Here is a 121896-nt window from a genome sequence, read left to right as displayed (position 1 = left end):
TTCTGTGCATCTGCATTATGTATTCTGTTTGTTTCTTATATTGCTCATCTAGGGATTCTATCTTTTTGTTTAGTTCCTCAATTTTTTATCTGTGTTTTCTTTAGATATATTCAGAATCTCTTTCATTTCTTTTATCATTTCTTCTTTTATCTGGGAGATTATTTCGAGTTTGAATTTCTTTAAAGTTTCCTGGAGTTGCTTGTCAATTTCAGTAGCTATTGTGTCCAATATTTGAGGTGTATGGCATATATTTTCTTCTATATACATTGCTCCTAGGGTTTCTTGAGATGGGCTGGAGGTTTGAGGTTGTAATTTGGTCTTTCATTTTGTCATTTTCCTATATTTCTGTGTTTCAAGTGTTATTTGAAAGCTTCCTCAGGATCTGTGGGAAATCCCCTTCTATATTTGCAGCTACTTGAGACTCTGGCCCCACGCTACCCCAAGCCACTGGGCCTGCAGAACCAGTGGCCCTCCTCTGCCTGCTCAGAATTCCGCAGTTCCAGACAAGCTGGGCCTCAGGTTCACTGTGAGCCCACCTGCCCTTTGGAAGCTCCACAGCTCTCCAATCACAGCCGGGATGTGGATGCAGATGTAGACGCCTCAAACCCACCACTCCACTCACTGCACCTCGAAGCCTGGAGGCACCCAAACAGTCTGGGCTCTGGGCAGAGTGCGCTGTGTACTCACCACAGGCTGCAGGGCCTCCGGAACCCACGATGCTCCACTGCCCACCAAAACATCCACAGTCCTCCAGACACACAGGGAGGCCGATGCAGGCGCCCCAGAGCCGCCCAGCCCGTCCTCTGCACACCGATGGCTAGGTGCGGGAGGCCCAAACAGGCTGGGCTCCGGGGATAGTGTGGGCCTGCCCACCTGTTGGAAGCTCAGCAGTTCTCCAAGTGCAGCCGGGATGGGGAGGTGGATGTAGAGGCCTCAAACCCACTTCTCCACTTTACTGCACCCAGAAGCCTGGAGGGTCTGGAACAGTCTGGGATTTGGGCAGAGTGCGCTGAGCACTCACCACAGGCTGAGGTGCCTCAGGAACCTGCGATCCCTCCCTGCTTGCTGAGATATCCACAGTCCTCCAGACACAGGGGGAGGCTGATGCAGGCACCCCAGATCCGCCCAGCCCCTCCTCTGCACACCCTCCTTTTAACATTTATCAGAAAATAACAGTATTGTAGTCATTTCAGAGATTAATGGATCTCCCCTTCCAATTAATAAGTGAATTGTCGAGACTGTATTCCAATTTTGCTATTGAGGTGTCTGTCTTGTGAATGTTCACAAGCCAAGGAGAGTGCTGACCAAGGGAAGATGAAGGTACATAGTCGATGAGACACAACAAGAAAGTGAAGCCAAAATTCATGAAACAAGACATGTTACTCACAGGACCCAGAGAGTTCAGGAGTGATGATGGGAAGCGGACAAAAAGTTTGGAAGCAGCATCTACTAACTCATAGTAGATGGGGAGCAAGAGAAAGGGCAATGTGGAATTTTTCTGGCGGGACTTGGCCAAGCTACACGCTGCTGTGCTTAGGAGAGTGCTGCGGGAAACAGTGGCTCAGTCAAAGAGAGCTTGTGAAGTGGGAAACTTACATAACTCCAGTGCTAATTAGTAAGTCTGATCATGGCAGTTGTGGGTGTGTAGGCTGGAGGGCAGTGGGGTGAGGAGCAAAGGGATCATACTCCGAACAACTCCATGTGAAGGGAAGGCTTAATGAGGCCAAACAGGACAGGATAAGTGAGTTTCGAGTAAGTTATGGCAGGCCTAAAATTAACATTGTGGTAGCCACAAATTTATGAACAAGGACATCAAAAGACCATGAAAGTTCATCGTGAACATGATGAGGCTCTCTGGCAAGATTATAGCAAGCTTTCAAGCAAGTCCAAGTTGACTTAAGAGAACAAGCTTAAGTGATAGCTTTGGGTTTCTTGTGGTTAAGGAGTGGGACGAGGATAAAGTTCCACGAGCTCTTGCTTGCATCATTTGAACTTACACCAACACCGAAAGAAAAAAACTTACAGATCTTCTTCTAAGATGTGAGATTTAAAAGCTCCTGGGAAGCAAACATCAAAAACACAATCAGTTACTTTATCATCATGATATCCTGACATCTGAAGACTTAAAATTTGCCAACAATCATTTGATGGAATTTACAGTAAGTCAGTCACTATGGAACTCCATGTGACCTGAGTCCCCAGTCTGGTAGAGATGAAACTGTAGTGAAAATCTTGTTTCAAAGCCCAGTTTTATATTGTGAGAGGTTGAATAAATACTTTGTTCACTTATAAAAATGTCTGTAACTGAAGGGAGGCCTTGTATCATGCCTTTGGATTATATATGAGCATTCACATGTGTTATTGATTTATAATTGTGAATACCTATGAGACAGGAAATTTCCCAAATTTCCCAAAATTCTTTGTCCTGAAGGGACCAACATTGGATTAAGTTTTGAGGCTACCATTGGTCAGACCAACTGAGTGTATCATTGGGAATTGTACAGACTCCATTAAAATATTCACATGGAGCTAACTGTTGCCCCAAGCGTCTGCTATCTAAGATGTCTGCCTCAAGATGAGCCAATTGTTCTAATCCTCAAGTTGTATCCTTTCCAGAGATGTCCAGGTTGAGGGAATGAGAATCAGCAACTCTTCAGTGACTTTCAAGTGTGTGATAGAGGCATTATCATCTGTAGAACGTGTAAAGTCCCTTTGCTCTTCCTTTAGTTCATCCAGGTGACAAATGCAGTAGCCAAAGTGTCCAGGATAAAGGTGCCCTTCTCCAGTACAATGATATCTGGTAAGATACCAAGGGCAAGGGAGGGCACCCATCTCATTCATGTGCCATATGTTAACCAAGGTTTAACTCTCACTTTTAGGTCTTCCTCTAGTAATCCATAGAGAACATACAAAGCTTGCTAAGGTGTAATAGACAGCTGGGTATGGAAGTTCACAGGCTTACAGTTTGTAATAATCTCTTTCTCCAAAGAGGTTAGTATGTGTCCAATAGTTTTCACCCTAATGGCAGATAGTGTTAAGCCTAGCAGAACAGTGTCTTGCATCAGAAGCCATTATTAAAGTAAGTCACACAGCTTTCTATGTTGCCTGCCACTGAAGGCTGGTAAGGGTTGGGGACCACTTGTGGTCATCATGCCAATCCAGAAGCATGAGAGGAGGTGAATAAGGCTCTGGTTCTGAAAGAATGTCTGGTGGACACTGATAAGAGTGCCTTTATACTGCATCTTACAGATTCTAGAATTTTTTGGAGGGGGACTCCTTCGAAAGTGTTCATTTCAAAGTGACAGCATAAATTGGCTTAACCAAAACATATGAAGAATAATAAGTTGCCACTAACCTTTCTCCAACAGTATCAAGGATTTGGACTTATTTTCACATTGAGGTGTTAGGTGAATCTGACTTTTTTCTGATAATATCAGGGATGCAGTGGGAATACAGACTGGTACAACCACTATGCAAATCAATGTGGAGATTCCTTAAAACTAGGACTGCCGATTCCATGTGAACCAGCTCTTTCCCTTCATCCCAAAAGAATTAAAAACATCACAACACAGAAATATATGTGCACCTATGTTTATAGCCGCACAGCTTATAATGGAAACAACCTAAATGCCCATCGACTGAGGCATGGACAAAAAAGATATGGTATTTTTTATACAGTTGAGTACTACTCAGCCATAAAGAATGATAAACTGGATACTTTTATAGGTAAAAGAATGCAACATTAGAATCTACTCATTAGTGAAATATAAGACACACATGTAAATATCATACTGTTTCATTAGTGTGACAAGTTGAAAGAAAAAACATATATATGTGTATGTGTATGTATATGTATATAAAATAGTTAATATAGCTATACAATTGATTTCTCTGAGTTCACTGAAGAGAAAGATTTGTGCTGGTTTTGGTTGGACAATTGAATGCAGATGTCTTGTGCTCTGGGTCAATGATTTAGGATGACAATGGGCTAAGTATGTATCATCATTGTCCCCTGATTGACATGCTTTGAAATTTTTGTTGTTTTTTTCTTCTTCATCTATCGAGTTCTGACCTAGATCCCCAATCTCCCAAACAAGTATACAACGAAGGCTTAAACAAATGAGACAAGTGGTATGATTTTAGTACTCTAGGAGGATCAAAACCCTTTAGCTGAGTTCGAGACTCTGGGAGCTAAGACAAAGACTTCTCTGGATTTCCCTTTTTATTAGGTCTAAAGAAAGAGCGAGGGAACTGAAGAAAGTGTGCAAAATGAGCAGGGCCTTGGGAGACCCTTCAAAGACTTCTCCAAGTAGTAAATTATGCTAGTTTAGGACGTCTTAGCTCCATGAAGACATTTATAGTAGGAGTGAGAGTGCAGGTGTCAAATGCCTGCAGCTGAGTCTCTTATCTGCTTAATCATTGGCTGAGTCACTCTGAGGGGTGAGGAAACTCTGCTATAAACTGGGTCATTTTGGTAAGATCTGGTGTTTGAGCCAGGTGTCCTCAGCAGTTGCCTTGTCTTCCCTTTTGAGGTATCGCTGGCATTATAGGCTACTACGGGCCTTAGCCAGGACCAGTGATTCGTAGAGGTTCACTTACTAGGAATCAGCTCCCATCACCAGGCAAGGGGCCAGGGCCGAGGACAGACTCACAGATAAACATAAAAAGCCCGTTACATCATTTTAAGTCCTGCTCAGAGCTGCTTCATAGTGGTCTCCAACATTTTTCTTCTTTTCTTTCTTTTTATCCTTGAATAAAATGGATTTGAAAAAAAATCAAGGATGCAATAGCCTTCAGCCAACAGAAAAATGCCCAAATATTACTAAGGCTGTGAGGCTTGTTCTTGCTGTGGGGAAGTGCCCGTACCCTATCACATGTGCCTCAGAATTCTTCCTTATAATTCTTTGGGGAAAAAATAGGAGTAAGCTTGAAGAAAATTAAAGGTTTTAAAAATTTAGGCAATAAATGACTTATAAACCTTCTTTTCAAAATTTCAAACTCATTCTGATATAAAGTTAAACAATTTTCAGTGGCTTGGTTGTGCTTTTCAAAAGTCATATTGAAATTTATTTGCTAAAAATGATAAAAGAAGCTGATATCTAAAAGAAATCATTGGATCTTAAGATCGTAAGTCAAGCTGTTATTGTTTATTTTTTCTTTTTTTTCCTCTAAATTTTTTACCCACATTTTTCCTTTTTTACTAACCCTTTTTTACTTTATCTCCAAACATTTTTTTATCCCCCATCCTCAATTTTATATCTGCTCTTTTCTTTCCCCTTTTCAATATTGTATTTCTCCCTCTTCTGCCTCTCTCATTGGTTAATAATCACTGGCGGTTAATAATCACTGGCTGAGTCACTCTGAGAGGTGAGGAAACTCTGATATAAACTGGGTCAGGTTGGTTAGAAGACACAGCTCTACAGCTGAGCCAGCCAGAAGGAAAGATGGAACAAGATAAAGTTTCCACGGAAAAACCAAGCAAAGTAAGTCATGGTTTACTCTTGAAATGCTGTCTCATGTATGCTATCACTAGTTCACGTACTTTACTACCTGATGCCATGTTGTAGATAGTACAAGTGTGTGTGTGCGCCCTGCTTTCCTGGTAAATTGTAAGTAGCTGATGTTTAAGAAACAAGATCAAGGGTGTCAGCTGCATGAAGTGAGGGAGGGTGGAGGACGTTTCAGCACTGAGTGCTCTGCTGAGCAAACATCACCTTTCCCAGGGGAGAGGTGCAGGCTCAGAATTTGGCAGTGGAAGATGCAGATACTGGGCTGTTGGGATTCTGGACTCTACGCATAGCTTCCCTAACCACTGGGTTCTCTGTGGTAGTTTTTCCTAGACAGTGACTTATTTTGATTGTCCCGAGCCAGGAAAGTTTTCTCCTACTTCTCTTTCACTGCCAGGTTCAACATGATAATAGCTGCTGGCTGTGCATCTCAGCAGCTACACTGGTGGATCCAGGGAGGGATCTTTGCGTCACCATTTGGTACAATGAACAGCAAGGTGTATGCATATGTATCAAAGTGTGAACAGAATTAGCCCAATTCAGTACAATAGTGTAGGAAAATTCACTCTTGTGACTTTGGGAGGAGGGTGAAAGTGAGTCATCAGGTTACTTGGCTACTGATGATGACTTGGATGATGTTAGCCAAAGAAGTTAGCAAGATATGACAGATGGAGAAGTGCAGAATGAAGACCTTAATACAGATGAGGATGAAAACAGTAATGTAAATAAATATTCAGTCAAAATGGTCATGTGTACCTGAATGATCCAACATTAGAAGTAGTTCTGAGAATGTTACTAGATTCTTGCCAGGGGTGAAACCTATTGGATAGAAAGCCAATATCATAATTCACTGTTGGAAATTGTTTGTAATGAATGATATACTACAAGATGTTACACTAATATGAGCCAGACGTGATGGTACACGTCTGTAACCCCAGAACTCAGGAGGCTGAGGCAGGAAGATCCTGTAAGTTCAAGGTCAGCCTGTGCTACACAGTGAGTTCAAGGATAGCCTGGGCTCCATAGTGAGGCCCTGTCCTCAAACAAACAAACAAAGAAACAAAAAGACTCACAGTGAATCTTTGCAAATGAAGCCAGAAATGATCACATTTTACAAGATGAAAGGCAGAGTAGGTGCTGATGAGTTCTGTGGCAATTATGAAGTTATTCAAGGCATGAAGTATTGGCCAGTGGTTATGCTTTACTCAATCCTAAACATGTCAGGCATAATTAGTTTCATAGTTTACAAAGAAAATGACAAGCACAAAATACTATGGAGAAATTTTATTAAATGATTGAGGCTGGGATTGATACAAGAGGAAGAACAGTATGTATCTGCTCAGAGAACTCTGCAAAAAAATTCTAGAGTAGACCAGAGAACAAACAGGTGGACCATCACAAGACCCTGCTAAGAAAAAGGTAGACCAGCAAGATGCTAAGTAGTCAAACCAAAGAAGACAGGAAAGCCAAACACATATGTGATCAGGGTAAGTGATTCTTGTGTGTAAACACACTGTTCTCATGTGAGAAAACTGCATTAGGTGGCCTAATTGAAGTAAAGAGTATTTTTGTAGTAGAGTTTTATTCAGTTCACACAGGAATGTATTTATGCTATTATTGTTTAGATCCAGTTGATATTGAAAATGTGACGCTTATTCTAAACATCACTCATTACAGATTAAAAATTTAATACATTATTGATATTTTCCTGTTAAGTATACATTGCTTAAAAATCATAAAATTAACATTGATAATTCATCAGTAGAAATACTTATAAAGAACAGACATGGTAGTTGTACATCCACCATAATGTGCCTTTCAAAAAATTTCCTGTGATGCCCTGGGGGTTGAGGCTCTTATCTTTGTAAGAAACAAGTGACACAAGATTTTTAATTTATGGGCTTCTCTTTTAAATAAGTAAAGCACCTTAAATTCAATAGATAATATGATTTAAATGTGAAATTCAGGGAGTTATCTAAGAACTGAGAAACTGTGATCTTGTCCTTTTCAGATGGAATTTGAAACATAAAAAGGATTTATAGGGGCAAAATTAATATTAACAGCTTGAATGTTTTGCAAGATTCATGTAGCAAATGGCCGACTCAGAACAATTTAAGAAATGTATTGGACTTTTCCTCTGGATTTAAATTTTCTAATTATTTCTCACTATCTGTGGCGCTCAATTTATAGATCTAAACCACATTGGATGCTTTTTATACTCAAATAGCATCCCATTTCTTTTGTATATGTCTTCTGCATTTCAAAGAATATCAGCAAATTCAGTAGGCAGTGATCTAGTCCAGCATCACTAACACTCCAGTTTTAGATACTAATTTTCAATGAAATTAAAGATTTCATTTATTTTACAGATGGGTGTTGGGAAGGGGTTAAAGAAGGCTAGTAAATAAGTTGCTTTCAATTTTATAGTTAGTGCTATCATTATTACTTCAGCTTCTTAGATAGATTGTAGAGATAAGAATATGTATTTGAGGAAGCCTATAAAGTGCAAAGCTACGCTAATTATAAATTCTTAATAATCATTAGTACTACTAGTTTTCATTAGGAGACATCCATATATTCTTCTGCCTTATATAAATCTCTTAAAAATTTGGCTTCACTTCCAATGGAATGTGAATATCTCTCTATGTGTGCATGCATGTATTTTAAATGACTTAATCACTCAATATGTATGAAACAAATTGTGTACTTGCAAATAAATCTTATGAGTGCATGAGATGGGTAAAAAAAGAAATCAGATCAAAGTGTAAAAAAAGAAGTAATATTATTTAAACAAATAACTTAGTCAGTCCTTCTGTAAACTACTATACAAGCTTGTACAAAAATTGAATCATTCTTCAAATATAAGCACTTATTAATGTAGAAGAATCAGCACATAAATATCAAAGTGTGAGTTGTATAGATTTAAAAATAAAAATGTGATGAATGAATAAAGGTTGCAAGATACAGAAATTAAGTATGAATGTAGGATAAAATGTTCCTCATATTTTATTAGGATGAAATTTGCAAAAGAAGTAAAATTAATACAACTGCTTGTCTTATTTACAAAATAACTGTCACCATGTCTTATATTATTTGCATAACTCATCTTCTGTTTTAAATAAATGAGTTATGTTAGAAATTACAGTACTGAAACTACATTCATAAAACTGAACCAAGCTCCATAAATCAGCTGGTCAATAAAAAAAATCATTGTGACATTTAGAGTACAGACAAATCCTTTAAGCACACCAATTGGATAAAAGTTCTTCAAACAAAAAATATGTCTCCCATTGCAACTGTTTACATTATTCATATATATAATATTCATAGAAATGCCACCCATAATAACATTTTATCTTATTCATATATGTATCATACATGTCATAATTTTCAGTAAATATAATAGATTATCTGTGCTTCAGAATGGTGAAAGTGGAACCAGTCAGTAAAGCAGATGTGAATTTAACTAGGTCTCATCTGATTTTAATCTGATTTTAATTTTATTTTAATAAAAGCTCACTTCATCATTTGATTTTTAAATATATCTAGGTTATCACATGCCGGGCAGCCATTGCCTGGACAGCAAATGCCCCACTGTCCATTGAGGAAGTTGAAGTTGATCCACCAAAGCCTGGAGAAGTTCGAATTAAGGTAAATATAAGTGAGACTTTTAGTAGGCATCTCTGCACACATGTGTGTCTAGAATGATTTTATGATTTTAGGATGAATGGCATTTGATAATTAGAATTCCTATTATTTACACCAGGTTTATAATGCCATACATAAGGTTTGATCATTGTATTTTATAAAATGTCACAAATAGAACATGTAGAAACAATGAAATGTTAATAAATATTTTAAATACACTGTGGTTTTCAAAAATTTGAAAATCAACACAGGCTATTGTTGACCCATGACCCTCTTTTTTCAATAGTTAAAATGTTATTTAGATGTGTGGTTAGGTAGCCGTTCTGGTGTGATTTTTTAGTGGCCAATGTAATGGAACAGGGAGGTGACCAGGCCATGTGGCCACCACCTTCATGAACTGATTAAATTGTTATCGTAGGAGTACATTAGTGACCCTGGGACTGGGATCCTAAAGAGATTTAAATTTAGCATCTGCTCTTCTGTGTGCATAAATGCTACCACAGGGCAGGGAAGTCCCTGCCAGACGCCAGATGTCCTGTTCCTGAACTTCCGTAGTTTATACATTACCCAGTCTGCAGTATTTTGTTTTGGAAGAAGAAGCTGCACTGAGAGAATAACCCAGCAGACTGCTCTCAGTGGGAACAGCAGGAAGACTGAGCTCCCAACCCGCCCAACTCCCGGGAGTCTCTGCTGCAGACACAGCAGATCTACCCCATAATAACAGGTCTCACTAGTAGGGAAGACGCTCTCACCATGCAGGGCAGGATGAGAAGAGCTCTGTCTTCACCAGCGGCTACAGGAGAATACCACTGACTAGGTGGTTTAAAACAAATTCATTTTCACAATTCAGGAGGGTGGAAGAGTTGCCAGCATTGCTAGGCTTTGGTAAACGCTTTCTTCCTGGCTCACAGATGACAGGCTAACTGGCCATTTGAACTGAAAACCACTTACAAGTTGGAAGAAAGAAAAAAAATTGCACTATGGCAGAGTCTTCAAGGAAAAACTCTGAACTACTGAAAAACTTCATGAAAAACTCATGAACTACTGTGCTAGGATCAGGACGTGCAAGTTACCATGAAAAGCCTCGTGTTTCAGTCTCTCTGCGTGGCGGGTAGACGGTAATGCAGGGGAAGAAGCATCGGAGTGCTCTCTCCCAGGAGCTCCTTCCACTTGAGTGCGTGTATTGAAATAGACCCCAGGGTTTGGGCGGTCTGCTTTCCCACATCCACTGATCACATAACTTTTAGGCAAGGAGCCAGAAAACAAGTCCCTGATGTTTATGAGGTCTAAGGAAAATTATAAAGACAAAGACGTATTTACTAAGTGCTTGGATTCTTTTTCTCAAACAGCTGTATGACAGGAACACAATTGATAGAACCTCAAATGAAAAACCCAAGGTTTAAAAGAGTATATTCTGCCTCTAGATTTTGCAGCATTGTATTTTTCTGAAACATGCAATAATTTTGTAACAAAGTATTTTATATCCAGTCATTCTTTTTACTTTTTAGATTGTGTCCTCTGGGCTCTGTGGTACTGATAAACACATCTTGGAAGGGAAAGACAAAGTGCCATTCCCTGCAATTTTGGGCCACGAGGGAGCTGGCATTGTAGAGAGTATTGGAGAAGGCGTAACCACTGTCCAGCCAGGTAAGGAGATGAGGAAGACACAGTGCTGGGTGCTCTTGCTAATCCACTCTCTCATTTTCTCCAAAGGTGTAATAGAGTTAGAAGAAACCATTCAATTTTGACATAAACATTAAAATTCACTTGCATACCAGGTTTAGTGCAAAATATAGGCAGCCTAAGGTTCAGAATTTTCCAAATTTGTGTTTGGCTTGAAAGGACTCAAAGAAAAAGAAGAATTTTTCTATAAAGATTGCAAGTCTACTTATCAAAAAGTTGAACTAAGAATTGAATATATATATGCAATTATACTGTTAAAATATGTATGAGAGATTTTTTTTCTGCACACACACATGCATCTGCACACAGATACTCGGAAGGATCTTTTAAAGTGATTGGAGCAGATGTCATTTATAACAATTTTCTCCAGAATTTGTGTTCACCATGTTTATACTTGAAATAATTTATGACGTATTACTCTAACAGATGTATTATATATATTTTATGCCCACGTTAAGCATCAGGAAAGAGAAGCTTGGAAAAAATTATTTTTTTCAGTTGATTTAGCCACTGAGTGGCAGAGCGGGAATTAAGGAGCTGCCATGTCTAAATTCCTGTCCAGTAATCAACAATTTCAAAATGAGTTTTAATTTTAGTGTTAACACTAGAATATTAATTCACTATTTCCACAAATATTAAGTATATACTAAGTATAAACTGCCTCTCTCCTAGGATAATTATGCCTTAGGATGCTGATTAGGATGCTAATTATGCCTTATATCACAGACATTGATTAACACTCTTGACTTAACTTACTTTATCTTTGAATTTGTTTTACTTCCAAAGTAAATCTCAAAATTCTCATATCTTTCATTCATTTGTATTACAATTGATTTGTTTTCATTTCAAAGGGAAGTATTAATTAACTTCAAAACTAATGACAATTTTCATTAAAACACATTCATAATATCTACTGCAATTTCCTATGAGTAAACGTGTTTTTAACCTTGTTCTGTGACTCCATCCAAGCTGTTCACTGCTTTTTTGTTCTCTCTCCTCAGGAGATAAAGTCTTACTATTTCCTCTTCCTGAATGTGGAGAATGTAGATACTGCTTGCACCCCAAGGGGAACATGTGTGTTAAGGAGAAGTGAGTTCTGATTTGTTGGCTTCTCACCCGTGCACTTTTCAGTGTACCAGGCACTGACTTTGAGCTAAAAGTCTTCTTTGTCACTCTGTGTGTCTGTGCAACAGTGTCCTCTCACCAACTGGATTAATGCTGGATGGAACCAGCAGGTTTACGTGCAGGGGAAGGAAGATTTACCATCTTTATGGCACAAGCACATTCAGCGAATACACTGTAGTCCATGAAATCGCAGTGGGGAAAATCGATGCTGCTGCCCCTTTGGATAAGGTCTGCATCATGAGCTGTGCAGTGCCTACAGGCTTTGGAGCCGTGTTTAACACTGCCAGGGTGAGCATATACTTTGGAATTTTGCTCCGTTACTCTAACTACACAGTGTCAAGTCCAGAGCCATGCAACCAGAGAGCTCTTTCCTACACTGTCAAAGCCAAATTTAGAATTTATTCTCTGAACTTTCAGGTCACCCCAGGTTCCACCTGTGTGATTTTTGGACTCGGAGGAATCGGCTCAGCAGTTGTCATGGGCTGCAAAGCCTCTGGTGCCTCCAGGATCATTGGGGTTGACATCGTTGAAGACAAGTTTCCCCGGGCGAGAGCACTCGGAGTCACTGACTGTCTCAACCCACGGAACCTCAAGGGACCTGTCCAGGAGGTGGTGGTGGAAATGACAGGTGGCGGCGCTGACTTTGCCTTTGAAGCTGTTGGACTCACTGATACCATGGTGTGTGACCTTGGGTATGAATACTCACACATCAGCTTTGTAAAGACATGAAGTTAATTTAATCTTGTTTTCTGTTTTGTTTCATTTGGGGAAGTTGAGGGGTTTTCTTTTATGCTGGGAATTAAACTCAGGATCTGGCACATGTAAGCACACATTTTACCACTGAGTTACACCTGTTTTTGATAAAATGACTGTCATTCATTTTAGTCTGAGCACATCTTATGTGTCTCACGGTGTGCTAATGCATTTTCATATTTTATTCCACTTAATATGTGTAGTGCTAGTTAAGTTATAATAGTATCTGTATCTTAAGTATTAAAAATCATAATCACATTGAATTTAAGCAGTTCATTCAGGATCTCACTGCAAGCGTACTGCATACTTTTCAATTCTATGGTGTTTCTACCATATTGTTATCCTGACAATATGTTTTAGAACTGTGGCTATGATGGTGTCAGGCTGAGAAGCTAATGTTTTGCTTGTGGAATTAGGTTGCAGCTTTTGAATCATGCCACGTGAGCTACGGGGTGTGTGTGATTATTGGAGTAGCGCCCTCCGACTCAAAACTCTCCTTTGACCCCCTGATGCTCCTACCGGGGAGGACTCTGAAGGGGGGCACCTTGGGAGGTAGGTCCTGCTGCTCTCTTTTTCTTTTCTCAGAATCTCAGACACCCTGGCTGCTCCTTGGTAAGAAATGATGAGGAGGGAAGGCAGGAAAAATAATACTCAGTGAAAGGAAATAAATATCTATCAAAAACAGAAAAGCATGTACTTACCTCCCAACATAGATATTCATTGCCCATAGCAGCAAAAGAACTTATGAGTTTAATGTTCTTGATAAGCTGTCAGGGAGTCACATTTTATGATGCTTATTGCACTCTGATTTTCCCTAATTCATGAAGAGCCATGGTGTGTCTCTGGATGACTCCCTGGTACAAAAGAAGACTAGAAAAAAGTCTCACGGTATTGATCCGTAAGTCTTCTAAAGGGAATTTTAAAAATGATAGATCGACACTGTATTTAAGGATGGGAACAGAAAGTTCAGCCCATTCTTTAACTAGAGAATGGTAAAGCTCAGCGAGCCTTGACATCCTCCATGCAGCTGCAACTTGTCAGAGAGACACAACTCACCCAGAAAGTACATTTTGTGTGCTGGTTTATCCACAACAGTCTCATCTTACCTATCATTCTAATTTGCTCTGTAAGAATAAGATGGACAACGCTATACTGAATGTCACGCGTGTCTATGTGTTTGGGGCTTGGTTATCATGGTGGAGCCGTGAGGCCTTTGGAGAGAAGCTTGGCTTTCTGGGGCCATGCTTCAGCAGGGACTGTGTTGGGACCCAGGTCTGGTTTTCCACTGACTTTGCCTTCTGGGCCATAATATAAGCGGTTTTCTCCCCCAAATGCTTCCACAGCAATATGTTGCCTTTAGAAGCCCTAATCACCACAGTCTCAGATTGGAACCTCCAAATACACTAGTCAAAATAAACCTTTTGCTGGGCATGGTGGTGCATGCCTGTAATCCTAGCACTTGGGAGGCTGAGGCAGGAGGATCGTGGGGAGTCTGAGATCAACCTGGGCTACAAAGTGAGCTCAAGGCCAACCTGAACTGCATATTGAGACTGTATCTCAAAAAAATTAAAAATTAAAAAAGAAACAAAAAACACTTTTTCTATTTATTAAGCAACATAAAATATTTGCAGTTAGGACTCTGATAAAGAGGACCACTTGTCATTTTAAAGACCTCCAACTTTTCTTTTATGCCCAATCTTAATTAGCATTTTGTTTATGGCCCTAAACAAAACATTAAATATCTGTAAAGAACTTTGTTGGGGATATAAAGATTTAGGCTCAACTTTACCACTTTCTAAGGTGTGCATTGGTGCCTTAAAATATAAATAGAGTTCACTTTAACCAAGGCTAAAAGAGGACAAATAGATATACAACTGTTTTTAAAGAACATTTGCCTACAGGTCCCAAGAGCAGGGGGCATTTTTACCCATGCAAGTCCATACAGTGGTGCACCCAGGTCCATGAGGAGGCATAAAGAAGTGGAAATTAGGAGACAGAGCTTTATTATGGCATTTATAGGAAAGGAACAGTTGACAATGGCTTGAGTGGTTTTCGAGGGTGACCCCTGGCTATCTGTTAAGTGGCTTTGAGCTGATTTAGGGGTAAGGATAGTGTCTCCACTGCCTGATAACAGGGGCACGGGGGAAAGTGGCAATATGGTTTTGATCTTGGTTGGTTTGTGAATCAAAAGTGTGTCCCTAGACAAGTTCTCTGATGTCTCCAAGAATTTGTTAACCTTGGGAGATAGTGTCTCTCTGGTCCCCAGGAACCTGTAATGCAAAAGTGTTATAAAATATAGAAATTAGAAAACATGATTAATATAATCAGAGAAAAATATTTGTATTCTCTAAATTTAAGTCTTCTCAAAGTTATTAAAACAGGAAAGATAACTCATATGTGCCCTAATCCTGGTGATTAAATAGTAGGTAGGACCCAAGACCTAGGCATGGTGCCTCACTGCACTGCTTTTCGAGGTACATCTGCAGAGCAGATTTATCTCTGGGATTGAAATGTGAGGCTTTAGTGGAGGGAGGCCGATGTGCATGGAGGCTTTAGTGGAGGGAGACAGGTAACTCAGGCCCATCAGCTGGAAGGTAAGCTGTCACAGGGTGTGGCAGGGCCTGCAGGGAAGAGGAGATATGGGGCGATGCACTGTGACCAGAACAGCATGGGTCTGCTCCACAGTCCACAGGGCTCCCCTGGCTAGGGCTTTTCTAGGACATCTGGGCCACCCTACTAACTGAGCAGTTACTGGATTGTCCTACGGAGTAAATAACCTCGTGTTTTATGCTTAGGAAAAGGATCCAAAGTAAGCAACTATCTGCTAACAATGCTTTTATCAACCTTTTACATTAATAGTTCATTGGATTTTTGGTAGTTTTGGTCAGTTTTGGTAGTTTTTATGTCATTATCTTTTCTTTTCCTTCTGCAGAGTATAAAACAAGATCCCGTATTCCTAAACTGGTAACAGATTATATGCAAAGAAAATTTAACACAGACTCACTTATAACCCATCAGTTTCCTTTTGAAAAAATTAACAAGGCATTTGAACTGTTCCGCAGTGAACACTGGTAAGTACTGTGTGTGAGTCATGCATATGTATGTGTGTGAGATGCACCAGCATGAGGTATCTCATATGTTCCACTTTGTCCAAAATTGTTTGAAAAATTTACTATTTGATATTTCAGACATTTCTATTCAGAAAACAGTCACTAAACTATCTATCAAGATCTTGTGCTAGACCCACAGAGAAAATGGAACTAAGTTTTCAGGCAGTTGGTGATCTGGAGGGCAAGACACCGTATATAGTACATAAACAACTGAGGTATAGAGCTGAATATTATTCCTGGTCAGAGCATCCACGACTCAAGGATTAGGGCACAAAGACTTAGTTTCTTACTAAACAAAATGAGGCAAGTACTCAGAAAGTCACCACTGGGATGAGTCTGGGGACTTGTAGACCCGTAACATGAAGATTCTGGGTATAGATACTGGGACTAGTTATAAGAACCAGGTGCAGCATGCAGGAGTCTGGGAGGCTAGGAGACACCCCACTGCCCTGGCTTGGTGCCCTCACTTCAGGAGGAATGCAGCAGGTGATGGGAGACCGACTCAAAACCAGAGATCACTCTGCCTGAAATCAGGAACTCAAAAAAAAAATAAATAAATAAAATAAAAGAAAGAAAGAAAGTAAAGTGAATCAGAGGTTTAATTATAATATTGCAAAAGCTGGGACTGCCGAAGAGCAAGTGAGCCAAATTGATCTTCTCAGCCTGGTGTCTTTGACTTGTTCATACTTATGATGGTAAGCTGATTCCTAAAACTAAATGCTTTGATGATTGGCATAATCTAGGCCAATCAGGGGGTTGGCTTTTGTTTCTGGGGAGAGCTAGAGTTTGTAGGCTCTAGGGGCACATAGCACATGTATGCACAGGTCCCACAGAGGGCAACCTCGCTAAGTGCATCATGCAGTGTAAGGACTGGTCATCTTTTCCCTGTCAGTCACCCCGGTCATGCCCGGTACTGCCTACTGCCCTCTTCTATCCCCACAGGAGAAAGACTGAAATGTGTACATACTAAAAAGCAAACAGTACAGTTGGCAAGGGATACATTATGTTTGTGTAGTCAATGTAAAGGTCTTGGCTGCAAAAATATTTTTCATGTAAATAAGTAAAAGTGCAAGAACTTCTGCTTCCAAAGAGAACTAAATTCTCTATCTTGCCTTTCTTAAGCCCAACTATACGATATTGCTCTGAAATCCTACCTTAAAATGATGGATATAAATAGTGATAGCTTAGGTTGAAATTTATAATGTCTATTGAGCAGACTGACTGAAATTAAGTCAGCAGTAAAGGATCTGAAAAGCACAAATGTTGGTTTATTTGGTGCTGAAGCCGTTGCTGGCTGTCATACCGACTCTACTGTTACATATATGGAGATCAGAGAAAATGAGAGCAGTACAGGGCCTATGACAAGGTGACCAAGTAGGCTGATAGAATTTTGAATCTGATTCCCCTTTAAAGAAATCTTAAGCTAAAGATTCTACTGCCATATCCAGTTGCTAATCACATAATTACATTCTATCGGTCTCTGCTAGTAAGAAAGTATCTATCACTAGCTGTAGAAAAACAACAGACTATTCTTAACTTGCCAACAGTCAATTAGAAGGACATCTTCATAGGAAAAGATAAGCATGTCAAAAATTTGGAAAAACTGGGGGATATGAGACTAAGTAAATATTACTTACATACACAATAATGTCTGAGAAAAACTGAAATTCAAGAGACATAGATTTTCATGCATACGCAATTTAGCATTCACAAAGATATCTAAAAACTAAAGTTACCACAACTGTGGGAATAAATGAAAAGATGCATGTACTTTTTTGAGAAATTGGGATAGTCATTGTTGACGTGGAGAACATGATTTTATTAATAAGGTGGCCACTTCGACAGAGTAAACACATAAGAACATACAAGCTGCTACTTCTGCCCTTCACATGAACTGTGACTAACACTGCGGTCACCGGTGAGCCCTTGCCACTGATTTTAAGCAGTTATCCTCACCACTCTGAAACCTAATCCAGAGCTTCCCCTTAGAGCAAGGCAGTTTACCAGCTCGCTCAGCTCAAGCCTCTCGCGGTTTACATTGCCAACGTGAGTTCCCAGACAACCTTCTCCTCTTTAATTTGTTAGAATTGCTTTGAGTATGAGGTACTGCTGAGAAACATTAGACTTAATTAACATTCTTTTAAACACTGGCAGTGTCTGTGTGGTAACAGGGCAAACCAGTACTCGGACCTCCATGAACTTTTCTGAGGAAAGAAAACACAGACCAGGCCTCTGAAGCCATATAGAAACTCCTGGGCTACAAAAGCATGAATAGGCCAGAGTCCCACAAAAGGAAAGCACTCATAGAACCCTCTGTGCTTATGACCTGGAGAACATAGGTTTTTATAGGTTCTGAATAGATACAAGCTCTGGGGTTACATGGTATCATTTTCATTTATGGAAAAGCTTGAGCCCCATGGCCTTGAGTTCCTGGTGCTGGGCTGGGGCTCCTGCTTCCCCTCCTCCCATCCCACCCTCCCCAGCCCTCCCACCCATTAGAGACAAGGAGTGAGCTGAGCCCAGCTCCCAGTGGCTGACCTGAGGCTACTCACCACTGGTCATATTCAGTTTCTGTGACAATGGCTGCCAATGCCCAGAAGAATAAACCCTTGATGGATGGGTTTCCAAGAAATCAAGACGACCTGCAAGGTTGGAACAAGGCCATGGATGGAAAGCAGATATATCTTTTGTTGTTTTTTGAGTGTAATACTGAGATCTGTATTGAACTGTATCGAGAGGGGAAAGTAGTGGTAGAGGTGATGACAACAGAGAAAGCTTGCGAAAGAGGATTCAGACTTAGCTTCAGGCGACGAAGCCAGTCATGGACTCATCTGAAGAAATGGGGAAAGTCAAGTAACAGATGCATCCAGTTCTGCTAAAGCGTTTGATGAAGTTATGAAGATGTTTGATAAGAAGGCCAACTCTGAACCTGAAAGCATCCTCAAAATCATGCTTGAATAACGCTTTGATAGCTGCTATCCAACCTCTTTTTAAGTCAGTTTTAATGTTTCAAAAGTACTTCTCAATTAATGGCTAGAAAATACTCAGTATGACATTAAATTTTTTATTTTATTTTTTTGGTCACAGGAATAGACAGTGAATTCAGATAGATGGTGAATTCATCTTAGTTATTATGGTGTGCATAAAACAAAGGTATCAATTAGTTCTTTATTTTTATTTAAAAGACTATCCCTTTTATAGTTAGTGCTTCTGTGAGCAAAGTTTTTTAGATACACATTATATCCCTGTAGAAGTTACAACGTGACAGGTGGGCCTGGTGCCTTCACAGGTAATCCCAGTACTTGGGAGGTCAAGGCAGGAGGGTTGCTGCAAGTTCAAGGCCAATTCTGGCTACATAGTGAGTTCAAGTCCAGCCTAACCTGTATAGTGAGATTGTTTAAAAAAAAAAAAACAAAAATGTAATTAAAATATGTGAGGATTAGGCATTCCAACTACCTTTTCTTACAGGTTTCAAATTGTAACTTGTTCGGTGAATTTTAAAGGAACTTTCGTGTAGTCAGTTCTTACGTAATGTGTTTGGTAGACAAACTCCGAAAATGAGGGACTGCTAGTAGTGTTTTAATATTTTCATTAAATAACTGACTATTTCCTATAGAAAGATAAAACGTAGGGCACTGCAGCTTGTGCACAGTTGTATGACAGATCGTAGTCTTTGCTTGCAAGATTTGGGTTGGGGTCATGAGGGATTCAGAGCCTGACCAAACCGTCAGCTTTGTTATGATGTAATTAGAGGGGGGTACGGGTCACAGCTGATGACTCGGTTCCTTTTGCTCTGTTACTCAGTGTTATTCATGATTAAACTGATCAACGCACTTCGTAGAAGTGGAACCCTGAAAGGAATGTGTTAGATTTATGCTGAAATGATTCAGTTCTCGCGTTGGTAACAATTCAGGTTATTGTTTTGTTTCCTAGGGTTGGGGTAAAATTACAAAAGGCAATCTAGTGGTTACAATTCCAATTTGTATTTTGCTTTCTGGAATAAGTTTTTCATAGTTATTTGTTTAAGAAGATTTGAAAATCTTTGTATTTTCATCAAAAATAATAAATGCATTTTATAATATTCAAAAAAGAAAAGAAACTTGAGACCTGAAGAAGCATAAGCTGCTTTCCAAGATCACACAGCTGCCAGCTGAGCAGATGCTCCCAGATGCTCACTGCTCCGTCCTGTGTGTGCATCTTTCATGATATTTTCACATTCCATCATTTTACCTCTGGCGCTCAGTCTCATGAAGCCTCTTTTAGTCCTTCCCATCCTGCCCTTGGGAGGAAGGAGGCATCTATGACCCTGAACCTTCACACCCAACATCCCTCATGCTGAGCCAGCCCAGCCATGCCCACCCAGGCAGACTCCATGGCTCTTTACTCCTACACACCCTCCAGCACCCGGCATAGTGAGCTCTTCAAGCGCCTTGTACGCATGCCACCCATACTTTCCCCATGCTAACATGTAAGACGCTATATTGTAATCACCTGATTAGTTATTTGAAAGGCAAATTCTTTTTTTTTATTTAAAGAGAAAAAAGAAAGGACATTAAAAAAACAAAGCAGCAAAAGGGTACAAATAATACAGTATTTCAAGAAAGAATATACAGTAAGAAATCACCAGTTAATAGGTTACATATTATCTTCCTAGAAACAGTTATCCAAATTACAAAATTAAAGCATATAGAGTGCACATTCATACAGTGAAACTGGAGGCAGTTCCATTCAATGATCCAGCAAAAGCTCAGTAATATGGTTTTCCATCCTACACACTCGAACGTACCTGCAGTTATATCCCTTAGTCCACCTTGAAAGGTGAATTCTTGAATGTCACATTTTAAATTATAAATCTAGCAGCAAGTACAATGCCTCAAACATGGAAGCTGCTCAATAAAAAAATTTTGTTTAAATAAATCAGTAAATAAGAACATTAATTAATGAACAAAATTCCCTAATGCAAATGCTTTAGAACAGTGGGTTTAGAATACTGTTCATATCTCAGAAGCTTTCTAGTTTTCAGTGTATGTTATTCTTCCTGGTAGAGAGCAGTCTGAAAGCTGTTAACAGTAAGGGCATAGTGCCATGGGACATGGGGAATGAAAGGAGTTCAGTTTGAGATGGAAAACAGTGATTGCTTTTATGCAGCACTTAGAAACCAGAGAGGGAGGACCTGTAGGAAGCTCCTTCTCTCACTAGACTAAAAAGCAGGCAGCTGGAGTGATCAGAAGTCAGAGGGAAATGAACCTATGACTGTCCAAGACAGGTAACAGGTCATGGATCCTCCTGCCTTAGTTTCTTTGCTAATCATAATTGCCAGGGACCCACTGGATCTGATCCCAGAGACATTTTCTGATGTCTGTGGGGTGAGGAAGGGTTGACGGATAAGAAGTAAACATGGGTGGACAAGTCTGTCCCTTAAAGCACATGTTCTGTAATTATTTTGTATGATGTGTATTTGACAGGAAAGTTGGTGGCTTCAATACTTGTGTTTTTTGTTTTTCAGCATCCGATGTGTCCTCTTATTTTGAGAGTCAGATAATGAAGATTGAAAACTGACTATCTCCAAGAGTGATCTTTGTTCTTCTTTATCATCTGGGTAACTTAGTTACAATACATAAAGGCCAGGATTAGAAAGAGAGGACTCCTAGAATTTTGAGAAATGAAGCTATTAAATAAAATTAACTATTTTGAACACATACATACATTTTGACCTAAATTTTGAAGAGAAGCAACAAGATTTGGTTGAAGAGCCAATAATGACCTTGCATCTACACCAAAGATCTCTCTCTCTCTCTCTTTTTTTTTTTGGTGGTGGTGGTGATAGTAATACTGGGGACTGAATTCAAGTGTTTTCTCAATGAGCTACCTTCCTGGCTTTTGAAATTTTTCATTTCAAGGCAGGTTCTTAGCTGCCAGACCAGGCTCAAACTTAGAATCCTGTTTCTTCAGCCTCCTGAGTGCTGGGATTACAGGGCTACACCTCCATGTTTGTCACAATCTCACTTTAGATTTTTAAAATTTATTTTTGAAAGGTCTCAATTCAGCTTATATTTTTAAAAAACATCGTATGGAATGCTTCTCCACCCTGTGTATGTGAGTTGAGTCATTTCAGAAATAACTTCCTCGACAGGCTCCCTTCTTAAGTACAAGCAAAACATGAAAAGGCCTGGGCTAACCTTTCTTGGTTGGAATGGAAGAAGAGCAAATGCTGACTCACTCACGCATTTTGCAAACAATATCACATCTTTTCTGTTTCCACTTAACATACTGATCCATCTTCTGTAGGCCTGCAGCCTTAGAGTGGACCTGAGTCAATTCCTTTCTGTGTTCCACTTTTGTAGTTTATAAGTAGTTTAATGCCACATTGATTATTGATGGCATTTGTCACACACTGGCTGGTATCTTGGTGTGCTGATTCTCCAGATATGAACATGGATGATGCAAGAGCAACTAGTCGGGATTGAGGGAATCGTTGCTTGGATCCTTAGCCAAATGCAGAAGACAAGAATAATAAAAAGATAAGTCTTTGGCTCTACTTCGGCCTGAAAACTACATTAAGTGCTTATGATACATGAGCTACATTACAACTATAAACATTCTCAGTGTATACACCAAAAGTTCTCTTAAATGCATTTTTGTGCTCCTATAAATGTCTGCTTTCTAGTCAAAGAACTAGAAGGAAAGAAGCTTACAAGACAGAAATCTCTTAGGTGGTACCTGTTCTCTTCTCATCAAAAGAAACAGAAAAAAAAGCTGTAATTCCACTCGTTCCCATGTTAGTGAACTCGAGTGGAGGATTTAAACATCTGCATTATCAGGTTATAAAAAAAGCATTCACTCTCACCCCTCCATAATGCTACTGGATAGGTCAAGCCGTGAACTTGGAATTTCATCCTCACCAGGTGATACTGAGTATTTCCCCATATCACTAATGGAGACTCTGAAATCCCATGCTGACCCAGAATTAGCAAGATGCCACCTCCCCCACAGCGCTAGATGACCTCAGAGCAGACTTGCAGGACCGTCAGGACTTTGACTGAAACCTAGCAATGGTGGCACCACTCCAACTCAAAACCTGAGTCCCATCCTCATGTCAGCAGAGTCCCTGTGACAAGCAGGCAAAGTTGGGAACCTGAAAGTCGGCCAACTTGACAGGAATGGAGCAGCTCCTCCTTTCCCTGCCACAACTGGGCGGGTTTACAGAGAGACTAGGACACAGGAGATTTCTTGGGGTCAGAACAAATTGTAAGCCCTGACCTCAACTCTGTCATTCAAAGGAGTCCAAATTGAATTAGAACAGTCTGTGGAACAAGTCTGCTCCACAGCAGTATTTAAGACATTGGAGCAATCAGTTAGCAATCAAGGGAGCCCCTTACTGCATGTAGGATAAGAGTTATCCAGACTCACCCATAACCACTGCCCTTCCTTCCTGGGTTCCTTCTAAAGTCTGCATCTTCTGTGGGGAAATAGGGCCTCCACATGGTGGGGCTGAAAGAAGGGAGGAATGGCTATGGATTAAAAATAAACTGAAAATGCCAGCCACTGCCAAAGAGGCAGGACAGCTAGAATATTTCTGATTTGAATGCAAAATGATTCAGCCACTTTTAAAAGCAGTTAGGTGGTTTCTTATAAAACTAAATTTGCACTTGTTATAGAACAGAAATGCTTCCTGGTAGTTTTTAACTAAGAGAAATAAATACAGACAGGTACATGAGTGTTTGTAGCAGTTTTATTACACATAAAAACAAGAAGAAACCCTCACTAGCTGGCAAATAGGTGAGCAAATTCAGATACATTCATATAAAGGAATATTACTGAATAATAAAAAGAAAAAAAACTATTGATGTGTGCAACAAATTACGACTCAGTTGCACTGTGTTAAGGAAAAAAAAATCAGACTTAAAACTACAGTTATGTGATTCCAGTTACGTCATACAGCAGTAGCTCAGCTTGCAAGCTTAACTTAATCTGTTTCCATGATTCTGCTCACAACAAATTGGGTTAGAATAGAATCAAATTTCACCTTAAAGTCAACACTGAACCTAACCTTTCAGTTTTTGACCAATTTGGTTTGTGACCAGAATTGCGGAAAGAATTAATTAAGTTCTTGAACTGAGGCATCACTGTGTTAGAAAAAACTGTAAAATTATAAAGACGAATCAGATATGTTGTTACAGCTAAGGGTAAAAGGTCAGGATGAAATAAGAACTAATTGAAACATTTAAGGTATTTGTTGTGATGATGTTTAAGGGCTGCATAAATCTGTCAAAATGCACAATATCGTAGACCTAAAGAGTGACCTATATCCAAATTAAATGGTTCCTCAATAAGCAAATAAAAATCTTAAGATCTGACTCATTAGTCAAAGTATAAGCATTAAATGAAAGTTCTCATGAAATGTTATTCTCATAACCAAAATGGACATCTCTTTATGACCATTGGCTACAATATTTTCCAATGTATTTGAGGATAAGTGACATTAAAGCAGCAAAGGCAGCATTAAATTCATATTGGAGACCTTGAAGAACACACAGATGCCCCACAAAATAAAAATAAAGTGTCATTCGGAAACCAAGATTAAGAAACACCCACAGTATAATGAAAAAGGAAAGCTATGAAAATATGACGAAGGCAAGAAAGACACAGAACACTGACAAGATGGAATTGACCTTAGGAATGTAGCACTGCTCTGTTAGGGAAAAAGGAGAACAAGAGACAAAGACACAAGCGCAACAGGTCAGGTTTATTTCAAAACAACCCTGAGAGGGCTAGTCGTGCACTTGGACCAGACGGTTCCTCTCACACACGTTGCAAGGTCTGAACCGGGGTCATGAGGAGGAGAGCTCAGGGAAAGGGGGTGTCCTGCCAAGGACAAGGCTTGAGAGCAGACAGGAGGCAGTGGCTGCCCAAGGATGATGCCTGGGAAAGCACAGGGCACAGTGGTTGCTGTCAGTAGCAGGGCTGAGTCACTGGATGCATCTGTGCTGAGGGCGTGGCTTACAGTGGTCTCTGTCTGCCTCGGCTGGCAGCAATAGGGCTCCTTCAGTTCCCGGGGAAGAGAAAAAGACCAGTCAAAACATGAAGAATTAATCTGCACATACAGATTAAGAAAAAAATTGTATGTATGGGGAGCCCAGCCAAGAGTCCCAATTGTCTATCTTAAGAGTGTGTTGAGAAGAATAACAGACAAGGATAGTATTGCATCAATTGCTGGGAAGTCAATGTCTCTGGATCGGCCCTCTCCACTCCCAAAGCAGGCACTATTTATCAGGTGTATAGGTGATAGGTGGGGCTACCAAAGGATTACAATTTGGCAGACTCAAGAGGGTGTAAATGGTCATATGCTAAGAAGGATCTTGTCTTGGAGTATAATCCTTGGATGACTCAGGAGGGCATAGGTGACTGTACACTCTGAAGAGTCAATGGGAAATCTCAAATAGGAGGTTTTGATAACCCCAAGTCTCCAGTTTATCATCTCTGAGGGCCGCATGCAAAATTAGCCATTGTGAGTTAGTGGTCCCCAGGATATGTACAGCCCAAAGCTTACCATTCTCCAGGAAAATTCCGGGTACTAATTTTCTAAAGCACATTGTGTAGCTTGGAGTAATTATTCTTTCAAGGATAAAAGGGGGAAACCCTGAAAGTTTCCATTTGACTTTTAAAATATATTGAATTTAGTTCAGGTTCCTTGTAGCTATAGGATCATGATAAGGCAAATATCATCCTCAAACTATAATATCCACATGCTTACAAATTCAATAAAGTAATGTATCTCAACATCCCTCATTTTGAACTTGCTTAACATCCTGCTTCAAAACACCATAATATCCAGCACATGGTATAGTAGCTATTAATATCTTTTCTGACAATCCATCCTCTCTCATGGATACCCTGCCTCTTCCAAAGAGGAGGAACAGAGGGATAGAAACCAGTGGGACCAAAGCAAGCCAGAAACCCATCCAGGACAATGTGAAATCCTGTGTCTTCTTTCTGAGCACTGATGGCAAGTCGTGCTAGCAGATGGCTCTTTCCTACCACTTTGCCAGTGGGTGTAGCTCTTATGGTTTCTCCCCGCTCTTACTGAGACTTGTGACCTTAATTTATTTTGATTATGTTGCTTTCATAGGCATGAAGTGGAATCTCACTGTGATTTATTTTACATTTCCTTAGTGGCTGAGCCACTAAGCATGTGATCCTGTTTGCAAGGGAGGGGCAGAGGGAGGCTTCCTGTTCCAGCACGGTGGCATTTCTCTCTGTTGTCTGTTGTCAGTACCAGTGTCTACTGAGATGATGCCCACTGGGCAATGGCCATTGAGATGAGAGATGAAATGTCCTCTCCAGTCACTGGACTTCCTTGTTCCTTAAGTCTGCACCAGTGGCGTTTGCTCAGAGCACTCTGTGCTTGTGTCCATGCCACGTGCACATCAGCACTCCTTGTCCTGAGCAGCTGCTGCATTTCAGTGAAGTTCACCTTTAACAGTGTGTCTGCTCTGAGTTCCGCTTTCATGAGCCGAGGTCTGCTGCATTCTGCTCTACTTTGTGTATGATGTTTTAGATTCTTTGTTTTCATTCCATCTCAATATGTGTTAAAATGTTTCTAAAAATTTACCATCCTTTTGTCTTGTTTCTAGTATGGAGGATCATTCACAGTATTAGTATTTTCTTATAGCACTAAAAATGCAAGACTTGGCTAATGTGTTTGAGTATAAAAGCATCATTAGTGTTTTCGAATGATAACCACAGGCGAGTGACAAGTTATAATCAGGCAATGAAAAGAAGGGTAGGAAATTTAGTTCGGATGGTGTTGTTATTATCTAGATCATGACATAGCTGACATAGGTTTGCAGGAAAATTAAAGCAAAACAGGACAGAACCACTGCATAACAGAAAGGATCGGATTCTGAGTCTTTGTGGCAGGTGAGAGCTTAAAAGGATATGAAAATGCTCTCAGTGATTTTCACCCATAAGTCTAGAAGGATGGCAGTATCATAAGAAATAGATGTTAATACTCCAATCTGACAGTAATTAATAGAAAAATATTAAGCATTATTGAAAATTCAAGGCTGTCTTCCTACAGGTGAAGGAAGTCAGGATACAGGTGCTCACCTTTGCCCTCAGTGGCTCCCTGACTGACGGGGCTTATGAAGGGTGAGCATGTGAGAAGCCTAGTTAAGAGAAGCTTAATTAAATCATCTCAGCAATTCCCCATGCTAGGGTGTGGAAGACCCGCCCTCGGGTGGCTCCACACCGGGGTGGTGTAAAGGGGAAATGGGGAAGAATGGATCAGCTTCTGTTTCTCTGGAGGAGCTCCAGTCTTTGCCTTGGGCACCAGCTCCTGGCTTCCAGCACTGATTCTTCAGCTTCTGGCATGGATTCTTCCCTCCTGATACAGACACATGTTGGACACCGCCCTGAGCTCCAGACCTTGGACTGAATCCTTCGGGCTTCAGTGTGCACATGTCCTCTGCATGACTCCTCATCTGACTCTGGTGGCCACTGTAAAGCCAACCTGATAAATTCTTACACATTTGCACATCTTGTTATATCTGTTTCTCTAGTGAAATACTGGCTAATCCAGGGCTCAGTAGTGTTAGACTGCTTCTCTGGTGCTTTTCTTCATAACTATGGATGGTGGCTACAGTTCTGGACACCATGCAAGGGTTTAAGGTAAAGAGAATGCTGCTTGCTTCCTGTGTCTTTAGATCAGGTAAACAGAAACTTTCCCAGAGGCACCCTGCCCCTGCCCCTGCACCTGAAATAGACATCTGCATGTCGCCATGGCAAAAGGAAACGCTGAGAGTGTTTAACTTCATCCACTGCTACAGCAAAAGGATAAAAGGAGAAAGAGAAGTTGGACATCAGCACAAACAGTGTCTGAGTCAGGTCCTGAGCTTTCCCTGCAGAGCAGGCTTAGAGACAAGCTAGTCAACAAGGGAAGCAAAGTCTTCACCAGTCTAACTGGAAGGGCAGCAGGCTTTGTGGAGTTTGGGCTTGCAGCCCATCCTAGCTGCTCCCAAGTGAGTGCCTGATTTTCTTACCTACGCAACAGGTTCACACAGCAATCATCTCTGGACCTTCCTCCTTTCACTGATAACACGAATTCCAGTGCTGACAACTGGTACAAGGGCAGGGGCCAGGGAGGGGACCCTACTCTCACAAAACCAAGCATCCCTAGGGCTTGCAGGGAGACAAGTGACATTCACAAAATGCCCAGAGTCTTTGAGTAAGGACAGCTGCTGACTCTTCAGCACAAAGAAGGAAGGTGAGGATGCCCAGGTTGACACACTTGATACCTCCCTGTCGTGTCCCACCTGCAGATAGAGATGAGAAACAGCTGTTCCTGCTCACAGGGGGAAGGAGGAAGAGGAAACAGGCAGAGAGAGAGAGAGAGAGAGAGAGAGAGAGAGAGAGAGAGAGAGAGAGAGAGAGACAGAGAGAGAGACAGAGAGAGAGACAGAGAGAGAGACAGAGAGAGAGACAGAGATGGGGAGAGAAAGAGAGAGACAGACAGAGAGAGAGAGAAACAGAGAAACAGAAATAGAGAGAGACAGAGACAGAGAGAGAGCAGAGACAGAGAGAGACAGAGATAGATGGGGAGAGAGAGAGAGACAGAGAGAGAGAGAGAGAGAGAGAGAGACAGACAGACAGACAGACAGACACAGACAGACAGAGAGAGTATGTGTATACACACATGTGCAGTCCTGGGGACTGAACCCAGAACATGCACTTTGAGCAGTTCCCCACCTTTTTTAAGTTTTTGCTTTGATCAGGGTCTTTCGAAGCTCCCCAGGTATAAATGGGACTTGCAGTCCTACTCCTCAGTCTCTGAGAGAGCTAGAATTACAGACTTGAGCTTGGGATGGGGCAGGATTCTTGACCCCATCACACTCTGCTGCCTGCTAAAGTGTCCCAAGAGGTGCCAGGTAGATGTTCTCTCTTACAGTTGACTGCAGACTCCAGAGAACCAGACTTTAAGTTAGGGAGTAGGATAGACCTCGCTAACATCCCAAGAACAGATGACTCCCTGCTGAGCCGGCAAAGCCACCTAGAAAGGGGCCCATCCAGCTCCACACAGTGAAGAGCTGGTGTCCAGACCACAGTGCTCAGCGTTACAGTGCAGATCTTCCAGGGCCTTCTGCATGCCAAGTGACAGAAAGACCCCTGTTCCTCTGAAACAGCCTCAGCTGTGGCCCACGAGGGCCTGGGTGCAGGCCACGATGGCCATAGAAGACACCCACAGAAGAGGCTAGGGGGGCCACATCCATCCATCTGTCCTTCTCCTCCTAATCCTCTTTTTCTTACCCCAGTCCTGGTTATCAACTTTGGTCTCCAGCCAGTGGTAAGAGGGGCTGAACTTCAGGCTGGGGCGTTTGTGGTGCTCTGGGGTGGTGGCCATGCCAATTCATGAGCAGCCACCTGGGCACACAGCCCAGCAGGACCAGCCACACTCACCGGGTCATGGTGTGAATACCTGTGAGCGGTGGCACATGTGGAGCAGAGAGGCTGAGATGACAGTGGAGAGAGGGATGAAGACATAGTGAAGAACGAGTGGTGTGACCATTGAGTGTCCAGGATTGTTCTGTTGAGGAGCAGCAGAAAGACAGCGAGGGACAGCAGCACTGAGGTGTCCAGTGTGACCCTGCTGCAGCCGGACAGCAGGCAGAAGATGCGCTTGGTGAGGAGGGAGCTGAGCAGGCACTGGGTGCTGAGGTCGATGACACTGGTGATGAAGCAGAGGTGAGGTGGGGGTAGGTCTCACACATCAGGGGAACCTCTTGCTGCTTTCCAGTGGGTAGTGCTGATGGTGGCCACTGGGCCCCCTCCCAGCAGTCCTTCAGGTCCACTGGGCCCATTTGGGCCTTATAGTAGGTCCAGGAGCACAACTTCATCTGCAGCTCTTTTGGCTGAAGGAAAGAAGGTGACAGCTTGAGACGGATGGAGGCACCCAGCACATGGGGCCTCTGGAGAAGAGGCGGCCTTGGTTGTGTTGGTCACCCTCCACTCCCCATCTACACAGGGGAGAGGAGTCAGGCTGGGGGTGCTGTAAGCCCAGCAGCCCAGAGACAGCCCAGATACACTGGCCAGGGTGTATTTATGCATGGGTGTGAAGCTTTCCCAGCACACAGCATGCACCTGAATGTCTATTCAAATATCATTACTTCCATTGCACAAGTAGGAATTTTAAAGAATAGTGAGCAGTATGTAGAACTTAAAAAACAGTCACTAATAACATCTAAATGTTGTATTCATTATATATGAAGTGTGATTGAAAAATGCGGCTTTTAAATATAAAAATACATAGAAAAAGACACATTGTCATTAATCTCCCTCAAAATCCTCCCCCTCACTTTGAACACACTTATTCCATTGTCGTTAGTGGTGCTGTTGTGACTGCTTCTATGTCCTGATTCCAAACATTTTCCCAACCAACAAGCAGACCAGGGAAACAAAGGCTGCCAGGAAGAACCTGAAACACCATCTCCTAACTGAGCAGGCACCCATGCTAGACGGTGAGAGGAGCAGTTGCAATCTGAGAAGTGAGAGCAGCGCAGATATCATTGGGTCAGCAAGATCATTCACCCTCAGGTAGGCACTAAGCCTCCTCCTGCTTCAGAAACAGGCCCCTTGGCTCTGCTGTGGTTTCTCGCCAAGCGAATGCAACAGTGGGCCAGCCAGTCATGATATGCTGCACCTATCAGGGCACAGATTATTACTCCAAGCCATATGCTGGAACCAGAGGGACACTCCTCAGTATCAAAGTTCTAATATACTTATTAAGTCGGATGAACACTGGGTCACTTATCAGAAGGAAAGTGTGTGCTATCAGCTAAATGGGAGAATTAGACAAGGAGATGCATCCTTCATCACTGAGAATGTAAGCTAGGTGACAGTGGCCACTACTGTTGAAGGTTTGAAGTTCTGAGATTATTCAGTCTTAACAAAAAATCCATTTACCTCAATGTTACGCCAGTCAGGGCCACAAGAGTTCCAACCTCACCCTGTGTCTCTACTTCTGCTCTGCCAATGCCAGCACACACACAGAGCCACAAAACATACAATGGTCAAGAATGATAGGATTTAAAAAATCAAACTATCCACCTAGGGATACCATTTTGGGAATGTTTTATGATTTCCTCTTACTTTACTATTGCAACTCCAAATGGGACATTTCAGATATTGCCTTCATTTAAAATGTGAGTGTGCAGATTTTATTATCTTATGAGGAAGCAGGAGTGAGTCTTTTTTTTTTTTGTGAGTCCACTGCTGGCATTGTCGGTGTGTATGTTCTCTCCCTGGGATTCTCTTTAGACGCCCCCTGCCTTTGGTGAGCTTCTAGTTGCTATGGTCAGATGGCTCCACTTCAGTCACGCATATGAGGCAACTATGAGTGACGACAAAACACATCAAGTTAGTTTGTCCCCTGCATAGCTGCCACCCTGAGAGGCCATTGGCTGGTTCTAACGACAGTGCCATCCTTCACTACGCCAGCCCTTGAGCCTGCACTGTATACTCCAGTTGGCAAGTCTGTCTCACTAGCTCAGCATCAGGTGCTGATACACAGTAGGTGTTCCTTAAGTGCTGCTGTATAGGAGTGGAAGAGATAAAGGAACAAGCTAAGGAGGTGAGGAGGACACAGGGGTCCCCCTTACCCCACCCAGGGCACCCCGGGGTCCCCCAAGACTCCTGCTGCTTCCTGCCTGTTCCAGAGGACAATGTTGGGGATCCAGGTCATCTCAGGAGGCACCCACAAGGAGGTGATGTTGCTAGAATCTGGCAGGTTCCAGCACAGCTTGTAGTCATTTTCCTCCTATGGTGGAGAGAGTCTCACTATTGCACTGCCAGGGTGTATGCTGGGATCAACATGAGCACCCCAAAGGGACTGTCCATCTAGTACCTTTGAGCCATCAGATGACAGTTCAACTCCCCTGTTGGGCAAAGACCCTGACAGTACCTGACCAGGTGAAGAGCTCAGACAGATCCTGCCTTCTAGCTCCTTCTACAGCCTTCCACAGGCTCCTGCCAAAGACATACATGTGAGCAAAGCCATCTTAGACTCTCCAGAAGAGACTTTCCAGCCAGATGCCAAGGACCATAGTTATCACCATGCCAAGAAGCCACAGAACCCTGAGACATGAGAAGATGGTCATTGCTTTAAACCACTGAGCTTAGGGTCTTTGTCAGGCAGCACAGACATGGAACGCTCACTGTTCTCTGAAGCTTAGACCCAGGCACACCTGGATACCCACTTTTATGGCCAGCTGTATTCTCCCTTTCACCCACATCAGCTGCTAAGTGGGCAGAATGGACCTCTCATGGGGCTTCAGTGACATGAGCCACCTTCACATAGCGAGAGTTGTGAAATGCCCACTTCCAGGAAGGGGTCCATTGGCTCTTGTAGGTAACCTCAGTGCACTGTCAGGTAGTGGCCTTACAGCTTGGCTACACAGGAGCACAGCCCTTGGGAGCTGTCTGCTTCCAGATGGCTCTGGAAGCCTTAAGCGGCCACTGTGTGTGAACTGTGAATTCTGCATCTGGCTTCTGTTTGGCTTTTGGTTAGGGGACATTGCTAGAGGGGCTGCAGTCAGTGGGTTCCTGTCCCCTCCTTCAGGACGGCCTTCACCATCTATAGCCATACATTGGTGGTCATCATCTGGTTCTTCTCATCCTGACTGATGTTGTACAGAGAGAAAGAACAATTAGAGTGACACGCCAGCAGGAAGACAGGGATGGTAAGGGAGGCCATCTCTCCTGACACGACCTCCTGCTCTTGGGTTCCTCAAGGCCACATATCACCCTCCACCCCTGACTCCACAACTGCCCAACAGTATCCTTGGAACTCCTGAGCTGGGAGAGAAGAGGCACGAGAACAGGAAGAGGACTGAGGGTCCATGCTGAGATTCAGGTGGGCTGGAGGGGTAGGGCCAGAAGAACCCTGAGGAAGGAGCTGGTGGGCCAGGGCTCATCTCTGAGGAGTGCAGCATGGTAGGACCAGTGTGCCATTTCGACCAGCTGGTTGATGGAGAGTCCAAAGCATTTGATCACCATGTCCAAGGTGTGAGGTACTGCTGTGCCCAGCAATTGTGCTGCCCAAAAAAGGTATTTGAAGGGGTGACCTTTGGCCTAGGTGCAGAGGTCTCCCTATGCCACGGATGTAGGATGAAGAGAAAAGAGGAGGGGTTCCTAGGAGGTCAAGGAAGTGGCCATGTGACTTTCTACCCAACTCCCAACAGAGCAAACATGTCCACATTCCTGGGCCTCCATGTGGTCATCTGACAAACAGGGATGTCCATCCAGCTCTGCCCCAATCCTGTGGGGGATGTGATATAATACAGCTATCAGAACACAGCATGACTGGGAATGGTCAAGGATAGCAGTGCAGGAAAAGAGGGGTCCTGGTTGCCCTTTGCATCAGAAGCAGGGCAGGTCCAGGCAAAGTGTAGACTGATTCCCAGTGTTTGCGGCAGGACCTCGGCACTGGCACAGCAGGGTTGCCAGACACAGGAAGCCTGAGATGCTCATGGCTCTGGCCTCAGCACCTCATCTTTGTGATGGGGACAGCTACGCTACAAACGGCAGTCAGCAGAATACAGATATGACCCTTAAGAGCATACAGAACTCATGCACTCAACAGCTTATGGACATATGAACACACGCAGCTGTCTATACTGTGGAATATGCAGCTATTCACACAATGGGACATGCGTTAGCCACCAGAGGAATGCAGGACCAACACCCGTTGCTACATAGATGCACCCCAAAGATGCTATTGTAGAAGAGGCCAGTCACAACACATCCCCTTATTGTACGGCTCTGTTTTAGTAAGGTGTTGAGAACAGGCAAATGGATAGGGGCAGAAGCAAATTGGGGCAAGGTAAGACAAAAATGGACAATGACTGCTTCATGATTGCTGGGTCTTCTTTCGGGGTAATGAAAAAGCTCTGGAACTACATAGCATGAAAAGCATGGAGTGTATCATTCATTTGCAGAAAACCCCCTGTGTTGGTTGCTTTTCTCATTGCTGAGACAAAATACCTGACATCCAAAATTAAGGAAGGAAAGGTTTGGCTCATAGTTTGTGGAGGTTGCAATGCGCAATCAGCTCATTCCAAGGCCAGATGGCCTGCTAAGGGGCAACAAAAATAGCAAGAGCAAAAAGGAGGGAGCAAGCCTCTTTTCTTCCCTTATACTGTAAACAGGCTGCCCACCCACACCCTCTCTGTGCCCTTGTCTTGCACAGGCTTAGGATATTTACAAAGTGAGGACCCTGGCCCCCTGCTGAGTCACTTAGTTAAGATTTTAACTTCTCAAAGTGAGATGATGTGTACCCATTACACCTCCCCTGCATTGTGCAGAGCCTCCTCCTCCCGGCTGTTCACAGAGCCTTCTTCCTCCATGTTGTCTACAGAGCCCTCTTACCCGCTGCCCTGTGTAGATCTCTCCATTTCCCTGGTGCATAGAGAGCCCTCTCTCTCCCTGGTATGTGAAGAACTTACTTTGTCCTGACACTGCAGGTTCTGCTGTTTTCCTGTTCCCTTTCCTGTGCAGATCCTTTTCTTCCTGACTGTTTAAGGCCTTAATTAATACTAAAGTTCCAGGGTAAAAGGAAGGTTCCCCAGTTGTACTGAATCTGTGATTTGTCTCAAGGCTGACAGGACTTGCTGGAGCTAGGCCAGGATTTTCATGTAAAACTCTTCCTGTCTTGTCCTGGAACCTGGGAGTGTTGTGGGCCCATATAAAGACCCAAGTGTAAGTTCTAGAACGGAAGGCACAGGAGTAACCAGGTGGCTCTTAGACCTGTCTGCAGGTGTGGCTGTAAACTATCAGCAGGAGGAGGCAATAATTATAGCCCCTTAGATCTTTGGTTATTTATTTATTTTTTGCTGGGTGTTCAGGACCAAGTTAAAGTGAGACCTGTATTGGTATGTATATATTTTTTGCTGGCTGTGTAAAATCAAGTTCATGTGAGACCAGCACAAGCCTAAACCTTCTACCAAATACTCAAGGCTCTCCATGATTTTGTAGGGCCTCTTAGCTCCTCTGTCAGTGTCAGCATCCACAGCAGGTCACAGTCTTGCTAGATCAGGTGGCTTCTTGTAGAAGCTGAGGAGGGTTTTTTTATTTTTTTTGACCGTCTTTTTAAGAATAATGTGTAGTGATTGATTGCTGTCATATGGGGTCTAACAATCTCCTTGAGCAAGAGGTTGTGCGACTCACTAGAATTGTAGGGTCTTGTAGAAAAGGCCCCCACTTATCCTGAATCCTTGTTGACCCTGAATGTCACATATGACATATTTGGTGTCTTCTCAGCTCTTAGTTTTACTCTGGTCTCCAAACTACAGTTGATGAACACCTAGGAGGATTAGTGCCACCAGCACTGTAATGGGTGTGGTAGGTTTAATTTTATGATCTTGTCCAGGCATCAAAATCTTTGAAACAGAAAACAATTATAAAGTTGTACAGAGGAAACAGGTGATTGGCAGCATCATGAGATTTTGGCGCAGCAATAATAATGACATCATCATATTAAATGTGAATTTTGCCAGTCATAGTCCCGCCCTGTGTGCAGGCTCTCCCTCCTGGCACAGTGCTCTCCTTTCCTGAATGTGTACATCCATTACTCACAGGTGAACAGAGCCCTCTCCCTCCTGCCATATGCGCACCCCTTTCCCTTCTTGAAACTTGCAGAGCCCTATTCCTTCCTCTGTTGTGCAGATGTCTCCTCTCCCCTGCCATCTGTACACCCCCTGACTGCTTGCTGTCTACAGAACCCTCTTCCTCCTTACCTCCTCCCTGCAGAGCATCCTCTTCGAAATGTGCAAAGTTCTCTTGCCCCAGCTATCCACATAGCTCTCTGCATTCTTGCTGTGAGGAGGGCTCTCTTCCTCCCTGCGTGGGTGGAGGACTCGCCCTCACTGCCGTGTGCACAGCCCACATTTCCTCTCCTCTGTACACGGTCTTCTTCCTTTGTACTGTATTCAGAAGCCCGGTATTCACTTCCCTGTGCACAGACCTCGCTCCCTGGGCTGTCCAGAGCCATCTTTCTCCATGCCCTGTAGAGACTTCTCCACCTCTTTTTGTGGAGAACTGTCCAACTCCCTGCCCCATGCAGAGCCCACAGCCTCCCCGGCCTGTGCAGAGGTCTCTTCCTCTCTGCAGCTGGCATACCCTCTTCCTTTTTCTAGTATGCAGAGCCCTCTTCCTCTGTGCCACATAATGAATCACTCACAAACCCAGAAACCCACTCCCATGACTACATGAGACTGTATGGGGACTTCAAGATGCAAACTAAAACAAGTGCCCTTTTCTTCAAGAGTTGCACAGCGCCCTCTTCCTCCCATAAGTGTACAGAGGAGTCTACAAAGGTAGGGTCTGCCTTATTCAGAGCCCTGTTTCTTACTGCTTTGTACAGAGCCTCTTTTCCCCACTGCTGTATACAGAGCCTTGCTCCTCTCTGCCCTGTAGATCCCTTATCCTCCCTTCTGTAAACGTCGCCCTCTGATTCCTTCCTGTGTGGAGAGCCCTCTCCTCCCTGCCCTCTGTAAGAGCTCTCCCTCCTGTCCATCTGCAGGTGCCCGCTAATGCCCTAACCTGTGCAGAGAAACCTTTTCTCCCTGACAAATTCCCTCCTTTTCTACTCTCTACTATGCAGAGCTCTCTTCCTCTCACCATGGGCAGAGCCTTCTCCCTCTAGTTTGTGGAGAGCCCTATCCGTTGCTGCTCTGTGCACACAGCCCTCCCTGCTGTGTGCAGAATGTCTCATTCCCTCCGATGTGTTGGCCACTCTACCTCCTGCCCTGACTGCCGCCTCTTTCTCCACCCTGTCCCTGTGCAGAGTGTACAGAGCCTTTTCCCTCCTTGCGTTTTGCAGATCTCTCTTCCTCCTTTCCTTTGCAGAGGTCTCTCTATCCTTCCTGTTGCTAAGATGCCCTCCTCCCTGACCTGTGTCAGCCCTCTTTCTCCCTGCTCTGTTCCTAACCCTCTCCCTACCTGCTCTGTGGATTAACCTCTCCCTACCTTTTCAGACCCTCTTCTTCCCCCATGTGGACAGAGGACACTTCCTTTCTGTTATGTACGGTGTCCTCACCCTCCCTATCCTGCGCAGAGCCCTCTTCCTCCTTGCTGTGTGCAGGTCCCTCTCTTTCCCTGCCCTTTGAAAGACTTCTTGCTCCCTGACCAGTGCAGAGCCCTCTTCATCCCTGCCTTTCACAAGTCCTCTTCCCTATGATGTGTACCGAGCCCTGTCCTTCCTTGCCAGATGAAGAGCCTTCTCCCGTTTCCCTGCGCAGTGCCCTCCACCTTCCTGCTCTCTGCAGAGCCCACTTTCTCCCTGGCCTTATGGAGCACTCTTTCTCCACGAAGTGCACACAGCGCTAACCCTCTCCTCTTCTGTGCTCAGACCCCACTTCCTCAATGCCCTGTGCAGAGGCCTGTTCCCCTCTACTATGTGCAGGGGTCTTCATCTTTCTGTCCTGTGCAGAGCCCTCCCTTTGCTGCCCTCTGAGGTTACTCTTCTTCCCTTCTATATATAGAGAATTCTTCTCCCTGCTGCATGCAGAGCCCTATCCTTATGCCTCTGTGCAGTCCTCCTGCTCCCTGCACAGTGCCCTCTTTCACACTGCCATGTTCAAACCCTGCTTCCTCCTGCTGTGTACTCAGCCATCTCCTTCTTTAAGCTGTGCAGAGCGTGTTCTCCCTGCCGTGTATGTAGATTTCCTCCTTCCTGCTGTATGCGGACCCCTTTATCCCTGCAATGTCCAGTGCCCTCTACATTCTTGCCTTTTACAGAGCGTTCTTCATCTCTGCTTTCTACAGAACCCTCTTCCGTGCAGCCCAGTTCAGAAAACTCTGCCTTACTGCCTTGTGCAGAGCCCTCTGCCCCCTGCTAGCTACACCAATGTCTCCTTCCCTGCTGCTTGCAGAAGAACCCACGCCTCTCTTCAACGTGCATTGCAATGTACATCCCCACTTTAGTCAATTATCTCTATATACTATACAAAAATTTTACTTAACTTGTTGACCTTGAATGGGATGTACGTCTCATAAGCTTTTGATGAAGGCAAAAAGTCTGAATCTGAAACAAAATTCTGTGACCATTAAGAATCCCTGTTTTATGTTTCTGAAGACCTGCACATCTGAAAGCCTGAATACACCATAAGGTTAACAAGATTTGTCATAATCATATAGCATTTTAAAATCTAATACCTTATTGTATTATTTCTTTTGATGATGACTAATGTGAACATATTATAACAATATTTTTAATATTTTAAAGTGCAAGGTCATGAGCTTGATCCATGTTACCAAAAAAAATTCTCTTCAAATTCTTGTTACTTGAATTTTTTTAGGTAACATAAATCAATTTCATGCAAAAATGTAAACAATTGGCAACCTTCAGCATTAATGGCCAAATCATTGAGTATTTTCATGACAGGATAGTGCCCTGTTCATCACAAAATGTCTGCCTTGTGAAACAGAAGATCCAGCTAACCCAATGGCCCATAATGAATCGCTCCTCTGGTTACACAGGGAAGTGAATGGGCTGGTCACATTGTGACATCCCATGTGGGGAGTGTGTGTATGGGTGTGTGTGTTGGGGTGAAAATGAAGAAGATCCAGAGCCAGACAATTCCTTGGAAGAGGACAACGGCCTCAAAGATAGCAAACACAGGGAAACGTTGAGTTTCAGTGGAGCATAGACCTGGAGGAGAAGTCAGAGCACCCACAGATGATGATGAGTCACTGACACAGAGCCACCAAGTCCTCAGGTTTAAAATAGGGTGCACTGAGAGCATGTACCTTACAGTCAATGTGGTTATTAGTGTGGTTATTAGGAAATTAGGAAAGCCTCTGAGAATAGTACTGGCAGGCCGTCACGATGAACTGTCGTAGTCACCACAGCCAGTATTAGCATCACTATCGCATCTGAGCCACTGAGACACTTACACTGTACCATCCTAGGTAGTGTTCATTCTCAACAACATAAAAAAATTTTGTTTTGTTTTTCAGTATTTGATGCTAGGGATTGAACCCAGAGCCTCGTGTATCGTAAGCATGCTTTTTACCTCTGAACTAGTTTGCAATGTTTTTATGCCTGGAGAGACCAGTGAGAATATTGCATCACAACCCAGTGGGGATTGTACTGTCAACCTCTGAATTAATGAATATCATTAAAAAGGAAATACAAGCTCTTTAGAAAGGTCTCTCCAAACTTCACAGCTGCACGAGTGTTAAAGTCACCTGCTCAAGGCACTGGGAAGAGCACGGGGCCCACGGAGTACCCTGATGAAGGCCAGGAGTTGTTAGTGTTCTGACGGTAATATCAGTGCAAGTTTACTTCAGGGACTTCCAGGCCTGAGATCTGTCCTGCCTGTGCATTGGCTTTTCAGCTTTTGGTTTCACAAGAGATTAATGCTCTGTTTAAGGTCCTATTTATGTGAAAAATCTACTGACAACATAGAACTGAAAGCCCCCAGCCCCCAATTTTATAGATGAAGTTACGGGGTTTTGGGACAATGAGACCCCCAAAAAGCCAGTGAGAGGGAGAGGGCACAGCAGGGTGACTGTAGAGCCCGACTCATCTTTGATATCTCTAGGCTGCTTTGGCAGAGTCACATCTCAGGCCTGACATTCCTGAAAGCTACTTCACAATGAGATCGTGATTATGGTTCTTTCCACTAAATGCCCTACTACATACAGTCTCAGATAAATACAACCAAAAGTTTTGCCAGAATTGACTTTTAAACCCAGATTTTCCCCCACTTGAAACCTGATTTATTAATTTACATCCTTGTACTCACCATAATTTCTCTCTGTTTTTCTAGATTCTCCAAACAATTTGAAAATTCGTGCGAGGAGGCGTCTGGAAGGAGAAAGGAGTCAGGGTTTGAAGGCAGAGGCTGAGGAAGGAGAAGCCAGCCTTACGCACCTCACCGTCAGTCTCTGCATCTCCCATGAACGTGATCTTGAAGTCTCTGAACCAGTGAGCAAACTTCTGCTGGGCTGCGGAGACACCTGCAAAGAAAGTATGATCATTAGCTGTGTTCTCAATGTGAGGCCAAGGGTTCGAGGAAATTTACTCCCTCAAAATGGGTAAGGGTGCTGTGCTCCCCCTGCACCTGGTCAGTGAGTGGCACAAGCCAGTTCCCATCAGCCTCAAGCTGGTGTGCCCTCTGAGTGGCCCCTGACTTCTGTTCTACACCCTGGCACAGAGCAGGTGATGGAGAAACACACACACACACACACACACACACACACACACACACACACACCATCTTCATTCCTTTATGGGATTATTTCACGTCATTTCCCCAAAGCACTTTCTTCTTCCCTGCTCACACAGGTCAGAACTTGCTCAGCTCCAAAGTTCGGGCTATGGCTCGAAACACACACCTGATAGTACCTCATGGGGCTGATGAGATCAGGCTGCCTGCCAGAGTTTCAAACATCAGGCCTTCCAGAAGCTCAAGGTCAGCCAACCAGCTACTGTGTACTACCTGCTAAATAGCTACCCCAGCCAGCCAGCAAAACCCAGAAAATTCAAAAATGACATTCACAGGAAACAGCCGCAGGGATGTGCACCAACGCCAATGACATGGTATAAAGAATTCTTCAAAAGCACTACAGAGGTCATCCTTTCTGTTCACTAGAGATTAAGAGAACTGTGGAAAATCTAAAATAAATTAACAGCTAGGGATATAGTTCGGCGGTGCAGCATATGGGTTCAATCTCCAGCATTAAATAAAAAGAAGAAAAAGAAATGAAAAACAACCCTTGTACTCATTGAAGTTTAGTCTCTAGCCCAGTGTGACACAGTTACTGAGCTGGCAGTGTAGCTCAGTGGTAGCACCCTTACACAAGGCTCTGGATTTGATCTTAGCATCATAGAAACAAGTAAATAATATGGGTGAACTTTTATTTTAAGATGACATACCACCCAAGGTTTGGTGTGTGTGCATAATCTCACTGAGTATTTTCAAGAGATACATGCAGTGGAATTCACTCATTTTCTAAGAAGAGCTACAGATTAGAGATATCAGTTAATTAGCACAATCACTGCTGCACAGGTGACAACTGCAAAGACTTGCTGTCACCCTAGCACCATCTATCCAGGCCTGGGCCTGAGCAGGGTGCTCTGCAGCCAGTGGTCTACACTGCTCTCCACGAAGCTACTCACAGACCTGTATTCTCCACAGTGAAGCCTAACAGCATCCTGTTGTTTGAAAATAAAATTTCATCTCCAACAAGTTGAAATATTGGGGGAAATGAGATCAACAGCTGCTGATCAAAGTCTTTACTTCCTATCAATAAAAATGGGTAAGAAAGTAAGCAATGTACAAATTAAACATTGTTTCTATAGGACTGTAAGACAGCAGGGGTAGATTTCTCTACTATATGACAGCGAATGGAATGAAAATGAGAAATATTTATTTTCGTATTAGAAAATGCTACTTAATTTTTAACCTAAGCATTAGGTATAAAACCTATCCCAAAGCCTCCAAAGACCAACTGTTTCTCTCCATTCTCCAAATTTTCTAATAATGCCCCCGAGCACTTTCAGCTGCCATCACATTTTGTTGTTGTGAATAGACTTTTTTGCATTCACAGTCAAACTGAGCCAAAGCTCCAGAGATTTCCCATGTACCCTTCACCCACAAAAATGACCTCCCACACTGTCAACATTCTCAGCCTGTGTCATGGTGTTTAAACTTCATTTCCCTCCAATCTAATTCATGTTTCTTTTACATTGTCAAGGTTATTGTTACTTTATAACAAAAGACCCACTGGGAGGCCTAAGTAGGAGAGGCAAAACTGTACAGCAGTTGGATGACGACAGTTGTAATTTCTTATCCTTGAAGAATGGAAGAAAAGCACAAATTACTGTGTGAAACGTGACATATCCCAAGCATGGTGTAAGCCCTCTCCTCTCCTGGCACACGCATCTCTGCAGTGCGACTCTGTAGCTCCCCCTATGGATGGCTCAGCTATTTTCCCACCTCTTGGACTGCTCTTATGTTTGATGGAATACTGGAAAAGCAACACTGTGCAATTCAGAGTCTTCACCCCTCAAACTCTTCACTCCCCTGTTCAGCTCTTAAAACACTCTGCAAACCACGTGAAGACGTCCAGGCCTGGGTCTGAAGAGCAGTAAAAACTTGCAGACCCAGGAACCCTTGCTGCCCCAGCAGCTGCCCACAGGAGCTCCGCTTCTCTGGGCTTGCAGGTAGTTGTGTGTTGGCAGGAGGTGTGAGATGCCTCAGTCAAGTCCAAGCTGACATTCAGAGTGGCTGCTGTTTCGAGCTGCCAGTTTGGGAGTGATCACTTATAAATAAATGGAAACCGAGCACTCAGGCCTTAATGCAGTCTGACTGTGTTGGAATTGTAAAGAGGAATGACTGAAGGTCAGCACACAGTCGCAAGGCATGAAGAGCTGTGCTGATGTGTCACTTGCATAAGGTAGAATGCCAGGACAAAGAACATGGAGAAACTTGGATGGATGTACTTTGTAAAGGAAGTGAAGGAAACTAACAGCCCGAAGCCACAAGAAAAATGCTCAGTTATTAGTGATCATAAAAGTGAACCTTAAAACCTCAAGATGCCTCAAAAATTATTAATTCTGGGAACTCCATGTGTTGGTGTAATTGTTTGTGTAGGAACAAATCTGCTAACACTAACAAAGATAGAAAGATTGGCATTAATTACTTGTTAAGTAATCTGACATTTTCTGGAAAACCTGATGATATTCTAAACCCCAGAATGTTGGCAAAACTTCCAAGACACAGCTCTCCGCATGGCTGTCTGTGAGTGTATCTTAGAAATCCCACGGAAGGGATCACAGTACTAACCAAATCATGGAGAAGACAAGTATCGGCCAATAGTGTGAATGGGTAAACTATAGTAACCACAGTTATACACGTGAAGTTAAGAAACACAAACTTGCACATCAACACAGAGGGTGCTCACAATCTTATTTGGACTGCATATTTGTATATCAATACCTCTACATTTTGTGATTGTACAGTTAATATTTGGGGGATGCTAGGGATCAAAACAAAGGCCTTGTGCAGGCTACATACATGCTTTATCACTGAGCTACACCCCTAGGCTCCAAAATAACATTTTACAAACCACAGCTGGCGTGGTGGGGGCATACCTGTAATCCCTGCCTCACTGCTTGTGCAAGCCCACGCTCACACATACACTGCCAGCCCTGCCAGCTCCACTCATCAAGAAGCAAGCCAAGGCTCTGCTCTGAAACCAGGAAGGTGGAACAGCAAAGGTCCTGGCAAACACCAGGGCTCTCTACTCCCCCAGCACGACTTGGACAGCTCCGAGGCCACCAAGATGCTTCTGATAGCACTGCCTTCAAAAGACCAAGCTGCCTCCTTGCTCTCTGGACAACCAGCAGAAGGGAGGGGCATCCCTGCCTCAGATCCTCTGCCTCAGTCCTGGCCCCTCACTGACATCTTCCTACCTGGTCCCAGAGCTGTCCTTTGTTTAGTGAGGGAGCAGAAGGAGCCTTCTTCTCCCTGCTCACCGTCTCCCCAGCTTTGGACCAGACGCTCTGACTCATGTCCTCACCTGAGGCATTTACAGGGGAGCAAATGCCCCAGGATGCACGTCTGGGATCCCTCAGTTCTCGCCCATGACCAGCATGCACTACAGCTGTTCTGACTTTTCATGAGAGCAAGAATAAAATAGGAAATTCAAGTCAGCAGAACTGACCCTGCTCACAAAGTGCATTAAGGAAGCTTGCTGTGACTAGTCCTCCTTGGCTTCCCTTTTGATCTTCTGCCAACCCAACACCCACAGCCATTGGTAGCAGCACTTTCTCTCTAGGGATCAGGTCTTTGTATTCCAAGGCCAGAATGCCATAGACCTAAAAGGTTTGCTAAGTGAATGGAAGAAATGGTCCTGTTCGAGAAGCAGGAGCTTTTAGGAGCCCATAACTGTCCCCTTCATCCATGCGCAGGGACCAGGGCAAAAAGTGCCAGAGGAGAGCTTTCTGGCTCCAAGCCCTGTTTCCAGTTTGCAGATGGAAAAACTGAGACCTAACATAAAACAAGGGAGCAATGGACTCAGTTCCCACAGAGACAGAGGACAGAGAAGGTGCCTCTCTGTTCAAGTTTCCTAACTCAGCCAGACCCTCCTCTGGCTTCAGAGCACTATGGTGGTGGTGGTAGGGTACTCATGTTCACAGCCTCCATCAGAGCAGCTGCAGCGAGAGAGTCGGGGATCCTAATGGCCTCTGAGGAAGCAGACTGATCGCAGTCTAAACACTAAGACCTGAGGTCTCAGCGGCCAGACTGTGGACAGGTTGAAGGACAGCCTGTGGCGGGGCTGCTTTGATGAGCTGCTCCTTCACCCGTCGGTGGAGAGTCTCCCACCTACCCCAGGCTCACACTGCTGATGATGACAACAGCAACAACATGAACTACAAATTAGGAACATTTCCACAGGAATCATGAAACACCAGACCCCGTCCTGGGTGTTTTCAATGGTTAACTCCCTCAAACCTCAACACTCCTGTCCTGGGCTGCTGATACTATTTCCTCTTTACAAGAAAATAAGACTTGTTCAAGGCTGCACACTGCCAGCCAGAGATGCAAAGAGGAGTCATCCAACATCCAAGCCATGTTCCTTGCCCCTCCACTCTGCTGCCTTGCTGGTGGAACTGTCTCTGCTCTGGCCGCAGGTCCAGAGGCTTCACTGCCTCTCAGCAGGGACAGTGGCACTATTACTTGTTGGCTCCATCTTGCAGAATAAAACTCAACTGCAAGATTTTATGGGTAAGTGGGTTGGGGTAGAGGCATCAAAGAGGGAGACACAGGCTGCCTGGTGGAACACGGAGGGATTACCCTGAGGGAGCTGCCCATACAAAGGCCACATGCTTCCCAGCCACCCAGAAGACGACCTGGGAGGGCAGGGGACTTGCCCCGGAGAGCTGAGCTGAGCTGAGGCCAGGCTGGGCCTGGCATACAGTTCTCCTGCTCCTTGGCAACAGGTTCTTCCTAAGCAAGGGCTGTCCTTTGTTTTTGGTAGCAGGGTGTTTGGTCAACAGTTTCCTGTATTGTAACACAGACAAAACCTTGATCCCTCAAGCAAAGGTTCAGAAACTTAGAGCCTCACCAAAGCACTTGACTTAGAAAGCTAGATAAAAAAGCAATAAAACGAATCCAGGGAAGGGAAGGAAAGAGGAAGGACTTGATAAAGAAAAAGCAAAAAATAAGGACTTGGGGAACAGAAAAGCAGACAGAATAAATACAGTCAAGAATTATTTGAAAAGACCAATAAACATAGATCAAGACTTTTAAAAAGCCCCAAGTGAGAAGATAAAACCAGAAATACAGATGAGGCAATATAAAAAAGAGAACATACACTCCACACTAATAAATGGGGAAATCTCAACAACAGGTGCAGTTATCTGGAAACTATGTTATCAAAATTAACTCAAGAACAAGTAATAAAATAAATAAGCTCAGAGCTGGGCGTGGTGGCACATGCCTGGAATTCCAGCACTCCGGGGTGCTGAGACAGGAGGATTGCCACAGGTTGGAAGACAGCCTGGGCTACAAAGCAAGTTCACGGTCAGCCTGGACTGCGTGATGAGACCCTGTCTCAAAACATAAAAATAACAGCCCCATAACCTTGGAAGAAAGTGAAAAAAATGCCTTTTAAATAATAAGTGTCTCATCCATTTAGCTTCTTGGCGAAGTTTTTTTTATTGTTTTTGTTTGGGGCAAATCTTTTAAATCTTTTAAAGGACATATACTCCTGTTATTAAACTTTCCTAGGATATATAAGTCCAGGAAACTCTTCCTAAGCCATTTCACCAAATTAGCATAATCCTGACAGAAAAACTTTCTATGATGCTGCAAACTCCAATGCACAGTCTTGTAAAAATTAAATAAAAATGGATCAAAGACTTAAATGTAAAACCTAAGACTATAAAATTCTTAGAAGGAAAATAAGGCCTAAATAATCATGATTTTGGATTAGGCATTGTTTTCTTAGGTATGACAACAAAGAAAAAGGAATCGAACTCATCAAAAACCTTTTGTGCTTCAAAGGGCGCCATTAGAAAAGTAAAATGATGGCCCACAAAACAGGAGAAAATATTTACAAATCGTGCATCTGATAAAGCACTTGTACCTAGAATATATAAGGTTCTCCTATAGCTTATAATAAGAAGGCTAACAAACCAACTTAAAATGAGCAAAGGACTGGAATAGGTATTTGTCTAAAGAAGAATAAATGAAATGGTCAGCGAGCAAATGAAAAGATATTCAGTGTCATCAGTCAATAGGGAAATACAAGTCAAAACCACAATAAAGCATCACTTCACACTCACTACAATGGTTATAATAAAGAAGCTAGATTAGAAAAATCTTTGCAAAGATGAGAAAAACGGGACCCTAACACATTGCCGGTAGGAATACAAAATGGTGCAGCCACTCTGGAAAGGTCCAGTAGCTCTCAAAAGGATGAAATGTAGAGTTATTATAGGACCCAGCATTTTTATTCCTATATGTATCCCAAGAGAATGAGACCAAATGTCCACACAAAACCTGATACTCCAATGCTCATAGCAGCTTTGTTTATAACAGCCAAGAAGTGGACACTACTGAAATACCCATCATCTTATTAGTGGATAAAGAAAACAGAATATTTGCCAATATCAAGGAATAAAATATTAGTGCATGCTACAACATGGATAAACTTGAAATGATTATGCTGAGTGAAAAAAACGAGTCACACATAGCAACATATGTGTGAATCTATTCATGTAAAACATCCAGAATAGGCAAGTCTTCAGACATAAAGTAGATTCGTGGTCACCAGGGAATAGGGTACGGGACAGAAGGAAAAGGGGCTGCTAATGGGTGTGGCACCCTTTGAGCTGTGTTACGAAGTATCCCAAAGTGACTGGCAGTAGCTGTACAAATTTGTGATTGTATTAAAAACCACTGAATTGTATGTACACTTGAAAAGGATGAATTTTATGGCACATGAACTATATTCCAATAATTCTACTATTTGAAAAATTGCCATCTAGTATCACCATCATCTTGAAAAAGAATTAGTAATCTGACACCAAAAATACTGGAATGATATAATGTTAAATATGTTTTTAAGCTGCATAGATTTATTTTTATGGGAAAAAGTATGCAATAAAAAAAGCAGTTGACACATAACAAACAAAACCGTTCAGCTGATAAAAATAACACACAAGCAAGTCAAATGACAAATGGTGAACAACAAATTGGGAGGAATTATTTGAAGCATATATCATAGATAAAGGATCATTATTCCCATGTATCATGAACTTACAAAAATTGAAAAGACCAAAAATAATGACGCAGAAAAATGGGCAAAGTACATGAATATAAACCCTTACTCTTTCCATATATAGACTCCACCAAAAAAGCCAACACACTGCAGGAAAAGGAAAATAGCATGGTTTTTCAACAGATGGAACGACCCTCACCTGGGGAACCCTGGAGGATGTTGAACATCACAGAACGAAGCTGAAAAAGCGTGTGCGTCAGGTCTTCTTGCCTGTCTCATCTTCTTTACATCAAGAATTCAGAGAGATTCCTTCAGTGATGCCGCTCCCTACTTGATGTTCTTGGGGGCCCCTCGGCGCCTGGGATCTGAGCTCGGGCGGAGGCAGCCTCTGTGGCCTGGCCTCCCTCAGCTCCAGCTGCTCATCTCACCTCTGCGTGCACTTCTTCACTCACTTTCATTCCCACCCATTTCGGCACTTCCTGTTACCTCTTACAAGATGTTTTCCTGGTCACACAACCTCAGGAAGACGTAGGTGGCTCCTCACACTCCTGTGACACAGGCCATCTGCCTTTCTCACTGTACTTCTACACTTTCAAAATGTTTACTGAATACTTTTGCTGGTCCAGGACTCTTGCTAAGAAACTGTGTGCAGAAGTTCATTTAATTCTCATAGCAGCTCTGTGAGCAGAGAGTTTTTCTCATTTCAGGGAGGACACTGAGGGCCAGAAAATCCAAGTGACCTTCCCAGAGTCAGTCACTAAACCATCTGAGGGGTCAAGGACTAGAGCTTAGAACAACTTGGTAGACATCCTAAACTCTTGATGGCAGTGCTCAGTTACTTCATCCTAAAGAGTTTCCTCTGCATCCTCAAGTCTCTCTCTGCCATTCTCTCCATGATGGAAGAAGGATCTGAAAAGTACCAGACGTTAAATCACATGGTAAACTAAAAAGCGTAGTGCACAGACAGACTTAGGATTTGTTCCATCATGCAATTTCTTTGCTCACCTTAGAACCAGAGGATTCTACCTGTGCTGTCTTTTACAGAGAGGCTGAGGAAAGGCTCCCTTTTTCTCTGGGGTGTCCCTAGGATATGTAAATCCACCACATAGCCAATCTCCCTCTCAAAATACAATTGTGACAGTCAGGCAAAGAGAGGGCAAAAAAACCCCATAAAGGCTCATCAAAGCTGCTGGAAGTCTCCAGCTCCTGACCACCAGTTAGTGATGACAGGATTTATAACCCTATTAAATGGTGTGACATGCAGCCTTGATACATCAGTTCCCCCTTCTTCCCAAATCACAGACAATAAAAGCTTTGGCAGTGAAAGTTATACATCATCATAAAAACCTGAGACATCCCAGTCATCAATTTCACTCACATCCTTAATACACTGGAGAGAGTGCAGGAGTGGAGCACCTCAAAAAGCAGGGAGGGAAAACCACAAAGAGAGTTTGAACAGGAATAGTTACAAAGGTCAAAGAAGGGATTCATCTGGGAGGGTGCCATTGGGAGAGCCTGCCTCCACTGGAGGTGTGGAGACTGCAGACAAGCTGGGCCCTTGGTGGAGCCACTCTGGGCAGCCCAGAGGCCTGGTCCTGGGGTAGGAGTAGTCAAAATAGGCTGGGGGAAAAAATTCTCCTTGGGGCGGGGAATTAGCTCAGCGGCATAAGTGCCTGCCTTGCAAGCAGGCAGTCGTGAGTTCAATCCCTCGTACCGATTTAAAAAAAAAAAAAAAAAAAAGGCTGGGGAACCAGAAGAGGAAATGGGTATCAGGCACCCTGGGGCCCTAGGTTCAGAACTAGGGGAGCCTCTTACTCTATCAGCTACACTAACATAAAAGAGAATTTAAAGTAATGCCACCCTATGTGTCTTTTCACAACCCACTCCCATATGAACAGAGGGATATCCACACTGGTTATGGTCCTACCAGGGTAACACATTTTAGCAACTCTCCAGGGTTGACATTATTGCTTAGGATAGCCCAATACTTCTGGTCCATCTAGCTGGAAGAGTCACTGCACAGAACCCTAAGTGCACCCTCAGCTGCCCCTATCCCTCCCTTAGGCCCTCTGTAGCCCTCCCCCATATCCAACCACCTTGATCATACATGGAAGATGGGAATCTGGGAGAGGAGGAGACAAACTCAAAAGCCCCAGTCCATGAGGTTAGCTGTCAGTCAAGCAGAATCTCAGAATGAGGGCAGACAGCTTGCAGAGCCTGAGCATGCCACTTCATTATCCTGCCTTTCCCATGGTCTTCCTGGGTGCCCAACCCAGGTTTCCCACCCATCGCTACCTGGACTAGTGTTTGGCATCCTTGTCTCAGGTAGATAAGGGCAATAAGGGGCAGGGAGCAGTAAGCCTACTGCACATAGGTGTGAGGAGCTGAGGGCTTCACTTTCACTGGCTCATTTCTGAAGGGCACTGGACAGAGGCATGACTCATGCACCAGGCTTGGCCCTCCCTGCCCAAACGAGGGAAGGAGGAAAAACCCCACTGTAGACAAGCAACAACAATTCTTTTCCTCTAGCTTTTTTCCCCTGGAAATAAAACAGAAGAAAGCTTGCTTGGGTCCAGGTGGGAAGTTGCTTGCCATATTGGGTTCCCCCACCAGGCAACAAGAAGCCCGGGGGAACTGCATAGTCAAGAATGCTGGGGTGTCTGGGACATCTCCAGATGGCCTGGCCCAGCTAGGACATGGCCTACATTTCCCAAGACATAAAGGTTTTCTGCCTGCTGCTGTGTGCCCATGAAAGCATGAGCCTTCCCTGAGAGGTTCAGTTGGAGGAGCTTGGCCAGGTTGCTCACCATCTGTCAGAGTGGTAGGCTGACTTTACAGGGTGCTGGATTTTGAAAGGTGAATGGGCACAGAGCCCTGCAGCCAGATACCACCCAAGATAAAGGCAAGCCAGATGAGATGCAGCTGCACATGGCTTTGACCCACCCATCGGCTTTGTTTGTGCTCTGTTCCCCAGATCAGAGTCTTCCCCAGTTTAGAACCCTTGTCAGACTTCTTGTCTGTCTCTGTCACACCAGGCTTGGTAATAGCAATGTGGTTTCATAGTCAAATGTGTGGCCTCTGAAGTCTGATGGCCTGCAATTGAAGTTGGCTTCATCACTTACAAGCTGTGAAACCGACAGCAAGTTTCTGTGTTGCTCTGTACCTCAGTAGTCAGACCAATAAAATGCAGACCATAGACTTATTCCTGCCTATCGTTGTTACACAGGTAGACAAGGTAACATAAAGTGCTTGGAACAATGCCGGGTGCCAAGCAAGTGGGCTGCTAGAGCTAGTTATCACTTCTGCGAGTGACTTTTGGCTTAACTGAAACTAGCTGAGGCCTGCCTCTGGCTGTTCAGGATTAAGACCAGGTCCAATCCTTCATCCACTAACCCCTGAGGTGGGCAGATGACACCATCCTGGGCCTGGGACAAGAGAAGCATGTAAAAGGGATCAAGGAGTCTGGAAAGGCAAACAATTATCTGGATCTGCTCATCCAGACAGGCAGCAAGCGCCCAAGGATTCAGACTGGAAGTGGCCTCACCAAACATTTATAGACCATCTCAGGTTGGGAGTAGAACTGCTATGGTCCCTTAGGTAATAAAAATAAAAGCTAATCGAGACAGATTAGAGAGAGGTTTCCATCCTGGGCTGTGGACATTGGGGAAAAAAGAAAAAGCAATAGACAGTGGAAGCTAATACATTTGAGGAGAAATGATAATTATGATGATATCTTGAAATCAAATGTGCCTTTTTGCTCCATGAAGATATGCATGCAGATGTGAATCATGTCAACAGCCTTGACAGTGATCTAGAAGGGTGGAGTATGGAGTGATTAACAATAACGAATCATAATAGCTCATCTATCCAGCCCGTCAGCCAGCACGTCCTAAGTTCCTACTATAGTCTAAGCTTTATACTAAGCTGGGCTGGAGGACACGGGAACAATTCAGAGTCTCCTAAGTGTAAGCCCAGAGTTAGGACATAAAGAATCATAAATTAAGACACGATGGGATAACAGGCATATTGGTAGGCTGATCCAGGGCCCACGTCTGACTGGAGTAACTTCGGAGAGCTTCCTAGAAGAGGCAGCGTCTGGGGACTACTCCCAGTAGTCATGGAGACTGCCAGGTCTGCCAGTCCTTAAGTCCCTTAGCACATATCGGGAGAGCCTTTTACTGGCAATGCCTTGCACCAGCTCATGTTTGCATTCTTCCTGAGTAGACAGGTCCTGAGCACTAGGCACAGTCAAGATGAGCTCACAGGGAAGAGCTCAGCTCCTTATAACTCATGCAGCACTTTAATATCCCTCCTCTCACATGTGCACCCTGCAGTCCTGCAAGGAGAGGATGAGCTGGGATTCTTAATTCCCAGTGGACAGATGTGCAAACTGAGGCTCGGAGAGGGCCAGGGTGTTCCCCAAGATCCCAGGAGTTATGGTACAACTGGAAGGAAGGTCTGGGATCTCAACTCCAGTTCAGCCCAAACACTCTCACAGCACTTTTTTTTTTTTTGTCTTTTCCTTTTTATCGGTACCGGGGATCCAACTCAAGACTGCTTGCTTATGCCGCTGAGCTAAATCCTCAGCCCCTTCAGTCACCTTGATTTGGGGACTTCCAGTGTGCAGGACTGTAAGATAATTAATTTGTGTTTTTTACCCTCTGAGACTGTGGTAAATTGTTACAGCAGTAACTAACACCTGTGCTAGGTGTTCTAGCAGTGTAGCAGTGTAGCAGCTAGAACATGGAGCCGAAAATCTCTCTGTGCTGGCCAACCTCACCCTGCAGCTCTTTCTCCATCCCTCACTGGCAGGGCCCCAAAGCCTGACGGCCTCAGAGTCCTCTCCCAGGTCTAGAGTTTCAAAGCAACGTTTAAATAGCCAAAGAGGACACTCTACACTTTGGAGTGTCTACTCATTTCACCCACATAACAAGTTTCAGGCCCCGTTTTATAGACGAGGAAGCTGAGGCTCATGCAGAGTTGAGAAGCACCGTCATCAATTTCCAAATGGTAGAGCTGGTCTGGCCCAGAGTATAGACCAGAGACTAAGCAGCTCCATCAGCTTCTGTGGACCCCGGACAGCAGCCTCACTTCTCACTGCAGAAGAACTTGTGAGAGCTGTGCTTGGATTCCGCAGAGATGCAGAGCCCACTCCGAACAGCAGCAGGACAATACTGAGGTTAGGAGAAAATCAACTCGTAACTTCCCCCTGAGGGAACTCAAGCAGATGAACTGTAAGGTGGACAAAAACAGTATGAGTGTTTCAAAGAGTGAAGGACTAAATGGCCCAAAGCAGTAGCAAATGCTCAATGGACATCGCTGATCCTTGTTACCTCCAGGCGCAGCCTGTTAAGCTTTCAGACAGCTCAGACTGTGAAGTTCTCCTTTGTGTCCCACGAAAGCTGCTCTCCGTGGCTTCCCCTGTGCACTGCCAACAGCCTCACCCGCTCCCCACAGGCCTGGGCACTGGGAGGCCTCCCTGGGATGACAAGGTTTTCTTTCCCTTCCCTGGCCTGTCCTCCTCTGTGAGCAACCTGTGGATCACACACCAAGAAGAATTCACCCTGTAGTCCTGAAGTTTTATGGGCTGACTGAGCCCAGCACATTGTTAGAGAAAGGTCCATGATGATTTATCTACATCATGATATAGGACAGAAATTCTCCTCTTACTTGGCAGCTAAAGGTGTCCATGAAACATGAAGTAAAAACTCTTTTTAAATTGAACAACAATATGCAGGGTACAAAACTCTTCACAGGAAACAAGCTACATGTGTTTAGCCTGGTGTATGTTCATAGTTTTAAAGGCCGTGAGAGGCCACATGCCTTCCAAGGATTAGAGAGGGGCATGGTCACATGTCACTGTGTGTACTTTGGCGTCACTAGAATTTATTACATAATGAGCATGCATTACTTTTTTCATTAAAAAGTAACTTTTTTATTTAAAGAGAAAAAAGAAAGGAAATAAAAAAGCAGTAACAGGGCACAAATAATACAGAATTTCAAGAAAAAAAATATACAGTAAGAAATCACTAGTTAATAGGTTACACACCACCATCTTAGAAACAGTTGTCCAAATTATAAAATTAAAGCATATAAAGTGGACATGCATACAGTGAGATTGCAGACAGTTCTGTTCAATGATCCAACAAAAGCTCAGTAATATGGTTTTCCATCCTACACACTCAAACATAAATGCAGTTATATCCCTTAGACCACCTTCCTTTCCTCTCAAAAAGTAACTATTTTTAAGAACTGGCGAGAGACTAAACCAAACTTCAGAGCAGACAAGTCAAGAGGACAGTTTCCCGAGAACTTCAACACAATCTCCTGCACAAAGCCTTTGCACCTCACATTTGAAAAAGTCATGGTGCCTGCCTGGACCCTCTCTCAAAAACAACTGGATCTTCCAGGGAATTAATGGTTTTCCTTTGTGCCTTAGTTTTGCCTTGTACATGTGTTCATGTTTGCCTCCCTAGGCAGACGGAATTTTCTGAAGGCAGGAACTCTGCACCCCTCAGGACCCAGCAGAACTAACGTGATGGAGGCGTTTAGTTTTCATGGAAGCTGAGTGAAGAGTGAGTCACTAACCAATGGCAGCGGCTCTGCCAATTGCCCAGGTACTGTCCTTTGGCATCTTTTCTCCTCCAGACAGTGACCCAGCGTTGGAAATGTCTGACCAGGAGACAAGCTAGCAAAATCACTATTTTAGGAAGATGGATGATAGCAGGATGAGTTGGCAAGCTGGGCACCCAAAGTTCTTCTCGAAGGCTATTTGGAATGGTCAGTCTCCAAACTCCCCACAAGGGTGAAAATCTATGCGTACATTACCACAAGGGCCTCCAACTTTGTTTACTTTTATCCTACAAAATACAAGGTCAGAAACAAGAAGAGTACCTTGTGCTAAAATTATTTTTTTTAAAATTGACATTGTACTTTACGCAAATATTAATTCATTTATTCAACAAACAGTTCTTGGGAACACTGTGCTAAATTGAAAACAAATCAGTTTTCTTTGATGTACATTTTAATTGTGAAAATGCTTGAATTTCATCTTGGCTTTAAAATGATCAGAACTCTGATGTTTCTGAGGCTTTGGGTATCCTTCCAACACTAAGATCCCAGAATCCAGTTTTCTAAGGATCTAAGAATCTATCACTGTGGGTCTACTGAAAAACCAAAAACAAATATTTTAGACACCAAATGAATTCACCCTGCATCATTCTGGGATGAAAACAATTCTGCACCTCAGGAACAGTTCCAATCTTAGCGGATCATGTCTCCTTGTGAGTGGCTCTGCCTGGGTGGTGGCATCACTAGTGCAGCAAAAGGCCTGTGACATTTAACCTGGAGACAGCATGATGCTTCTCAGTGGGGTGAAATGCCACACTGCCCCAAGTTCCTGAGGATCTTGCTTGTGGCCTTGGACTTCATCTTGAGCAGTGCCCATCCAGGCAGCCCAGAGAACCTGTGCCTAAGCTTAGCTGAAGTCAGAGACCCAACGGTCACCTGTGAAGCACCTGAGCAGCCTCACCTGGCTTGATATAGGCTCTTTGTTGGGTAGTCAAGTAAAAAAAAGGCAGGAAGCATGATGACAGAGGTTGGTGCAGGGTCACAAAGTCACATACAGATAGGTGCCAGCAAGTGAAGTAAGAGAGGCTGGCCAGGTATTTTCTGGGGTATGTGAATAGGGCAGCCACTTCTCATAGTCACTGAGTGGCCATATAGACATGGAGACCCAAGGTGGACACATCCTTCAAGTTTTTCTTTTCTTTTGTTTATTGATTGATTGATTGTCTTTTTGAGACAGGGTCTCACTATGCAGTTCAGGCTGGCCTTGAACTCACTTTGTAGCCCAGACTGGTTTCAAACTCACAGCAATCCTCTTGTCTCAGCCTCCTGAGTGCTGGGCAAGTTTTCAAGAGAGGCTAGACATCTAAATCTCTATATTAAGTCTTCTCGTTTTTAAGGAAAGGAACGTTTTGCTTCTCAGTGGTGGTTTATATATTGACATGGATCCAAAAGTGTAAATGAATTTCAATAAAAAGAGCTCTTCCCACACTCTCTGCCTAAACAAGGTGATTAAATTCCTGAGAATCTTGAGTTTCTCTGACTTGCACCAATGCAAATAAACAGTCACTTGTTTGAATGCATGTTTTACACAAAAGTTGTCCACTGTACACTAACCTTTACCTTGTTTTCATGAATCTTGTATTCCTAAGATCCTTCTCCATGAGGACAAGCTGCTGTCCTCTCTGGCAGGTAGGCACAATGCTGCCCCATCAGCAGGCCCATGGCCAAGGACACAGATCATTAGTTTTAATCAAGACACAGCAAAACTGCTGACAGTGCAGGAACTGATTGGCCATGTTATTGGTTTGCAAATGGTGAGCAGCTTCTGAACTGTGGCCCTGGCTGGCCGAGCAGGGGTTTAGCTTAATGTTTAATGTGGCATATAAACGATGGAGAGAAATCAGCTCATTCTCTAATGAAATCTCTGAGCAGCTTGGAGAGGGCTGGGGTGAAGCAGCTTAACAACCACCTGTTCCCCAGAGTCCCCTAGACTGTATGCTCTGGGTTTTGTGAGAAGAAGAGAAATGCAGAGTGGACTGGGAGGCTCTGACCACCCCTTGAAGGGTTTAGGACTGTGACAGCACAACCACTATCATGAGGGCACTTAAATGAATCTCTCACAGTTACATGGAGCCCCCAAAAGCTCTTGGGGATTTCTTTAAAGCATTCTCCAAGTTCTCAGTGGAGCCAGTGACTACTTCATAGAGTGCTCTGAAATTCTGGGGGGGGGGGGGGCTCTTCCATGATGGAGGGGCTTTATGGCTCCCACACAATGAAGAATTCTCCTTCTTGGATCACATTGAGATATTTATCAATAAATGGGCACAGCTTGAGACCATACTCATAAGTGAAATAAATCAATCTCGCATGTGTGAATACCGAATAGTTTCCCTAATGTAAGTAATGATTCAAATATATAAAAATATGTGGTAATCATGATTCCCCATTAGGTGGCCTTGAAGCCTTATAAAGTTTTCACTCATTAATTAGAAAGGCTTTATTCTGGGCTTCTTGATATGAAAATATTTGAAGCTAGAGTATATGAAGTTTTACCCAAATATTTCAAGGAAAAAGACACTATGGTAACTACTATTAAGTCAGGTTATAAGGTGGTGAAGTACTAGGTTATTGAAACAGTCATGCTGTGACCTCTATTGTTATATTGTTATGTCCTGTTTTATCTCAATCTCCCCCTTATTGTTTCAAAAAAAAATTAGTCATTTCTTATGTTTGTCTTAATTAAAGAAAAAATTCAAAAAAATTAGGATATATAAATAGTAACTCTTTTCGATTTCCTATTAACTTGTTTTGAAGTCCTGTAGTACTCCCACGATCTTGTTTTGACTGATTAGACTCTCTTCCATTCTATATGATAGTATCAAGTTTGAAGACATAGGCAACTACTTTGAAGACAATAAGATTCACTAAGATACCCATTCTGGTTTGACTATTGTCTTCTTTGGAAGTCCTGTAATGTTTACAATGCCTAAGTTTTATTGGTCTTGTTCTCTACTGTTTTGTCCAACTTTATAACATCTAATAAGATAGACAATTCTTTTTAAGGAAACAAGGGACAACGTTGATAACCATTGTTGATAAACTTGTACTCTGTTCTACACCATGTGCTACGTCTATCCTTGGTATTGACTGACAGCTTTGTTTTGCCATATTTGACTGTATTCTTCCCCCCCACCCAAAGAAAGTAATAAGCACTAAGGAGTAATAAAATCCAAGATGTGTAAATTTTGTTGTAAAAAAGAGAGGGAAAAAAAAAAAAAGAAAAGGAGCTCTAACGGATATAACAGCAAGTGTGTTTGGGGGTGTTAAATAGCTGACTTTATCAATGTTTTTGGAACATTGAACACAGCTGTTTGCAGTCTCCCTTTTGAATGTCCACCTTGTGTTCTTTGATACTGTGATTTGAGGAACTATTTTCAAGAAAATAGTGTGTAATCTACTAGCAGGTAATTTCTTACTGTTATGGTTTTTTGTTTTGTTTTGTTTTGTTTTGCTTTGTAGTTCTGTATTGCGTGTACCCTTACGCCGCTTTGGTTTGTTTTGTGTTTTTCTCTTTTTCCTCTTAAATAAAAAAAAAAAAAAAAAAAAAAAAAAAAAAGAATTCTCCTTCTTCTCACACTGTTCTCATGTCCTGCCAAACATTCAAGTGGTGAAAAATCTGTTTACAATTACTTGTATCTAGAATTGAACTTCATTTACATATAAATGTGAACTTGCCGTTTCCATGGTCTTCACACACTCCGAGTTTTCTAGGAATGCAGCTACTGTGTAAAGCGAGCAAAGCTCATACTTTGTTTTACTTGGAACTTGCCAAGAGTGGCTCTCCTATTTGGAAAATCACACTGGCGATCTGAGCCAGCCGAGTCCCTGGTCTGTACTCCTGCAGAAGTCTGCATTCAGGGCTCCTGCAACCATGGGGCTTCGGTGTACTGGGCAAGTCCTGGGCCAGTGTGCTACATTTCAGTTTAGATACTCAGAGCATGGATATATCAAATAGTTATTTAATTATCAACAATTCTGTTTTCACTTCTCCTTTACCTCACGAGGCATAGATTTGATTTTATTTGAAATTAGATCTGAAGATAGCCTACATGCTTTCTAACTTTAATTTCAGGATGGTGAAGGGACACTGTAAATATGTGCTACCCCAAAGGGATACTGGGTGGGGCTGGGTGAGAGCTCCACCTCGATGTACTCATAAGCAGGATCCCAATGGGGTCAGGCTCTCCAGCCAGTGGAGAGGAAGGAGCAGAGGAAAGGTCTGCTAAATCTTCACACAGTACATCCGAGATACAGGACATGTGTGCGTGAGTGCTAATTCAAAGGCTTCATTAATCACGATGTAAATTTTGTGTTGTATTACTATTTTTTCTTTTTTTAAAATTTTATTTAAGGAGAAAAAAACAGAAAAAGGGTACAAGTAATACAGAATTTCAAAAAGATAAACAGTAGGAAATCAGTAGTTAATAGATTACATATTGTCATCTTAGAAATAGTTCTTCATGTTACAAAATTAAAGCATACCAAGTGGACATTCAAACAGTGAGACTGAAAACAGTTCTGTTCAGTGATCCAACAAAAACTTAGTAATATGGTTATCTATCTTACACACTTAAATATACATGCAGTTATATCCTTTAGAGCATTTTCTTTTCCTCTCTTTTTTACAATGACAATTACACATTTTGGGTTTTATTACTCCCACAATTCTTATTACTTTTAAATTTTTTTTTATTTTAAAGAGATTAAGACAAAAGAGAACATAACAAAGCAGTTCAGAACAGAACAATGTAAGCAACATAGTATTTCACCATAAGACAACCTGATTATTAACAGTAGCTACCACAATGTCTCTTTCTTTGAAATAGTTGAGCATACCTTCATATACAATAGTATCAAACAACAAAATAGTATAAAACCATTCAAGAGAATGAAACATTACAGGGCATTCAGAACCAAATAACAGAAAATGAATGATGGCTACTATATTATCTCACTGTCCATAAAAAATTTGTTTATACTATCACACATAATAATATCCAATAAGATACAACATGATAGAATCAATGGAAACAGAAGAACAAAAGGATGGTAGGACTTCAAAGCAATATGATATTAACTCGGCACTGGCTATTGTAATGTTTTGTTCAAAATAGTTATTCATACCATCACACATAATAAAATCCAACAAATCAGGACAAAATCATTCCAACAATGAAGGCTTCAAAGCAATGTAATGGGGAATCATGATTACCATAAACGCTTATGTACTATTACCATTTCTTATACTAGGGAGACTATATGGTACTTATACATGTGAGTTTCATTTATTTCACTTATGAGTGTGGTCTCAAGTTGCATCCATTTATTTATAAATATCTCAATGTGGTCATTCTTTATAGCTGAGGAGTACTCCATTGTATTAAAAATACCACATCTTTTTTTCCATTCCTCAGTTGATGGACACTTAGGTTGCTGGACACAAGACCTGGCGATTACAAATTGTATTGCTATAAACATGGGTGCACATATATCACTATGGTATGACACTTTCAGTTCTTCTGGGAATATGCCTAGAAGTGGAATAGCTGGAACAAATCGGAATTCCAATTCCAGGTTTTTGAGAAACTCCAGACTGACCTCCACAGTGATTGCACCAGTTTCCACTGGTGCAGTGCAGGAGAGTTCCTGTTTCCCCACAGCCTCTCCAGCATTTGTTGTTGATAGTTTTCTTGATCCTGGCCATTCTTTCTGGAGTGAGATGAAATCTCAGTGTTGTTTTAATTTGTATTTCTCTAATGACTAATGATGATGAAAATTTTTTCATGTATTTATTTGCCATTTGTATTGCTTCATCTAAGAATTGTGTGTTCATCTCAGATGCCCATTTTTGGATTGAGTCTTTGAATTTCGGGGGTCTGATTTTTTAAAAAAATTCTTTATATGTTTTAGACAGAAGTTCTTTGTTTGAGGGAGAGTTCTCTAAGATTTTTTCCAGTTTGTGGGTTTTCTTTTCACTATGCTGGATATTTTTTTGATGTGCAGAAACTTTTTAATAAGAGGTGATCCCAGTTATTGATGCTAGGAAGTAGTTCCCGTGCGGTTTGAGTCCTGTTCATGAATTCTCTACCTACCCCTATGTCTTCAAGATTTTTACCTACTTTGTCTTCCAACAGATTTAGTGTTTCTGTTTTAATATTCAGATCTTTGATCCATTTAGATTTTATTTTAGTACATGGTGATAGGCATGGATCTAGTTTTAGTTTTTGGCTTATGGAGAGCCAGTTTTTCCAATACTATTTATTAAAGAGAGCGTTGTTCTTCCAGTGAACATTTTTAGCCCCTTTACCAAAGATACGGTGGTTGAGTGTGTTTGCAGTTGTGGTTGTATCTTCTAATCTATTCCAATGATATTCAGATCTGTTTTTATTCCAGTACCATGTTGATTTTACTACTGTTGCTTTGTAATATAACTTCAAGTCAGGGATTGTGATGCCTCCTGCCTTGCCTTTGCTGCTAGAATTGTCTTTGCTATTCTAGGTCTCTTCTGGTTCCAGATGAATTTTATGAGTGATTTCTCTAGATCTATGAGGTATGTTGATGGTATTTTTATTGTGATTGTATTGAATCTGTATAACAGTTTTGGGAGAATGGCTACTTTCACAATATTTTTCTTCCTATACATGAACAAGGGATGTCTTTCCATTTTCTGAGATCCTTTTCAATTTCTTTTTCAGGGTATTATAATTTCCCTGTACAGATCTTTTACCTCTCTTATAAGATTAATTCCTAAGTATTTCATTTTTGGGGATGCTAGTGTGAAGAGTGTGGCTGCTCTTATTTCTCTCTTAGTGACTTTTTTTGTTAGTGTTTACACATGCTATTGATTTTTGAGTGTTGATTTTGTATCCACCTACATTGCTGAATTTATTTGTTATATCTAGGAGTCTTTCAATGGAGTTTTGGGGGTCTTCTATGTAGAGTATCATGTCATCTGCAAGTAATGATAATTTAACTTCTTTTCCTATCTTCTTCCTTCCCCCCTTCAATTTCTCTCTCTTGTCTAATTGCTCTGGCTAGTATTTCCAGTACTATGTTGAATAGGCACAGTGATAAGGGACATCCTTGTCTTGTGCCTGATTTTAAGGTAAAGGCCTCAGCTTTTGGCCATTTAATATGATGCTGGCTCTCAGTTTGTGATAGATGGCCTTTATCATAGTGAGGTAAAGACCATCTATTACACTTTTCTGTAAGGTTCTTATCATGAATGAGTGTTGGGCCTTATCAAAAGCTTTTTCTGCATGTATAGAAATGATCATGTGATTCTTACTTTTGGCTTTATTGATATGGTGGATTACATTTATTGATTTACGTATGTTGAACCATCCTTACATGCCTGGGATGAATCCCACTTGGTCATGGTGTATAATCTTCTTGATGATTTGCTTTATCCTGTTTGCCAATATTTTATTGAAGATTTTTGCATCTGTGTTCTTTAGGGAGATTGGCCTGTAGTTTTTTTTTTTTTTTTTTTTTTTTTTTTTTTTTAGTTAGGTATTTCTCAGGTTTTGGTACTAGAGTACTATTTGTTTCCAGGAATGACTTAGGAAGGATTGCTTCCCTTTTGATTTCATTGAAGAGTTTGAGGAGTGTGATCATTGTCTTCTTTGTATTTCTTGTAGAATTCCACTGTTTTGTATTATATTTTTGTACAAATGTGATCATATTGAAATTACCATACAGCTTGTTTCTTTTTACTCAGATTTATAATTTAGATATATATTCATGTCAATAGACATAAGATTTACTTCTTTGTGAGTTTTATACCAGTACTACTTATTGTAATAAAGTCATAGTATATTTCACCTCTTACTTGTTGAGGCCACACTGTTTCTATTTGTTTACCATTATATTGTACTGTGTGAATATATTTGTGAGGTAATTTCCTTAAAATATACATAAAAGCTTTGAGTCACAGTGTTGGCATGTATATCTAAATATTTGATAAATATTGCCAAGTTTCCTTCAAAAAGAAATTGCACCAATTTATACTCCCTTAACTGTACATGAAAGATGTCTGCTTCTCACATCCTTTCCAACTCTGAAACTTAATATTTGATAAATTAATGGTATTATATCTTAAGTATCACTTGATTGTTTTAACTTGTTGATTCATCATATACTTTTGGGGTGTCGATATTTTTTCCCAGGGAAATACCTATTCATATTCTTTGCTGAGTTTGTCTACTGCTTTTTTTCTTATTTATTTTAAAAGCTTTCTGGCCAGGTGTGGTAGTGCACACCTGCAATCTCAGCACTTGGGAGGCTGAGACAAGAAGATTGCTGTAAGTTTGAGATCGGTCTGGACTACGTAATGAGTTCAAGGCCAGCCTAAGCTGCACGGCAAGACCCTGTCTCATAAACACATATACACACATACAGACAAATTTTAAAAGCTCTTTATACACTAAATAAACTTTTAATAACTAAATTTTGTTATCTGTGTCCTGCTTTTTTTTCTTTCTTTCACATTTTTAATTTTTATTTCTTTTCCATATTTTGTCTTTTGGGTATTTTTACACACATACAAAAGACTAACACACGCATACACACACACACACACACACACACACACACACACACACTGCTCTCAAGACATATTTTTAAAAAGCCTTCTCTATAAAAGTTTTTCCCCCTAGGGTTTTTTCTAGTCAAAGTTTCAATCAACCTGGAATTTATTTATTTTTTATCCTCGGTTTTTGAGACAGGGTCTCACTGTGTAGCCCAGGCTGGACTTGAATTGAGTGACCCTCTTGCGTCAGCCTCCCAAGTGTTCCACCGTGCCCAGCTACGTGGCAGTTATTTTTAAATGACACATAATTATACATGTTTCGGATATGTTGGGATATTTTGATACATGTATATAATGTACAATTATTAAATCAGGACAATTATTATGTTAGCAGCCTCAAAAACTTTATTTTAATATTAAGACAGAGGTAAGGACCCAACAGTCTGCATTCATAAACACTCACACATACAGTGTTTAGGTTTGTTTCTGTACTCTCTATGCTGAAATTTCAGTTTCAATAACAGTTTTAGTTACTGTAGTTTCACAGTACAGTTTTTAAATGTGCTCGAACTTCTCATTTAATTCAGAATTTTCCTAGCTGTCCTAGAATGTTTATTTACCTAGTGTTTGTATCATTTTGACATACTTTTAAAATCCCTTGGCAGTTGGCTTGGAATTGCTTTGAATTAATGGATTTCTTAGGGAGAACTGGCATTTTTATGATGTCCAGCCTAACAGTAAACAACATTTCTACATTTATTCTTTTACTTTTTAAAGTTAAGTTTATTCCTAGGTAGTGAACATATTTTTGTTGTTCATGGGCTCCTTCCCTCCATTGTGCTGTTGTTTACTTATAAGAAAGCTAATAAATATATTGATAACTATAGTATCTCTAATATTTCAAAATTAAGCATAATTCTGCTTTAGTCTTTATATCTCTTCTGGATCCATGTGATTTAAAGAGAAGGAATTAAAACACACAAACAGATTTTTGGTTGAGGGTTTAACTGAAACCCAGTTCACCCCTAGACTTGGTACCCAGGCCTGCTGAACCCCTCTGTGGACTGCAGGAGAGTAGGCCCACCTCGCTGGCCCTTAGCACAAGCTCCTGCTCCAAGGATGTTAAGACTGCAGGAGAGTAGGCCCACCTCGCTGGGGCCCTTAGCACAAGCTCCTGCTCCAAGAATGTTAACGCACAGTGCTTCTCAGGCTAGGCTTTCAAGATATATGACAGAGCCACTGGCTGGGAAGTATGGAGATCTACCTTGAGGGGCTGCTGCTACTGAGCCCCAACCTAGCATGGCCATGTGGGAATAAGCCGCACAGAGCCTGGCTGTTATTTTTCAAGGGGAGTCAGTAATTCAGCCTTTCACCTTTAACGTGTTGGATTAAAATGTCTAAAAATCCTGTGTGGGCGCAACTACACTTATCTGTGGCCTAGGTGAGCCCTGATAGCTGGCCATCTGCATTCCACTCCTGTAGAGTGGAACCTCAGGAAGTTGACTTCAGTCTCCACACTCCCAGAGTCACTATTCACCTAAATACGCATACACACCAAGGAATATAGTCTCCTTGTGAGCTGCCTAAACTTGAGTTTCCATGCCCCAGTTCCAATCACAAACTGCCCTCTGTGCCATACACTCTCCTTGGGGATTTTATTAGATCAACATATGGGTGCTGAGAGACCAGGATCATTTCATAGATGGAAAAATTGAGACTCAGAGCTGTGTCCAAAGGCAGACAGAAAGAAGTGACAGCACTGGGGGTGGCCCCCAGCTTATCCATGCAGCAGAATGGCCAGCAGCACAGCCCTCCCATGTTCAATCACAGCACCCCTGAACACTGGTTGTGATCTCAGGAAAAATACCTGCCTGCCCTAGGTCCCAGTTTCTTTACATATGAAATGGACATGAAATTCATTGTATCACCTCCCAGTGTTCCTCTGAGGGTAAAAAACGGGCTCACTCAAAAGAGTGCTTGATATTTGGTGCCTAAGCACTCCATGAAATGACAATGTCTATTATTATGACGTGGTCTACACTTCTTTCTGCTCTACCCTTTGCAATTGCTTGTAGTATTGAAAACTGTAAGGTCTGGGGATCTAGAAGACTCTCCACGGTTCTCCTTACATTGAGCAAGGCACTGCCTCGCTGAGCTTAGCTTCTGTACCTGCACAATGAGGTATCATCAAAAGTACTGTCATGGTTGCAGGTGACATCAGAGGAGAAGACGTCACAGAACATCCATGATGGCAGTAAAAGTTCGGTAGAACTGAATGAAGCTCTCTGGCTTCAGCCTCCCTTTATTCTCCCAGCTTGCAGCTTCTTACATGTGCATGCAGATCAGGTCACTGTGGCCCTGTCTTATATTCATGGGACTCCCAGACCTGCAAGTGGGGCCCCAGCTGCTTCAGTCTGAGCCTTGGTGCTCACCTGTCAGCTCAGGTCGCAGAGTTGGCCTCACTGCCTTACTGTTCTGACTTAAAGGGCTTTGGAACTGAGATCCTGTTTCCTCTGTTTCTTCCCCTATGGTTCGCTAAGCCAAGGACAATTGTCAGCCTCCCTGATGTACCAGCAACCTAACTGTGTGTCTAAGAACACCTTGTTTCTGCCACTGCCTACTGTGTTCTGCCCTCAGGGGCACCCTTCGAGCTCAGGCTGTACCCCCAGGCTCTGGCCCAAGTGTGGGCCTCAGCACCCCACTGTCTTAGGGCCCTCTGTCTGTGATGGTGGCCTTCTCCAGGGGCTGGCAGTTCAGACAGTTCCTGGTGCTCCACAGTAACCAGGGCTGCTGGAACAGGGAGTGTGGTGGGTGGAGCGCAGCTGCAGCAACATGCACAACTGTGACAAGCCACGTGACAGGTCTCTTCAGAGGAGTGACAACAGCCACATATATTGGGTGCTAACTGTGTGCTACGCAAGCATCTAAGTGCTTTAGAGTGAGCCTGTTCGTCCTCGTAACTGCCCTGTGCAGTAAGTGCTACCACTTATGTCCATCATACAGCTCAGAAAACAACAGCAGGCATTTGTGTGAGGTTGTGTGGCTCCTCCAAGACAACTGCACAGCTAGCAAACGACAGGTCCAACCCTAGCAATGAGTGGGGAGCCCATGCTGTTTGTTGGTCTTGTATTACCTGGCACAGTGCTAGGGGTGAAAGCCAGGACTTGGTGTACACTGGCCAAGTGCTCTACTGCTGAGAGCCAGGGCTTTACCCTCACAGTGACATGGAGGCTGGCCCTGGCCTCCAGGAAGGCAGCTGTTTGGTACATACCCAGCCTGAGCATCCTAGGTCAGGACCTAGCCTCTGCTGAAATTTTGAAATGCCAATCACAAGCTGCAAAGAATCCCACTCCTTGAAGCTATTGCCAAGCAGGGCTGCTTTTCTCATGAAATGAACAAATCCCCATCTACAGGAGCCATCTGTCCCGAGGATTCCCTGTCACTCCTCTCAGCCACAGTTCCTTTGGCATTTGTTTTCCTCTGGCCTTCTTGGAATCATGTACAGCCATGTCTTACAGCTACAAACTGTGACCCTAGCAGTTTCCTGCCTGGTCTGTTCCAAGACCTCATCACCTCATTAAAGCAAAAATGGCCAGTCTCATCCAAAAATACCAAAAAGCCTTTCCTCCCACCATGTATTTATTCTCTCTCTCTCTCTCTCTTCCATTCAATCCCTTATGACCCAGGTCCCCTCACATGTCACAATGGGATAGGACTGTGGACCTGGTACACTGCTCCCAATGTCGGCAGGGGTGGGGCTGGTCAGGTTGGCCTTCATGTCATCCAGCCCTCCAGCCAATGAGGCCATGGCTGAGCATTCAGTGGTCTGAAAGAGGAGACAGAAACATCTCAGACCAATAGTCTGAAACACCACAATCAAAAGCAGCAACGTGTACTGGTCTAATCCAAGCCTGTGCTGAAGCCCACAGGGGGTCATGAATCCCCTCCTGTTGGAAGTATAGATTCAGATATAGACAGTTTCCAAAATTGACAATGCTCCCCAGGTGAAGAGAGGCAGAAGTCTACATCAGCTTCACAAGAAGTCCAACCTGCCTTGCTTGTGGCCTACAGTGCACCTGGTCCAGTCCTAGTCAGCCAGAGTCACCATCTTCCTCCAGGCAGGGAGGGAGACTTCAGTAACCAAAGCAAGACAGAAGTAACAATCTTCTTGGCAGCAAGATGGACAGAACACTTTCCAATTTCTATGCTCTCATGCCACAGGATGGAAGCACAGGAACAAGTATGAAGTGAAATCTGGGAGATCACCCAGTTCAAACTCTCATGTCACAGGTGGGCAAGCCAAAGTTCACAGAATGAACTGTAAGCATGAGTGCACGTCTCTTCCTCCCAGGCCTATTTTCCATTAAGAAACTCTTGCAGACTCTTAAGCCAAAGAATCTGGTTGTGCATCCCAACCTCTGGAGTGGACAGTATTTTGAGACCTTGGCATTGTCAGTAGAGGGACGTCCCTGTGTACCCAGGGTTATGGCCTTCCAGGCAGGGACAGGAGATCAAGCAGTTTTCTGGAAGGGACTGCAGGCATTCTGGGTAAAATGAGGGCAACCAAGCCACTGGAGGAAACCAAAGGAGCCACTGGTCAAGGGGAAGATGGAACTTGGGTCCAGACACATTCTCAGGGCTTTGCTCTGCAAATCAGTTAGAAAGTTCTCCCTGAGCAGCTTCAGCACCAACTGGGGTTGGTGGCAGCAGTAAGCACAGGAGTGGCTGAAGGCCCAGGTGCCTGAAATGCTGCTCATGGAGGACAACTCATCCAGGGTCCCCGGGCTCATCAACCATCTTCCGGCAGAAGACGATTCTGAAACAAGTGGAGAAGAGCCAGGCCCTTAGCATGCCAGAGACTTCTAAGGGAGCAGAACAAGCCTAGTGAGATCAGCCTACCTCCAGCAGTCAGTATACAGCCACAGTAATTAAGACAGTGTGGTACTGGCACAGGGACAGAAAAATAGACTGCTGAAACAGAATTCAGGCCAAAAACTCATCTGTGCACATATGGAACCTTGATATATGAGAGATGTGATGTATAAATCAGCAGGAAAGGATGGACTCTTTAATAAACAGTGTGGGGGTAACTGATTATCCATTCAGAATCAGAGGGGAAAAAAAGAAATCGGATCTTTACACCAGACACAAAAATTCAATCTGAGATGGATTAGAGACCTAAATGCAAAAATCAAGGGTGTCTAACATTTTCAGCTCTATGTCTAGCTAAAAAATTCGTTGGGCACAAGTCTGTCTGTAGATTGGAAAATGTAGGGGTTTGTACATGGGTATTTGTACAGGATTCCCATCACTGTAAGAACAGGAGCGGGTGCCAGTCATCCTGTCACCCTCCTTAATGCCTCCTCCTCCACAAAGTCTTTCCTGACTGCCACCCCCCAGGAAGCACGAGTCCCAGTCTTCCTGATGGTCCTGCCAAGTAGTGCTCGGGAACTAACCGCCACAATCTTCACAAGTGCATTAAGCTTCCACTTATCAGGTTTTTCTTCTGTGTTAGGAACTGTGCCTGACCTCTCTCACTTCATCCTCATGATCACCCATGAAGCAGGTTCTATGGTCTTCATTTTACACGCGAAGAGTCTAAGATATCTAATATTGAAGGAAAGTGAATGGCAGAAAGTCACAGTTTCCAGGTGCCAGAACCAGGATTCAAACCTGGACCCCTCTGACTCTAACATCTTCATGATTACCCAAATGATTTTCAGACCATGGGTCCTGACCTACTAACAGTAGTGAGGTAAATTTGCTAGCCTAACAATTTAAAAAATAAAATTATAATGAAATAGAACAAGCTGAACATGGTGGCATGTTGTCCAGCACTTAGGAGGTCAAGGCAAGAGAATTTCTGTGAGTTTAAGGCCAACCTGGGCTACATAGTGAGCTCCAGGCAAGACTTTGTCTTACATATCAGTGGGTATATGTGTACCAGGAAGAGATGAAACTGTATTTCTTACTGTAAGTTACATCCAGCAATGTCTGAAATATTCAACCTTCATCCTGTGCAGCAAGGAGCTATTGGGAAGGGGTCACTGTCTAGACTTCATCCCTGTAGAATGGGACTTGGCCGTGACATTGGCCTCCTGATTTGCTAACGATGAATTTGGAAGTTAAACTCTCCTGAAGCAGCTCCTCTGGTGCACTGCTGTGTGCAAACACAGAAGATCAAAATGCCTTTGCAAGGATCTCTTTCCACATGGCATCTTCTCAAGTTTCTGAGCCCTGAGAGTGAGCTCCAGTTCCTTCCCCTCCTTTCTGTGTCCTGGAGCCCTGTTTAATCGAGACAGTATGTGAGACCAGACACACTCTTGGACCATCATCCACAAATCCCAAGTGAGAAGGCATATGGCCCCAGCGACTCCACCCAAGAGGGCTGAGAGTGCATAACCATTAGTTTTCATGGGCAGGGGTGGTTAAGACAGGTTTCCTGGGGAAGGCTGTATTTAAACTAGAGCTCAGCAACCCTTGATTCCAGGCTAAGAACAGCTGAAGAAAGGATCAGGAGGGAATAAGGGCCAGCATGTATGTACTACCTGGAGCTGGTGGAAATATAAAGTAGACACACTGGAGTTTTACTATGAGGGACTTGTACAATGGCTGAACAATGGAACAGTGATCCTTCAGAGGGCTCAGTAGTGTCTTGGTCAAGACCCAGCACCCTTGTGCGCTTGCCCACTCCTCCTAGCCCTGTCCCCTTCTCCATCTCCAGGCCCTCTTCTCTGGCATGGCTGGGCAGCCAGATCTGCACTGAAAGTCCCTGTTCCACACACACCAGCAAAGAAATAACCATTCTCCTCTCTAAATTCCACATCTGGTGGTATTTTGCACAGACCACCATTATCATACTTCTCGATATCACATATCATGATTGTTAGCCTGTTTCCTTCCATGTTACCTTGAGCACACAGAACATAGAAAACATCCTTGCATCCCCCTAAGTGCTCACTGGATGAAAGAGTGAATGTATGGTCCAGAAGCATGGTAGAAGCCACAGCTCTCAAGAACTCACTGGTATTACCAGGAAAGCTCGAGGAACTCAACTGTCACTACAGCCACAGCTCACAAATGTATGCCAGGACCTAAGTGCTGAAAGTACATCAATCACTCTTGCTGAATAGAAGGTTTCAGTGGAAGCCAACTGCCCAACAAAATAGGCAACATATGCAGGACACAATGGAGAATCGCCTGCCATACCAAGAAACAGGAAAAACACTATTCAAATGAAAAAAGCTAGGCAAATGAATATGACTCTAAGGTTGGAGTTATCTGATAAGGGCATTAAAGCAGCTGCCATAAAAGTTCTTCGACAATTATAAATTCTGTCAAAAAAATAGGGGAAAAATGAAAAAAAATCTCAGTGAAGAAATAAAAGTATTTTTTTAAAGGACAAAACAAATTACTGAACACCACGACAGAAATAAAAGTTCATTTGCTGGCCTTCATAGAAGGGCAAAGGTGACAAAAGACTATCTATGAAGAATGAATAGGATTCCCTCAACCTGAGCAATAGAAAAAAGCTGATAAAGTAAGCAGAAAAAAGATACGACATTTTTATTATCAGAGTGCCAGCCAGAGAAGAGAAGAAAAGGGGGACAAAAATACTATTCAAGGAAATAATAGTTGAAAACTTTTCAAATCTAGTGATATACAGATTTAAGAAGCAAACTTCTGAATCAGAAAACACAAAGAAATCTATGCCAAATTTGGGATCAGTGGTAAAGTATAACAATATATTAACAAAATTTGAGCACATTAAAAACAAAGAAAAACAGCTGTTGTGGCTTATGTCTAGATGTTCCCCAATTTTCAGAGGTGGCTGGATCTAGAGTTTGTGATGCTGGGACTGATTCATGGTGCAATGCTAGGATCAACGACACTAGTGGTAGGGATATGAGTGCTACTGGCTCTCAATAGCCTGGGTGAGATAAGAGGGGCAGAAAGAGCTATTGTTGCCCCTTGTTGCTTTGCTGCTTTCTATCTGCCAGGAACAGTTCTCCTCTGCAATGCTGCCCTGCCTTGGAGCCAGCTGATGATGGGCTGAAACCTCTACAAACTATGAGCTAAATTAGTCTTTCCTCCTTTAACTTAGGGGATTGAGTATTTTGTCTCAGCAACAAGAAAGGTAACTAAGACAGCAGCCAATGGGAAATGACAAATTATAGGAAAACATCAATTCAAAACCAATGAATTTCCTATCTCAAACCTTGCAAACTAAAAGCAACAGCACAACCTTTATTAACTACAAATTCTACACCCAGCTAAACTATTCTTCCAGAACAAAGGGCAAATAGACTCTTTCAGAATAAAGAAAATTAAAAGAATGTTGTACAAATACACCTGCTTTTAAAGAATTGATGACTTTTAAGTAAAGAATTCTGCTTTTTGGAGTTTAAGATCCTTGCTCTGGCCCAGGCCATGGAACTTCACAGCTTCCTGCAGCATTGGACCAGCTCAGTGGGTCTTAAGCCTGCCTGCACAAACTTGCCTGCTTCCTGCCATGTTTGGCGGACTCTGGAGATTTGGCCTGCTGGTGCCCTAAATTCTGAAACTGGGCGGCCTGAGGTGAGTGTCCCTGCACCACCCCAAACCTGGGAGTTTGGGATCATTGCTCCCACCAGCCAAGGAACTTCACAGCTTCCTGCCACATTCAGTCTGCCCTGCAGGACTTGGGCCTACCTACCCCACCCACAGTGACCCTCTCTTAATCCAGGTAACTTGGTGGCCAGAGTCCCAGGAGCTGAGGGCATAGAAAAAGATTTCCAACAGGCAGAATGGATCAAGAAACAAAATCCAACCATATGCTGTCTGCAAGAAACCCATCTAACCCAAAAGGATACTCACAAACTGAAAGTGAAAGGATGGAAAACAATATTTAATGCAATAGAAACCAAAAAAAAAAAAAGTGGGGGTAGCTATTCTGTTTGTAGACAATGTGAACTTCAACACATTAATGATCAGAAGAGATAAAGAAGGTCATCACATACTGGTTAGGGGAAAACTTCAAGAGGAAGAGATACCTATCTTAAATATATATGCACCAAATTCCAGAGTACCCAGTTTTATTAAACAAGGATTAACAGAAATGAAAAACCAAATTAGCAGTAACACAATTATGACAGGAGACCTGAACACACCACTGACACCAAGGGACAGATCAACCAGACAGAAAATCAGAAAAGAAATAACAGAACTGAATCACACCTGTGAACAAATGGACTTGATAGACATATACAGAGTATTCCATCCAACATCATCAGAATACACATTCTTCTCAGCAGTACATGGGAAATTCTCTAAAATAGACCATATATTAGCCTACAGAACATATTTAAATAAATGCTAAAGTGTCGAAATTATTCCATGCATGTTATCGGATCATAGTTCCATGAAATTAATACTGCAAAATAACACAAACACATGGAAATTGAATAATACACTCTTGAATAATCAGGGGGTCACAGAGGAAATTAAAGAAGAAATTAAACAACACCCACAAGCAAACAAAAATACAAATACAACATAGCAGAATCTGTGGGACACAATGAAAGCCGTCCTTAGAGGAAAATTTACTGCACTTAGTTCCCATATCAGGAAAACAGAACAAATACAAATCAGCAACCTGATGCAACACCTCAAACATTTAGCAAAAGAAGAGCAAGTCAAGACAAAACCAAAACAAGGGAGGAAATTATAAAAATTAGAGCAGAAATTAATGCAATAGAGACTAAGAAAACAATCCAAAGAATGAATGAATCAAAGAGTTGGTTCTTTGAAAGAATAAATAATATATATAAGCCCCTAGCAACCTTATTTTAAAAAGGGAAGAAAAAGCTCAAATTCATGCAATAAGGAATGACAATGATGAAATCACTACAGACTCTAGAAATACTGATGATCATCAACCCCTATTTTGAAAACCTCTACCTCTTAGGTTTGATAACACAGAAGAAATAGACAGATTCCTAGAAACATATGAAGTACCAAAGCTAGGTCAAGAATATGTAAAACTTCTGAATAACCAATTTTTATTAATGAAACTGAAAATGTAAATAAGTCCTTACCTACAAAGAAGAGCCCAGGCCCAGACAGATTCATTGCAGAATTCTACAAGAAATACACAGAAGACTTAATGCCAACACTCCTCAAACTTTTCAATGAAATTGAAAGGGAAGCAATCCTTCCTAAGTCATTCCTGGAATCAAATATTACTCTAGTACCAAAACCTGAGAAGAACCCAACTACAAAAGAGAACTATAGGCCAATCTCCCCTATGAACACAGATGCAAAAATCCTCAATAAAATATTGGCAAATAGGATGCAGCAAATCATCAAGAAGAGTATATACCATGACCAAGTGGAATTCATCCCAGGTATGCAAGAATGGTTCAACATACGTAAATTAATAAATGTAATCCACCATATCAATAGAGCCAAATGTAAGAGTCACATGAGCATTTCTATAGATGCAGAAAAAGGTTTTGTTAAGGTTCAACATTCATTTATGATAAGAACTTTACAGAAAATTAGAATAGATGATTTTTGCCTCAATGCAATAAAGTCTCTCTATGACAAACCAACAACCAGTATCATACTAAATGGCCAAAAACTGAAGGCCTTTATTTTAAAATCAGGCACATTACAAGGATGTCCTTTATCACCAATCCTAATTAATATAGTACTGGAAATACTAGCCAGAACAATTAGACAAGAGAGAGAAATAAAAGGGGTAAAGACAGGAAAAGAAGAAGTTAAATTATCATTATTTGCAGATGACATGATACTCTACATAGAAGACCCTCAATACTCCATTGAAAGACTCCTAGATATAATAAATTCAGCAATCTAGCTGGATACAAAATCAATACTCAAAAATCATTAGCATTCCTATATACTAACAACAAACACTGACAGAGAAAGAAGAGAAGACACATCCTTCACACGAGCAACCAAAAAAAAAAAAAAAAGAGAAATATTTAAGAATTATTCTCACGAAAGAAGTGAAATATCTATATAGAGAAAATTGTAATACATTGAAAAAAGAAATTGAAGAGGATCTCAGAAAGTGGAAAGACATCCCTTTCTCATGGATAGGAAGAATAAACATTGTGAAAATGGCCATTGTCCCACAACTGTTATACAGATTCAATGCAATCCCAATGAAAATACCATCAGTATTCCTCATGGATCTAGAGAAATCTCTCCAAAAATTCATGTGGAACCAGAAGAGACCTAGAATAGCAAAGACAGTTCCGAGCAGCAGAGGCAAGGCAGGAGGCATCACAATCCCCGCCTTGAGGTTATACTATAAAGCAACTGTAGTAAAATCAACATAGTACTGGAATCAAAACAGAGTTGAAGATGAATGGAATAGATTAGAAGATTCAGTCACAACTACCAACACACTCAACTACCTTATCTTTGATAAAGGGGCCAAGCATGTTCACTGGAAGAACGACAGTCACTTTAATAAATGATATTGGAAAAACTGGGTCTTCATATGCCAAAAACTAAAACTACACCCATGCTTATCATTATGTACTAAATTAAAATCTAAATGGATCAAGATCTGAATATTAAAACAGAAACAATCAATTGGAAAGCAAAAAAAACCTTGACGACATAGAGGTAGGTAGAGAATTCTTGAACAGGACTCAAACCACACAGGAAATACTTCCCAGAATCAATAATTCAGATCACCTCTTATTAAAAAGTTTCTGGATATCAAAAGAAATCTCCAGCATAGTGAAAAGAAAACTCATAAATTGGGAAAAAATCTTAGTGAACTGTCCTTCATAAAGAGGACTTCTGTCTAAAACATATAAAGAATTTTAAAAAATCAGACGCCTGAAATTCATAGATCAAATCCAAAAATGGGCATCTGACATGAAGACACACTTCTCAAATGAAGAAATACAAATGGCAAGTAAATACATGAAAAAAATCTCATCATCACTAGTCATTAGAGACATGCAAATAAATCTACACTGAGATTCCATCTCACTCCAGAAAGAAATGTCAGTATCAAGAAACTACCAACAACAAATGCTGGAGAGGCTGTGGGGAAAAAGGAACTCTCCTGCACTGTTGGTGGGAGTGTAGACTGGTGCAGCCACTGTGGAGGTCATTCTGGAGATTTCTCAAAAATTTGGGATTGGAAATCCTATTTCTTCCAGCCATTCCACTTCTAGGCATATTCCCAGAAGAACTAAAAACATCAAACCACAGTGATATATGTGCACCCATGTTTATAGCAGTACAATTTGTAATACCAGATCTTGGAAACAACCTAAGTGTCCATCAACTGAGGAATGGATAAAAAAGTTGTGTTATTCTTATACAATGCAGTACTACTCAGCTATAAAGAAGGATCACATTGAGATATTTATAAATAAATGGGCACAACTTGAGAGCATACTCATAAGCAAAATAAATAAAACTGCTATGTATAAATACTGAGTAGTTTCGCTAGTGTAAGAAATGGTTGGAATATATAAATGTATGCGATAATCATGATTCCCCATTATATTGCTTTGAAGCCTTATAATATTTTCATTAATTACTTGCAATGATTTTATTCTGGTGTGCTTGATTTTGTAATGTGTGATGATATGAACAGTTATTTTGAAGAAAACATGACATAATAGCTAGTGCTGATTTAATATCATCTTGTTTTGAAGTCCCATCAAACATTTGTTTTTGTCTCCATTGGTTTTATCATGATGTATCTTATTGGATTTTATTATATGTGATAGTATAAACAAAATTTTTTATAGATAAAGAGATAATATAGAAACCATTGTTCCTTTTGTTAGTTGGTTCTAAATACCCTGTAATACTTTCATTGTCTTGAATGGTTTTATACTCTCTTGTTATGTTTGATGCTATAGTATATGAAGGTATACTCAAATATTTCAAGGAAAGAAACACTATGGTAAGTACTGTTATGTTGGGTTATTTTGTCGTGAAACACTATGTTGCTTAAATTGTTCTGTTCTGAGAAAAAGAGAGAGATCCACAATGACAATATAATGAACCATTTCCTGGTTGTTATAGAAACAATAATGACTTCACAAATTCATCTGAGTCAATGAATTCTTACTCATCAAGGAAGTCATGTAACTTGTAGCAAATCTTCTTTATAACCATTGTGAATTAATCCACAAATTTTCTGCACTCATTTAATTTAGACACATAATATTTCTGAAAATCTTATCTATATAGCTACCCAGTTTGGAAATATCTCTGATTGTTTAATTATACTTTTAATGACATCTATGTCAAAGTATTATGTGAAAACTAACAACTGAATATTGCACTGGAACATTACTAAGAAACAAATGATTGCCCAGAATGGTCAACACCAGATCTTAAGAAGTGATGAAGACAATTTCGAAGACAGGGTATGTCTTAAATTGGCTTTTGAACAATGCAGTACATTTAAATAGAGCTGCTAAAAGAGTATGTCCCGTATGAGAAACCATACAAGCAAGACTGAAGAGACGTGAACGCAGGAAGTGTATTTACTGGAGGACAGAGGGAGGGACTCCTCCTCTGACATTTATGAAGCACCTGACCAGGCAATAAAAAAGCATTCCTGGTTCTCAGTCTGAGGAGAGAAATCCAGAGAAAAATGGAGAAGACGGATAGGATGGGGGTTAAAAAGAGGAGCGGAAGAACAGCATGGCAGTGTACACTTACAGTCCCAGCGAGTCGGCAGACCAAGGCTGGGGGGTGGCTCTAGCCTGGGAATCCGAGGCCTGCCTGGGGAACACAGTGAGACACTGTCACACTAAGCTGCCTTGGCTGTCTTCAGACGCAGCAGCAGGCAGTAGTCATGTGTCACTTCACACTTCCTGATCTGAAAGTCTGTGGAGTATCTGCTCAAGGAGCCCTTTGTGACCTAAAGTCCTCCAGCCAAATAGGCTTGGCAGGAAACTATTAAAAGGGGGATATTAAAAACACCTAAACAGAAATCTAGTAGGCAGTCAGACAGGGCTGGGCACTCCAGGAAGTCATTCAGAAGATGACAGTGCATCAAAACTGTGACTGGAGGCACATTTAAACGAGATAATAGTTTTAAATACTATTCAATTGTGTGTGCTGTTGATAGTTACACCAATCTGTCCTTCACCACAGCCTTCAGCACTCTCAAGGCAATATTCACTGCTACCTATCAACATGGTTGTGCTTGTTATTTCCTTTATAGTAATGTTAGAGGCGAAGAAGAATACTTCTTGGACCTGTGATTGAAAGCTTGATGATTCTATATAAATATCCACTTGCCTGGCTGTAGCTGGAATGTGGTTTGTGCTCCCTCCCACAAACATCATGTATTAGAAGGGCGGCCCCTCGTGTGGCAGCACTAAGAGCTGATGAAACCTTCATGAGGTGGAGCCTGGTGGGATGTCATAGGGTCGCTGACTGTGGGAGGAACTGATGTAGCTCATGTGGGAGCCGGTTAGCTCTCATGCTGTAAGTTTGAACCTGACCTCTATCTCGTGCTCTTGTTTCCTGTCTTAACATGTGAGCTCTCCCTCTCACATTCACATCCAGCACTGTTAGGTCACACAGAAGGGAGCCCTCAGTGCTGCGAATGACTCCTCATCACTATGCTGTGTGGACGGTTAGCCTCTGAAACTGTAAACTAAATAAACCTCTTTTCTCTATAAAACAAACAAACAAACCAACAAAAAATAGGAACGCACCCAAGAAGGATGCGATCGGAGAGACAGGGTGCTATACAGGAGGGCTATCTGGACACACTTCAGGAGAAGGAAGCAAACCAACTCTGAGACCCTGGCCCTGGCCCCACATACCAAGTCTATATGGCCATCTTAGAAATTCAGTTTTGTTTCCCTCTCCTTTCAGTTTGCTGCATAAGAAATGCCAAAATGTCTTTGTAGACACTAAGAATTTGTAATCAAAGTCATTTTAACTCCCTCTCGCCCTTTTTAATTTTTAAATATTTTTTAAATTAAGATAAAAGACAGAATAAACTAAAAATGAATAGAAGAAAATAATAAAGGGCATTTTTCTTGAAAAAGTACTCTCTGCACATCTATCTACTGATTTTAACTGAGGAATATATATCTTTTAGAACATAAATGAGAAAACAATTTAACTACATTCTTTAAAACTGACTGTAAGGAAGAAACTGTAAAACTATCTGGAAATAAAATCTTTCTAAATCTCCCTTACAAACTTAGGGGACAATTTTTCTGCTTTGTAAAAAGAGGTAAAATGAGAATGTTTTTCTTTAAAGACTTAAGGACCACAAACTTCAAAACACCTACAGTCAGTGTTACAGAAATGGGCTATTTTAAAAAATTCAACTATTTGAAATAAAACTTTTCCAAATCGTGTATATAAATTTGGGAAAATTTTGCTCCTCCACAAAAATGAATTAAAAAGTTATTTTTTGAAATAAAGGAGTAAGAACCACACATTTTAAAGCATCTATGGCAGGTGTCACAGAAATGGAGTCATTTTAAAAAATATATTTAAGCTAGTCACATTTACTTGTATACAACAATCCTGTATCTTTTGAGGATTTAATTTGTTGCTTCTAAATGCTTAATGGATAAATTAGTGAGCTATCAGCAGCTCGGTGGGAGAAACATGGCATTGTGTATGCTGTTTCTCCTGTGAACAGCTTCTTTAACTATGTAGTAAATATGGGAAATACAGAAAGATGTACTACATAAAATGGAAATCATTGTAATTTGAATTGTTCTGAAGTAATAACTGCTAACATTTTACTATATCTTGCCCCAAGATTTTGATGTGCACTTGTTATCTTTAAAAAGTCAGCCAGCACATACTTCTGATGCAGTGGGCTGTTTCCTCTTCTGGACAATGTGGACAAAAGTGCTGTCTTCCTCACGGGAAATTAGGAGGATAAATTTAGAAAGGTCCTGAGAGGACACCTGAACAGTCAAGGATCACTATAGTAGCAGATATAATACTGTGTATGTGATTCAGAAGGTAAACTTACCTGGTACCTTCAGAGTCAAGTGTGGAAGGATATAGCACAGCTGTGCTGGCCAAAATAATCCAGTCAAAGGCAGAAGACTTGGAGCTCACTGTAGGGTCCCATCGGAGCGTGAGGAGTCTACATCGGAAGCCTGGTGATGGACATAACAAAGTGGTGGTAAAGAAGGGCTCGCCAGGGCTGGGGATTTAGTTCAGCAGTATAAGCATGTGCCTGGCAAGCGCAAGGCCGTGAGTTCGAACAAAAAAGATGGGCTCCTCCAAGGACATTGAAGGGAGACTGCATTTTTCTTGCCCTTTTTATTCCATTCTGCAAAAAGCCTATTGGCTGGTGTCAGTCACACACTGGGGGTCTTCTGTCCCCAGCAAGTCCATTCAGCCACACCAGGCTAATCAGTCTGTTGGGTGTGTCTTACTCAAACTGATGCAACAGTTAAGTATCACAGTATTATAATATAATGTTGATGATGATGGTGTTACTGTTAGGATTATTACTACATTGAATGCTATATCTTTTAAAAGATTTAAGAAGAATATGATGTCAGAGTGCTATCTGGTGAAAATATGATTTTGGATGACAGAATCATGTTTTATCTTACATATACGGCAATTTAGTCACTTCTTTATTTTTCATCTTTTTCCTGTAAAAGAAAAAACATTGCTCTTTTCCATCCCCAAATGATTTCATAAATCATAATAAATTATTCAAAATTGAAAGACTAATTTTTATTTGCTGAAGTATCTTCTCTTAATTCATGTAACAAGTGATTTCTATCTTTTAAATGTAAATTTCTATATCTTTTAAATTAAAGTTTTAATGAATATAATTTGTTTTTGTGGTACGTTAATATCCACTTTGTTTAAACAGTACACTGTAGCTGATTTGTTACTATTAATGGGTTTTCTCTATAAGCCAACAGTCAGATTACTTATGGGACATGAACAATACTAGAGTACAGTCCCAGAGAACTCAGTGTCGGGCCAATTACACTGCATGGTCCCCTCCCAAATTCAACATGGTGATGGGGGCTTGGGACAGAGGCAGAGGATTATATTTAGCCATGCTCCAAGAACATCACAGAAAAGTGACTCTCTTTTTAAGAGATATGTATACTAGCAACAAAGTCTTTACACAGTAAGGTTCACCAACCTCAAACCAAAAAACTACAAAAAAATATAAATGTGATAAGACCAGGCAAGAAGGCTCTTCCCCAAATCTCCAACTCTCAAGAAACAGATCCAGGAGGCACAGAGGGGAGAAGAGCATACGCCACACATCCGAAGTATAGGAAAGGACACAGTGGAGGCTAGAAAACAGATCAAAGAGGCATGTGTGAGGCCACAAAGGATATAAGCCAGCAGGTAATGGAGGTAATAACAAATTTTTCCAGAAATTCTTCATACAGAAGTCTGACATGTGAAATATATAAAGAGCTATATTAGACCACCCCTAACTGAAAGACCCCACCAAAAAGTAGGCAACTGAAATGAATAGAAACATCTCTGAAGAAGTATAGGTAGCCAACAAATAAATGAAAAAACATTCAATATTGCTGGATGTTGAGAAATGCAAGTTAGAGCAACAATGAGATTCCATTTCTCTACAGACAGAAAGACAATCATCAAGAAACCAAACAATAACAAATGCTGGTGAGGCTGTGGGGAAAAAGGAACTCATCTATGTTGTTGGTCGGCATGCAAACTACTACAGCCACTGTGGAGCTAAGTGTGGAGGAGATTACTCAAAAACTTAAAATTATAAAAATAGTTTCTAAAAATAGAAATTCTGTTTAACCTACCTATTCCCCTTCTAGGTATCCTCTTGAAAGAATTAAAATTAGATAGCAGTGATATTTGCATACCCATGTTCATAGCAGCACAATTTAAAATAGCTAATCCTTGCAAACAACCTGTATACCCATCAACAGATGAATGGATAAAGAAAACATATTTATACACAATGGAGTACCATGCTGCCATAAAGAAGGATAAGATTGAGACAATGGTATGTCAATGGATGTACCTCAAGATGACACTGTTAAGTGAAATACATCAGACACGTAAATTTAAATATCATGTGCTTTCTCATAGGGGTACTCCAAAGTATAAACAGTAAAATAAAAGACAGATACTAGGAAGTAGGAAGACCCTTTTTCAAAAATAAGGTAAACAAGAGTTGGAGGGCAGGGGAGGAAAGGAAGGGAAAAGGGATTTTGATACTTTCACAAGGGGACCATAACTCCTATGTCTCATTTCTGGTGGCTCTCCACAATAAATGTAATAATTATGTACTGCACGATGTCCTAAAACTTATTTATGAGCTAAGTTTTAGGGTTTTGGGGAGACACTAGGTGACTGAATGATAGACATACTATCTGATTGAATTCTCAGTGTTTAATGGATGAGCCAGTGAGGCTCGGAGGAGTTGAAGTCCTAAGTCTCAAAGGTGGGTGTGAGCCAATTGTGACTTCTCTAAGCCTTACCTGACACGGAATGCTGCAGTTGGGTTTGTGACATCACAAAGCAGCTCCTATATAAGGCCTGTCCGTTCCACTTGGAACTGTTCTTTCGAGAGCTTTGGCTGAGAAAGGGCATTTCTACCTGTTCGTCGGATTTATCGTCTCTTGTTTGCGTTCTTTTGGCTTCGTCTGGTAAAGTCACCCATCAGCTCTTTCCCTGTAGGCTGACAACACCAGAGCTGGGGTCTCCCATCACATTCTTCTTCAGTCTCCTTTTGTTTGTTTCTAGGGAGGCAGACATGCCTTGCATGTCCTCTCAGGACCGGAGGCAGTGGCTCTGCCCACTGGTAGTCACCATCTTCCTACTGTGCGTCGCTGTGGCCGTCCCCGTGTGTGTCTGGCAGTTTTCCAAGCTGGAGGTAGGGGGGTCCTGCGCCTTCAGTCTCTGCCTTCCTATCTGATCTGCTGCATTGCTGCTCTAGACACCCAAACTTGGTATCTGGTATTACTCTTCTATAAACAGGAGCCCTGTCTTTGGACATAACCTGCCTGATTTCTTGCTTATGGTTCTTCAAATGATGCTACAGCTGGAGGATAGGGGGTCAGGAGGACATATATATAGTTCCAGTGTTTTAATGCAACTGCCCTAGAAGTGTTTTGTTTTGTAAACATTCACCAATTCCCTGAAAGTTAGGTAGTTTTATTCCTAAAGTCTGACCTACTGTTGAGATACTGGAGTTAACCAAATCAAATAAACTATCTGGACATCTCTGTATTGAAATTTTTTAGCTTTTAGTTAACTTCCAAAATTAAATGATTCTAGTTGATTTAACTATGTTGTTCTCACCTTTAAAATTAGTTCTCAGTCAAAGCAAAGGTTTTGCCAAAAGTCCCTCGTATACTTTTTGATGTCACGTTCATATTGTGACATCATAAAGTAATACAAGCTGGAAGACCCCAAGGTATGTACATACCTACGATATACACTTACACTTATATATTTACCGAAGTGTGTGTGTATGAACTTTAAATTCTGACCTAGTAAAAACCATTGAGAAGCACTTATTTTACAAGTTCTCTGACAGGAATATGGTTATTTTAGGCCCTTTATCATAATAATTTGAAATAGTTAAACAATGGGATACATACTTATGTTCTGTATGTTTATTAAATTATTGCTTTACTTTCTCATACTGGCATGGCCCATATTATTGTTTTTAAAGTTGTGTAATATACCCTTCTGCATTAAATACTTCTTTTGACAAACAAAATATCTTAACAATATCGGTTCCTATGGCTTTACCAAAATTCAGAAACAAACATTTAAAGCAAATAAGACTTTATTTTGAAATATTTTTTGTGTGATACAAAATATGAACTATTTTTGAAGTAAATGAATTGTATAGACTTCTCACAGTTGCGACTTTCAGTTACAGTTTTTAAATGCCATTAATTTTTAAGAAAACTTTTTTAAAACTGCAGTGCCCACATTAATAATCTGAATCATGTTTTCAACTGTCTCACCTGAACTGTTCTTTACAGGCTATCCAAAGTATCAAGCTAACCCACAGCCACATCATGTGTGTCTCTCATAAGTCACATTATTTGTGCCACCTTTAGCCTCTCTTAGTTCTCAGTAAAATCTAGTGTTCTTAACCATAATCATCAAGGCCCAGTGCAGTGTGCTACCACCTTGTCTCAGATTGTGTCTCAAGTCCTGGCTTCTGCCACACTGGCTTATTCATATATGCTGGGCTTGCACTTTCCTTCATGGGACACCCTGCCTGCAAATAATACTAACTTTGGTGTTTACCAAAATGTCACCTGGCTACCCTATTTAATATTGTCAGTCTTTTCTCTTCACCTCTTCATATTCCCTGGCTTTATTTTTCTTTGTGAGACTTACCATCATATCTCCCTCCTATTTGAAGGGCTTGTAGTGGAATTAAAAAGTAATAAAATCTCTGCGATTAATTGGGCATCATATGCTATATGGTGGGAGGTGTGAAAACGTGACACTTGGCTAAATGTACTGGCAGTGGTGCACAACTGTAACCCCAGCCATCTGGGACAATGAGGAAGGGGGTATGTAGTTCACTACAAAGGCCTTAAGTCAGTTCCTATTGCCACTACACACAAAAGGGATGGTAGCAGAATGAAGCTGTCTGAGGAATGAATATAGGCAAGAAAAATGGATTCAGGAGAGGAAGACGAGTTGTAGTTCATGTTTGTTTGGCGAATATTGAGAGAAGGGGCCTGAAAAACAGATAGTATAACAGATGGAGAGGAGAGTGAGACCATGGAAAGGTTTATTTTTCCTGTAATTTCCATTAATTTTAGACATACTGATTACAGCCCATTCCCAGGACTTAGACATAGCTCTGATTCCATTATCATCTTAAAAACCTTGAACAAGAGTCAGAGATACCTGACCGGAGTGAAGTTGTGCAAGAGGGTTCATATACAATATCCTTACTGTTCTTTTCCTTATTCACTGAGTTTGCATGTGTGTATCTAAAATCCTTAACACCATGCCCAGCAAAGAATCAGTGCTCAAAAAGGTCTCACTACTGCTGTCAGTTTTTGAAATAATAAGTGTCAGTATTGCATTGGTTTGGAATTCTTGTGCAAGAGCAACTCATGTGAAATAAAGCTCTTACCTGAACACCTGAGGCAGCATTGCATGTGTCTGCTCAAGCACTAGATGTACTTTGACTTATTTTTAGGGACATTTATATGAAAATACATGTCCTTTAAATACTACAACTCATCTTCCTCCCCTGAATCCATTTTTCTTGCTTATATTCTTTCCTCAGACAGCTTCATTCTGGTACTGTCCCTTACAGCTCCACTAAGACTGTCACAAAGACCACCCCTGGTCTTGCTATTTGTAAAAACCAGTGAATATGTTGGCAATCGATGGTGTTCACTATGTCCTCCTTGAAACCATGGCATTATTCTTTGTAAATTCCTATTTTTCTCTTTGACCTCTAAATGTTGGTGCTAGACCCTTTGCCATTTCTTCTTTTTTTCTCTTTTATAATGCTGTCCATATTCATGGCCTTGAGTACTATTTACATTGGGAAAACTCTGCTGTGGACTGAAGTCTTCCCATCCCCTACTTCATATGCTGAAACCATCTGCAATCCCTAATGGAACGATTCTTTTTGGAAAAAATCCCTTTAGGCAGCAATCTAGGTTCACTGATATCATAAGCATGCGGCGCTAATCCAATGCCGCTGGCCAGTAGCCTTATACGATGAAGTGACTCCAGAGTAAGGACAGGGCAAGAACTCAGCCATCTACAACCCAAGGGAGGCCTCCCCTAGATGGCAATTGTGCTGGGAATCTGATTTGGATTCCTAAACAGTTTCAAGAACTGTGACACGTGGTGTCACATCCCTGTAATCCCAGTACTTGGGAGGCTGAGGTGTGAGGATCATTACAAATTCCAGACCAGCTTTGGCTACACAGTGAGCTTAAAACCAGCCTGGGAGGACTTTCGGGAAGATGGTGCAATGGTAAGCAGCAGAAGACTAGACTGTTTGTTTTGAAACAAAAGTAGCCATTAATTGTTTAGAAAAAATGAACTTCATTTGAAATTAAATGAAAATTTAAGAAGTAAACAATTTTATTGGACTCTATAATGTCATCATCTCTACTAATGCATTCTTTTGTTTCTCAAGATGGCTATTCGCTCCAAGCCTTGGCTATGGGCCGGGATATCCTTATTAATGACCATCGCTGTATCTCTGTGGGACGTCTTACAGCATCTAGTCCACTACACAGAGCCAGAAATGCAGAAGCCACTTATGAGGTTAACCTATTTTCATTTCACTGCTGTTGTGTTGGCTTTTATCATAAATATAACATAAAATGATATAAATTTATTCTTTGAATCTCAACAGGATATTATTAATGGTGCCCATATACAGCTTGGATAGTGTAAGTATGTTTTATTAACAAAATTTGATGATATTAATTATGCTTGTCAAAGAACACTTAAAGTAATGAAAGTATATCTACAATAAAGAGTTCAGTAAGAAAAACAAAGAGCACTGGGGCTGAAGCTCAGCGACACAAGCACTTGCCTAGCAAGTTTGAGGTTGTGAGTTTGATCCCCAGGACAAAAAATTTCACTTGTTTTTAATGTTGATAAAGAGACAAAAAGAAAGATAATAGAAAATGAAAAATGCATATATTTTACATTTTCAATATTGGTTTAATTTTTAAAAATTTCAGAGTGGTAGCTCTTAGTCCTTTAAAGATTATAGTATTTTAAATTACAACAGTATTATGGTACCCACAGAGCATTGGTTTGTGGTCCCCTCAGAGATACCAACTCTGCTGATGCTCAGTTTCTTCATACTAAATAATTAGTAACCTACACACACTCTTCAATACTCTCTATTTATTGAGTGCCCTCTAGATGGCCTGTAATATCTGACACAGTGTAAATGCTATGTAATTAGTTGTTATGCTTTATTGTTAAAGGAATAATGAGCCCAAAGACCTTGCCATGTTTAGTAGAGATGCGGAGGTTTTCATGTCTTTGTTTCAAGTATTTGTGAGTTAGGTTTGTCTGAATCCACAGATTTCACGGGAAAGGATGTTTGACTATACATTGCAATCCTTTTATTTATTGAATCTTTCATTTGAGCCAAATAAATTCTGTAAAACTTGCCCAAAGGATATGAGTGTGGCTCTAATTTGATTAGACATGAAGAAACTGGCTATAGCAGCATTTACTATGCTCATATCAAGAAAACTTTCAGATTAAATTTGAGAGCTCAGTTTAGCTTCTCATGTTCATATATTTATTCCAAATACTTAACGTTTATATATAAATGTGTCAGATGTTTGTTGATTTTAAAACTAGTTTCAAAGACCTGAGGATACAGTTCAGTCACAGAGCACATGCTCAGCATATACAAGGTCCTGCAGTTGTTCCCAGCACCACACACACACACACACACACACACACACGTGCACATGTACACACACACTCACAGAATTCATTTCACAGATTATCTGGTAGTCATTAGAATGATAAATTGTTACCCAGTATTTAATATAAATAATTGACAAGGTATCTTAAATTTTAAATTAACTTATTTTGAATACCATAAATTGTAGTGCTAATTTTATCTGAATTGTAACTATTTTTACTCTTGTGCTTTTTCATAGTGGGTGATACTGATAAATCCTAAAGCTGCTACGTACATGAATATATTACGAGAATCCTATGGTGCCTTTGTAATCTTTAACTTCATGATATTCTTGACCAGCTACCTAACAAAACAGTATCATGACCCAGTAGCAGTCCTTGAGGCCAAAGCCAAAGAAACACACAAAAATTTTTCATATTTTCCTTGCTTTCCAGCAGAGCCTGTGGGAAAGTAAGTATGTTTGGCTCTAATTATTTTCTGTGTAATCTTATTTAAAGCAATTTTAAAGTATCATTCAGTTTGCCACAAGGCAGTGTATTAAGCAGGGTAAAAGGAATAAGACGCTTGTGTCCCTAAACTGATGTAGTTCACCGCCAATTTAAAGACTAACAAAATATGTTTTTATAATCCTCATGTTAGGCTATTTAATTGTTCATCCAAATAGAAGAGCTCAACAACTCATGGCAGAGGAAAACTTTAGAAATCATTTAGTCAGTGTCCTTTACAATGGGGAATCAAAAGCTGCAGAGTTTGGGAGAAGATAATCTATGTGAAGAAACAGCAGGCGATATGAAACGGGAGCGCTAAATAGCAGTATTTATTCTAGTAACATAGTTTGCCCTATGACATGTTCACGTAGGTAGTAAAGAAAAATAATCCTTTCTCTTAACCCCCTCAAAATCGAAATTCCTGGCTATCTTAAAAATTGGTATATAGATACATCACATATCAGTATCTGTGGAATATGCTAATGCAATGCTCAGAAAAAATACAAAATAAGTGAGATATCTAGTTCAAAAATTTAGGAAGAAAAAAATGGAGAAAACCTAAGGAAAGAGGAAGAAAGAAATCAGTAAAACTAAAAGAATTAAATCAATTAGCAATTAGACATGGGAACACTAAGGAAAAGATTAGGCAAAGGCAGCAGTAAGACGGTTGACTGACCTAAGCAAGAAACAAAGAGAAGCACAAAATACAAAATAGTAAGGAGGAAATAATTAGATATAGGAAAAATGATATTACTAAACTATGCAAAGTATTTGAAGGCATGAATAAAATAGATGAAATGCCAAGAAAATACAATTTTACCAAAGCATTCCTAGAGATAGAAATTCTAAGTAGGCTGATTGTCATAAAAGAAATAGAGAACTACATTTTCTCACACCTAAATCCACAAAGTCAAATTGTTTCTGAGATTTCTGTGGTGTAACCTTAAGGATCAGAGAGTTGCTATTGGTTGTTTTATTTATTATTTATTAATTTTTCCTTTGGTAGTACTGAGGGTTAAACTAACGGCCTTCACACTGAGCCACCCCACCCCTTTTGCTGTCTTGTCTTTTTTATTTTTCATTCTGGGATGGGGTCTTGTGAAGTTCTAAATTGGCCAGGCTGTGCACAAACCTGCAATGCTGCTGCCACAGCCTCCCAGAGAGTGCTGGGATTACAGGAGCGCACCACTATACCTTGTTCTTGTTTCTTCTTGAAGACAGAAAAAGAAGAAAACGTTCCAAATTCTATTTATGAAGTCCGTAAAACACTATTACCCAAATCTTGTAAAACATGTGCAGCATCAATATCAATACTGATCAGAGAAATTCTTATTCATGAATGTCAACACAAAAATCCTAACTAAATAATAATATGTCATTTGCAAAAATGTAAATATCATTGTATTAGTTATTTAAATGATAAGTGCCAAGGCATTTGATGAAGTTCAAAATGTATTCTTGATTTTAAAAATCCTGAAAAATTCACAAGTGTAGGTACAACTGGATGGATACCATTGCAAAGAAGTAAGGATCCAACTAATAACTCAAACTATACATAAAAATGAATTCCAGATGATTAAAGAGTAAATGGGAAAAATCAGGTTTAAGTGCCATTGAAGAAATCCTGGTACATTCCACAGCAGTGCCCAGAAGCCATACAGCAGAAAATTCGTAGACTTAAATACATACATTTTTTTTTCAACTAGCAAGTATATATAAGCCAAAAATAACAACAACAATCTGGGTGAAGAATTGTAAAACAAGCTAGCAGAAAACCAATAATTCACAGAAAAACGCAACTATGTAATATCCTCATGCAAAAGAAGAAAATTGTAATGAAACTTAAATAAGGTTTAATTTTGCCTATTACTTTAAAAGTCAAATAATTCTTCAATGTGTCATACTTGGTGAAGTAGTAGGAGAACCAGCATTATCATGGATGGCTAAACACAAACAATAACTCTGTGAAAAGCAATAGGCAGTATTGATCAAAATCACAATTCTACCCAGTAATTCTATTCCTAGAAATTCATCTTAGAAATATATTCTGACATACTGAAATGATTGATGATTATGAAATTCATTGTAGTATTCTTTTTAATATCAAACATGAAAGCTCATATGTCAGTACAAAGCTGATTAAATTATAATTCAGCAAATTTAAAAGATTAATTTTGCAGCACTATAAAAGATATATTGGAAAGAAGTTGACTCAACATGTGGGGAAATAAATTAGGAAGTTATAATAATAGTCCCTTTATGAAATAAGATGAACAAAAGAATGAAACTGGAATAGAAAAAGAAACACAATAAGAAAACGCAACTGAAGAACCAGTAGAACTTGACCACTGCAGATGCAGAACCAGGAAAGTGGCAAGTTAAGGAAGAGGGGATGATGGGCGGCATGGTAATTAGTTTAGACATAAAAGGGAGATGGCAGCGTTGCCTCCTATATGGTGCAGAACCATTTGTGTGACATTCTTCATGTTGTCTGTTCTTATCACTTGAAGTGAGAAGAAATTACAAGATTATCTGGCTTTTAAAAAAAATAAGTTGCTAATGTGCTCATTTAACAAAAATATATTGATCACACTATTTATATAGTCACAGTGTAGTACACCAAGTAGATGGAGGAAGTTACACTTTGAATAAGAGGGTTAGAAGTTAATAAAGTTATAAAGAGCTCCCCATCTCAGAAAATATCATGAAAGAAAAAGAACAGGAGAGCACGACAGACCATAGTAAGGATAAACTCAGGAGATGTGGGATCAGGAGGAGGTACTCTGCAGGAGGTTCTATATTCAACTCTAAATACAACAAGAGCAAACGGGGATTTGTAGCTCAAGAGCAGATTGAGGGGTCAGTGAATGCAAAATTACTAAATGGAGACATGAAAAGAGAATCTTGCTGAACTGACCTAATGGACTCTTTGGTAAAAGTCAACAGAATTCTTGCTTAAACACCCAGGGTGAGCGATGACAGACTTGATCCAGCATAGGGGAGCTCCCATGTCAAGGGAGAGAGGGTGACACAGGGATCTTGCAAAGACTGACTTTATGCAGACTGAGGAAGATCCCCAAGTGTGAGAGCACCTCAAGAAGAGAGCTCAAAGGAAGTTGTCTAAAGTGCAGTCATCGAATACCTATCAGAAGAAAAGCCATTATTGGATGATATGTAAAGAACCAGTATCCAAATTTTTCAGTAATTATGTGTGTTTTGTGCACTAAATTGGAAGTAGATAGTTAAGCTGGGAAAAATAAGAGACTACAGTTGCACAGTATATATGATGGTGATGGCAGCCTGGCTTTGATCAAGCCTCTTCTATTTTAAAGAACCTGAAAAAAATGAAAATCACAAAACAGTGTAAGAGGAAACTACAGCTACCTCTTCACATTGGCTCTTCATTAGCTGGTGATCAACTAAAACCCCAAATCTTTTATAAGCAATGCTGGTCAAAATTCTCATATTCTGTGCCCATGCACATGATATATTCCTAACTACATACTACATGTATTCTCATTGAATCTGTATGGATTTGTTCATTTTTGAGACTTTCGAATTTTGTCAGCTACTAATTGAATTATTTGATATAGCAATATACGCATAATAGGGGTTTTCTTGTCTTTGAAAAGGCATTAAGTTTTTACCAAAATTATACAGTATGAAGTATGGCTTTAGTAGTGATAAACTTTTCATTCTGTTTTATATAAATACATTTTGTTAGTCATCTCCTTCTAATAGGTAATTAATATATACCCTGTAATTAAGCAGGCAGTGCTGTTGAGGATAATCTAATACAATATTTTAGTTTTAAGGTTCAGGCATATGGAAAATTTGCAGTTGGTAGTAATAAAGCAGTGCACTTTTATATTTTGATTTCTGAAATATAAGTGGTGAGCACAATCAGTTTTCTTTTAATGAACATTTAAGGTGTAGTAAATAGATATGAGGGATGGGTTTTTTTGAATCTAGAGTTTGTGATTGACTCATGGTCCAAAGCGGGATGAAGAGAGAGCTACACTCGCCGTAGGGTACAATGTAAGCAACAGAAAGAGACTTGTGCCCCACCCACTTTGCTAGCTTGCTTTTGCTGTCTTCTGCTACCATGAACTGTGACCCTTCTGCCAAGTGCCATCCTGCTTTGGAGCCAGCTGATTATGGACTGAAACCTCTACAAACTGCACTAAATAATCCTTTCCTCCCATAACTGTGGGCATCAGGTATTTTGTCTCAGCAACAAAAGCAAAGAAAGAGGTTTTTTTTGGTCTTTTCTCCCATTTTATTAACTTTTCTAGTCTTCAACCAATTACATATGTTAGCTTTTATTGTTTATTTATAGACATTAAGATAAAGCCAAGTGCCCAAACCCTATTGTCTATTCTTATTTCTGCTTATACAAAGTGTTTTCAAAATACAGAGAGGGCTGGGGGTTTAGCTTAGTGGCATAAGTGCCTGCCTTGAAGTGGGAGGTTGTGAGTTCATATGCAAATAAAATATAATTTATAAAATATATCTGTAAAGTATACTATATGTATATAGTTTAAATTTTTAAAATTATTGTAGTTTAAGCAATGCCATTAATCATCCTCAAATTACCCACATTGCTCATTCTTACCACTTTCTGAAGCAGTTTTTTCTGGAAGTCCACTTTTCTGAATGACTTTAGATGTGTTATTTGTGACTATCTTGATGTCATAAATCAATGTTTGCTTTTCATGGTTTTTGACTTTGGGGAAGAGCCAGAAGTTACAGGATGCCTCTGGTCTGGTTAATAACTTGGATGAGGATTCACTGTAATGCTCTGGTGAGCCTGCCTTTCAACTAGATGGTGCTCAGCAGCAGCATCCATTTTTTTTTTTTTTTTTTTTGTCTTTTTCGTTTTTATCGGTACCAGGGATCGAACTCACGACTGCCTGCTTACAAGGCAGGCGCTTATGACGCTGAGCTAAATCCCTAGCCCCAGCATCCATATTTTGATCACACCTCTTAAGGATAGGAAAAAGAATTTCCGGAACTGCTTCAGAAAATGGCAAGAATGATGTCTGTCTGAAGGGAGGCAGAGTATTCTGAGGCAGCTGAATGTCAATGTATCTTTTACTATATCACATTTTAAAAATTTTAGGCATTTACTGTACATGGGGATCACACTGTGAACATATACAAAGCCCAAGCAGCCTGTGGGGAGCTCCCTTCACCCTACAGTTCACAGGAGCGTGGATGGTAGTGGGCAGTCGTACGAGGTCCCCTTCCTTAAAGGTTCACCACCACCCTGGTACCAAGCCTGTCTGAGCCTTCCAGGGAGACCTAAAATGTAGCAAAGCCCAGTGTAACTTTTAGCACCCGCACAACCACAGGGGACACTTATTTAACACGGGAAGGAGCAAGCTTAGCACAGAAAAGCCTCTTAGCTTAGGAAAGTCCTGTCGTTTTTATTCAGCCTAGCAACTTTTATTCAGCCCTGTCTTCTCCGTCTAGATATAGTCCTTAAAATAAAGGACTCATAATAGCAGGTCTCCTGATGAAAGTACTAAGTAGGTGTTTACCTCAGAGCAACGTGGTGCAAATTTTAAGTAGGCTTTTACATGGTTCCCAGGACTTATTTTGGTAGTTGTTTGGGACTCCTCTGTTTGGTTGGTACTGCTTGTGCATCTCTCTATACTGAACGAACCCAACAATAGAATTAAATTGGTTTTATGAAGGATGTTTGTCCTTTAAGAGAGTATCCAAACAGAGATACTCCTTACAGTATTTAAATACCAAACTTGAAATGGAATTGTAAGTGTAAATAATATTTTCTAAGTAGGCATTCACACTCACACACACACACATATTAGTCATGCAAGTTTTGTTCCAGAAAAAAAAAAAAAAAAACAAAAAAACAAAAACAGAGACAGTGTTAGTCATCTTTTTGTCACTGGGACAAAATACCTGAGGTAATCAATTTCATAAGCAAAAAGGTTCACTTTGGCTCACAATTTCAGAGATGTGATTCTATGGTTATGGCTCTGATGTTTGGATTGTGATAGTACAGTACATCAAGTTGTGAACACATGGCAGAGAAAGTCAGCTGGCCAAGAAAGAGGGGAAGAGGCCAGAGTCCCAGTAGAAACTTTAAGGGCCACCCCCGCACCATGACCTTTCTCTAGTCTGTACCTCCTAAGGTCCTACCACTTCCCTAATGTACCACAGGTTGAGAACCAATCCTTTAACATAAGGACCTTCGAGAGACATTTCACATTGAAACTGCGGCAGCCACCCACTGATGTACATTTCATTGTGTGTGCCACTCTTCTGAAACTTGAGACTATACAAAAAGGAAGATCTTTCAGAAGATACCCTAGTAGATTAATTTTTAAAGTGGTATTTAGATGATTTGCTGTCATCCACGTCCTTTTCTCACTGCCATGTTGTGTGAATAAATTGAAAGATAAATAATAAAATAGTGTCATTTATCAAAGTGATTTTAATTTAAAGGGTCTGAAAATATTCTCATGTAATTTTTAAAAAAAGTAGTTGCAAACCTAAGTTTTCCCTTTTCAGGATATTTCTATTCCAGTGCAAATTTGGAGTGTTCCAGTTTATGGCTGTCAGACTAGTTACCTCCATTATTGCTATGTAAGTACACAGATTTTACATCATTTTAAAAAGAACCTTTTACCCTTAAATGGGAACAACCGAGTAAAAAATGTAGTGTCAGTCATTTATAAAATAAGTCTAGTATGCTGTAAAAGTCACAATATATGAAAACTTACTGGATTAAGATAAATGTTAACAGGAAGGAATCATTTACACCCTCTTTGAAGTATGCCATGAAGCACTTTGACAAAGGTGCTTTTTCAAATGTGTACAATCATATAACCTTAAAGAAACCATTGCAAAGTTAAAGTACCTGACTTCAGGATGACTACAAGGATTTATCATAGTTAATTTAGAATATATTAAGAGCTCTATCCAAAAAACTATTTTCTTTAAAAATTGTCGAGATTTTTAGAATTTGAGGTAAACACAGGATATTGTTGAGCCATATGATGAAACTATATTGTAAAAATTTAAGAATGTCAAGTAATTTAAAGCAGGTAGATTGTGTGTCTTATCTTTTAGTCCTTACTACTTACTAACACTATGTGTGCCCACGAAGTCTGAAAGGTGAGAGAAGTTCAATGCTTTATATATAGTTGCTTTGACCCAGGAATTATTTAGCTAGTTAAGATGAACACATTTCTTTATGAAGGTGTGCTTTGTTTCTCTGTAGCTTAGGAACTAGATGAGCACACAACTTAATACCAATGGTGAAATTTACTTGAAGGGACTGGCTCTTTGTATGGGTCACTAAGATAATTTAGGGGGAAAGTGAACTATAATTGTAGACATATATGTTTAACAATCAACATTTTCAAAATTAGGCAACATAGTTTTATTTTTTAAGTTAACTCTCTAGTTAACTTTCTACCTTTTCCTAGTTCAATGTTTTGGTCTTATTTTTGTATTTCCTTTAAATTGGCAATTCATAGTCATGGTAACATTTCTAGAAAAACGCTTTAAATTTTTGAATCAGCTCTGTGACCAAAGTCAAGTGATTATAGCCTCATTCAGATAAACTGACTTCTGAGTTTGTGTTGCTGTCACTATATTTTAAAGTATGTCATTTAATTAATCATAAAGTAATCCCATTTTACGATGTTTTGTAGTATTTGTAGTATTTGTCTTCCACGTGCCAACTACCATGAAGGAAGCTATGGATTAAAGAACGCGCACACATATCTTGTGATAACAAATAGTGTATCAAAATTCGTAAGTAGATATCCTTTTTGTCATTATAATAAATTGTTCTTCCTAGAACTTTAGATATGCTTAAACATTTTTTCTTGGAATAAAGCCTAATGATTGTTTTGAATCTTGAAATTTAATTTATACAAATAAAATGAAAAAGCTATATATGTACACTTCGGTATGCTATAAAAATACAATAACATGTTTATTATTTGGTGACTCATACTTTGACCTGTTGATTGTTCATTTATCTTTGATTCTTACTCCGTAACTCTGTGAGTATATAGTGAACAAAAACATTGCTTCTTGATACCAACAAGAAAAACATGAATGTATACACAAGGCATGTTCAGTAAGAGAAGCTTACTGGTTCATAACAGTCCTGATTTAAATTAAAATGTAATAATAAAATTCTTTGACTTCATATAATTGAAATCTGAGGAAATTAAGGATGCCACAGTTCTAGAAACCAAAATATTCTGAATACTTAAGTATTGATCTTGTAAGCTCAAAAAAATTTGCATTTGATTTAAAATCTTTGGTAACTGCTCTCAGAAGAATAATAATTCAGATGTGACTCACTGTGTTAAAGCTTTATATGGTTAACTATCCAAAGTTTTTTGAGATGTGCATATTCTTTACGACCAATAATTCATTTCATGGAAAAATTTTTTTTTGCTTGTTTGCTTTTGTTGATATAGGATCATAAGAAAAGAAGGTAAAAGGGAAAAGTGCACTTCTTTTCCTATCTTGTATGCCAGCTGATTGTGAGGAATAGATTCTCTACGCTGGCACCATTCTGGAACTTGATGCATCCATTGCCATTTTGGAACAGCCTTCTCCTCAAAACAAATTCTTCCACCTTTGCAGTTTTGAGGCTACAAAGTGAATAGACCACTATGATGCCCTTAGGCCATCTTTCATATTCTCCTGTTCATTTTCAACAATTGAGACCTCTTCTGCTCTATCTTCCCTTCTTCCTTTCTAGCCAAATTCACAATGTTTTAAAATAATACTACTGGCTTCTTGGCTATGATTTGAAACATAAATCTGGCTAAAAGTCCCAACAGTTGCCATGCCACAGCCTCAATATTTTACTGCCTTGAAATTTCTTCTGCCAGATTAATCTGCCACCCTTAATCTCAGTCTCAGGCAAAGTCTCTGGACATGAGCAAAATGCAGACAAACTTTCTGCCAAACTATAACACACATCATTTGGAGTCCAACAACCAGTGCAGTCCTCCTTCCCAGCAGCAACCTCCTGAGCCTCGTTTTTACTGGCAGGATTTCTATCAACCTTCTGGTCTTCTGAGCTCTGATCAGAACAGAACAGCCTAAGGCATTCTAGCATTTTTTCAGGCATCATCTCTGAACCTTCCCAAACTCTTCCCACAAGCCATTCCCACAGGATCTTGAACCACATGGTCAGGTACAGTCACAGCAATGACCCCACTTTATTGGTACCAAATTCTATCTTGGTTACTTGTTTTTGTTGCTGAGAAAAAATACTTGACACCCACAGTTTTTGAAGGTTCCATTCCATATTCAGCTGGCTCCAAGGTAGCGTGGCATGGCTCATGGGCAGCCACTCATGGTGGCCACAAGCAACAACTGCTTCCCTCTCTTCTACTGTATGCTGGCTACCTGTGTCTGGGTGGGTGCTGCACTCCACACTGCCAATCCCAGTGCTAGACAACAAACCAATCACAAACACTAGACTCAGTCACCTTCAAAAGACCAGCTCCCACTCATGACCTCATGGGACTTTGGGTAGACATTTAAACACAAACCATAACAGCAGGCTAGGATGGTCTGAAACTCATAATGATCTTGCTGTAGCCTCCCAAATGCTGGGCTTATTTAAAAGAAATGATTATTATTTGTTTTGACATTATTTGCCCATTATTTGTATTACGAAAAATTGAAAACAATCAAAAGCTCAGTAATAGGAACTATTGAAAAATATTATGATCTTTCTGTTAACCAAAACATTACTCAGTTCTTAAGAATAACCTTTATAAAATACACAAAATTTTATATTTAAGCATGACAGCTACTAAAAGAACCAGCTTATACTTGAAGATGTAGCTCATTATGGAGAGCTTGCTTTACCATGTGCCAGGTGCTGGGTTTGACCTGCAGTTGTACGAAAGAACAAAGAAAAAAGAGAGTGTATGTGTACAAAGGAACGGCTGATTGGAGTCTGGATAACTTTATTCTTCCTTCATTGCTTTCATATTCTGAAATACTTTAAGAGATCATTTTGTTATTTTAATGGAAAAAGTGAACTTTCAGGAAAATGTTTTGCAATACAAATGCCACACTACAGTTTTATAATTAAGTCTGAAAATAAATATCAAGCATTTATTTAAAAATTAAATTCAGTTGGACTAAAATAACACCCTGAAGAAATTTTTTTTGATTCTTTATTTTCCTTCTTTCTGTCTTTTTTTTTTTTTTTTTTTTTGTAGTTTGGATCAAAGCAAGTGCTTGTGCCACTGAACTGAATCCTGACTCCTGATTTTTTTGTCTTCTTATTTCAAGGTCACAGGGTTTTTTTTGAAACTGTACTTATTTAAAGTGTTGCCTTAGCAAACATATGATGTTATTTAACACAGACTAGGTAATAAGCTAAACTCTTAAAGAAACTAATGGTAATTTGGATTTAAAAATCATTACTTTTTTTTTTTTTTTTTGGTGAACAAGTCTTTTCCTCCATATATACCTGTTATTTATTTATTGTTTTCTTTCTGGGCCTTAATAGCTGAGAATTTATTCTCAGGGACAGTGTTCCACATCTCTTTTGAGGCCATCGATGTTATGTAAATGTTAAATGTTATGTAAATGTTAAATGCCTGTTGTTAAAATACAAATAGTAATTAAGCCTAGAAAAGTTAGCCTGAAATATTACTTTGCACCAAGTTTCTGGTTTATAATTTAATATTGCTTTAGCTATTCTTAGTATAAACATGTAAATGTTAATCTTGTTCACAGTTCACAATCAACTGCCTATTCAGATTTTACTCTGTTCTCAAAGAAGAACTCAAGCCACTAAAGCCACTTGGGAAATTTTTATGCCTGGAACTAGTTTTTTTTGTCTCTTTTTGGTAAGTGTTGCTTTCTCTGAAATGTTCTCAGTTTTCTAAAGGTTAATAAAAGTGTTTTAGCATACTGTTAATGCAGAAGGCAGATTAAAATACTTCTACTTAAAAAGCTCAACCTTGTTTCCTCTACCAGGATTTTCATAAGTAATCAAATGGTCACTCATGTATCAAAAATAAGTTGAAATAACCTAATTTTCACTACACTAGATGAATCATTAAAATAAATCTTGGTCTTGCTGTCACAATAGAATACCATCTGAAACTATACGTGGTTTTGGTTTAATAAAAAGGTCAGTTTAGGAGGGATTTCTCAAAACAAATAAAATAAATACACCAAATGTAACAAAACAGCAAAAATGCAGAAAGAAGAAAATGAAAAATTTCAGAAAGAATGATTGACATTTTGATATGCGTGTGTCCTATGTAAAACTATACAGGAAGGATTTTACAGTATAAAAACTTACAGAACTGAACAATATATTGTAGTTATAACTCTTGTCAGTAAAGATAAATACAATTTTATCATTTGGATTTGCTGTTTTTGCTTAGTATTCTGTTGTATAGTTATAACTTGTTACCAACCTTTTATTGGCATTCAGATTTTTCATCTTTAAAATAATATTGAAGTGATTATTTTTATAGGTTTCTGAGAGCTCATCTATCTTATTATATACTGTTGAAATTAACATGGGCACAACGAGGTAGTACACACAATCCTAGCCACTTGAGAGGCCAACGCAAGAGGATTGCAAGTTTGAGGCCAGCCTGGACAACTTAGTGAGACCTTCTTTAAAAATAAAAACACCCAACACTGTAGTTCAGGAGCAATAGGACTAGAGGCACTGGGTTCAATCCCTAGCACCATGAAAAGTTTTTTAAAAAAGAAATTTACCTGAGGCATTACCCCCAGATTTACTTGACATCCTCAACATGATTTATTGTCTTGGAGTCTGACCCTTTCTGAGTTAATCTGCAGCTCCAATAGTTTATACAATACTGGTTTCAAAATTATTCCTTTATAAAAAATCTGAGGAATTAACACATTGTAAATATTTGAGTACATGACCTTATTTCATTTTAAATATCTGTTGAACAGGGTGCTAGGCCTTGTCAATGTATCAGAACAATTTAAAATGTAATTACATATGCATACTTTCAAAACAAACATATAAATCAAGTACATAATTCTGAGACTCCATAATCAAAATTCCTTGGATGAAAATGTATTTGAAGAGTGCATTTAGAAAGCAAGTACATGCATCTCAGGTAGACAGTTTTCTTAGGAGTAGGCCATGAAAGGCAGGATGATAATGGTGCATAGGTTGCACTGGGGTATAGGTTGCACTGGGGTATTTAACAATTTATATGATGTGTTTTTTAAAAATAGCTGCTCATTTTATGCTAGATAAAGATTTTGCACTTAATATTTCCCAACATATAGGCAAGGGCTCATCATTACCTTGCTGATGACTTTTAACATCATTCCCAAAGCCCATTTATGGGAATGGAACTCTTCAGAAGACGTGTCTACAGGTCTGCAGGTAAGCAGTGCTGTCTCTGCACTCAGGAGAACTCCAGTGTTCCTTAAATATGTTTTACCTCTCATCCCCACTAACCCTACCAGCATGCAGGCCATGGGGGTACAGGAGAGCAAACAGAAATCCTAGAGAGACTGGACATACTTACTGATTTGTAACAGAACCAGAAGTAAAACTTGGATTTTGCTCTTCCTAGTCCACTTCTATTTCTACATTTTCCCTTAGTCTGAGTGTTGACTGAAAATGCAATATAGTGTGCTTAAAAAAAATAGATCCAAATTTTGTACTACTATGATGAAGTAAAAAATAATTTAGGGAAAAATAAAACAATTATATTATGAAAAGAAACAATTGTTGAAACAAGTACTTTTAAAAAGCACTTGATGAAAGATAGCAATTTGGAAAACTAGATTAAAGCCAAAGGTGGTTATCTTGCTGCTGCCCTAGGAATTCATTGTGTGCCTTGAGCTCTTCGGGGCAGCGATAGCCCATCACTACTACTTTGGTCATCAACCTTATGTTCGAGAAGAAGAACAAAAATCATGGTCCACCTCATTCTGGGACCTGTGGAATCTATGGGATATAAAAGATGAGGTCTCTGAACAAATCAGATTTGTGCGTAAGTACCAGCCATCTACTTCTTCCAAATACAGTAAGTAGGTTACTTTATTTCTCCCACTGAGAGCATTTACTAATTGTTTAGGAAAAGAAAGAAAAAGCTGTTAGAGCAGCACCATGCAGCAGGCTCTTCAGACTGAGAGGGGAACAAGTAGGGAGGAGGGTGGCTTGTATTTAGGGTGGGTAGTTTATTATATTAAAAATGCTTTGCCTAATATGGATACCTTTGTGTTGCTTTAAAGGATGGACCTTCAGGAGCCAGCATGGACAAAAATATCCTGCAAATCAGGACCAAAAGGAGAATACACTCTTGGTACCGCTCTTACCTTAAGAATCATTGCCTTTTTCAGCCTTCTCCACTCCAACTGCTGGTATGCAGCACTTAGCACATGTTAGTCAGTATTAGGAATTTGCCCCCTAAGCAGAGATCTAAGAATGGAAGACACGGTAAACCTAACAAGGCAATCCCCTCCTCCATGTAGAGAACGTCAGTCAGATTGAAGAGTGTGCCAATAAGGCCTCCCCAACTTGGAGAAAATTAAGAGCTTATGAGACCCCCATGACACAGTAGGGCCTCAGCTGACACAAACACTGTAGACAGATCTGGTGACCTTCAACAGCCTGAAGCCATAGCAAGAGCAGGATCTAAGAGTTGACCTACCTCAATACTTTTAGGCTATTTAGCTCAGGAAGAATATAGGACTCACTCAACAGGCCCAGCAGGAGGAATTCAGGTGACTGGCTCTCCTCTTCATTGCAATACAAAGCAACTGGACAAACATCAACCACACAATAGGACACTAAATTCACACTACAGTTGAGACTGTTGGGATTGAAAGACCAAATATTTACCCAAAAGGTGAAAATGACAAAATGAAAAGGAAAAATGCAATCTCAAACATCTAGTCCATCAGGAGAAGTACAGGCGACACTGAAATAGATGACTTTAAAAGTCATGCACCAGAAATCTCTGAAAAGACAGTAAATGACGTAAAGAAACAAATCCATGAGACAATGGATAAAATCAAATTAGAAATAATGTCTTACATAAAGACAGAAATTACAACCTTAGTAAATCAGTTGCTCAACATAGTTAGAGAAGAAAATAGATTAAACAAATACAGCAGCATAGGAAGTTGATTGCAACTTTGAAGGAAGAATGTAGGAAATAAGGAGGAACCATGAAGCAAATTCAAAGAGATATCCAATGCCTCTTGCTACCTTAAAACGAATCGCCTATATCATCAGGTATAATAAAATTGAACAAAACAGTACAGAACAAAACCAATAAATCCTAAGCATTGGACACATTACAGGACTTCAAAATAACATAATAGTCAACCCAGAATGGGTGTCACAGTGAATCTTATTGCATACAAAGTAGTTGCCTATTACCCTCAAACTTGATACTATCTAACAACAGAATAGAGTAAAATCAGTCAAAACAAGATGCTGAGAGCGATACAGGGCTTAAAATCAAGTTAATAGGAGATCAAAATTATTGTAATATATCCTGATAATTTAAAAAAAATTTTCCCTTAATTAAAAAATAAAGTAAATTTTAAAAGGGGGGAACTTGCGATAAAAGAGGACATAACAACATAATACAGGTCACAAAGGAACAATTTAAGCAACATAGTGTTTCATCACAAGATAACGTGACATAATAGTTACCATAGTGTCTCTTGAAATATTTATAATTTCGTATACTGTAGCATCAAACATATCAAGACAGTGTGAAACCATTCAAGAGGATGAAAGTATTACAGGGTATTTAGAACCAGCTAACAGAAAATGAACAATGGTTTCTATATTATCTATTTGCCTATAAAAATTTTGTCTTATAGTATCACATATAATAAAATCCAATAAGATACAACGTGATAAAACAATGGAGACAGAAGAACAACAGTTTGATGGGGCTTCAAAACAAGATGACATTAAATCATCACTAGCTATTATGATAACTTGTTTTCTTCAAAATAGCTATATCATCACAGACAGTAATATCAAACAGCCCCAAATAAAACCATTCACATTAATGAGTCAAAAACTTCGTAAGACGTCAAAGCCATATAATGGGGAATCATGATTACCACATACATGTATTTGTATCATTTCTTACACTAGGGAAACCATTTGGTATTCATACATGTGAGTTTGATTTATTTCACTTATGATTATGGTCTCAAGCTGTGCCCATTTATTTACGAATATTTAAACGTGATCCTTCTTTATAGCTGAGTAGTACTCCATTGTATAAAAGTACCACATCTTTGTTATCCATTCCTCAGTTGATGGACACTTAGGTTGTTTTCAAGATCTGGCCCTTACAAATTGTGCTGCTACAAACATGGGTGCACATATATCACTGTGGTATGATGCTTTCAGTTCTTCTGGCAATATGCCTAGAAGAGGAATGGCTGGAACAAATGAGACTTTGAATCCCAGCTTTTTGAGAAATATCCAGACTGACCTCCACAGTGAGTGCACCAGTCTACACTCCTACCAAAAGTGCTGGAGAGTTCCTTTTTTTCCCACAGCCTCTCCAGCATTCGTTGTGGGTGGTTTTCTTGATCCTGGCCATTCATTCAGGAGTCAGATGGAATCTCAGGGTTGTTTTAATTTGCATTTCTCTAATGAGTAATGATGATGAACTTTTTTTCATGTATTTACCATTTGTATTTCTTCATCTGAGAAGTTTGTATTCATCTCAGATGCCCATTTTTGGATTGGATCTTGGAATTTTGGGGGTCTGATTTTTTAAAATTCTTTATATGTTTTAGACAGAAGTTCTTTGTCTGAGGGACAGTTCACTAAGATTTTTTCCCAGTTTGTGGGTTTTTTTCACTATCCTGGAGATTTCTTTTGACATGCAGAAACTTTTTAATAAGAGGAGATCACAGTTATTGATTTTGGGAAATATATCCCATGTGTTTTGAGTCCTGTTCAAGAATTCTCTACCTTCCCCTATGTCTTCAAGGTGTTTACCTGATTTGTCTTCCAATAGATTTAGTGTTTCTGTTTTAATATTCAGATCTTTGATCCATTTAGATTTTAATTTAGTACATGGTGATAGGCACTATATTAATTAGGATTGGTGATAAAGGACATACTCATATTGTGCCTGATTTTAAAGTAAAGGCCTTCAGTTTTGGGGGTCTAGTTTTAGTTTTCAGCATATGAAGAGCCAGTTCCCAACACCATTTTTTTTTTTTTTTGGCTTTTTCGTTTTTATCCGTAATAGGGATCGAACTTATGACTGCCTGCTTTCAAGGCAGGCATTTATGCCGCTGAGTTAAATCCCCAGCCCCTCAACACCATTTATTAAAGAGACTGTCGTTCTTCCAGTGAGCCGGCTTGGCTCCTTTATCAAAGATAAGGTAGTTGACTGTGTTTGTAGTTGTGGTTGTATCTTCTAATCTATTGCACTGATCTTCGGCTCTGTTTTGATTCCAGGACCATGTTGATTTTAAAGGTGTAGTAGTGTAACACAAATTGCCTTTTAGGTATAAAAGTAACTACTGGTACACAGGTTTTCTAACATTAAGAAATGTTTGTCTACACTACTAGCTCTTTATAGTTAGTTTTAAAATCTATCTTAATTTGTGGAAGCAGACCCCATGCAAGGTATACAAATCGTGAGGGTACAATCCAATGTATCTCCCTCCTTCAGTTATTAAATGTTAACATTTTTAAAGATTTTGAATTTATATTTAAAATTTGATTTGACAATTCAATTTTATTGCACTCAGTTGCTTGAAGAACTGGTTATCATGGTTTATGAAATAAGGACTAAGACAAGTTTTTTTTTTTGCAATTGAAAGTCTTCACAATATTGGTCTCTGTTGTCATTACATTAGTTGGTACCGAAAGGTCACCCCAGGTTTATGAATAGCATCATTTCTTTATTTACCTTTTTGCTTTAAATATTTTATACGTTTTAAGCTATAATACACTGCTTTACATTTATTTTGTTATACTTTTCCCCATGGTAATTTAGAGGATTTCAAGTCAATATAAGTATTTCATAAATATATGACCATCTGGGTATACACCTGCATAATATCTCATGTCCTTCAACAAGCCACTAATTAGATGCTAAATGGCAGACCTATATTGCCAACTTATGCCATGAATCCACAGGAAATAATTTCCAGAAACTCAAACTCTTTCCTTTTGGTTCTTACCATCTGCCTCTCTGGACAAGGCCAGAGCTTTCCATGCAGCATTCCTTATTTTTCCTCATCTGCCAGAAATTACCCAGTTGACTAGGCCATGTGTGTTGTGTTGCTAAATTTGTACATGGAAATTACCACTTTGAAAGAACTGCAAATGGAATATTTTGGGGAATATTTCAAAGTCTATGTAAAATATCCTGTTTTTTTTTTTTCAAATTTAACGTGCTTTGGCTAAATATTTTGTTTCTATTGTTTTATAGGGTCTTAACGACTGAATAAAGAAGATTTATAGGTGGGCTGGCCCACACTACCAGCCTAGCCCAGCCTGTTTAGCTGCCGCGCCTGGCCATAGGTCTGCAGAGGAGGAGCTGGGCAGATCTGGGGTGCCCTCACTGGCCTCTCTGCATGTCTGGAGGACTCTGGATTTCTGCACCCAGACTGCTGGAGTTCCCTCAGGCTTCCAGGTGCAGTGAAGGAGAGAGGTGGGTTTGAGGCATCCACATCAGCCTCCCCATTCCCGGCTTCATTTGGAGACCTGCTGAGCTCCCGATAGGTGGGCTGGCCCACACTACCAGCCTAGCCCAGCCTGTTTAGCTGCCGCGCCTGGCCATAGGTCTGCAGAGGAGGAGCTGGGCAGATCTGGGGTGCCCTCACTGGCCTCTCTGCGTGTCTGGAGGACTCTGGATTTCTGCGCCCAGACTGCTGGAGTTCCCTCAGGCTTCCAGGTGCAGTGAAGGAGAGAGGTGGGTTTGAGGCTTCCACATCAGCCTCCCCATTCCCGGCTTCATTTGGAGACCTGCTGAGCTCCCGATAGGTGGGCTGGCCCACACTACCAGCCTAGCCCAGCCTGTTTAGCTGCCGCGCCTGGCCATAGGTCTGCAGAGGAGGAGCTGGGCAGATCTGGGGTGCCCTCACTGGCCTCTCTGCGTGTCTGGAGGACTCTGGATTTCTGCGCCCAGACTGCTGGAGTTCCCTCAGGCTTCCAGGTGCAGTGAAGGAGAGAGGTGGGTTTGAGGCTTCCACATCAGCCTCCCCATTCCCGGCTTCATTTGGAGACCTGCTGAGCTCCCGATAGGTGGGCTGGCCCACACTACCAGCCTAGCCCAGCCTGTTTAGCTGCCGTGCCTGGCCATAGGTCTGCAGAGGAGGAGCTGGGCAGATCTGGGGTGCCCTCACTGGCCTCTCTGCGTGTCTGGAGGACTCTGGATATCTGCGCCCAGTCTGCTGGAGTTCCCTCAGGCTTCCAGGTGCAGTGAAGGGGAGAGGTGGGTTTGAGGCATCCACATCAGCCTCCCCATTCCCGGCTTCATTTGGAGACCTGCTGAGCTCCCGATAGGTGGGCTGGCCCACACTACCAGCCTAGCCCAGCCTGTTTAGCTGCCGCGCCTGGCCATAGGTCTGCAGAGGAGGAGCTGGGCAGATCTGGGGTGCCCTCACTGGCCTCTCTGCGTGTCTGGAGGACTCTGGATATCTGCGCCCAGACTGCTGGAGTTCCCTCAGGCTTCCAGGTGCAGTGAAGGAGAGAGGTGGGTTTGAGGCTTCCACATCAGCCTCCCCATTCCCGGCTTCATTTGGAGACCTGCTGAGCTCCCGATAGGTGGGCTGGCCCACACTACCAGCCTAGCCCAGCCTGTTTAGCGGCCGCGCCTGGCCATAGGTCTGCAGAGGAGGAGCTGGGCAGATCTGGGGTGCCCTCACTGGCCTCTCTGCGTGTCTGGAGGACTCTGGATATCTGCGCCCAGTCTGCTGGAGTTCCCTCAGGCTTCCAGGTGCAGTGAAGGGGAGAGGTGGGTTTGAGGCTTCCACATCAGCCTCCCCATTCCCGGCTTCATTTGGAGACCTGCTGAGCTCCCGATAGGTGGGCTGGCCCACACTACCAGCCTAGCCCAGCCTGTTTAGCTGCCGCGCTGGCCATAGGTCTGCAGAGGAGGAGCTGGGCAGATCTGGGGTGCCCTCACGGGCCTCTCTGCGTGTCTGGAGGACTGTGGATATCTCTGCAACCAGGGAGGGTCCACAGGTTCCTGAAGCACTGTGGCCTGTGGTGAGTACCCTAACCCGGCTGCAATTGAAGAACTGTGGAGCTTCCAAGGGGCAGGTGGGCGCACAGTGTCCCTGAGGCCCAGCTTGTCTGGAACTGCGGAGTTCTGAGCAGGCAGAGGAGGGCCACTGGTTCTGTAGGCCTAATGGCTTGGAGTAGCGCGGCGCCAGAGTCCCAGTAGCTCCAAACATAGAAGGGGATTTTCAACAGATCCTGAGGAAGCTTTCAAATAACACTTGAAACACAGAAATATAGGAAAATGACAAAACGAAAGACCAAATTACAACCTCAAACCTCCAGCCCATCTCAAGAAACCCTAGGAGCGATGTATATAGAAGAAAATATATCCCATTCACCTCATATATCGGACACAATAGCCACTGAAATTGACAAGCAACTCCAGGAAGCTTTAAAGAAATTCAAACTCGAAATAATCTCCCAGATAAAAGAAGAAATGATAAAAGAAATGAAAGAGATTCTAAATATATCTAAAGAAAACACAGATAAAAAATTGGAGGAACTAAACAAAAAGATAGAATCCCTAGACGAGCAATATAAGAAACAAACAGAATACATAATGCAGATGCACAGAGATATACAGGAAATAAAAAACTCCACTGAAAGTTGTAAAAACCGCCTTAATGAAAGTGAAGATAGAATTTCAGACCTTGAAGACAGGATTGCAGCTAGTGAACAGGAAAGGAAAGATCTTTTGAAAATAACAAGGAACCAGGAAACAACAATTCAACAACTGCAAGACGATGCAAAGAAGAATAACATAAGAATGATAGGGATTAATGAAAGAGAGGGAGACAACATGAAGGATGTCAGGAGGATATTTAGAGAAGTAATAGCTGAAAATTTCCCAAGCATGAGATCAGAAACGGACATCAGGATCAGTGAAGCATATAGAATTCCAAACAGTCATAACCAAAATAAAACTACACCCAGACATATAATAGTCACCATCCCAGATATCCAACACAAGAAAAGATTATTAAAAGCTGTCAGAGAGAAAAGACAAATCACTTATAAAGGAAAACCTATCAGAATCACAGCAGACTTCTCAGCACAAACAATAAAGTCAAGAAGAGCATGGAGTGAAGTATTCCAGATCCTAAAGCAAAATGATTTCCAACCAAGACTGATATATCCTGCAAAACTATCATTCAAAATAGATGGTGCAATACGATACTTCCATGACAAAGAACAGCTGAAGAACTTCATGAACACCAAACCAACCCTGCAAAAAATATTGAAAGACAGTTTAGATACACAAAGGAAAAAACCACTAAGCAAAGCAAATAATTAAACAGAACAGAAAGATAAAGATGCAACAGCAGAGAGATAACATTCCTACAATTAACCAGCATTTAACAGTAATAACCATTAATGTAAATGGTCTCAATGCACCAATCAAAAGAAACAGACTAGCAGAATGGATCAAGAAACAAAATCCAACCATATGCTGTTTACAGGAAACCCATCTAACCCAGAAAGATACTCACAGACTGAAAGTCAAAGGATGGAAAACAATTCTTCATGCAGCAGGAATCCAAAAAAAGGCAGGAGTAGCCATTCTGTTTGCAGACAACGTGAACTTTAAACCAACAATGACCATAAAGGACAAAGAAGGTCACTACATACTCGTAAGGGGAAAACTCCAAGAGGAAGAGATAACTATCTTAAATATATACGCACCAAACTCCAGAGCACCCAGTTATATAAAACAATTATTAACAGAAATGAAAACTCAAATTATCAGTAACACAATTGTAACAGGAGACCTTAATACACCACTGACACCAAGGGACAGATCAACCAGACAGAAAATGAGCAAAGAAATAACAGAACTGAATCACACCTGTGAACAAATGGGTTTGATAGACATATACAGAATGTTCCACCCAACAACATCAGAATACACATTCTTCTCAGCAGTACATGGATCATTTTCTAAAATAGACCATATATTAGCTCACAGAACATATTTAAGCAAATGCAAAAGAGTTGAAATCATCCCTTGCATATTATCGGATCATAGCGCTCTGAAATTAGAAATTAATGACAAAGGATACTGCAAAAATTCCGCAAACACATGGAAACTAAATAACACACTCTTGAGTAATCAGTGGGTCACAGAAGAAATTAAAGAAGAAATTAAACAATACCTAAAAGAAAATGAAAATGCAGATACAACTTACCGGAATCTGTGGGATGCAATGAAAGCCGTTCTGAGAGGAAAATTTATTGCACTGAGTTCCCACATCAGGAAAACAGAACGAATACAAATAAATAACTTGATGCTACACCTCAAACAGCTAGAAAAAGAAGAGCAAGTCAAGCCCAAAGCCAAAAGAAGAGAGGAAATTATAAAAATCAGAGCAGAAATCAATGCAATAGAGACTAAGAAAACAATCCAAAGAATCAACGAATCAAAGAGTTGGTTCTTTGAAAGAATAAATAAAATCGATAAGCCCCTAGCCAACCTTATTAAAAAAAGGAAAGAAAAAGCTAAAATTCATGCAATAAGAAATGAAAAAGGAGAAATCACTACAGACCCAATAGAAATACAGAGGATCATCAACACCTATTTCGAAAACCTCTACTCTCAAAAGTTTGATAACACAGAAGAAATAGACAGATTCTTAGAAGCATATGAAGTACCAAAGCTAGATCAAGAGGATATAAAACTGTTGAATAACCCAATCTCTGCTAATGAAATTGAGAATGTAATTGGGTCCTTGCCCACCAAGAAGAGCCCAGGCCCAGATGGATTCACTGCAGAATTCTACAAGAAATATAAAGAAGACCTAATGCCGACACTCCTCAAACTATTCAATGAAATTGAAAGGGAAGCAATCCTTCCTAAGTCATTCCTGGAAGCAAATATTACTCTAGTACCAAAACCTGAGAAAGACCCAACTATAAAAGAGAACTATAGACCGATCTCCCTAATGAACACAGATGCAAAAATCCTCAATAAAATATTGGCAAATAGGATCCAGCAAATCATCAAGAAGATTATACACCATGACCAGGTGGGATTCATCCCAGGAATGCAAGGATGGTTCAACATACGCAAATCAATAAATGTAATCCACCATATCAATAAAGCCAAAAATAAGAATCACATGATCATCTCTATAGATGCAGAAAAAGCCTTCGATAAGGTCCAACACTTATTCATGATAAGAACTTTACAGAAAATTGGAATAAATGGTCTTTACCTCAATATAATAAAGGCCATTTATGACAAACCAACAGCCAGCATCATACTAAATGGCCAAAAATTGAAAGCCTTTACTTTAAAGTTGGGTACAAGACAAGGATGTCCTTTATCACCACTCCTATTTAATATAGTACTGGAAGTACTAGCCAGAGCAATTAGGCAAGAAAGAGAAATAAAAGGGGTAAAGATAGGAAAAGAAGAAGTTAAATTATCATTGTTTGCAGATGACATGATACTCTACATAGAAGACCCCCTAAACTCCATTGAAATACTCTTAGATACAATAAATAAATTCAGTAATGTGGCTGGATACAAAATCAATACTCAGAAATCAATAGCATTCCTATACACGAACAACAAAATTACAGAGAGGGAAATAAGAGAAACTGGACTATTCACATTAGCAAGCAAAAAAATGAAATATTTAGGAATTACTCTTATGAAAGAAGTGAAAGAATTATACAGTGAAAATTATAATACACTGAAAAAGGAAATTGAAGATGATCTCAGAAAATGGAAAGACATCCCTTGCTCATGGATAGGAAGAACAAACATTGTGAAAATGGCCATTCTCGCAAAACTGTTATACAGATTCAATGCAATCCAATAGAAATACCATCAACATACCTTATAGATCTAGAGAAATCACTCCTAAATTTCATCTGGAACCAGAAGGGACCTAGAATCGCAAAGGCAATTCTAAGCAGCAAAGACAAAGCAGGAGGCATCACAATCCCTGACTTGAAGTTATACTACAAAGCAACAGTAGTAAAATCAACATGGTATTGGAATCAAAACAGAGCTGAAGATCAGTGGAATAGATTAGAAGATACAACCACAACTACGAACACACTCAACCACCTTATTTTTGATAAAGGAGCCAAGCAGGTTCACTGGAAGAACAACAGTCTCTTTAATAAATGGTGCTGGAAAAACTGGCTCTCCATTTGCCGAAAACTAAAGCTAGACCCATGTCTATCACCATGTACTAAATTAAAATCTAAATGGGTCAAAGATCTGAATATTAAAACAGAAACACTAAATCTATTGGAAGACAAAATAGGTAGAAACCTTGGAGACATAGGAGTAGGTAAAGAATTCATGAACAGGACTCAAACCGCACGGGAAATACTTCCCAGAATCAATAACTGGGACCACTTCTTATTAAAAAGTTTCTGCATGTCAAAAGAAATCTCCAGCATAGTGAAAAGAAAACCCACAAACTGGGAAAAGATTTTAGTGAACTCTCTCTCAGACAAGGGCCTCTTGTCTAAAACATACAAAGAATTAAAGAAACTCAGACCTCCGAAATTCAAAGATCCAATCCAAAAATGGGCATCTGAGATGAATATGCAATTCTCAGATGAAGAAATGCAAATGGCAAATAAATACATGAAAAAATGCTCATCATCATTGGTCATTAGAGAAATGCAAATTAAAACCACAGTGAGATACCATCTCACTCCTGAAAGAATGGCCAGGATCAAGAAAACCGACAACAAATGCTGGAGAGGCTGTGGGGAAAAAGGAACTCTCCTGCACTGCTGGTGGGAGTGTAGACTGGTACAGCCTTTGTGGAGATCTGTCTGGAGATTTCTCAAAAAGTTGGGACTGGAAATCCCATTTATTCCAGCTATTCCACTTCTAGGCATATTCCCAGAAGAACTGAAAGCATCATACCACAGTGATTTATGTGCACCTATGTTTATAGCAGCACAATTTGTAATCGCCAGATCTTGGAAACAACCCAAGTGCCCATCAACTGAGGAATGGATAAAAAAGTTGTGGTATTTCTATACAATGGAGTATTATTCAGCTATAAAGAAGGATCACATTGAGATATTTATCAATAAATGGGCGCAGCTTGAGACCATACTCATAAGTGAAATAAATCAATCTCGCATGTGTGAATACCGAATAGTTTCCCTAATGTAAGTAATGATTCAAATATATAAAAATATGTGGTAATCATGATTCCCCATTAGGTGGCCTTGAAGCCTTATAAAGTTTTCACTCATTAATTAGAAAGGCTTTATTCTGGGCTTCTTGATATGAAAATATTTGAAGCTAGAGTATATGAAGTTTTACCCAAATATTTCAAGGAAAAAGACACTATGGTAACTACTATTAAGTCAGGTTATAAGGTGGTGAAGTACTAGGTTATTGAAACAGCCATGCTGTGACCTCTATTGTTATACTGTTATGTCCTGTTTTATCTCAATCTCCCCCTTATTGTTTCAAAAAAAATTATTTAGTCATTTCTTATGTTTGTCTTAATTAAAGAAAAAATTCAAAAAAATTAGGATATATAAATAGTAACTCTTTTCGATTTCCTATTAACTTGTTTTGAAGTCCTGTAGTACTCCCACGATCTTGTTTTGACTGATTAGACTCTCTTCTATTCTATATGATAGTATCAAGTTTGAAGACATAGGCAACTACTTTGAAGACAATAAGATTCACTAAGATACCCATTCTGGTTTGACTATTGTCTTCTTTGGAAGTCCTGTAATGTTTACAATGCCTAAGTTTTATTGGTCTTCTTCTCTACTGTTTTGTCCAACTTTATAATATCTAATATAGACAATTCTTTTTAAGGAAACAAGGGACAACGTTGATAACAATTGTTGATAAACTTGTACTCTGTTCTACACCATGTGCTATGTCTATCCTTGGTATTGACTGACAGCTTTGTTTTGCCATATTTGACTGTATTCTCCCCCCCCAAAAAAAGAAAGTAATAAGCACTAAGGAGTAATAAAATCCAAGATGTGTAAATTTTGTTGTAAAAAAGAGAGGGAAAAAAAAAAAAGAAAAAGAGCTCTAACGGATATAACAGCAAGTGTGTTTGGGGGTGTTAAATAGCTGACTTTATCAATGTTTTTGGAACATTGAACACAGCTGTTTGCAGTCTCCCTGTTTGAATGTCCACCTTGTGTTCTTTGATACTGTGATTTGAGGAACTATTTTCAAGAAAATAGTGTGTAATCTACTAGCAGGTAATTTCTTACTGTTATGGTTTTTTGTTTTGTTTTGTTTTGTTTTGTTTTGTAGTTCTGTATTGCGTGTACCCTTACGCCGCTTTGGTTTGTTTTGTGTTTTTCTCTTTTTCCTCTTAAATAAAAAAAAAAAAAAAAGAAGATTTTAGCCAGTTTATTAAAGCTAATGAGAAGTGGGGTCATGAAGATATTGAACTACAGCAAGAGAAGTAGAAGGAAAAGCTCCAAAGGATACTGGCTGAGGAAATTCTTTTATCACTTTAATAGAGAGGTGGTCAGGCTTTCCAGGGTGTTGGAAGATTCCTGTTTTCTTAGTGTGAGTTAAGTATTGATCAGCTAATTTTTCTAATGCCGTGCCTTATCGTGTGCTTTTAAAAATAAATTAGAATACATCATGGTCCCTAAAATAACATAGTTGGATTTTTGTTTGTTTTGTTTTTGGTGGCAGAGTCTCGCCAAATTGCCCAGGTTATCTTTAAATTTGGTACCATTCTGCCTGTAATCCCTGCAACTCGAGAGCCTGCAGCAGAAAAGTCTTCAGCCCTGGCCTGCTATGTATTTTTTTTTTTTTTTTTTTTTTTTAGTGCTGATTATAGGCGAGAAAGCCAGAACAGGTCACAGAATAATTGTATTTTAATTTTTATTTACTTTCTGTCCATCAGTTGTCAAGTATTGGTGTGCTTGTATTTCCTGGTCAGTTGTGGATGTGTATCTCTTGTATATCTTGTGGTGAGTTTGTTTGCAATTTTAGCATAACAAAAATTTAAGAGTTGGTAGATGACTTAACTCTTTTAGTTCATCTTGTATTCTCAAATAGTAGGAAACTGAAAAATTATAAGTGACTTCTTTACTTGCTAGTACTAAATGTAGGTTAAATGGAAGTGTTTCTCAATCCTTAGCAAATTACTTACAGCACACACATAAGAAGTTAATTTATCTTTCCACTCTTCCTCCATTCATTCCATTGCTTCAACTTCTACTGTTGTATGACTGTTCTGGAAACAATGAGATTCAGTTTATGGCTCAGACTGAAAGGAGGGAGGCAAGAATTCAAAGAACAAGTATCGAAAAAGCACTGTTGTGAAGGTCCTTTGCATATTAATAAATATTGTAGTTAATATACCTCTTATGAGACAATTCTTGAAAGGAAATAAGGGTTTACAATTTGAAATTCAAAGAAAAACATTCTAAAATTGTAAATTATATCAGTATCATTTACCTGTGTGCTTAACTATGTCAGAAGTGCCAGCATTATGTTTCTAAGTGTGACTGGAATGTTTGAGTCTGCACTTCTTTTTATAATAACAATGAAAACTATAACGATCTTATAGGAGGACTGGGGATTTAGTGCAGAGGCATAAGCACCTGCCTTGCCAGCGTGTGGTCATGAGTTCCAACTCTAGGGCGCCCCCCCCCCCCGAAGTCTTACAGGACAAGGATTATAGAATGCAGTTGAGGTTATCTGGATAGAAAATTCTGACTTATAATATAGCATTTGTATCTAACTGTAGTAAAAGTGAGTTTGAACTAAATGATACAGGACTTGTATTATAATATTAGACTTTTATAGATGGGATGGTACAAAGCACCTTTTTATCAGCTGTGAATATCAGATGGTACTAAAAAGGAAAACTACACAGAAAAAGAGTATTGTCTTTGCATTTGTGTGCTTCATAAGCTTGGATTTGACAAGGAAAACATGAATGATAAGCTGCGCCAGTGTATTCAAATTTCATTTGTTTCATAACTCCAGAACTGCTGTAGTGAGTACTCAAGCTTTTTGTGTAATGTAGCCAAGTTCAGAAGAAGGTGGGCTGTTTTCTTGTTGGCTTGGTCGGTTGGTTGGTTTCTTTGTTTTTTGAAGTACTAGGGATTAAATTTAGCACTTGTGATTGCTAGGAGGGAAGCACTCTACTGCTATGCCACATCCCCAGCCAGATAAATATATTTTTAAAAATAACCTTTAAAAAAATCTTTTGAAGTAGGTCATTACAATATTTCTTGGTATCAGAGTTAAGTCATTTCCTTAGAAAACTATTGACACCTACAATTTATGAGTTGATTTATTATTCTCATCCTTTTAATATTATACATCCTTCAACTTTACTTCATGATGGGACTGGTATTTCATACCAATGTTAATCAGGTTCTGAGAGGAAAACGTAACTGTCAGTTTCAACAACTGAATATGACTTTCTTGATTTTGCAAATAAAATCTATAGAGAAAAAATCATCTTTACATTCAGACACCTGCACATGAGAATCCTGAATCTGAACTATTTTTAAATGGCCAAGCCTATGAAAACCTCATTTTTGGTACCAATTTGAGGTTGAGTTTTGTTTTAATTTACAGTCTCTGGCTGTTTCCAGCCAAAGAAATTTGGCCCCATAGGGATGATAGCTGCCAGCCAATTGTGATGCACGTGGATTTCTGTTTCCTATAATACTGAAGTTCTAGTTCATTTTGACCCTACTTCTTCCAATGGGAAGAATGCTTTTCTCTAGGTGCTGCATTTTTTAATAGAGGGAAAATGGTTTCTTTTATTCATTAGTTGTTAGGATAGAGAAATTTTTTTTTGGGAATAGAAAATCTTAACTTTGTGAAGCATCGTTCAAAGAAAGTTTTCTGTTACACGTGTTAGTAGGGAGGTTTGTTCTAAACTTGTTTATCAGAAAGTTTATAGTTTGCTTTGATGTTTTTGAAATCTGGGCACAAAACCTCATGGGTCTGTTTTATAAAGTGCTGTGGCATGCTGTGGAACAAAGCTAAAGCCCCGATGAGCTGGATCCGCAGCACCTCCTTGCCCCAGGGCCCACCCAGGTTCTCCCCGAGCTTCAGTTTGTGTCTTTTCTGCCTTTGCTCCCTGTGCTGCCGCTCGGCTCTGTCCACCTACCCATCCACCCTCTGGAGGGAGTTCCAACCCTTCCTGCCTGCTCATCTGTGCTTCTCTTGACGATCTGCCAGGAGGAGATTTTTCAAAAAGACCCCCTAATTAATCACAGCAAGTCCTCTTTCTTTCTTCCTGATGGTTCATACAGAACTGGTGCTGCTTTATCTTTAGTGGCTTTTATACTTTAATGGTTTTTAAACATTATCTGTCCAGTATTCTCTGCCCTCGCCTGGATTACAGCCACCCTGGGACAGAATTCATGTGCACCTCTCATTAGACCCCTTCCGTAGCCACTGCAGCCTCTAACAGGAAGAAAATCATAGTTATTGGGAAGTGAGCGACTTGCCAACTCTTTGTGGCTTCATGTTGAGAACTCTGCTTTTCCTACCATTTTATGTGTGTGAAAGTATGTGCGGTGTGCTTTCACCTTGAACATTTTGTGGGTTTTGATCATTTCCATTAAAAGCATGAAAGTATTATAGAGAATCTGGGTTGTTTTCAATTACTATTCAATACATGAATGTATTCTAGGCAGATAATACACCGATAATGGGATTCTAGGTAATACTCAAGTATTTTCCCAATTTATGAAGGAAAATACTTTAAAAATTTGAGCATATCTGTGTATACTTAAATTTCTGAGTTTTCTTCATAATGAACTCTCTTCATATAAATAATAAAGTTCCTCGTGAGATGCTATTACCTCGCACACTGCTGCTTGGTGAACATCATTTTTCTTAGGATTTTTATTAAAAGTTGGACATATATTCCCCTGGGGAAAAGCGTAATCTAAATGTCTAGAGGAATCGAACTTGGCATGAATGAAAGATTTGAAAAGTGTATTTTTCTAAGAGCCTGATAAGTCACTCCAAGAAAGTAGGATGCAGCTCAGCCCTTCGCCAAGGCAGAAATGTGACAAAGCAGAGTGGCCGCCTTGTGCCCGTGGGAACAAGACTGCTGCCACCTTCTGCTGGGCAGAGGTGAAAGCCACAGAACCTGAGGATAGGACTATAGAAACAGAGAAAGGTACTGTTCTAGAGAGGCCCCACCTCCAGCCTGGCAAAGTACAGCTAAATGTGCACCAACCATTGTGCTGCTGTGAGTGGCAGCCCAGTCTGTTTCTGACGCGTGGAAAGCACACATCCTCCCTTACCTTCCTTCACTGAGAGTGAAGCCTTTGAGTGCATGCTGGCTGCGGCCCAGCTTCCTCTTTTCTTGTCTTATAAAACACACACACACACATGAATTTTTTTCAGTTGTGATCCCATTTTTGCACACAAGAAAGTGATTCTCACTATCAGTATCTCTATAACTTAATCTCACCATTCTAGGAGACTGAAGCTGGAGGATTAAAAGTTTAAGCCCAGTTTGAGCACCTTCACAACATACTGTGAAACATTATCTCAAAAATACAAAATGAAAAAGATGTCTGGGAATGTAAATCAGTGTGAATGCCCCAAGTTCAATCTGTATTTTTTAAGTCAAGAGAAGTAAGTCTAAGAGAAAATTGTCTGCTTTGGATTTGAAACAGTCTCAAGCCCCATGAATTTCCTCTGAGTTTGCACAGGGCTTTTCGTGATCAGCCAGGGCTGCATCCATTAAGGGATGGGACGAGGACTGAGTCTCTCCATCTCCATGCCCTTTGGGCATCTCACAGATCACCCAGGTCAGAGGAGAAATCGATTTGTATTTCAATTCCATTCTCAAGATCTACTTATGCTTCTGTTCCCTCTGTGTTTACATGGGGCCATCAAATTGCCATTCCCTGAGTGACCCCCTTGGCATGGTGTGTTTCGCTGCAGTTCCCCTTTCTACAGGGGAACAGCCATGTCCTCAGACTCAGGAGCTGTCGAGCGTGATGTGTATATGTTTGCTCAGACCAGGCTCACGTGCGACTCTCCAGATCACTCCATTATTGATTGCCCCCCCGCCCCTTTCTCTGCAGTTACCCAGCTGTCTGTGAATTCTTGCAGCACAATAACTTGTTATCCATACTCCGAGCCCATGAAGCCCAGGATGCAGGGTGAGCAGAGTCATGGGCTGGGACATCGTACATGTGTGGTGTTCTGCTGTGCCCCTCTGGGCTGACCTCTTGGCAGGCCACTCCCAGAGGGACCAGATCTCATGTATTCTGTGGACAGCTCATGTATGGCAGGGTTGCAGTGGGTGGCTGCAGGTGGCCATCAGGTCCCCCTTGGGGTTCTTGCCAGTCCCTTTCAGCTGGTCATTCTAATTGCTGGAAGGCCAGCTTCTCTCCATCCCATTTCCCCACTCTCCCTAAGTGAACAAATTCCTAGTGCTTTCCAGGCTTAGTTTTGGGCAATATGGAGGACACTCACGCAGATGTAGTGCTTCATATATTACAGCTCGTGTGCCATTCCTGAGCCCTATAGAGTTTTAAAGAACAAGCCAAAAATTACATAAAATTGATTTTGTGCTGTCTGGTAAAAAATAAAGCAAAGATCAATATTAAAAGCTACAGAATACTAAGAAACGTCCAATATTTGTTTTAATGATCAGTCTTTAAGAGGGAGACAGCATCATGATGAAAGGTAGGATGTGAGGTCTGATGCCCTGTCCACTCTGCCCCTCTGAGTACATTGATGGCTTCTAAGGGGTTATGATCACCCCTTCATATTTGGAGTTTCCGGAGAGTAAGAGCACTTCCTTGTAACACTTGTGTGCTGAAATTGACAGTACAAATGCCTGTGCCATAGAAGACAGGGTCCAGGGTGCCCATGAGTGGGAAACTGAACTCCTCAAAATGGCCTTTCTCCAGTGGTCACAACAGTTTAGCTGACTAAATTGTCACATAATTTAGCTGACTGACCACTTGAGCGTGTCTGTCAGATTTGCTTACAAATTTGCTTACTTGAAAAGATATTGGATGCTTCAATTAGTATCAACAAATAATTTTTTTTAAGATGAATGATTGGTTTTTTGGGAGAACTGGGATTCTGTTGTCGAGTTTTTGCTGTATTTGTTAACAGATAGGTATCGGGGCTGGGGATTTAGCTCAGCGGCATAAGCGCCTGCCTTGCAAGCAGGCAGTCGTGAGTTCGATCCCTGGTACCGGTAAAAAGGAAAAAGACAAAAAAAAAAAAAAAAAAAAAAGATAGGTATCACCAGCTCTGGTTCCTGAAGCTCAGGCCCTGGGCTATGTCCTGTCCTGTCCCTCATGCTGAGTCTCCCTCCCTAGCAAAACTTAGGTGTCCACAGAACCCTTGAAGTATTTCTCAAGGTCTGACAGGTTGTTTCCTTCTGGGAAAAGAAGTGTTGTCTGGGTAGGTCCAGAAAGAGAAAAATCAAAACCTTTTTAGTGTTATACCATCTAAAGCGGCTGCTAACCCATCTGGTACCATTGGTACCTGTCTGATACTTTCACACCCCATCCCATCCCCATCTATACAGTACATGGCACCTATGGAGGACTCTGTTCCATTTCTCTGACGCTGTCTTCCATCTATTATATATGCATCACAAGCCACATTTTCAACCTGAGGGACAAAAGAGGCAGTGTCTTGCACTCTTTATTTGAAAACCAAAGCAATATAGATTGTTTTTATATTGGTAGGAGAAAAGTTGGATTGTTGGTTTCTTTCCGCAGATCTTATGGACGATCTGTTTTATTCCTGATTAAATATTACCTTGCTGAGACATAATCTCTGACCTGTACACACCAGCAGGGATTGTAATAAATAAAATTCTAAAATAGAAACAGGCTCAATTAGTGAAATTCAAAGATTTAGGAGGCATTCTTTGAAAAGAAAATCACTCTAGCAAAAGGCTTGTATGGAAAATTTATAGAATATTGTAAATTTACAGAGTAATTGGCCTGGCTGTTAGTGGTAAGTCATTGAAGATTATTATTCTTATTGGTCATTTTATGTCAAAAATATTGACAGCCTTCTGAATAGTACCATGTTTATAGGGTGTTGTTGTGCAATCATTAACCTTTGGCATTTTCTTGAACACGTGAAAATGAATTATAATTTTCCAGTGAATTTCTTCTCCCCTGAGATTTGGTAAATTTAGAGGCCACATGCCTGAAAATTTCAGAGTGAACATATGTTTTCCCTCCTGAAATGAGAGTCATCAATAACAGACTTTGGAGAGGAAATTTTACGTACTATCATGTAACTGAGACGTGTGTGGAAGATAGAACTTAACTGATCTAATTTGTGATTTCTGATATGTAATTTGGTGTCATCTTCTTTTCCATGCTAGTCTGTTTTAATCTGTGTTTGCTGTTTTCAGGTATCGCATGTACGGGAAAAGCCAAACAACAGGCTTTCCTTCTCTAATTACGATTTTTTCAGCACCAATTACTTAGGTGTATACAATAACAAAGGTAAGTATTTTCAAACCTTCTTGCAGTCTCATACTATGTGCACTGATTTTCAGTCTTGTTTGAGTTTGGAGCTGGAGCTAAGCCCTGCTAGCCATGCTTTTTCCCTTTCTCTTTCCAGTTCTTACTTGGTGCAAGTTCCAAGTTTGCACTCAGAGCCCCAGGTGTAGGTGGGCAGGGGTGGATCCCAGCACTGGTGCTTTTCAGTGTTTCCTAGGACTTTTCTGTGTGTCAGGGCTGACCAGCACTCCAAAGTAGATACAGACTTTGGAAAGAGTCATAGTTGAAGGTAATTCAAAGTTATGTTCCTTAAAAAGAATGTGGATTTCAATAAGAGTGATGTGTGTATGTACAGAGTGTGCCTACACAGAAGCTGTAACTCACAATTCAGATTCAAATTGTGTTTGTCGATAGCTGTGTGAGTCAGCTCCCTGCTGGTCGTGATATGTTCTTTCCATAAAGCTGCACAGCAACAGCCCCTCCACCTTGCAGCATGCCCCATGAGTCCCTGTGGTCCAGCACCTGCAGGACTGCCCACTCCGGAGGTTGTGCCCTGGGTGGACCTTCCTTCCAGGGGGCTTTTGATTGGGCTGGTGTCCAGGATACTGCAAAGTACAGCAAGTGTGGGAAGGCACCAACTTAGGGGGCTTGGCCTGCACCTCAGACTGGGAGCGTGTCTGAGCATGACTCTCAGAGAGTGGGGAAATAGGGGCAGGAGGAGGACAGTCCAGGAAGCAATGCCCCTGAGGTGGGCAGCCCAGGAGGATATGAGCCATCTGAAATCCTGGGGCTGGAGGCCACTGCCACCCCATGAGGTGTGCTGAGTGGCTTTATCCTGAAGGAAGCCTTGACCACCATTACCACAGGTGTCTGTTCAGTGTCCGTGGTCTTTCCCAGGTGGCTGCCTATTTCCCTTGTGTCCCGTGCCCCTGGCTGGACATCCACCTGTCCTCCTCAGAGGCGGACCCACCCACCGTGTCGCCTAGAGCTCTCGGGGGTCCTGGTCCAGAAGGCGAGCCACGTGGAGCTCAGTGCCCGCACAGGCCACCTGTCCCTCTCCCTCCACCCTTGAGCTCCTGCAGACCCCACGTGTGGCTGCAGAAACTCACCATGGCCATGGTGACCGTGATGGGCCCCACAAAGCCAGAGGGCCTGCTGCACAGGAAATGCCTTGTGGCTCTGCCACTTTCTGGACATGAGACACTGCCCTTTGAGTGGCAAGCGGGGTGCAGAGAAAGAGGACAGGTGTCCAGGTGACTTGCTAACAAGACACGACATAATGTGACTTAGTGTGAACTCAAGAGAACCAACAGGAAGTACGTTCCACAAGGGATGATATTTCTAGAATGGCCAGAGGCGCCTTTGCTTAGGATAAAATATGATCTAGATATTTAAAAATGATCAGTGTTGCATAGGAAGGAGAAAAAAAGTCAAGGCCATGATTTCTTTGGGCAGCCAACACTGAACTCATTAGCCAAGTGAGAGTCTATCTCATTTTCCAGACTGGTGTGCAATCTTAAATACTGCCCCTAATCTTTGGAATTACATGAATATCTTATTAGATATGCAATTCTACTGACTTACTGTCTGTGCCTGAGAAATCCAAACTATTTATAACCAAACATTTTAGTCAAAATGTTGCAGTAGATGTCTATAGATATTTTTGCTGATAATTGTATCCTCAATGAAACAGCCCAGCCCAAAAGTATCCTGAAGCCCGACATTCCTTAACTGAACAACTACGGCCATCTGCACTTTGACCTCTCATTCTCCATACCTACCGCAGTAACGGGTTACCGGGTTACTAGTAAGATACAAAGATAGACACATGGCTCTTTGACTTCTTTCTAAATATCTACTTATTTGATATTAATTTAAGATAGCTGATGGAATTAAGGTGTAAACCTGACAAGCCTGTAGACTTCTAGGACTGAAGGTTCCAAGCTCAAGGAAGTGGAAAAAGCAATTAGCTCACTACTACTCAAACAAGTGACAGCACAGCATTCTTGGGGCGAGGCCTCTTGAGTCCTAAGCATGGTTTAGAGTCTGGGCTGTTCCCATGATCATGCTTAAAAGGGCGGACTGAAGCCACACTGCCAATGCCCCCTACGAACAGGACAGCCTGCTCATAACACAGGAGGATGAGTCAATAAACATCAAGTCTTTGTAAAAAAATTCAGCAACTCCTCTCAATTCTATAAGTTAATGAATTAATTTGGTACTGGGACTCGACCTCGACCTCAGGACGTCACACTTGCCAGGCAGGCACTGAGCTAATAACTGGCCCCTATCAACTCCCAATTTTAATACAGAGTTCAAGTATAGTCATTTAGAATAATGTGATGGACTTATTTTTTCTAAATTACTGGTGAGAGTAATTTTACAAAAGAAGTACAATTATTTCTCCGTTTTTTTCTTAGAACTTTCGGATACACACAAGAATATTTTCTTAGGCTTCTGAAAGTAGGGAAAAGGAAGGTTCTACAAAAAAATGTGGCTTTCTAATACTCAAATTCTCACAGAAAAACTTCTGCTTAGGTAGAAAGTAAGGTGGTGAGGACAACCCTCTGACCGTCTTGCACATGTGAATATAAACAAATTATCAGACTTTAAAATAATTCCAAATAATATTATCTGAAGATAACAATCTTTTTTCATTGCCTTTTCTCTTTGGGGATCTCAGCATCAAGAAAAATACAAGGAGTGTATTACTCTCATTTTGCTTACCTTGTTAACAATTATCAGAAATACAAACATGAGCAAAGAAATGAAAGACTCTTCTACTACATAAAAATACTCTATATTATTATATATTTGCATGAAAAAGACAATGCATTTCTACCTTCAATCTAAATTATCTTTTTGCTGGCTACAATGACAGTAATAGCCAACACTAAGTTCTTAAGAAATCCAGTGTTTTCAATCTGGCAGTCAAAACGGAAAACAGACTTTGTTAGCCTGTTAAAACATTTTAGGAGATTTTAAAATGAAATAATATGG

General features: G+C 40.8%; 1 protein-coding gene and 1 long non-coding RNA gene across 2 annotated transcripts; one reads left to right on the top strand and one right to left on the bottom strand.

Moving 5' to 3' along the window:
- Positions 1 to 353: 353 nt before the first annotated feature.
- On the top strand, positions 354 to 21525 carry LOC100727028 (alcohol dehydrogenase 1-like). The gene is made up of 9 exons (XM_003468019.4): positions 354 to 5483; positions 9057 to 9158; positions 10664 to 10802; positions 11840 to 11927; positions 12032 to 12251; positions 12381 to 12641; positions 13133 to 13268; positions 15649 to 15787; positions 21333 to 21525. Exons 1-9 carry the CDS (start codon positions 5445 to 5447, stop codon positions 21355 to 21357), a joined length of 1149 nt encoding a protein of 382 aa, XP_003468067.4. The 5' UTR covers positions 354 to 5444; the 3' UTR covers positions 21358 to 21525.
- Positions 21526 to 24571: 3046 nt separating this feature from the next.
- On the bottom strand, positions 24572 to 78638 carry LOC134478641 (uncharacterized). Its single transcript, XR_010051377.1, has 4 exons — positions 78286 to 78638; positions 39756 to 39841; positions 39628 to 39689; positions 24572 to 24869 (listed from the first exon to the last, which is right to left on the bottom strand). It is a non-coding gene; the product is annotated as an uncharacterized LOC134478641 (long non-coding RNA).
- Between the last annotated feature and the right edge of the window lie 43258 nt (positions 78639 to 121896).

The sequence above is a fragment of the Cavia porcellus genome, unplaced genomic scaffold (assembly GCF_034190915.1).
Source record: "Cavia porcellus strain 051 isolate PalLab524CR breed Dunkin Hartley unplaced genomic scaffold, mCavPor4.1 scaffold_14, whole genome shotgun sequence".
Taxonomy (NCBI): Eukaryota; Metazoa; Chordata; class Mammalia; order Rodentia; family Caviidae; genus Cavia; species Cavia porcellus.
This window is presented reverse-complemented; position numbering and strand designations above follow the sequence as displayed.

Excerpts from the sequence above, each read along its gene's own strand:
- LOC100727028 (XM_003468019.4), top strand. The coding sequence starts at position 5,445 with ATGGAACAAGATAAAGTTTCCACGGAAAAACCAAGCAAA. Across the intron at positions 11,928-12,031 it reads AACATGTGTGTTAAGGAGAA|TGTCCTCTCACCAACTGGAT; the intron begins GTGAGTTCTGAT and ends TCTGTGCAACAG. Across the intron at positions 12,252-12,380 it reads CCGTGTTTAACACTGCCAGG|GTCACCCCAGGTTCCACCTG; the intron begins GTGAGCATATAC and ends CTGAACTTTCAG.